Here is a 144,179-nt window from a genome sequence, read left to right on the forward strand (position 1 = left end):
TTTGAAAAAATCCCTAAGCCCCGGGGTCACAATTTCAGCAAAAATCTGACTTTTGGCAATTCACTCAAAAATGGTGCCAACCGGTTGCAAATGCTCCCCTGAAAGCTTTGGCGATGGAAACAGAAGGCTTTTTATCACAGGACAAGAAATCAGCCCTCAAAAACCTAACCAGCAGAAAATATTTTTTTGAAAAAATCCCTAAGCCCCGGGGTCACAATTTCAGCAAAAATCTGACTTTAGGCTGTTCACTCAAAAATTGTGCCAATCGGTTGCAAATGCTCCCTGAAAGCTTTGGCGATGGAAACAGAAGGCTTTTTATCACAGGACAAGAAATCAGCCCTCAAAAACCTAACCGGCAGAAAATATTTTTTTGAAAAAATCCCTAAGCCCCGGGGTCACAATTTCAGCAAAAATCTAACTTTTGGGTGTTCACTCAAAAATGGTGCCAACCGGTTGCAAATGCTCCCTGAAAGCTTTGGCGATGGAAACAGAAGGCTTTTTATCACAGGACAAGAAATCAGCCCTCAAAAACCTAACCGGCAGAAAATATTTTTTTGAAAAAATCCCTAAGCCCCGGGGTCACAATTTCAGCAAAAATCTGACTTTTGGCAATTCACTCAAAAATGGTGCCAACCGGTTGCAAATGCTCCCCTGAAAGCTTTGGCGATGGAAACAGAAGGCTTTTTATCACAGGACAAGAAATAAGCCCTCAAAAACTTAACCGGCAGAAAATATTTTTTTGAAAAAATCCCTAAGCCCCGGGGTCACAATTTCATCAAAAATCTGACTTTTGGCTATTCATTCAAAAATGGTGCCAAAAGCTTGAAAATGCTCTCCTGAAAGGTTTGGCACTCGAAACAGAAGGCTTTTTATCACAGGACAAGAAATCAGCCCTCAAAAACCTAACCGGCAGAAAATATTTTTTTGAAAAAATCCCTAAGGCCCGGGGTCACAATTTCAGCAAAAATCTGACTTTTGGCTGTTCACTCAAAAATGGTGCCAAAAGCTTGAAAATGCTCTCCTGAAAGGTTTGGCACTCGAAACAGAAGGCTTTTTATCACAGGACAAGAAATCAGCCCTCAAAAACCTAACCAGCAGAAAATATTTTTTTGAAAAAATCCCTAAGCCCCGGGGTCACAATTTCAGCAAAAATCTGACTTTAGGCTGTTCACTCAAAAATTGTGCCAATCGGTTGCAAATGCTCCCTGAAAGCTTTGGTGATGGAAACAGAAGGCTTTTTATCACAGGACAAGAAATCAGCCCTCAAAAACCTAACCGGCAGAAAATATTTTTTTGAAAAAATCCCTAAGCCCCGGGGTCACAATTTCAGCAAAAATCTAACTTTTGGGTGTTCACTCAAAAATGGTGCCAACCGGTTGCAAATGCTCCCTGAAAGCTTTGGCGATGGAAACAGAAGGCTTTTTATCACAGGACAAGAAATCAGCCCTCAAAAACCTAACCGGGAGAAAATATTTTTTTGAAAAAATCCCTAAGCCCCGGGGTCACAATTTCAGCAAAAATCTGACTTTTGGCAATTCACTCAAAAATGGTGCCAACCGGTTGCAAATGCTCCCCTGAAAGCTTTGGCGATGGAAACAGAAGGCTTTTTATCACAGGACAAGAAATAAGCCCTCAAAAACTTAACCGGCAGAAAATATTTTTTTGAAAAAATCCCTAAGCCCCGGGGTCACAATTTCATCAAAAATCTGACTTTTGGCAATTCAATCAAAAATGGTGCCAAAAGCTTGAAAATGCTCTCCTGAAAGGTTTGGCACTCGAAACAGAAGGCACTAAGAAATCAGCCCTCAAAAAACTAACCGGCAGAAAATATTTTTTTGAAAAAATCCCTAAGCTCCGGGGTCACAATTTCAGCAAAAATCTGACTTTTGGCAATTCACTCAAAAATGTTGCCAACCGGTTGCAAATACTCCCCTGAAAGCTTTGGCGATGGAAACAGAAGGCTTTTTATCACAGGACAAGAAATCAGCCCTCAAAAACCTAACCGGCAGAAAATATTTTTTTGAAAAAATCCCTCAGCCCCGGGGTCACAATTTCAGCAAAAATCTAACTTTTGGGTGTTCACTCAAAAATGGTGCCAACCGGTTGCAAATGCTCCCTGAAAGCTTTGGCGATGGAAACAGAAGGCTTTTTATCACAGGACAAGAAATCAGCCCTCAAAAACCTAACCGGCAGAAAATATTTTTTTGAAAAAATCCCTAAGGCCCGGGGTCACAATTTCAGCAAAAATCTGACTTTTGGCTGTTCACTCAAAAATGGTGCCAAAAGCTTGAAAATGCTCTCCTGAAAGGTTTGGCACTCGAAACAGAAGGCTTTTTATCACAGGACAAGAAATCAGCCCTCAAAAACCTAACCAGCAGAAAATATTTTTTTGAAAAAATCCCTAAGCCCCGGGGTCACAATTTCAGCAAAAATCTGACTTTAGGCTGTTCACTCAAAAATTGTGCCAATCGGTTGCAAATGCTCCCTGAAAGCTTTGGTGATGGAAACAGAAGGCTTTTTATCACAGGACAAGAAATCAGCCCTCAAAAACCTAACCGGCAGAAAATATTTTTTTGAAAAAATCCCTAAGCCCCGGGGTCACAATTTCAGCAAAAATCTAACTTTTGGGTGTTCACTCAAAAATGGTGCCAACCGGTTGCAAATGCTCCCTGAAAGCTTTGGCGATGGAAACAGAAGGCTTTTTATCACAGGACAAGAAATCAGCCCTCAAAAACCTAACCGGCAGAAAATATTTTTTTGAAAAAATCCCTAAGCCCCGGGGTCACAATTTCAGCAAAAATCTGACTTTTGGCAATTCACTCAAAAACGGTGCCAACCGGTTGCAAATGCTCCCCTGAAAGCTTTGGCGATGGAAACAGAAGGCTTTTTATCACAGGACAAGAAATAAGCCCTCAAAAACTTAACCGGCAGAAAATATTTTTTTGAAAAAATCCCTAAGCCCCGGGGTCACAATTTCATCAAAAATCTGACTTTTGGCAATTCAATCAAAAATGGTGCCAAAAGCTTGAAAATGCTCTCCTGAAAGGTTTGGCACTCGAAACAGAAGGCACTAAGAAATCAGCCCTCAAAAAACTAACCGGCAGAAAATATTTTTTTGAAAAAATCCCTAAGCTCCGGGGTCACAATTTCAGCAAAAATCTGACTTTTGGGAATTCACTCAAAAATGTTGCCAACCGGTTGCAAATACTCCCCTGAAAACTTTGGCGATGGAAACAGAAGGCTTTTTATCACAGGACAAGAAATCAGCCCTCAAAAACTTAACCGGCAGAAAATATTTTTTTGAAAAAATCCCTAAGCCCCGGGGTCACAATTTCAGCAAAAATCTGACTTTTGGCAATTCTCTCAAAAATGTTGCCAACCGGTTGCAAATACTCCCCTGAAAGCTTTGGCGATGGAAACAGAAGGCTTTTTATCACAGGACAAGAAATCAGCCCTCAAAAACCTAACCGGCAGAAAATATTTTTTTCGAAAAAATCCCTAAGCCCCGGGGTCACAATTTCAGCAAAAATCTAACTTTTGGCTGTTCACTCAAAAATGGTGCCAACCGGTTGTAAATGCTCCCCTGAAAGCTTTGGCGATGGAAACAGAAGGCTTTTTATCACAGGACAAGAAATCAGCCCTCAAAAACTTAACCGGCAGAAAATATTTTTTTGAAAAAATCCCTAAGCCCCGGGGTCACAATTTCAGCAAAAATCTGACTTTTGGCAATTCACTCAAAAATGGTGCCAAAAGCTTGAGAATGCTCTCCTGAAAGGTTTGGCACTCGAAACAGAAGGCTTTTTATCACAGGACAAGAAATCAGCCCTCAAAAACCTAACCGGCAGAAAATATTTTTTTGAAAAAATCCCTAAGCCCCGGGGTCACAATTTCATCAAAAATCTGACTTTTGGCAATTCAATCAAAAATGGTGCCAAAAGCTTGAAAATGCTCTCCTGAAAGGTTTGGCACTCGAAACAGAAGGCACTAAGAAATCAGCCCTCAAAAAACTAACCGGCAGAAAATATTTTTTTGAAAAAATCCCTAAGCTCCGGGGTCACAATTTCAGCAAAAATCTGACTTTTGGGAATTCACTCAAAAATGGTGCCAACCGGTTGCAAATGCTCCCCTGAAAGCTTTGGCGATGGAAACAGAAGGCTTTTTATCACAGGACAAGAAATCAGCCCTCAAAAACCTAACCGGCAGAAAATATTTTTTTGAAAAAATCCCTAAGCCCCGGGGTCACAATTTCATCAAAAATCTGACTTTTGGCAATTCAATCAAAAATGGTGCCAAAAGCTTGAAAATGCTCTCCTGAAAGGTTTGGCACTCGAAACAGAAGGCTTTTTATCACAGGACAAGAAATCAGCCCTCAAAAACCTAACCAGCAGAAAATATTTTTTTGAAAAAATCCCTAAGCCCCGGGGTCACAATTTCAGCAAAAATCTGACTTTAGGCTGTTCACTCAAAAATTGTGCCAATCGGTTGCAAATGCTCCCTGAAAGCTTTGGTGATGGAAACAGAAGGCTTTTTATCACAGGACAAGAAATCAGCCCTCAAAAACCTAACCGGCAGAAAATATTTTTTTGAAAAAATCCCTAAGCCCCGGGGTCACAATTTCAGCAAAAATCTAACTTTTGGGTGTTCACTCAAAAATGGTGCCAACCGGTTGCAAATGCTCCCTGAAAGCTTTGGCGATGGAAACAGAAGGCTTTTTATCACAGGACAAGAAATCAGCCCTCAAAAACCTAACCGGCAGAAAATATTTTTTTGAAAAAATCCCTAAGCCCCGGGGTCACAATTTCAGCAAAAATCTGACTTTTGGCAATTCACTCAAAAATGGTGCCAACCGGTTGCAAATGCTCCCCTGAAAGCTTTGGCGATGGAAACAGAAGGCTTTTTATCACAGGACAAGAAATAAGCCCTCAAAAACTTAACCGGCAGAAAATATTTTTTTGAAAAAATCCCTAAGCCCCGGGGTCACAATTTCATCAAAAATCTGACTTTTGGCAATTCAATCAAAAATGGTGCCAAAAGCTTGAAAATGCTCTCCTGAAAGGTTTGGCACTCGAAACAGAAGGCACTAAGAAATCAGCCCTCAAAAAACTAACCGGCAGAAAATATTTTTTTGAAAAAATCCCTAAGCTCCGGGGTCACAATTTCAGCAAAAATCTGACTTTTGGGAATTCACTCAAAAATGTTGCCAACCGGTTGCAAATACTCCCCTGAAAACTTTGGCGATGGAAACAGAAGGCTTTTTATCACAGGACAAGAAATCAGCCCTCAAAAACTTAACCGGCAGAAAATATTTTTTTGAAAAAATCCCTAAGCCCCGGGGTCACAATTTCAGCAAAAATCTGACTTTTGGCAATTCACTCAAAAATGTTGCCAACCGGTTGCAAATACTCCCCTGAAAGCTTTGGCGATGGAAACAGAAGGCTTTTTATCACAGGACAAGAAATCAGCCCTCAAAAACCTAACCGGCAGAAAATATTTTTTTCGAAAAAATCCCTAAGCCCCGGGGTCACAATTTCAGCAAAAATCTAACTTTTGGCTGTTCACTCAAAAATGGTGCCAACCGGTTGTAAATGCTCCCCTGAAAGCTTTGGCGATGGAAACAGAAGGCTTTTTATCACAGGACAAGAAATCAGCCCTCAAAAACTTAACCGGCAGAAAATATTTTTTTGAAAAAATCCCTAAGCCCCGGGGTCACAATTTCAGCAAAAATCTGACTTTTGGCAATTCACTCAAAAATGGTGCCAAAAGCTTGAGAATGCTCTCCTGAAAGGTTTGGCACTCGAAACAGAAGGCTTTTTATCACAGGACAAGAAATCAGCCCTCAAAAACCTAACCGGCAGAAAATATTTTTTTGAAAAAATCCCTAAGCCCCGGGGTCACAATTTCATCAAAAATCTGACTTTTGGCAATTCAATCCAAAATGGTGCCAAAAGCTTGAAAATGCTCTCCTGAAAGGTTTGGCACTCGAAACAGAAGGCACTAAGAAATCAGCCCTCAAAAAACTAACCGGCAGAAAATATTTTTTTGAAAAAATCCCTAAGCTCCGGGGTCACAATTTCAGCAAAAATCTGACTTTTGGGAATTCACTCAAAAATGTTGCCAACCGGTTGCAAATACTCCCCTGAAAACTTTGGCGATGGAAACAGAAGGCTTTTTATCACAGGACAAGAAATCAGCCCTCAAAAACTTAACCGGCAGAAAATATTTTTTTGAAAAAATCCCTAAGCCCCGGGGTCACAATTTCAGCAAAAATCTGACTTTTGGCTGTTCACTCAAAAATGGTGCCAAAAGCTTGAAAATGCTCTCCTGAAAGGTTTGGCACTCGAAACAGAAGGCTTTTTATCACAGGACAAGAAATCAGCCCTCAAAAACCTAACCAGCAGAAAATATTTTTTTGAAAAAATCCCTAAGCCCCGGGGTCACAATTTCAGCAAAAATCTGACTTTAGGCTGTTCACTCAAAAATTGTGCCAATCGGTTGCAAATGCTCCCTGAAAGCTTTGGCGATGGAAACAGAAGGCTTTTTATCACAGGACAAGAAATCAGCCCTCAAAAACCTAAGCGGCAGAAAATATTTTTTTGAAAAAATCCCTAAGCCCCGTGGTCAAAATTTCAGCAAAAATCTAACTTTTGGCTGTTCACTCAAAAATGGTGCCAACCGGTTGTAAATGCTCCCCTGAAAGCTTTGGCGATGGAAACAGAATGATTTTTATCACAGGACAAGAAATCAGCCCTCAAAAACCTAACCGGCAGAAAATATTTTTTTGAAAAAAAACCCTAAGCCCCGGGGTCACAATTTCAGCAAAAATCTGACTTTTGGCAATTCATTCAAAAATGGTGCTAAAAGCTTGAAAATGCTCTCCCGAAAGGTTTGGCACTCGAAACAGAAGGCGTTTTATCACAGGACAAGAAATCAGCCCTCAAAAACTTAACCGGCAGAAAATATTTTTTTGAAAAAATCCCTAAGCCCCGGGGTCACAATTTCAGCAAAAATCTGACTTTTGGCAATTCACTCAAAAATGTTGCCAACCGGTTGCAAATACTCCCCTGAAAGCTTTGGCGATGGAAACAGAAGGCTTTTTATCACAGGACAAGAAATCAGCCCTCAAAAACCTAACCGGCAGAAAATATTTTTTTGAAAAAATCCCTAAGCCCCGGGGTCAAAATTTCAGCAAAAATCTAACTTTTGGCTGTTCACTCAAAAATGGTGCCAACCGGTTCTAAATGCTCTCCTGAAAGCTTTGGCGATGGAAACAGAAGGCTGTTTATCACAGGACAAGAAATCAGCCCTCAAAAACTTAAACGGCAGAAAATATTTTTTTGAAAAAATCCCTAAGTCCCGGGGTCACAATTTCAGCAAAAATCTGACTTTTGGCAATTCACTCAAAAATGGTGCCAAAAGCTTGAGAATGCTCTCCTGAAAGGTTTGGCACTCGAAACAGAAGGCTTTTTATCACAGGACAAGAAATCAGCCCTCAAAAACCTAACCGGCAGAAAATATTTTTTTGAAAAAATCCCTAAGCCCCGGGGTCACAATTTCAGCAAAAATCTGACTTTTGGCTGTTCACTCAAAAATTGGGCCAACCGGTTACAAATGATCCCCTGAAAGCTTTGGCGATGGAAACAGAAGGCTGTTTATCACAGGACAAGAAATCAGCCCTCAAAAACCTAACTGGCAGAAAATATTTTTTTGAAAAAATCCCTAAGCCCCGGGGTCACAATTTCAGCAAAAATCTGACTTTTGGCAATTCATTCAAAAATGGTGCTAAAAGCTTGAAAATGCTCTCCCGAAAGGTTTGGCACTCGAAACAGAAGGCGTTTTATCACAGGACAAGAAATCAGCCCTCAAAAACCTAACCGGCAGAAAATATTTTTTTGAAAAAATCCCTAAGCCCCGGGGTCACAATTTCAGCAAAAATCTGACTTTTGGCAATTCACTTAAAAATGGTGCCAACCGGTTGTAAATGCTCCCCTGAAAGCTTTGGCGATGGAAACAGAAGGCTTTTTATCACAGGACAAGAAATCAGCCCTCAAAAACTTAAACGGCAGAAAATATTTTTTTGAAAAAATCCCTAAGCCCCGGGGTCACAATTTCAGCAAAAATCTGACTTTTGGCAATTCACTCAAAAATGGTGCCAAAAGCTTGAGAATGCTCTCCTGAAAGGTTTGGCACTCGAAACAGAAGGCTTTTTATCACAGGACAAGAAATCAGCCCACAAAAACCTAACCGGCAGAAAATATTTTTTTGAAAAAAAACCCTAAGCCCCGGGGTCACAATTTCAGCAAAAATCTGACTTTTGGCAATTCACTCAAAAATGTTGCCAACCGGTTGCAAATACTCCCCTGAAAGCTTTGGCGATGGAAACAGAAGGCTTTTTATCACAGGACAAGAAATCAGCCCTCAAAAACCTAACCGGCAGAAAATATTTTTTTGAAAAAATCCCTAAGCCCCGGTGTCAAAATTTCAGCAAAAATCTAACTTTTGGCTGTTCACTCAAAAATGGTGCCAACCGGTTGTAAATGCTCCCCTGAAAGCTTTGGCGATGGAAACAGAAGGCTGTTTATCACAGGACAAGAAATCAGCCCTCAAAAACTTAAACGGCAGAAAATATTTTTTTGAAAAAATCCCTAAGCCCCGGGGTCACAATTTCAGCAAAAATCTGACTTTTGGCAATTCACTCAAAAATGGTGCCAAAAGCTTGAGAATGCTCTCCTGAAAGGTTTGGCACTCGAAACAGAAGGCTTTTTATCACAGGACAAGAAATCAGCCCTCAAAAACCTAACCCGCAGAAAATATTTTTTTGAAAAAATCCCTAAGCCCCGGGGTCACAATTTCTGCAAAAATCTGACTTTTGGCTGTTCACTCAAAAATTGGGCCAACCGGTTACAAATGATCCCCTGAAAGCTTTGGCGATGGAAACAGAAGGCTTTTTATCACAGGACAAGAAATCAGCCCTCAAAAACCTAACCGGCAGAAAATATTTTTTTGAAAAAATCCGTAAGCCCCGGAGTCACAATTTCAGCAAAAATCTGACTTTTGGCAATTCACTCAAAAATGGTGCCAAAAGCTTGAAAATGCTCTCCTGAAAGGTTTGGCACTCGAAACAGAAGGCTGTTTATCACAGGACAAGAAATCAGCCCTCAAAAACCTAACCGGCAGAAAATATTTTTTTGAAAAAATCCCTAAGCCCCGGGGTCACAATTTCAGCAAAAATCTGACTTTTGGCAATTCATTCAAAAATGGTGCTAAAAGCTTGAAAATGCTCTCCCGAAAAGTTTGGCACTCGAAACAGAAGGCTTTTTATCACAGGACAAGAAATCAGCCCTCAAAAACCTAACCGGCAGAAAATATTTTTTTGAAAAAATCCCTAAGCTCCGGGGTCACAATTTCAGCAAAAATCTGACTTTTGGCAATTCACTCAAAAATGGTGCCAACCGGTTTCAAATACTCCCCTGAAAACTTTGGCGATGGTAACAGAAGGCTTTTTATCACAGGACAAGAAATAAGCCCTCAAAAACTTAACCGGCAGAAAATATTTTTTTGAAAAAATCCCTAAGCCCCGGGGTCACAATTTCATCAAAAATCTGACTTTTGGCACTTCATTCAAAAATGGTGCCAAAAGCTTGAAAATGCTCTCCTTAAAGGTTTGGCACTCGAAACAGAAGGCTTTTTATCACAGGACAAGAAATCAGCCCTCAAAAACTTAACAGGCAGAAAATATTTTTTTGAAAAAATCCCTAAGCCCCGTGGTCAAAATTTCAGCAAAAATCTAACTTTTGGCTGTTCACTCAAAAATGGTGCCAACCGGTTGTAAATGCTCCCCTGAAAGCTTTGGCGATGGAAACAGAATGATTTTTATCACAGGACAAGAAATCAGCCCTCAAAAACCTAACCGGCAGAAAATATTTTTTTGAAAAAATCCCTAAGCCCCAGGGTCACAATTTCAGCAAAAATCTGACTTTTGGCTGTTCACTCAAAAATGGTGCCAGCCGGTTGGAAATGGTTCCCTGAAAGCTTTGGCGAGGGAAACAGAAGGCTTTTTATCACAGGACAAGAAATCAGCCCTCAAAAACTTAACCGGCAGAAAATATTTTTTTGAAAAAATCCCTAAGCCCCGGAGTCACAATTTCAGCAAAAATCTGACTTTTGGCAATTCACTCAAAAATGGTGCCAAAAGCTTGAAAATGCTCTCCTGAAAGGTTTGGCACTCGAAACAGAAGGCTTTTTATCACAGGACAAGAAATCAGCCCTCAAAAACTTAACCGGCAGAAAATATTTTTTTGAAAAAATCCCTAATTCCCGGGGTCACAATTTCAGCAAAAATGTGACTTTTGGCAATTCACTCAAAAATGGTGCCAAAAGCTTGAAAATGCTCTCCTGAAAGGTTTGGCAGTCGAAACAGAAGGCTTTTTATCACAGGACAAGAAATCAGCCCTCAAAAACCTAACCGGCAGAAAATATTTTTTTGAAAAAATCCCTAAGCCCCGGGGTCACAATTTCAGCAAAAATCTGACTTTTGGGTGTTCACTCAAAAATGGTGCCAACCGGTTGCAAATGCTCCCTGAAAGCTTTGGCGATGGAAACAGAAGGCTTTTTATCACAGGACAAGAAATCAGCCCTCAAAAACCTAACCGGCAGAAAATATTTTTTTGAAAAAATCCCTAAGCCCCGGGGTCACAATTTCAGCAAAAATCTGACTTTTGGCAATTCACTCAAAAATGGTGCCAACCGGTTGCAAATGCTCCCCTGAAAGCTTTGGCGATGGAAACAGAAGGCTTTTTATCACAGGACAAGAAATAAGCCCTCAAAAACTTAACCGGCAGAAAATATTTTTTTGAAAAAATCCCTAAGCCCCGGGGTCACAATTTCAGCAAAAATCTGACTTTTGGCAATTCACTCAAAAATGGTGCCAAAAGCTTGAAAATGCTCTCCTGAAAGGTTTGGCACTCGAAACAGAAGGCTTTTTACCACAGGACAAGAAATCAGCCCTCAAAAACCTAACCGGCAGAAAATATTTTTTTGAAAAAATCCCTAAGGCCCGGGGTCACAATTTCAGCAAAAATCTGACTTTTGGCTGTTCACTCAAAAATGGTGCCAAAAGCTTGAAAATGCTCTCCTGAAAGTTTTGGCACTCGAAACAGAAGGCTTTTTATCACAGGACAAGAAATCAGCCCTCAAAAACCTAACCAGCAGAAAATATTTTTTTGAAAAAATCCCTAAGCCGGGCCCGGGGTCACAATTTCAGCAAAAATCTGACTTTTGGCTGTTCACTCAAAAATGGTGCCAAAAGCTTGAAAATGCTCTCCTGAAAGGTTTGGCACTCGAAACAGAAGGCTTTTTATCACAGGACAAGAAATCAGCCCTCAAAAACCTAACCAGCAGAAAATATTTTTTTGAAAAAATCCCTAAGCCCCGGGGTCACAATTTCAGCAAAAATCTGACTTTAGGCTGTTCACTCAAAAATTGTGCCAATCGGTTGCAAATGCTCCCTGAAAGCTTTGGCGATGGAAACAGAAGGCTTTTTATCACAGGACAAGAAATCAGCCCTCAAAAACCTAAGCGGCAGAAAATATTTTTTTGAAAAAATCCCTAAGCCCCGTGGTCAAAATTTCAGCAAAAATCTAACTTTTGGCTGTTCACTCAAAAATGGTGCCAACCGGTTGTAAATGCTCCCCTGAAAGCTTTGGCGATGGAAACAGAATGATTTTTATCACAGGACAAGAAATCAGCCCTCAAAAACCTAACCGGCAGAAAATATTTTTTTGAAAAAAAACCCTAAGCCCCGGGGTCACAATTTCAGCAAAAATCTGACTTTTGGCAATTCATTCAAAAATGGTGCTAAAAGCTTGAAAATGCTCTCCCGAAAGGTTTGGCACTCGAAACAGAAGGCGTTTTATCACAGGACAAGAAATCAGCCCTCAAAAACTTAACCGGCAGAAAATATTTTTTTGAAAAAATCCCTAAGCCCCGGGGTCACAATTTCAGCAAAAATCTGACTTTTGGCAATTCACTCAAAAATGTTGCCAACCGGTTGCAAATACTCCCCTGAAAGCTTTGGCGATGGAAACAGAAGGCTTTTTATCACAGGACAAGAAATCAGCCCTCAAAAACCTAACCGGCAGAAAATATTTTTTTGAAAAAATCCCTAAGCCCCGGGGTCAAAATTTCAGCAAAAATCTAACTTTTGGCTGTTCACTCAAAAATGGTGCCAACCGGTTCTAAATGCTCTCCTGAAAGCTTTGGCGATGGAAACAGAAGGCTGTTTATCACAGGACAAGAAATCAGCCCTCAAAAACTTAAACGGCAGAAAATATTTTTTTGAAAAAATCCCTAAGTCCCGGGGTCACAATTTCAGCAAAAATCTGACTTTTGGCAATTCACTCAAAAATGGTGCCAAAAGCTTGAGAATGCTCTCCTGAAAGGTTTGGCACTCGAAACAGAAGGCTTTTTATCACAGGACAAGAAATCAGCCCTCAAAAACCTAACCGGCAGAAAATATTTTTTTGAAAAAATCCCTAAGCCCCGGGGTCACAATTTCAGCAAAAATCTGACTTTTGGCTGTTCACTCAAAAATTGGGCCAACCGGTTACAAATGATCCCCTGAAAGCTTTGGCGATGGAAACAGAAGGCTGTTTATCACAGGACAAGAAATCAGCCCTCAAAAACCTAACTGGCAGAAAATATTTTTTTGAAAAAATCCCTAAGCCCCGGGGTCACAATTTCAGCAAAAATCTGACTTTTGGCAATTCATTCAAAAATGGTGCTAAAAGCTTGAAAATGCTCTCCCGAAAGGTTTGGCACTCGAAACAGAAGGCGTTTTATCACAGGACAAGAAATCAGCCCTCAAAAACCTAACCGGCAGAAAATATTTTTTTGAAAAAATCCCTAAGCCCCGGGGTCACAATTTCAGCAAAAATCTGACTTTTGGCAATTCACTTAAAAATGGTGCCAACCGGTTGTAAATGCTCCCCTGAAAGCTTTGGCGATGGAAACAGAAGGCTTTTTATCACAGGACAAGAAATCAGCCCTCAAAAACTTAAACGGCAGAAAATATTTTTTTGAAAAAATCCCTAAGCCCCGGGGTCACAATTTCAGCAAAAATCTGACTTTTGGCAATTCACTCAAAAATGGTGCCAAAAGCTTGAGAATGCTCTCCTGAAAGGTTTGGCACTCGAAACAGAAGGCTTTTTATCACAGGACAAGAAATCAGCCCACAAAAACCTAACCGGCAGAAAATATTTTTTTGAAAAAAAACCCTAAGCCCCGGGGTCACAATTTCAGCAAAAATCTGACTTTTGGCAATTCACTCAAAAATGTTGCCAACCGGTTGCAAATACTCCCCTGAAAGCTTTGGCGATGGAAACAGAAGGCTTTTTATCACAGGACAAGAAATCAGCCCTCAAAAACCTAACCGGCAGAAAATATTTTTTTGAAAAAATCCCTAAGCCCCGGTGTCAAAATTTCAGCAAAAATCTAACTTTTGGCTGTTCACTCAAAAATGGTGCCAACCGGTTGTAAATGCTCCCCTGAAAGCTTTGGCGATGGAAACAGAAGGCTGTTTATCACAGGACAAGAAATCAGCCCTCAAAAACTTAAACGGCAGAAAATATTTTTTTGAAAAAATCCCTAAGCCCCGGGGTCACAATTTCAGCAAAAATCTGACTTTTGGCAATTCACTCAAAAATGGTGCCAAAAGCTTGAGAATGCTCTCCTGAAAGGTTTGGCACTCGAAACAGAAGGCTTTTTATCACAGGACAAGAAATCAGCCCTCAAAAACCTAACCCGCAGAAAATATTTTTTTGAAAAAATCCCTAAGCCCCGGGGTCACAATTTCTGCAAAAATCTGACTTTTGGCTGTTCACTCAAAAATTGGGCCAACCGGTTACAAATGATCCCCTGAAAGCTTTGGCGATGGAAACAGAAGGCTTTTTATCACAGGACAAGAAATCAGCCCTCAAAAACCTAACCGGCAGAAAATATTTTTTTGAAAAAATCCGTAAGCCCCGGAGTCACAATTTCAGCAAAAATCTGACTTTTGGCAATTCACTCAAAAATGGTGCCAAAAGCTTGAAAATGCTCTCCTGAAAGGTTTGGCACTCGAAACAGAAGGCTGTTTATCACAGGACAAGAAATCAGCCCTCAAAAACCTAACCGGCAGAAAATATTTTTTTGAAAAAATCCCTAAGCCCCGGGGTCACAATTTCAGCAAAAATCTGACTTTTGGCAATTCATTCAAAAATGGTGCTAAAAGCTTGAAAATGCTCTCCCGAAAAGTTTGGCACTCGAAACAGAAGGCTTTTTATCACAGGACAAGAAATCAGCCCTCAAAAACCTAACCGGCAGAAAATATTTTTTTGAAAAAATCCCTAAGCCCCGGGGTCACAATTTCAGCAAAAATCTGACTTTTGGCAATTCACTCAAAAATGGTGCCAAAATCTTGAAAATGCTCTCCTGAAAGGTTTGGCACTCGAAACAGAAGGCTTTTTATCACAGGACAAGAAATCAGCCCTCAAAAACCTAACCGGCAGAAAATATTTTTTTGAAAAAATCCCTAAGCTCCGGGGTCACAATTTCAGCAAAAATCTGACTTTTGGCAATTCACTCAAAAATGGTGCCAACCGGTTTCAAATACTCCCCTGAAAACTTTGGCGATGGTAACAGAAGGCTTTTTATCACAGGACAAGAAATAAGCCCTCAAAAACTTAACCGGCAGAAAATATTTTTTTGAAAAAATCCCTAAGCCCCGGGGTCACAATTTCATCAAAAATCTGACTTTTGGCACTTCATTCAAAAATGGTGCCAAAAGCTTGAAAATGCTCTCCTTAAAGGTTTGGCACTCGAAACAGAAGGCTTTTTATCACAGGACAAGAAATCAGCCCTCAAAAACTTAACAGGCAGAAAATATTTTTTTGAAAAAATCCCTAAGCCCCGTGGTCAAAATTTCAGCAAAAATCTAACTTTTGGCTGTTCACTCAAAAATGGTGCCAACCGGTTGTAAATGCTCCCCTGAAAGCTTTGGCGATGGAAACAGAATGATTTTTATCACAGGACAAGAAATCAGCCCTCAAAAACCTAACCGGCAGAAAATATTTTTTTGAAAAAATCCCTAAGCCCCAGGGTCACAATTTCAGCAAAAATCTGACTTTTGGCTGTTCACTCAAAAATGGTGCCAGCCGGTTGGAAATGGTTCCCTGAAAGCTTTGGCGAGGGAAACAGAAGGCTTTTTATCACAGGACAAGAAATCAGCCCTCAAAAACTTAACCGGCAGAAAATATTTTTTTGAAAAAATCCCTAAGCCCCGGAGTCACAATTTCAGCAAAAATCTGACTTTTGGCAATTCACTCAAAAATGGTGCCAAAAGCTTGAAAATGCTCTCCTGAAAGGTTTGGCACTCGAAACAGAAGGCTTTTTATCACAGGACAAGAAATCAGCCCTCAAAAACTTAACCGGCAGAAAATATTTTTTTGAAAAAATCCCTAATTCCCGGGGTCACAATTTCAGCAAAAATGTGACTTTTGGCAATTCACTCAAAAATGGTGCCAAAAGCTTGAAAATGCTCTCCTGAAAGGTTTGGCAGTCGAAACAGAAGGCTTTTTATCACAGGACAAGAAATCAGCCCTCAAAAACCTAACCGGCAGAAAATATTTTTTTGAAAAAATCCCTAAGCCCCGGGGTCACAATTTCAGCAAAAATCTGACTTTTGGGTGTTCACTCAAAAATGGTGCCAACCGGTTGCAAATGCTCCCTGAAAGCTTTGGCGATGGAAACAGAAGGCTTTTTATCACAGGACAAGAAATCAGCCCTCAAAAACCTAACCGGCAGAAAATATTTTTTTGAAAAAATCCCTAAGCCCCGGGGTCACAATTTCAGCAAAAATCTGACTTTTGGCAATTCACTCAAAAATGGTGCCAACCGGTTGCAAATGCTCCCCTGAAAGCTTTGGCGATGGAAACAGAAGGCTTTTTATCACAGGACAAGAAATAAGCCCTCAAAAACTTAACCGGCAGAAAATATTTTTTTGAAAAAATCCCTAAGCCCCGGGGTCACAATTTCAGCAAAAATCTGACTTTTGGCAATTCACTCAAAAATGGTGCCAAAAGCTTGAAAATGCTCTCCTGAAAGGTTTGGCACTCGAAACAGAAGGCTTTTTACCACAGGACAAGAAATCAGCCCTCAAAAACCTAACCGGCAGAAAATATTTTTTTGAAAAAATCCCTAAGGCCCGGGGTCACAATTTCAGCAAAAATCTGACTTTTGGCTGTTCACTCAAAAATGGTGCCAAAAGCTTGAAAATGCTCTCCTGAAAGGTTTGGCACTCGAAACAGAAGGCTTTTTATCACAGGACAAGAAATCAGCCCTCAAAAACCTAACCAGCAGAAAATATTTTTTTGAAAAAATCCCTAAGCCGGGCCCGGGGTCACAATTTCAGCAAAAATCTGACTTTAGGCTGTTCACTCAAAAATTGTGCCAATCGGTTGCAAATGCTCCCTGAAAGCTTTGGCGATGGAAACAGAAGGCTTTTTATCACAGGACAAGAAATCAGCCCTCAAAAACCTAACCGGCAGAAAATATTTTTTTGAAAAAATCCCTAAGCCCCGGGGTCACAATTTCAGCAAAAATCTAACTTTTGGGTGTTCACTCAAAAATGGTGCCAACCGGTTGCAAATGCTCCCTGAAAGCTTTGGCGATGGAAACAGAAGGCTTTTTATCACAGGACAAGAAATCAGCCCTCAAAAACCTAACCGGCAGAAAATATTTTTTTGAAAAAATCCCTAAGCCCCGGGGTCACAATTTCAGCAAAAATCTGACTTTTGGCAATTCACTCAAAAATGGTGCCAACCGGTTGCAAATGCTCCCCTGAAAGCTTTGGCGATGGAAACAGAAGGCTTTTTATCACAGGACAAGAAATAAGCCCTCAAAAACTTAACCGGCAGAAAATATTTTTTTGAAAAAATCCCTAAGCCCCGGGGTCACAATTTCAGCAAAAATCTGACTTTTGGCAATTCATTCAAAAATGGTGCCAAAAGCTTGAAAATGCTCTCCTGAAAGGTTTGGCACTCGAAACAGAAGGCACTAAGAAATCAGCCCTCAAAAAACTAACCGGAAGAAAATATTTTTTTGAAAAAATCCCTAAGCTCCGGGGTCACAATTTCAGCAAAAATCTGACTTTTGGGAATTCACTCAAAAATGTTGCTAACCGGTTGCAAATACTCCCCTGAAAACTTTGGCGATGGAAACAGAAGGCTTTTTATCACAGGACAAGAAATCAGCCCTCAAAAACTTAACCGGCAGAAAATATTTTTTTGAAAAAATCCCTAAGCCCCGGGGTCACAATTTCAGCAAAAATCTGACTTTTGGCAATTCACTCAAAAATGGTGCCAACCGTTTGCAAATGCTCCCCTGAAAGCTTTGGCGATGGAAACAGAAGGCTTTTTATCACAGGACAAGAAATCAGCCCTCAAAAACTTAACCGGCAGAAAATATTTTTTTGAAAAAATCCCTAAGCCCCGGGGTCAAAATTTCAGCAAAAATCTAACTTTTGGCTGTTCACTCAAAAATGGTGCCAACCGGTTGGAAATGCTCCCCTGAAAGCTTTGGCGATGGAAACAGAAGGCTTTTTATCACAGGACAAGAAATCAGCCCTCAAAAACTTAAACGGCAGAAAATATTTTTTTGAAAAAATCCCTAAGCCCCGGGCTCACAATTTCAGCAAAAATCTGACTTTTGGATGTTCACTCAAAAATTGGGCCAACCGGTTGCAAATGATCCCCTGAAAGCTTTGGCGATGGAAACAGAAGGCTTTTTATCACAGGACAAGAAATCAGCCCTCAAAAACCTAACCGGCAGAAAATATTTTTTTGAAAAAATCCCTAAGCCCCGGGGTCACAATTTCAGCAAAAATCTGACTTTTGGCAATTCACTCAAAAATGGTGCCAAAAGCTTGAAAATGCTCTCCTGAAAGGTTTGGCACTCGAAACAGAAGGCTTTTTATCACAGGACAAGAAATCAGCCCTCAAAAACCTAACCGGCAGAAAACATTTTTTTGAAAAAATCCCTAAGCCCCGGGGTCACAATTTCAGCAAAAATCTGACTTTTGGCTGTTCACTCAAAAATTGGGCCAACCGGTTGTAAATGATCCCCTGAAAGCTTTGGCGATGGAAACAGAAGGCTTTTTATCACAGGACAAGAAATCAGCCCTCAAAAACCTAACCGGCAGTAAATATTTTTTTGAAAAAATCCCTAATTCCCGGGGTCACAATTTCAGCAAAAATGTGACTTTTGGCAATTCACTCAAAAATGGTGCCAAAAGCTTGAAAATGCTCTCCTGAAAGGTTTGGCACTCGAAACAGAAGGATTTTTATCACAGGACATGAAATCAGCCCTCAAAAACCTAACCGGCAGAAAATATTTTTTTGAAAAAATTCCTAAGCCCCGGGGTCACAATTTCAGCAAAAATCTGACTTTTGGCAATTCACTCAAAAATGGTGCCAACCGGTTGCAAATACTCCCCTGAAAACTTTGGCGATGGTAACAGAAGGCTTTTTATCACAGGACAAGAAATCAGCCCTCAAAAACCTAACCGGCAGAAAATATATTTTGAAAAAATCCCTAAGCCCCGGAGTCACAATTTCAGCAAAAATCTGACTTTTGGCAATTCACTCAAAAATGGTGCCAAAAGCTTGAAAATGCTCTCCTGAAAGGTTTGGCACTCGAAACAGAAGGCTTTTTATCACAGGACAAGAAATCAGCCCTCAAAAACCTAACCGGCAGAAAATATTTTTTTGAAAAAATCCCTAAGCCCCGGGGTCACAATTTCAGCAAAAATCTGACTTTTGGCAATTCATTCAAAAATGGTGCTAAAAGCTTGAAAATGCTCTCCTGAAAGGTTTGGCACTCGAAACAGAAGGCTTTTTATCACAGGACAAGAAATAAGCACTCAAAAACCTAACCGGCAGAAAATATTTTTTTGAAAAAAACCCTAAGCCCCGGGGTCACAATTTCAGCAAAAATCTGACTTTTGGCTGTTCACTCAAAAATGGTGCCAACCGGTTGCAAATGCTCACTGAAAGCTTTGGCGATGGAAACAGAAGGCTTTTTATCACAGGACAAGAAATCAGCCCTCAAAAACCTAACCGGCAGAAAATATTTTTTTGAAAAAATCCCTAAGCCCCGGGGTCACAGTTTCAGCAAAAATCTGACTTTTGGCAATTCACTCAAAAATGGTGCCAACCGGTTGCAAATACTCCCCTGAAAACTTTGGCGATGGTAACAGAAGGCTTTTTATCACAGGACAAGAAATAAGCCCTCAAAAACTTAACCGGCAGAAAATATTTTTTTGAAAAAATCCCTAAGTCCCGGGGTCACAATTTCATCAAAAATCTGACTTTTGGCAATTCATTCAAAAATGGTGCCAAAAGCTTGAAAATGCTCTCCTGAAAGGTTTGGCACTCGAAACAGAAGGCTTTTTATCACAGGACAAGAAATCAGCCCTCAAAAACTTAACCGGCAGAAAATATTTTTTTGAAAAAATCCCTAAGCCCCGGGGTCACAATTTCATCAAAAATCTGACTTTTGGCAATTCATTCAAAAATGGTGCCAAAAGCTTGAAAATGCTCTCCTGAAAGGTTTGGCACTCGAAACAGAAGGCACTAAGAAATCAGCCTTCAAAAACCTAACCGGCAGAAAACATTTTTTTGAAAAAATCCCTAAGCCCTGGGGTCACAATTTCAGCAAAAATCTGACTTTTGGCTGTTCACTCAAAAATTGGGCCAACCGGTTGTAAATGATCCCCTGAAAGCTTTGGCGATGGAAACAGAAGGCTTTTTATCACAGGACAAGAAATCAGCCCTCAAAAACCTAACCGGCAGTAAATATTTTTTTGAAAAAATCCCTAATTCCCGGGGTCACAATTTCAGCAAAAATGTGACTTTTGGCAATTCACTCAAAAATGGTGCCAAAAGCTTGAAAATGCTCTCCTGAAAGGTTTGGCACTCGAAACAGAAGGCTTTTTATCACAGGACATGAAATCAGCCCTCAAAAACCTAACCGGCAGAAAATATTTTTTTGAAAAAATTCCTAAGCCCCGGGGTCACAATTTCAGCAAAAATCTGACTTTTGGCAATTCATTCAAAAATGGTGCCAAACGCTTGAAAATGCTCTCCTGAAAGGTTTGGCACTCGAAACAGAAGGCTTTTTATCACAGGACAAGAAATCAGCCCTCAAAAACTTAACCGGCAGAAAATATTTTTTTGAAAAAATCCCTAAGCCCCGGGGTCACAATTTCATCAAAAATCTGACTTTTGGCAATTCATTCAAAAATGGTGCCAAAAGCTTGAAAATGCTCTCCTGAAAGGTTTGGCACTCGAAACAGAAGGCACTAAGAAATCAGCCTTCAAAAACCTAACCGGCAGAAAATATTTTTTTGAAAAAATCCCTAAGCCCCGGGGTCACAATTTCAGCAAAAATCTGACTTTTGGCAATTCACTCAAAAATGGTGCCAACCGGTTGCAAATGCTCCCCTGAAAGCTTTGGCGATGGAAACAGAAGGCTTTTTATCACAGGACAAGAAATCAGCCCTCAAAAACTTAACCGGCAGAAAATATTTTTTTGAAAAAATCCCTAAGCCCCGTGGTCAAAATTTCAGCAAAAATCTAACTTTTGGCTGTTCACTCAAAAATGGTGCCAGCCGGTTGGAAATGGTTCCCTGAAAGCTTTGGCGAGGGAAACAGAAGGCTTTTTATCACAGGACAAGAAATCAGCCCTCAAAAACTTAACCGGCAGAAAATATTTTTTTGAAAAAATCCCTAAGCCCCGGGGTCACAATTTCAGCAAAAATCTGACTTTTGGCAATTCACTCAAAAATGGTGCCAAAAGCTTGAAAATGCTCTCCTGAAAGGTTTGGCACTCGAAGCAGAAGGCTTTTTATCACAGGACAAGAAATCAGCCCTCAAAAACTTAACCGGCAGAAAATATTTTTTTGAAAAAATCCCTAATTCCCGGGGTCACAATTTCAGCAAAAATGTGACTTTTGGCAATTCACTCAAAAATGGTGCCAAAAGCTTGAAAATGCTCTCCTGAAAGGTTTGGCACTCGAAACAGAAGGCTTTTTATCACAGGACAAGAAATCAGCCCTCAAAAACCTAACCGGCAGAAAATATTTTTTTGAAAAAATCCCTAAGGCCCGGGGTCACAATTTCAGCAAAAATCTGACTTTTGGCTGCTCACTCAAAAATGGTGCCAAAAGCTTGAAAATGCTCTCCTGAAAGGTTTGGCACTCGAAACAGAAGGCTTTTTATCACAGGACAAGAAATCAGCCCTCAAAAACCTAACCGGCAGAAAATATTTTTTTGAAAAAATCCCTAAGGCCCGGGGTCACAATTTCAGCAAAAATCTGACTTTTGGCAATTCACTCAAAAATGGTGCCAAAAGCTTGAAAATGCTCTCCTGAAAGGTTTGGCACTCGAAACAGAAGGCTTTTTATCACAGGACAAGAAATCAGCCCTCAAAAACCTAACCAGCAGAAAATATTTTTTTGAAAAAATCCGTAAGCCCCGGGGTCACAATTTCAGCAAAAATCTGACTTTAGGCTGTTCACTCAAAAATTGTGCCAACCGGTTGCAAATGCTCCCTGAAAGCTTTAGCGATAGAAACAGAAGGCTTTTTATCACAGGACAAGAAATCAGCCCTCAAAAACCTAACCGGCAGAAAATATTTTTTTGAAAAAATCCCTAAGGCCCGGGGTCACAATTTCAGTAAAAATCTGACTTTTGGCAATTCACTCAAATATGGTGCCAAAAGCTTGAAAATGCTCCCCTGAAAGGTTTGGCACTCGAAACAGAAGGCTTTTTATCACAGGACAAGAAATCAGCCCTCAAAAACTTAACAGGCAGAAAATATTTTTTTGAAAAAATCCCTAAGCCCCGGGGTCACAATTTCAGCAAAAATCTGACTTTTGGCTGTTCACTCAAAAATTGTGCCAACCGGTTGCAAATGGGCCCCTGAAAGCTTTGGCGATGGAAACAGAAGGCTTTTTATCACAGGACAAGAAAACAGCCCTCAAAAACCTAACCGGCAGAAAATATTTTTTTGAAAAAATCCCAAAGCCCCGGGGTCATAATTTCAGCAAAAATCTGACTTTTGGCAATTCACTCAAAAATGGTGCCAACCGGTTGCAAATGGGCCCCTGAAAGCTTTGGCGATGGAAACAGAAGGCTTTTTATCACAGGACAAGAAAACAGCCCTCAAAAACCTAACCGGCAGAAAATATTTTTTTGAAAAAAACCCAAAGCCCCGGGGTCATAATTTCAGCAAAAATCTGACTTTTGGCTGTTCACTCAAAAATTGTGCCAACCGGTTGCAAATGGGCCCCTGAAAGCTTTGGCGATGGAAACAGAAGGCTTTTTATCACAGGACAAGAAAACAGCCCTCAAAAACCTAACCGGCAGAAAATATTTTTTTGAAAAAAACCCAAAGCCCCGGGGTCATAATTTCAGCAAAAATCTGACTTTTGGCAATTCACTCAAAAATGGTGCCAACCGGTTGCAAATGCTCCCTGAAAGCTTTGGCGATGGAAACAGAAGGCTTTTTATCACAGGACAAGAAATCAGCCCTCAAAAACTTAACCGGCAGAAAATATTTTTTTGAAAAAATCCCTAATTCCCGGGGTCACAATTTCAGGAAAAATCTGACTTTTGGCTGTTCACTCAATAATGGTGCCAACCGGTTGCAAATGGTCCCCTGAAAGCTTTGGCGAGGGAAACAGAAGGCTTTTTATCACAGGACAAGAAATCAGCCCTCAAAAACCTAACCGGCAGAAAATATTTTTTTGAAAAAATCCCTAAGCCCCGGGGTCACAATTTCAGCAAAAATCTGACTTTTGGCAATTCACTCAAAAATGGTGCCAAAAGCTTGAAAATGCTCTCCTGAAAGGTTTGGCACTCGAAACAGAAGGCTTTTTATCACAGGACAAGAAATCAGCCCTCAAAAACCTAACCGGCAGAAAATATTTTTTTGAAAAAATCCCTAAGCCCCGGGGTCACAATTTCAGCAAAAATCTGACTTTTGGCAATTCACTCAAAAATGGTGCCAAAAGCTTGAAAATGCTCTCCTGAAAGGTTTGGCACTCGAAACAGAAGGCTTTTTATCACAGGACAAGAAATCAGCCCTCAAAAACCTAACCGGCAGAAAATATTTTTTTGAAAAAATCCCTAAGGCCCGGGGTCACAATTTCAGCAAAAATCTGACTTTTGGCAATTCACTCAAAAGTGGTGCCAACCGGTTGCAAATACTCCCCTGAAAACTTTGGCGATGGTAACAGAAGGCTTTTTATCACAGGACAAGAAATAAGCCCTCAAAAACTTAACCAGCAGAAAATATTTTTTTGAAAAAATCCCTAAGCCCCGGGGTCACAATTTCAGCAAAAATCTGACTTTTGGCAATTCATTCAAAAATGGTGCCAAAAGCTTGAAAATGCTCTCCTGAAAGGTTTGGCACTCGAAACAGAAGGCTTTTTATCACAGGACAAGAAATCAGCCCTCAAAAACCTAACCGGCAGAAAATATTTTTTTGAAAAAATCCCTAAGCCCCGGGGTCACAATTTCAGCAAAAATCTGACTTTTGGCAATTCACTCAAAAATGGTGCCAACCGGTTGCAAATACTCCCCTGAAAACTTTGGCGATGGTAACAGAAGGCTTTTTATCACAGGACAAGAAATAAGCCCTCAAAAACTTAACCGGCAGAAAATATTTTTTTCAAAAAATCCCTAAGCCCCGGGGTCACAATTTCATCAAAAATCTGACTTTTGGCAATTCATTCAAAAATGGTGCCAAAAGCTTGAAAATGCTCTCCTGAAAGGTTTGGCACTTGAAACAGAAGGCTTTTTATCACAGGACAAGAAATCAGCCCTCAAAAACTTAACCGGCAGAAAATATTTTTTTGAAAAAATCCCTAAGCCCCGGGGTCACAATTTCATCAAAAATCTGACTTTTGGCAATTCATTCAAAAATGGTGCCAAAAGCTTGAAAATGCTCTCCTGAAAGGTTTGGCACTCGAAACAGAAGGCACTAAGAAATCAGCCTTCAAAAACCTAACCAGCAGAAAATATTTTTTTGAAAAAATCCCTAAGCCCCGGGGTCACAATTTCAGCAAAAATCTGACTTCTGGCAATTCACTCAAAAATGGTGCCAACCGGTTGCAAATGCTCCCCTGAAAGCTTTGGCGATGGAAACAGAAGGCTTTTTATCACAGGACAAGAAATCAGCCCTCAAAAACTTAACCGGCAGAAAATATTTTTTTGAAAAAATCCCTAAGCCCCGTGGTCAAAATTTCAGCAAAAATCTAACTTTTGGCTGTTCACTCAAAAATGGTGCCAGCCGGTTGCAAATGGTTCCCTGAAAGCTTTGGCGAGGGAAACAGAAGGCTTTTTATCACAGGACAAGAAATCAGCCCTCAAAAACTTAACCGGCAGAAAATATTTTTTTGAAAAAATCCCTAAGCCCCGGGGTCACAATTTCAGCAAAAATCTGACTTTTGGCAATTCACTCAAAAATGGTGCCAAAAGCTTGAAAATGCTCTCCTGAAAGGTTTGGCACTCGAAACAGAAGGCTTTTTATCACAGGACAAGAAATCAGCCCTCAAAAACTTAACCGGCAGAAAATATTTTTTTGAAAAAATCCCTAATTCCCGGGGTCACAATTTCAGCAAAAATGTGACTTTTGGCAATTCACTCAAAAATGGTGCCAAAAGCTTGAAAATGCTCTCCTGAAAGGTTTGGCACTCGAAACAGAAGGCTTTTTATCACAGGACAAGAAATCAGCCCTCAAAAACCTAACCGGCAGAAAATATTTTTTTGAAAAAAACCCTAAGCCCCGGGGTCACAATTTCAGCAAAAATCTGACTTTTGGCTGTTCACTCAAAAATGGTGCCAACCGGTTGCAAATGCTCCCTGAAAGCTTTGGCGATGGAAACAGAAGGCTTTTTATCACAGGACAAGAAATCAGCCCTCAAAAACCTAACCGGCAGAAAATATTTTTTTGAAAAAATCCCTAAGCCCCGGGGTCACAATTTCATCAAAAATCTGACTTTTGGCAATTCACTCAAAAATGGTGCCAAAAGCTTTAAAATGCTCTCCTGAAAGGTTTGGCACCCGAAACAGAAGGCTTTTTATCACAGGACAAGAAATCAGCCCTCAAAAACCTAACCGGCAGAAAATATTTTTTTGAAAAAAACCCTAAGCCCCGGGGTCACAATTTCAGCAAAAATGTGACTTTTGGCAATTCACTCAAAAATGGTGCCAAAATCTTGAAAATGCTCTCCTGAAAGGTTTGGCACTCGAAACAGAAGGCTTTTTATCACAGGACAAGAAATCAGCCCTCAAAAACCTAACCGGCAGAAAATATTTTTTTGAAAAAATCCCTAAGGCCCGGGGTCACAATTTCAGCAAAAATCTGACTTTTGGCAATTCACTCAAAAGTGGTGCCAACCGGTTGCAAATACTCCCCTGAAAACTTTGGCGATGGTAACAGAAGGCTTTTTATCACAGGACAAGAAATAAGCCCTCAAAAACTTAACCAGCAGAAAATATTTTTTTGAAAAAATCCCTAAGCCCCGGGGTCACAATTTCAGCAAAAATCTGACTTTTGGCAATTCATTCAAAAATGGTGCCAAAAGCTTGAAAATGCTCTCCTGAAAGGTTTGGCACTCGAAACAGAAGGCTTTTTATCACAGGACAAGAAATCAGCCCTCAAAAACTTAACCGGCAGAAAATATTTTTTTGAAAAAATCCCTAAGCCCCGGGGTCACAATTTCATCAAAAATCTGACTTTTGGCAATTCATTCAAAAATGGTGCCAAAAGCTTGAAAATGCTCTCCTGAAAGGTTTGGCACTCGAAACAGAAGGCACTAAGAAATCAGCCTTCAAAAACCTAACCAGCAGAAAATATTTTTTTGAAAAAATCCCTAAGCCCCGGGGTCACAATTTCAGCAAAAATCTGACTTTTGGCAATTCACTCAAAAATGGTGCCAACCGGTTGCAAATGCTCCCCTGAAAGCTTTGGCGATGGAAACAGAAGGCTTTTTATCACAGGACAAGAAATCAGCCCTCAAAAACTTAACCGGCAGAAAATATTTTTTTGAAAAAATCCCTAAGCCCCGTGGTCAAAATTTCAGCAAAAATCTAACTTTTGGCTGTTCACTCAAAAATGGTGCCAGCCGGTTGCAAATGGTTCCCTGAAAGCTTTGGCGAGGGAAACAGAAGGCTTTTTATCACAGGACAAGAAATCAGCCCTCAAAAACTTAACCGGCAGAAAATATTTTTTTGAAAAAATCCCTAAGCCCCGGGGTCACAATTTCAGCAAAAATCTGACTTTTGGCAATTCACTCAAAAATGGTGCCAAAAGCTTGAAAATGCTCTCCTGAAAGGTTTGGCACTCGAAACAGAAGGCTTTTTATCACAGGACAAGAAATCAGCCCTCAAAAACTTAACCGGCAGAAAATATTTTTTTGAAAAAATCCCTAATTCCCGGGGTCACAATTTCAGCAAAAATGTGACTTTTGGCAATTCACTCAAAAATGGTGCCAAAAGCTTGAAAATGCTCTCCTGAAAGGTTTGGCACTCGAAACAGAAGGCTTTTTATCACAGGACAAGAAATCAGCCCTCAAAAACCTAACCGGCAGAAAATATTTTTTTGAAAAAATCGCTAAGCCCCGGGGTCACAATTTCAGCAAAAATCTGACTTTTGGCAATTCACTCAAAATTGGTGCCAAAAGCTTGAAAATGCTCTCCTGAAAGGTTTGGCACTCGAAACAGAAGGCTTTTTATCACAGGACAAGAAATCAGCCCTCAAAAACCTAACCGGCAGAAAATATTTTTTTGAAAAAAACCCTAAGCCCCGGGATCACAATTTCAGCAAAAATCTGACTTTTGGCAATTCACTCAAATATGGTGCCAAAAGCTTGAAAATGCTCCCCTGAAAGGTTTGGCACTCGAAACAGAAGGCTTTTTATCACAGGACAAGAAATCAGCCCTCAAAAACTTAACAGGCAGAAAATATTTTTTTGAAAAAATCCGTAAGCCCCGGGGTCACAATTTCAGTAAAAATCTGACTTTAGGCTGTTCACTCAAAAATTGTGCCAACCGGTTGCAAATGCTCCCTGAAAGCTTTAGCGATAGAAACAGAAGGCTTTTTATCACAGGACAAGAAATCAGCCCTCAAAAACCTAACCGGCAGAAAATATTTTTTTGAAAAAATCCCTAAGGCCCGGGGTCACAATTTCAGTAAAAATCTGACTTTTGGCAATTCACTCAAATATGGTGCCAAAAGCTTGAAAATGCTCCCCTGAAAGGTTTGGCACTCGAAACAGAAGGCTTTTTATCACAGGACAAGAAATCAGCCCTCAAAAACTTAACAGGCAGAAAATATTTTTTTGAAAAAATCCCTAAGCCCCGGGGTCACAATTTCAGCAAAAATCTGACTTTTGGCTGTACACTCAAAAATTGTGCCAACCGGTTGCAAATGGGCCCCTGAAAGCTTTGGCGATGGAAACAGAAGGCTTTTTATCACAGGACAAGAAATCAGCCCTCAAAAACCTAACCGGCAGAAAATATTTTTTTGAAAAAAACCCAAAGCCCCGGGGTCATAATTTCAGCAAGAATCTGACTTTTGGCAATTCACTCAAAAATGGTGCCAAAAGCTTGAAAATGCTCTCCTGAAACGTTTGGCACTCGAAACAGAAGGCTTTTTATAACAGGACAAGAAATCAGCCCTCAAAAACCTAACCGGCAGAAAATATTTTTTTGAAAAAATCCCTAAGCCCCGGGGTCACAATTTCATCAAAAATCTGACTTTAGGCTGTTCACTCAAAAATTGTGCCAACCAGTTGCAAATGCTCCCTGAAAGCTTTGGCGATGGAAACAGAAGGCTTTTTATCACAGGACAAGAAATCAGCTCTCAAAAACCTAACCGGCAGAAAATATTTTTTTGAAAAAATCCGTAAGCCCCGGGGTCACAATTTCAGCAAAAATCTGACTTTTGGCAATTCACTCAAAAATGGTGCCAACCGGTTGCAAATGCTCCCTGAAAGCTTTGGCGATGGAAACAGAAGGCTTTTTATCACAGGACAAGAAATCAGCCCTCAAAAACCTAACCGGCAGAAAATATTTTTTTGAAAAAATCCCTAAGCCCCGGGGTCACAATTTCAGCAAAAATCTGACTTTTGGCAATTCACTCAAAAATGGTGCCAAAAGCTTGAAAATGCTCTCCTGAAAGGTTTGGCACTCGAAACAGAAGGCTTTTTATCACAGGACAAGAAATCAGCCCTCAAAAACCTAACCGGCAGAAAATATTTTTTTGAAAAAAACCCTAAGCCCCGGGGTCACAATTTCAGCAAAAATCTGACTTTTGGCTGTTCACTCAAAAATTGGGCCAACCGGTTGCAAATGATCCCCTGAAAGCTTTGGCGATGGAAACAGAAGGCTTTTTATCACAGGACAAGAAATCAGCCCTCAAAAACCTAACCGGCAGAAAATATTTTTTTGAAAAAATCCCTAAGCCCCGGGGTCACAATTTCAGCAAAAATCTGACTTTTGGCAATTCACTCAAAAATGGTGCCAAAAGCTTGAAAATGCTCTCCTGAAAGGTTTGGCACTCGAAACAGAAGGCTTTTTATCACAGGACAAGAAATCAGCCCTCAAAAACCTAACCGGCAGAAAACATTTTTTTGAAAAAATCCCTAAGCCCCGGGGTCACAATTTCAGCAAAAATCTGACTTTTGGCTGTTCACTCAAAAATTGGGCCAACCGGTTGTAAATGATCCCCTGAAAGCTTTGGCGATGGAAACAGAAGGCTTTTTATCACAGGACAAGAAATCACCCTCAAAAACCTAACCGGCAGAAAATATTTTTTTGAAAAAATCCCTAATTCCCGGGGTCACAATTTCAGCAAAAATGTGACTTTTGGCAATTCACTCAAAAATGGTGCCAAAAGCTTGAAAATGCTCTCCTGAAAGGTTTGGCACTCGAAAAAGAAGGCTTTTTATCACAGGACAAGAAATCAGCCCTCAAAAACTTAACCGGCAGAAAATATTTTTTTTTGAAAAAATCCCTAAGCCCCGGGGTCACAATTTCAGCAAAAAATCTGACTTTTGGCAATTCACTCAAAAATGGTGCCAAAAGCTTGAAAATGCTCTCCTGAAAGGTTTGGCACTCGAAACAGAAGGCTTTTTATCACAGGACAAGAAATCAGCCCTCAAAAACCTAACCGGCAGAAAATATTTTTTTGAAAAAATTCCTAAGCCCCGGGGTCACAATTTCAGCAAAAATCTGACTTTTGGCAATTCATTCAAAAATGGTGCCAAAAGCTTGAAAATGCTCTCCTGAAAGGTTTGGCACTCGAAACAGAAGGCTTTTTATCACAGGACAAGAAATCAGCCCTCAAAAACTTAACCGGCAGAAAATATTTTTTTGAAAAAATCCCTAAGCCCCGGGGTCACAATTTCATCAAAAATCTGACTTTTGGCAATTCATTCAAAAATGGTGCCAAAAGCTTGAAAATGCTCTCCTGAAAGGTTTGGCACTCGAAACAGAAGGCACTAAGAAATCAGCCTTCAAAAACCTAACCGGCAGAAAATATTTTTTTGAAAAAATCCCTAAGCCCCGGGGTCACAATTTCAGCAAAAATCTGACTTTTGGCAATTCACTCAAAAATGATGCCAACCGGTTGCAAATGCTCCCCTGAAAGCTTTGGCGATGGAAACAGAAGGCTTTTTATCACAGGACAAGAAATCAGCCCTCAAAAACTTAACCGGCAGAAAATATTTTTTTGAAAAAATCCCTAAGCCCCGTGGTCAAAATTTCAGCAAAAATCTAACTTTTGGCTGTTCACTCAAAAATGGTGCCAAAAGCTTGAAAATGCTCTCCTGAAAGGTTTGGCACTCGAAACAGAAGGCTTTTTATCACAGGACAAGAAATCAGCCCTCAAAAACCTAACCGGCAGAAAATATTTTTTTGAAAAAATCCCTAAGGCCCGGGGTCACAATTTCAGCAAAAATCTGACTTTTGGCAATTCACTCAAAAATGGTGCCAAAAGCTTGAAAATGCTCTCCTGAAAGGTTTGGCACTCGAAACAGAAGGCTTTTTATCACAGGACAAGAAATCAGCCCTCAAAAACCTAACCAGCAGAAAATATTTTTTTGAAAAAATCCGTAAGCCCCGGGGTCACAATTTCAGCAAAAATCTGACTTTAGGCTGTTCACTCAAAAATTGTGCCAACCGGTTGCAAATGCTCCCTGAAAGCTTTAGCGATAGAAACAGAAGGCTTTTTATCACAGGACAAGAAATCAGCCCTCAAAAACCTAACCGGCAGAAAATATTTTTTTGAAAAAATCCCTAAGGCCCGGGGTCACAATTTCAGTAAAAATCTGACTTTTGGCAATTCACTCAAATATGGTGCCAAAAGCTTGAAAATGCTCCCCTGAAAGGTTTGGCACTCGAAACAGAAGGCTTTTTATCACAGGACAAGAAATCAGCCCTCAAAAACTTAACAGGCAGAAAATATTTTTTTGAAAAAATCCCTAAGCCCCGGGGTCACAATTTCAGCAAAAATCTGACTTTTGGCTGTTCACTCAAAAATTGTGCCAACCGGTTGCAAATGGGCCCCTGAAAGCTTTGGCGATGGAAACAGAAGGCTTTTTATCACAGGACAAGAAAACAGCCCTCAAAAACCTAACCGGCAGAAAATATTTTTTTGAAAAAAACCCAAAGCCCCGGGGTCATAATTTCAGCAAGAATCTGACTTTTGGCAATTCACTCAAAAATGGTGCCAAAAGCTTGAAAATGCTCTCCTGAAACGTTTGGCACTCGAAACAGAAGGCTTTTTATCACAGGACAAGAAATCAGCCCTCAAAAACCTAACCGGCAGAAAATATTTTTTTGAAAAAATCCCTAAGCCCCGGGGTCACAATTTCAGCAAAAATCTAACTTTTGGCTGTTCACTCAAAAATGGTGCCAGCCGGTTGGAAATGGTTCCCTGAAAGCTTTGGCGAGGGAAACAGAAGGCTTTTTATCACAGGACAAGAAATCAGCCCTCAAAAACTTAACCGGCAGAAAATATTTTTTTGAAAAAATCCCTAAGCCCCGGGGTCACAATTTCAGCAAAAATCTGACTTTTGGCAATTCACTCAAAAATGGTGCCAAAAGCTTGAAAATGCTCTCCTGAAAGGTTTGGCACTCGAAACAGAAGGCTTTTTATCACAGGACAAGAAATCAGCCCTCAAAAACTTAACCGGCAGAAAATATTTTTTTGAAAAAATCCCTAAGCCCCGGGGTCACAATTTCATCAAAAATCTGACTTTTGGCAATTCATTCAAAAATGGTGCCAAAAGCTTGAAAATGCTCTCCTGAAAGGTTTGGCACTCGAAACAGAAGGCACTAAGAAATCAGCCTTCAAAAACCTAACCAGCAGAAAATATTTTTTTGAAAAAATCCCTAAGCCCCGGGGTCACAATTTCAGCAAAAATCTGACTTTTGGCAATTCACTCAAAAATGGTGCCAACCGGTTGCAAATGCTCCCCTGAAAGCTTTGGCGATGGAAACAGAAGGCTTTTTATCCCAGGACAAGAAATCAGCCCTCAAAAACTTAACAGGCAGAAAATATTTTTTTGAAAAAATCCCTAAGCCCCGGGGTCACAATTTCAGCAAAAATCTGACTTTTGGCTGTTCACTCAAAAATTGTGCCAACCGGTTGCAAATGGGCCCCTGAAAGCTTTGGCGATGGAAACAGAAGGCTTTTTATCACAGGACAAGAAAACAGCCCTCAAAAACCTAACCGGCAGAAAATATTTTTTTGAAAAAATCCCTAAGCCCCGGGGTCACAATTTCAGCAAAAATCTGACTTTTGGCAATTCACTCAAAAATGGTGCCAAAAGCTTGAAAATGCTCTCCTGAAAGGTTTGGCACTCGAAACAGAAGGCTTTTTATCACAGGACAAGAAATCAGCCCTCAAAAACTTAACCGGCAGAAAATATTTTTTTGAAAAAATCCCTAATTCCCGGGGTCACAATTTCAGCAAAAATGTGACTTTTGGCAATTCACTCAAAAATGGTGCCAAAAGCTTGAAAATGCTCTCCTGAAAGGTTTGGCACTCGAAACAGAAGGCTTTTTATCACAGGACAAGAAATCAGCCCTCAAAAACCTAACCGGCAGAAAATATTTTTTTGAAAAAATCCCTAAGCCCCGTGGTCAAAATTTCAGCAAAAATCTAACTTTTGGCTGTTCACTCAAAAATGGTGCCAGCCGGTTGGATATGGTTCCCTGAAAGCTTTGGCGAGGGAAACAGAAGGCTTTTTATCACAGGACAAGAAATCAGCCCTCAAAAACTTAACCGGCAGAAAATATTTTTTTGAAAAAATCCCTAAGCCCCGCGGTCAAAATTTCAGCAAAAATCTGACTTTTGGCAATTCACTCAAAAATGGTGCCAAAAGCTTGAAAATGCTCTCCTGAAAGGTTTGGCACTCGAAACAGAAGGCTTTTTATCACAGGACAAGAAATCAGCCCTCAAAAACTTAACCGGCAGAAAATATTTTTTTGAAAAAATCCCTAATTCCCGGGGTCACAATTTCAGCAAAAATCTGACTTTTGGCAATTCACTCAAAAATGGTGCCAAAAGCTTGAAAATGCTCTCCTGAAACGTTTGGCACTCGAAACAGAAGGCTTTTTATCACAGGACAAGAAATCAGCCCTCAAAAACCTAACCGGCAGAAAATATTTTTTTGAAAAAATCCCTAAGCCCCGGGGTCACAATTTCAGCAAAAATCTGACTTTAGGCTGTTCACTCAAAAATTGTGCCAACCAGTTGCAAATGCTCCCTGAAAGCTTTGGCGATGGAAACAGAAGGCTTTTTATCACAGGACAAGAAATCAGCCCTCAAAAACCTAACCGGCAGAAAATATTTTTTTGAAAAAATCCGTAAGCCCCGGGGTCACAATTTCAGCAAAAATCTGACTTTTGGCAATTCACTCAAAAATGGTGCCAACCGGTTGCAAATGCTCCCTGAAAGCTTTGGCGATGGAAACAGAAGGCTTTTTATCACAGGACAAGAAATCAGCCCTCAAAAACCTAACCGGCAGAAAATATTTTTTTGAAAAAATCCCTAATTCCCGGGGTCACAATTTCAGCAAAAATCTGACTTTTGGCTGTTCACTCAATAATGGTGCCAACCGGTTGCAAATGGTCCCCTGAAAGCTTTGGCGAGGGAAACAGAAGGCTTTTTATCACAGGACAAGAAATCAGCCCTCAAAAACCTAACCGGCAGAAAATATTTTTTTGAAAAAATCCCTAAGCCCCGGGGTCACAATTTCAGCAAAAATCTGACTTTTGGCAATTCACTCAAAAATGGTGCCAAAAGCTTGAAAATGCTCTCCTGAAAGGTTTGGCACTCAAAACAGAAGACTTTTTATCACAGGACAAGAAATCAGCCCTCAAAAACCTAACTGGCAGAAAATATTTTTTTGAAAAAATCCCTAAGCCCCGGGGTCACAATTTCAGCAAAAATCTGACTTTTGGCAATTCACTCAAAAATGGTGCCAAAAGCTTGAAAATGCTCTCCTGAAAGGTTTGGCACTCGAAACAGAAGGCTTTTTATCACAGGACAAGAAATCAGCCCTCAAAAACCTAACCGGCAGAAAATATTTTTTTGAAAAAAACCCTAAGCCCCGGGGTCACAATTTCAGCAAAAATCTGACTTTTGGCTGTTCACTCAAAAATGGTGCCAACCGGTTGCAAATGCTCCCTGAAACCTTTGGCGATGGAAACAGAAGGCTTTTTATCACAGGACAAGAAATCAGCCCTCAAAAACCTAACCGGCAGAAAATATTTTTTTGAAAAAATCCCTAAGCCCCGGGGTCACAATTTCAGCAAAAATCTGACTTTTGGCAATTCACTCAAAAATGGTGCCAAAAGCTTGAAAATGCTCTCCTGAAAGGTTTGGCACTCGAAACAGAAGGCTTTTTATCACAGGACAAGAAATCAGCCCTCAAAAACCTAACTGGCAGAAAATATTTTTTTGAAAAAAACCCTAAGCCCCGGGGTCACAATTTCAGCAAAAATCTGACTTTTGGCTGTTCACTCAATAATGGTGCCAACCGGTTGCAAATGCTACCTGAAAGCTTTGGCGATGGAAACAGAAGGGTTTTTATCACAGGACAAGAAATCAGCCCTCAAAAACCTAACCGGCAGAAAATATTTTTTTGAAAAAATCCCTAAGCCCCGGGGTCACAATTTCAGCAAAAATCTGACTTTTGGCAATTCACTCAAAAATGGTGCCAAAAGCTTGAAAATGCTCTCCTGAAAGGTTTGGCACTCGAAACAGAAGGCTTTTTATCACAGGACAAGAAATCAGCCCTCAAAAACCTAACCGGCAGAAAATATTTTTTGGAAAAAATCCCTAAGCCCCCGGGTCACAATTTCAGCAAAAATCTGACTTTTGGCAATTCACTCAAATATGGTGCCAAAAGCTTGAATATGCTCTCCTGAAAGGTTTGGCACTCGAAACAGAAGGCTTTTATCACAGGACAAGAAATCAGCCCTCAAAAACCTAACCGGCAGAAAATATTTTTTTGAAAAAATCCCTAAGCCCCGGGGTCACAATTTCAGCAAAAATCTGACTGTTGGCAATTCACTCAAAAATGGTGCCAAAAGCTTGAAAATGCTCTCCTGAAAGGTTTGGCACTCGAAACAGAAGGCTTTTTATCACAGGACAAGAAATCAGCCCTCAAAAACCTAACCGGCAGAAAATATTTTTTTGAAAAAAATCCCTAAGCCCCGGGATCACAATTTCAGCAAAAATCTGACTTTTGGCAATTCACTCAAAAATGGTGCCAAAAGCTTGAAAATGCTCCCCTGAAAGGTTTGGCACTCGAAACAGAAGGCTTTTTATCACAGGACAAGAAATCAGCCCTCAAAAACTTAACCGGCAGAAAATATTTTTTTGAAAAAATCCCTAAGCCCCGGGGTCACAATTTCAGCAAAAATCTGACTTTTGGCTGTTCACTCAAAAATTGTGCCAACCGGTTGCAAATGGGCCCCTGAAAGCTTTGGCGATGGAAACAGAAGGCTTTTTATCACAGGACAAGAAATCAGCCCTCAAAAACCTAACCGGCAGAAAATATTTTTTGGAAAAAATCCCTAAGCCCCGGGGTCACAATTTCAGCAAAAATCTGACTTTTGGCAATTCACTCAAATATGGTGCCAAAAGCTTGAATATGCTCTCCTGAAAGGTTTGGCACTCGAAACAGAAGGCTTTTATCACAGGACAAGAAATCAGCCCTCAAAAACCTAACCGGCAGAAAATATTTTTTTGAAAAAATCCCTAAGCCCCGGGGTCACAATTTCAGCAAAAATCTGACTGTTGGCAATTCACTCAAAAATGGTGCCAAAAGCTTGAAAATGCTCTCCTGAAAGGTTTGGGACTCGAAACAGAAGGCTTTTTATCACAGGACAAGAAATCAGCCCTCAAAAACCTAACCGGCAGAAAATATTTTTTTGAAAAAAATCCCTAAGCCCCGGGATCACAATTTCAGCAAAAATCTGACTTTTGGCAATTCACTCAAAAATGGTGCCAAAAGCTTGAAAATGCTCCCCTGAAAGGTTTGGCACTCGAAACAGAAGGCTTTTTATCACAGGACAAGAAATCAGCCCTCAAAAACTTAACCGGCAGAAAATATTTTTTTGAAAAAATCCCTAAGCCCCGGGGTCACAATTTCAGCAAAAATCTGACTTTTGGCAATTCACTCAAAAATGGTGCCAAAAGCTTGAAAATGCTCTCCTGAAAGGTTTGGCACTCAAAACAGAAGGCTTTTTATCACAGGACAAGAAATCAGCCCTCAAAAACCTAACCAGCAGAAAATATTTTTTTGAAAAAATCCCTAAGCCCCGGGGTCACAATTTCAGCAAAAATCTGACTTTTGGCAATTCACTCAAAAATGTTGCCAACCGGTTGCAAATACTCCCCTGAAAACTTTGGCGATGGAAACAGAAGGCTTTTTATCACAGGACAAGAAATCAGCCCTCAAAAACCTAACCGGCAGAAAATATTTTTTGGAAAAAATCCCTAAGCCCCGGGGTCACAATTTCAGCAAAAATCTGACTTTTGGCTGTTCACTCAAAAATGGTGCCAACCGGTTGCAAATACTCCCCTGAAAACTTTGGCGATGGAAACAGAAGGCTTTTTATCACAGGACAAGAAATCAGCCCTCAAAAACCTAACCGGCAGAAAATATTTTTTTGAAAAAATCCCTAAGCCCCGGGGTCACAATTTCAGCAAAAATCTGACTTTTGGCAATTCACTCAAATATGGTGCCAAAAGCTTGAAAATGCTTTCCTGAAAGGTTTGGCACTCAAAACAGAAGGCTTTTTATCACAGGACAAGAAATCAGCCCTCAAAAACCTAACCAGCAGAAAATATTTTTTTGAAAAAATCCGTAAGCCCCGGGGTCACAATTTCAGCAAAAATCTGACTTTAGGCTGTTCACTCAAAAATTGTGCCAACCGGTTGCAAATGCTCCCTGAAAGCTTTGGCGATGGAAACAGAAGGCTTTTTATCACAGGACAAGAAATCAGCCCTCAAAAACCTAACCGGCAGAAAATATTTTTTTGAAAAAATCCGTAAGCCCCGGGGTCACAATTTCAGCAAAAATCTGACTTTTGGCAATTCACTCAAAAATGGTGCCAACCGGTTGCAAATGCTCCCTGAAAGCTTCGGCAATGGAAACAGAAGGCTTTTTATCACAGGACAAGAAATCAGCCCTCAAAAACTTAACCGGCAGAAAATATTTTTTTGAAAAAATCCCTAATTCCCGGGGTCACAATTTCAGCAAAAATCTGACTTTTGGCTGTTCACTCAAAAATGGTGCCAACCGGTTGCAAATACTCCCCTGAAAACTTTGGCGATGGAAACAGAAGGCTTTTTATGACAGGACAAGAAATCAGCCCTCAAAAACCTAACCGGCAGAAAATATTTTTTTGAAAAAATCCCTAAGCCCCGGGGTCACAATTTCAGCAAAAATCTGACTTTTGGCAATTCACTCAAATATGGTGCCAAAAGCTTGAATATGCTCTCCTGAAAGGTTTGGCACTCGAAACAGAAGGCTTTTATCACAGGACAAGAAATCAGCCCTCAAAAACCTAACCGGCAGAAAATATTTTTTTGAAAAAATCCCTAAGCCCCGGGGTCACAATTTCAGCAAAAATCTGACTGTTGGCAATTCACTCAAAAATGGTGCCAAAAGCTTGAAAATGCTCTCCTGAAAGGTTTGGCACTCGAAACAGAAGGCTTTTTATCACAGGACAAGAAATCAGCCCTCAAAAACCTAACCGGCAGAAAATATTTTTTTGAAAAAAATCCCTAAGCCCCGGGATCACAATTTCAGCAAAAATCTGACTTTTGGCAATTCACTCAAAAATGGTGCCAAAAGCTTGAAAATGCTCCCCTGAAAGGTTTGGCACTCGAAACAGAAGGCTTTTTATCACAGGACAAGAAATCAGCCCTCAAAAACTTAACCGGCAGAAAATATTTTTTTGAAAAAATCCCTAAGCCCCGGGGTCACAATTTCAGCAAAAATCTGACTTTTGGCAATTCACTCAAAAATGGTGCCAAAAGCTTGAAAATGCTCTCCTGAAAGGTTTGGCACTCAAAACAGAAGGCTTTTTATCACAGGAGAAGAAATCAGCCCTCAAAAACCTAACCAGCAGAAAATATTTTTTTGAAAAAATCCCTAAGCCCCGGGGTCACAATTTCAGCAAAAATCTGACTTTTGGCAATTCACTCAAAAATGTTGCCAACCGGTTGCAAATACTCCCCTGAAAACTTTGGCGATGGAAACAGAAGGCTTTATATCACAGGACAAGAAATCAGCCCTCAAAAACCTAACCGGCAGAAAATATTTTTTGGAAAAAATCCCTAAGCCCCGGGGTCACAATTTCAGCAAAAATCTGACTTTTGGCTGTTCACTCAAAAATGGTGCCAACCGGTTGCAAATACTCCCCTGAAAACTTTGGCGATGGAAACAGAAGGCTTTTTATCACAGGACAAGAAATCAGCCCTCAAAAACCTAACCGGCAGAAAATATTTTTTTGAAAAAATCCCTAAGCCCCGGGGTCACAATTTCAGCAAAAATCTGACTTTTGGCAATTCACTCAAATATGGTGCCAAAAGCTTGAAAATGCTTTCCTGAAAGGTTTGGCACTCAAAACAGAAGGCTTTTTATCACAGGACAAGAAATCAGCCCTCAAAAACCTAACCAGCAGAAAATATTTTTTTGAAAAAATCCGTAAGCCCCGGGGTCACAATTTCAGCAAAAATCTGACTTTAGGCTGTTCACTCAAAAATTGTGCCAACCGGTTGCAAATGCTCCCTGAAAGCTTTGGCGATGGAAACAGAAGGGTTTTTATCACAGGACAAGAAATCAGCCCTCAAAAACCTAACCGGCAGAAAATATTTTTTTGAAAAAATCCGTAAGCCCCGGGGTCACAATTTCAGCAAAAATCTGACTTTTGGCAATTCACTCAAAAATGGTGCCAACCGGTTGCAAATGCTCCCTGAAAGCTTCGGCAATGGAAACAGAAGGCTTTTTATCACAGGACAAGAAATCAGCCCTCAAAAACTTAACCGGCAGAAAATATTTTTTTGAAAAAATCCCTAATTCCCGGGGTCACAATTTCAGCAAAAATCTGACTTTTGGCTGTTCACTCAAAAATGGTGCCAACCGGTTGCAAATACTCCCCTGAAAACTTTGGCGATGGAAACAGAAGGCTTTTTATGACAGGACAAGAAATCAGCCCTCAAAAACCTAACCGGCAGAAAATATTTTTTGGAAAAAATCCCTAAGCCCCGGGGTCACAATTTCAGCAAAAATCTGACTTTTGGCAATTCACTCAAATATGGTGCCAAAAGCTTGAATATGCTCTCCTGAAAGGTTTGGCACTCGAAACAGAAGGCTTTTATCACAGGACAAGAAATCAGCCCTCAAAAACCTAACCGGCAGAAAATATTTTTTGGAAAAAATCCCTAAGCCCCGGGGTCACAATTTCAGCAAAAATCTGACTGTTGGCAATTCACTCAAAAATGGTGCCAAAAGCTTGAAAATGCTCTCCTGAAAGGTTTGGCACTCGAAACAGAAGGCTTTTTATCACAGGACAAGAAATCAGCCCTCAAAAACCTAACCGGCAGAAAATATTTTTTTGAAAAAAATCCCTAAGCCCCGGGATCACAATTTCAGCAAAAATCTGACTTTTGGCAATTCACTCAAAAATGGTGCCAAAAGCTTGAAAATGCTCCCCTGAAAGGTTTGGCACTCGAAACAGAAGGCTTTTTATCACAGGACAAGAAATCAGCCCTCAAACACTTAACCGGCAGAAAATATTTTTTTGAAAAAATCCCTAAGCCCCGGGGTCACAATTTCAGCAAAAATCTGACTTTTGGCTGTTCACTCAAAAATTGTGCCAACCGGTTGCAAATGGGCCCCTGAAAGCTTTGGCGATGGAAACAGAAGGCTTTTTATCACAGGACAAGAAATCAGCCCTCAAAAACCTAACCGGCAGAAAATATTTTTTTGAAAAAATCCCTAAGCCCCGGGGTCACAATTTCAGCAAAAATCTGACTTTTGGCAATTCACTCAAAAATGGTGCCAAAAGCTTGAAAATGCTCTCCTGAAAGGTTTGGCACTCAAAACAGAAGGCTTTTTATCACAGGACAAGAAATCAGCCCTCAAAAACCTAACCAGCAGAAAATATTTTTTTGAAAAAATCCCTAAGCCCCGGGGTCACAATTTCAGCAAAAATCTGACTTTTGGCAATTCACTCAAAAATGTTGCCAACCGGTTGCAAATACTCCCCTGAAAACTTTGGCGATGGAAACAGAAGGCTTTTTATCACAGGACAAGAAATCAGCCCTCAAAAACCTAACCGGCAGAAAATATTTTTTGGAAAAAATCCCTAAGCCCCGGGTCACAATTTCAGCAAAAATCTGACTTTTGGCAATTCACTCAAATATGGTGCCAAAAGCTTGAATATGCTCTCCTGAAAGGTTTGGCACTCGAAACAGAAGGCTTTTATCACAGGACAAGAAATCAGCCCTCAAAAACCTAACCGGCAGAAAATATTTTTTTGAAAAAATCCCTAAGCCCCGGGGTCACAATTTCAGCAAAAATCTGACTGTTGGCAATTCACTCAAAAATGGTGCCAAAAGCTTGAAAATGCTCTCCTGAAAGGTTTGGCACTCGAAACAGAAGGCTTTTTATCACAGGACAAGAAATCAGCCCTCAAAAACCTAACCGGCAGAAAATATTTTTTTGAAAAAAATCCCTAAGCCCCGGGGTCACAATTTCAGCAAAAATCTGACTTTTGGCAATTCACTCAAAAATGGTGCCAAAAGCTTGAAAATGCTCCCCTGAAAGGTTTGGCACTCGAAACAGAAGGCTTTTTATCACAGGACAAGAAATCAGCCCTCAAAAACTTAACCGGCAAAAAATATTTTTTTGAAAAAAACCCTAAGCCCCGGGGTCACAATTTCAGCAAAAATCTGACTTTTGGCAATTCACTCAAAAATGGTGCCAAAAGCTTGAAAATGCTCTCCTGAAACGTTTGGCACTCGAAACAGAAGGCTTTTTATAACAGGACAAGAAATCAGCCCTCAAAAACCTAACCGGCAGAAAATATTTTTTTGAAAAAATCCCTAAGCCCCGGGGTCACAATTTCAGCAAAAATCTGACTTTTGGCAATTCACTCAAAAATCGTGCCAAAAGCTTGAAAATGCTCTCCTGAAAGGTTTGGCACTCAAAACAGAAGGCTTTTTATCACAGGACAAGAAATCAGCCCTCAAAAACCTAACCAGCAGAAAATATTTTTTTGAAAAAATCCGTAAGCCCCGGGGTCACAATTTCAGCAAAAATCTGACTTTAGGCTGTTTACTCAAAAATTGTGCCAACCGGTTGCAAATGCTCCCTGAAAGCTTTGGCGATGGAAACAGAAGGCTTTTTATCACAGGACAAGAAATCAGCCCTCAAAAACCTAACCGGCAGAAAATATTTTTTTGAAAAAATCCGTAAGCCCCGGGGTCACAATTTCAGCAAAAATCTGACTTTTGGCAATTCACTCAAAAATGGTGCCAACCGGTTGCAAATGCTCCCTGAAAGCTTTGGCGATGGAAACAGAAGGCTTTTTATCACAGGACAAGAAATCAGCCCTCAAAAACTTAACCGGCAGAAAATATTTTTTTGAAAAAATCCCTAATTCCCGGGGTCACAATTTCAGCAAAAATCTGACTTTTGGCTGTTCACTCAAAAATGGTGCCAACCGGTTGCAAATGGTCCCCTGAAAGCTTTGGCGAGGGAAACAGAAGGCTTTTTATCACAGGACAAGAAATCAGCCCTCAAAAACCTAACCAGCAGAAAATATTTTTTTGAAAAAATCCCTAAGCCCCGGGGTCACAATTTCAGCAAAAATCTGACTTTTGGCAATTCACTCAAAAATGGTGCCAAAAGCTTGAAAATGCTCTCCTGAAAGGTTTGGCACTCGAAACAGAAGGCTTTTTATCACAGGACAAGAAATCAGCCCTCAAAAACCTAACCGGCAGAAAATATTTTTTTGAAAAAAACCCTAAGCCCCGGGGTCACAATTTCAGCAAAAATCTGACTTTTGGCTGTTCACTCAAAAATGGTTCCAACCGGTTGCAAATGCTCCCTGAAAGCTTTGGCGATGGAAACAGAAGGCTTTTTATCACAGGACAAGAAATCAGCCCTTAAAAACCTAACCGGCAGAAAATATATTTTTGAAAAAATCCCTAAGCCCCGGGGTCACAATTTCATCAAAAATCTGACTTTTGGCAATTCACTCAAAAATGGTGTCAAAAGCTTGAAAATGCTCTCCTGAAAGGTTTGGCACTCGAAACAGAAGGCACTAAGAAATCAGCCCTCAAAAACCTAACCGGCAGAAAATATTTTTTTGAAAAAATCCCTAAGCCCCGGGGTCACAATTTCAGCAAAAATCTGACTTTTGGCAATTCACTCAAAAATGGTGCCAACCGGTTGCAAATACTCCCCTGAAAACTTTGGCGATGGAAACAGAAGGCTTTTTATCACAGGACAAGAAATAAGCCCTCAAAAACTTAACCGGCAGAAAATATTTTTTTGAAAAAATCCCTAAGCCCCGGGGTCACAATTTCAGCAAAAATCTAACTTTTGGCTGTTCACTCAAAAATGGTGTCAACCGGTTGTAAATGCTCCCCTGAAAGCTTTGGCGATGGAAACAGAAGGCTTTTTATCACAGGAGAAGAAATCAGCCATCAAAAACCTAACCGGCAGAAAATATTTTTTTGAAAAAAACCCTAAGCCCCGGGGTCACAATTTCAGCAAAAATCTGACTTTTGGCTGTTCACTCAAAAATGGTGCCAACCGGTTGCAAATGCTCCCTGAAAGCTTTGGCGATGGAAACAGAAGGCTTTTTATCACAGGACAAGAAATCAGCCCTTAAAAACCTAACCAGCAGAAAATATTTTTTTGAAAAAATCCCTAAGCCCCGGGGTCACAATTTCAGCAAAAATCTGACTTTTGGCTGTTCACTCAAAAATTGTGCCAACCGGTTGCAAATGGGCCCCTGAAAGCTTTGGCGATGGAAACAGAAGGCTTTTTATCACAGGACAAGAAATCAGCCCTCAAAAACCTAACCGGCAGAAAATATTTTTTTGAAAAAATCCCTAAGCCCCGGGGTCACAATTTCAGCAAAAATCTGACTTTTGGCAATTCACTCAAAAATGGTGCCAAAAGCTTGAAAATGCTCTCCTGAAAGGTTTGGCACTCAAAACAGAAGGCTTTTTATCACAGGACAAGAAATCAGCCCTCAAAAACCTAACCAGCAGAAAATATTTTTTTGAAAAAATCCCTAAGCCCCGGGGTCACAATTTCAGCAAAAATCTGACTTTTGGCAATTCACTCAAAAATGTTGCCAACCGGTTGCAAATACTCCCCTGAAAACTTTGGCGATGGAAACAGAAGGCTTTTTATCACAGGACAAGAAATCAGCCCTCAAAAACCTAACCGGCAGAAAATATTTTTTGGAAAAAATCCCTAAGCCCCGGGGTCACAATTTCAGCAAAAATCTGACTTTTGGCAATTCACTCAAATATGGTGCCAAAAGCTTGAATATGCTCTCCTGAAAGGTTTGGCACTCGAAACAGAAGGCTTTTATCACAGGACAAGAAATCAGCCCTCAAAAACCTAACCGGCAGAAAATATTTTTTTGAAAAAATCCCTAAGCCCCGGGGTCACAATTTCAGCAAAAATCTGACTGTTGGCAATTCACTCAAAAATGGTGCCAAAAGCTTGAAAATGCTCTCCTGAAAGGTTTGGCACTCGAAACAGAAGGCTTTTTATCACAGGACAAGAAATCAGCCCTCAAAAACCTAACCGGCAGAAAATATTTTTTTGAAAAAAATCCCTAAGCCCCGGGATCACAATTTCAGCAAAAATCTGACTTTTGGCAATTCACTCAAAAATGGTGCCAAAAGCTTGAAAATGCTCCCCTGAAAGGTTTGGCACTCGAAACAGAAGGCTTTTTATCACAGGACAAGAAATCAGCCCTCAAAAACTTAACCGGCAGAAAATATTTTTTTGAAAAAATCCCTAAGCCCCGGGGTCACAATTTCAGCAAAAATCTGACTTTTGGCAATTCACTCAAAAATGGTGCCAAAAGCTTGAAAATGCTCTCCTGAAAGGTTTGGCACTCAAAACAGAAGGCTTTTTATCACAGGACAAGAAATCAGCCCTCAAAAACCTAACCAGCAGAAAATATTTTTTTGAAAAAATCCCTAAGCCCCGGGGTCACAATTTCAGCAAAAATCTGACTTTTGGCAATTCACTCAAAAATGTTGCCAACCGGTTGCAAATACTCCCCTGAAAACTTTGGCGATGGAAACAGAAGGCTTTTTATCACAGGACAAGAAATCAGCCCTCAAAAACCTAACCGGCAGAAAATATTTTTTGGAAAAAATCCCTAAGCCCCGGGGTCACAATTTCAGCAAAAATCTGACTTTTGGCTGTTCACTCAAAAATGGTGCCAACCGGTTGCAAATACTCCCCTGAAAACTTTGGCGATGGAAACAGAAGGCTTTTTATCACAGGACAAGAAATCAGCCCTCAAAAACCTAACCGGCAGAAAATATTTTTTTGAAAAAATCCCTAAGCCCCGGGGTCACAATTTCAGCAAAAATCTGACTTTTGGCAATTCACTCAAATATGGTGCCAAAAGCTTGAAAATGCTTTCCTGAAAGGTTTGGCACTCAAAACAGAAGGCTTTTTATCACAGGACAAGAAATCAGCCCTCAAAAACCTAACCAGCAGAAAATATTTTTTTGAAAAAATCCGTAAGCCCCGGGGTCACAATTTCAGCAAAAATCTGACTTTAGGCTGTTCACTCAAAAATTGTGCCAACCGGTTGCAAATGCTCCCTGAAAGCTTTGGCGATGGAAACAGAAGGCTTTTTATCACAGGACAAGAAATCAGCCCTCAAAAACCTAACCGGCAGAAAATATTTTTTTGAAAAAATCCGTAAGCCCCGGGGTCACAATTTCAGCAAAAATCTGACTTTTGGCAATTCACTCAAAAATGGTGCCAACCGGTTGCAAATGCTCCCTGAAAGCTTCGGCAATGGAAACAGAAGGCTTTTTATCACAGGACAAGAAATCAGCCCTCAAAAACTTAACCGGCAGAAAATATTTTTTTGAAAAAATCCCTAATTCCCGGGGTCACAATTTCAGCAAAAATCTGACTTTTGGCTGTTCACTCAAAAATGGTGCCAACCGGTTGCAAATACTCCCCTGAAAACTTTGGCGATGGAAACAGAAGGCTTTTTATCACAGGACAAGAAATCAGCCCTCAAAAACCTAACCGGCAGAAAATATTTTTTGGAAAAAATCCCTAAGCCCCGGGGTCACAATTTCAGCAAAAATCTGACTTTTGGCAATTCACTCAAATATGGTGCCAAAAGCTTGAATATGCTCTCCTGAAAGGTTTGGCACTCGAAACAGAAGGCTTTTATCACAGGACAAGAAATCAGCCCTCAAAAACCTAACCGGCAGAAAATATTTTTTGGAAAAAATCCCTAAGCCCCGGGGTCACAATTTCAGCAAAAATCTGACTGTTGGCAATTCACTCAAAAATGGTGCCAAAAGCTTGAAAATGCTCTCCTGAAAGGTTTGGCACTCGAAACAGAAGGCTTTTTATCACAGGACAAGAAATCAGCCCTCAAAAACCTAACCGGCAGAAAATATTTTTTTGAAAAAAATCCCTAAGCCCCGGGATCACAATTTCAGCAAAAATCTGACTTTTGGCAATTCACTCAAAAATGGTGCCAAAAGCTTGAAAATGCTCCCCTGAAAGGTTTGGCACTCGAAACAGAAGGCTTTTTATCACAGGACAAGAAATCAGCCCTCAAAAACTTAACCGGCAGAAAATATTTTTTTGAAAAAATCCCTAAGCCCCGGGGTCACAATTTCAGCAAAAATCTGACTTTTGGCTGTTCACTCAAAAATTGTGCCAACCGGTTGCAAATGGGCCCCTGAAAGCTTTGGCGATGGAAACAGAAGGCTTTTTATCACAGGACAAGAAATCAGCCCTCAAAAACCTAACCGGCAGAAAATATTTTTTTGAAAAAATCCCTAAGCCCCGGGGTCACAATTTCAGCAAAAATCTGACTTTTGGCAATTCACTCAAAAATGGTGCCAAAAGCTTGAAAATGCTCTCCTGAAAGGTTTGGCACTCAAAACAGAAGGCTTTTTATCACAGGACAAGAAATCAGCCCTCAAAAACCTAACCAGCAGAAAATATTTTTTTGAAAAAATCCCTAAGCCCCGGGGTCACAATTTCAGCAAAAATCTGACTTTTGGCAATTCACTCAAAAATGTTGCCAACCGGTTGCAAATACTCCCCTGAAAACTTTGGCGATGGAAACAGAAGGCTTTTTATCACAGGACAAGAAATCAGCCCTCAAAAACCTAACCGGCAGAAAATATTTTTTGGAAAAAATCCCTAAGCCCCGGGTCACAATTTCAGCAAAAATCTGACTTTTGGCAATTCACTCAAATATGGTGCCAAAAGCTTGAATATGCTCTCCTGAAAGGTTTGGCACTCGAAACAGAAGGCTTTTATCACAGGACAAGAAATCAGCCCTCAAAAACCTAACCGGCAGAAAAATTTTTTTTGAAAAAATCCCTAAGCCCCGGGGTCACAATTTCAGCAAAAATCTGACTGTTGGCAATTCACTCAAAAATGGTGCCAAAAGCTTGAAAATGCTCTCCTGAAAGGTTTGGCACTCGAAACAGAAGGCTTTTTATCACAGGACAAGAAATCAGCCCTCAAAAACCTAACCGGCAGAAAATATTTTTTTGAAAAAAATCCCTAAGCCCCGGGATCACAATTTCAGCAAAAATCTGACTTTTGGCAATTCACTCAAAAATGGTGCCAAAAGCTTGAAAATGCTCCCCTGAAAGGTTTGGCACTCGAAACAGAAGGCTTTTTATCACAGGACAAGAAATCAGCCCTCAAAAACTTAACCGGCAAAAAATATTTTTTTGAAAAAAACCCTAAGCCCCGGGGTCACAATTTCAGCAAAAATCTGACTTTTGGCAATTCACTCAAAAATGGTGCCAAAAGCTTGAAAATGCTCTCCTGAAACGTTTGGCACTCGAAACAGAAGGCTTTTTATAACAGGACAAGAAATCAGCCCTCAAAAACCTAACCGGCAGAAAATATTTTTTTGAAAAAATCCCTAAGCCCCGGGGTCACAATTTCAGCAAAAATCTGACTTTTGGCAATTCACTCAAAAATGGTGCTAAAAGCTTGAAAATGCTCTCCTGAAAGGTTTGGCACTCAAAACAGAAGGCTTTTTATCACAGGACAAGAAATCAGCCCTCAAAAACCTAACCAGCAGAAAATATTTTTTTGAAAAAATCCGTAAGCCCCGGGGTCACAATTTCAGCAAAAATCTGACTTTAGGCTGTTTACTCAAAAATTGTGCCAACCGGTTGCAAATGCTCCCTGAAAGCTTTGGCGATGGAAACAGAAGGCTTTTTATCACAGGACAAGAAATCAGCCCTCAAAAACCTAACCGGCAGAAAATATTTTTTTGAAAAAATCCGTAAGCCCCGGGGTCACAATTTCAGCAAAAATCTGACTTTTGGCAATTCACTCAAAAATGGTGCCAACCGGTTGCAAATGCTCCCTGAAAGCTTTGGCGATGGAAACAGAAGGCTTTTTATCACAGGACAAGAAATCAGCCCTCAAAAACTTAACCGGCAGAAAATATTTTTTTGAAAAAATCCCTAATTCCCGGGGTCACAATTTCAGCAAAAATCTGACTTTTGGCTGTTCACTCAAAAATGGTGCCAACCGGTTGCAAATGGTCCCCTGAAAGCTTTGGCGAGGGAAACAGAAGGCTTTTTATCACAGGACAAGAAATCAGCCCTCAAAAACCTAACCAGCAGAAAATATTTTTTTGAAAAAATCCCTAAGCCCCGGGGTCACAATTTCAGCAAAAATCTGACTTTTGGCAATTCACTCAAAAATGGTGCCAAAAGCTTGAAAATGCTCTCCTGAAAGGTTTGGCACTCGAAACAGAAGGCTTTTTATCACAGGACAAGAAATCAGCCCTCAAAAACCTAACCGGCAGAAAATATTTTTTTGAAAAAATCCCTAAGCCCCGGGGTCACAATTTCAGCAAAAATCTGACTTTTGGCAATTCACTCAAAAATGGTGCCAAAAGCTTGAAAATGCTCTCCTGAAAGGTTTGGCACTCGAAACAGAAGGCACTAAGAAATCAGCCCTCAAAAACCTAACCGGCAGAAAATATTTTTTTGAAAAAATCCCTAAGCCCCGGGGTCACAATTTCAGCAAAAATCTGACTTTTGGCAATTCACTCAAAAATGGTGCCAAAAGCTTGAAAATGCTCTCCTGAAAGGTTTGGCACTCGAAACAGAAGGCTTTTTATCACAGGACAAGAAATCAGCCCTCAAAAACCTAACCGGCAGAAAATATTTTTTTGAAAAAATCCCTAAGCCCCGGGGTCACAATTTCAGCAAAAATCTGACTTTTGGCTGTTCACTCAAAAATTGGGCCAACCGGTTGCAAATGATCCCCTCAAAGCTTTGGCGATGGAAACAGAAGGCTTTTTATCACAGGACAAGAAATCAGCCCTCAAAAACCTAACCGGCAGAAAATATCTTTTTGAAAAAATCCCTAAGCCCCGGGGTCACAATTTCAGCAAAAATCTGACTTTTGGCTGTTCACTCAAAAATTGGGCCAACCGGTTGCAAATGATCCCCTCAAAGCTTTGGCGATGGAAACAGAAGGCTTTTTATCACAGGACAAGAAATCAGCCCTCAAAAACCTAACCGGCAGAAAATATCTTTTTGAAAAAATCCCTAAGCCCCGGGGTCACAATTTCAGCAAAAATCTGACTTTTGGCAATTCACTCAAAAATGGTGCCAAAAGCTTGAAAATGCTCTCCTGAAAGGTTTGGCACTCGAAACAGAAGGCTTTTTATCACAGGACAAGAAATCAGCCCTCAAAAACCTAACCGGCAGAAAATATTTTTTTGAAAAAATCCCTAAGCCCCGGGGTCACACTTTCAGCAAAAATCTGACTTTTGGCTGTTCACTCAAAAATTGGGCCAACCGGTTGCAAATGATCCCCTCAAAGCTTTGGCGATGGAAACAGAAGGCTTTTTATCACAGGACAAGAAATCAGCCCTCAAAAACCTAACCGGCAGAAAATATCTTTTTGAAAAAATCCCTAAGCCCCGGGGTCACAATTTCAGCAAAAATCTGACTTTTGGCAATTCACTCAAAAATGGTGCCAAAAGCTTGAAAATGCTCTCCTGAAAGGTTTGGCACTCGAAACAGAAGGCTTTTTATCACAGGACAAGAAATCAGCCCTCAAAAACCTAACCGGCAGAAAATATTTTTTTGAAAAAAACCCTAAGCCCCGGGGTCACAATTTCAGCAAAAATCTGACTTTTGGCTGTTCACTCAAAAATGGTGCCAACCGGTTGCAAATGCTCCCTGAAAGCTTTGGCGATGGAAACAGAAGGCTTTTTATCACAGGACAAGAAATCAGCCCTCAAAAACCTAACCGGCAGAAAATATTTTTTTGAAAAAAACCCTAAGCCCCGGGGTCACAATTTCAGCAAAAATCTGACTTTTGGCTGTTCACTCAAAAATTGGGCCAACCGGTTGCAAATGATCCCCTCAAAGCTTTGGCGATGGAAACAGAAGGCTTTTTATCACAGGACAAGAAATCAGCCCTCAAAAACCTAACCGGCAGAAAATATCTTTTTGAAAAAATCCCTAAGCCCCGGGGTCACAATTTCAGCAAAAATCTGACTTTTGGCAATTCACTCAAAAATGGTGCCAAAAGCTTGAAAATGCTCTCCTGAAAGGTTTGGCACTCGAAACAGAAGGCTTTTTATCACAGGACAAGAAATCAGCCCTCAAAAACCTAACCGGCAGAAAATATTTTTTTGAAAAAAACCCTAAGCCCCGGGGTCACAATTTCAGCAAAAATCTGACTTTTGGCTGTTCACTCAAAAATGGTGCCAACCGGTTGCAAATGCTCCCTGAAAGCTTTGGCGATGGAAACAGAAGGCTTTTTATCACAGGACAAGAAATCAGCCCTCAAAAACCTAACCGGCAGAAAATATTTTTTTGAAAAAAACCCTAAGCCCCGGGGTCACAATTTCAGCAAAAATCTGACTTTTGGCTGTTCACTCAAAAATGGTGCCAACCGGTTGCAAATGCTCCCTGAAAGCTTTGGCGATGGAAACAGAAGGCTTTTTATCACAGGACAAGAAATCAGCCCTCAAAAACCTAACCGGCAGAAAATATTTTTTTGAAAAAATCCCTAAGCCCCGGGGTCACAATTTCATCAAAAATCTGACTTTTGGCAATTCACTCAAAAATGGTGCCAAAAGCTTGAAAATGCTCTCCTGAAAGGTTTGGCACTCGAAACAGAAGGCACTAAGAAATCAGCCCTCAAAAACCTAACCGGCAGAAAATATTTTTTTGAAAAAATCCCTAAGCCCCGGGGTCACAATTTCAGCAAAAATCTGACTTTTGGCAATTCACTCAAAAATGGTGCCAACCGGTTGCAAATACTCCCTTGAAAACTTTGGCGATGGAAACAGAAGGCTTTTTATCACAGGACAAGAAATCAGCCCTCAAAAACTTAACCGGCCGAAAATATTTTTTTGAAAAAATCCCTAAGCCCCGGGGTCACAATTTCAGCAAAAATCTGACTTTTGGCTGTTCACTCAAAAATGGTGCCAACCGGTTGTAAATGCTCCCCTGAAAGCTTTGGCGATGGAAACAGAAGGCTTTTTATCACAGGAGAAGAAATCAGCCCTCAAAAACTTAACCGGCAGAAAATATTTTTTTGAAAAAATCCCTAAGCCCTGGGGTCACAATTTCAGCAAAAATCTGACTTTTGGCAATTCACTCAAAAATGGTGCCAAAAGCTTGAAAATGCTCTCCTGAAAGGTTTGGCACTCGAAACAGAAGGCTTTTTATCACAGGACAAGAAATCAGCCCTCAAAAACCTAAGCGGCAGAAAATATTTTTTTGAAAAAATCCCTAAGCCCCGGGGTCACAATTTCAGCAAAAATCTGACTTTTGGCTGTTCACTCAAAAATTGGGCCAACCGGTTGCAAATGATCCCCTCAAAGCTTTGGCGATGGAAACAGAAGGCATTTTATCACAGGACAAGAAATCAGCCCTCAAAAACCTAACCGGCAGAAAATATTTTTTTGAAAAAATCCCTAAGCCCCGGGGTCAAAATTTCAGCAAAAATCTGACTTTTGGCAATTCACTCAAAAATGGTGCCAACCGGTTGCAAATGGTCCCCTGAAAGCTTTGGCGAGGGAAACAGAAGGCTTTTTATCACAGGACAAGAAATCAGCCCTCAAAAACCTAACCGGCAGAAAATATTTTTTTGAAAAAAACCCTAAGCCCCGGGGTCACAATTTCAGCAAAAATCTGACTTTTGGCTGTTCACTCAAAAATGGTGCCAACCGGTTGTAAATGCTCCCCTGAAAGCTTTGGCGATGGAAACAGAAGGCTTTTTATCACAGGAGAAGAAATCAGCCCTCAAAAACTTAACCGGCAGAAAATATTTTTTTGAAAAAATCCCTAAGCCCCGGGGTCACAATTTCAGCAAAAATCTGACTTTAGGCTGTTCACTAAAAAATTGTGCCAATCGGTTGCAAATGCTCCCTGAAAGCTTTGGTGATGGAAACAGAAGGCTTTTTATCACAGGACAAGAAATCAGCCCTCAAAAACCTAACCGGCAGAAAATATTTTTTTGAAAAAATCCCTAAGCCCCGGGGTCACAATTTCAGCAAAAATCTAACTTTTGGGTGTTCACTCAAAAATGGTGCCAACCGGTTGTAAATGCTCCCTGAAAGCTTTGGCGATGGAAACAGAAGGCTTTTTATCACAGGACAAGAAATCAGCCCTCAAAAACCTAACCGGCAGAAAATATTTTTTTGAAAAAATCCCTAAGCCCCGGGGTCACAATTTCAGCAAAAATCTGACTTTTGGCAATTCACTCAAAAATGGTGCCAACCGGTTGCAAATGATCCCCTGAAAGCTTTGGCGATGGAAACAGAAGGCTTTTTATCACAGGACAAGAAATAAGCCCTCAAAAACTTAACCGGCAGAAAATATTTTTTTGAAAAAATCCCTAAGCCCCGGGGTCACAATTTCATCAAAAATCTGACTTTTGGCAATTCATTCAAAAATGGTGCCCAAAGCTTGAAAATGCTCTCCTGAAAGGTTTGGCACTCGAAACAGAAGGCACTAAGAAATCAGCCCTCAAAAACCTAACCGGCAGAAAATATTTTTTTGAAAAAATCCCTAAGCCCCGGGGTCACAATTTCAGCAAAAATCTGACTTTTGGCAATTCACTCAAAAATGGTGCCAACCGGTTGCAAATGCTCCCCTGAAAGCTTTGGCGATGGAAACAGAAGGCTTTTTATCACAGGACAAGAAATCAGCCCTCAAAAACTTAACCGGCAGAAAATATTTTTTTGAAAAAATCCCTAAGCCCTGGGGTCAAAATTTCAGCAAAAATCTAACTTTTGGCTGTTCACTCAAAAATGGTGACAACCGGTTGTAAATGCTCCCCTGAAAGCTTTGGCGATGGAAACAGAAGGCTTTTTATCACAGGACAAGAAATCAGCCCTCAAAAACTTAAACGGCAGAAAATATTTTTTTGAAAAAATCCCTAAGCCCCGGGGTCACAATTTCAGCAAAAATCTGACTTTTGGCAATTCACTCAAAAATGGTGCCAAAAGCTTGAGAATGCTCTCCTGAAAGGTTTGGCACTCGAAACAGAAGGCTTTTTATCACAGGACAAGAAATCAGCCCTCAAAAACCTAACCGGCAGAAAATATTTTTTTGAAAAAAACCCTAAGCCCCGGGGTCACAATTTCAGCAAAAATCTGACTTTTGGCTGTTCACTCAAAAATGGTGCCAACCGGTTGCAAATGCTCCCTGAAAGCTTTGGCGATGGAAACAGAAGGCTTTTTATCACAGGACAAGAAATCAGCCCTCAAAAACCTAACCGGCAGAAAATATTTTTTTGAAAAAATCCCTAAGCCCCGGGGTCACAATTTCAGCAAAAATCTGACTTTTGGCAATTCACTCAAAAATGTTGCCAACCGGTTGCAAATACTCCCCTGAAAACTTTGGCGATGGAAACAGAAGGCTTTTTATCACAGGACAAGAAATCAGCCCTCAAAAACTTAACCGGCAGAAAATATTTTTTTGAAAAAATCCCTAAGCCCCGGGGTCACAATTTCAGCAAAAATCTGACTTTTGGCAATTCACTCAAAAATGGTGCCAAAAGCTTGAAAATGCTCTCCTGAAAGGTTTGGCACTCGAAACAGAAGGCTTTTTATCACAGGACAAGAAATCAGCCCTCAAAAACCTAACCGGCAGAAAATATTTTTTTGAAAAAAACCCTAAGCCCCGGGGTCACAATTTCAGCAAAAATCTGACTTTTGGCTGTTCACTCAAAAATGGTGCCAACCGGTTGCAAATGCTCCCTGAAAGCTTTGGCGATGGAAACAGAAGGCTTTTTATCACAGGACAAGAAATCAGCCCTCAAAAACCTAACCGGCAGAAAATATTTTTTTGAAAAAATCCCTAAGCCCCGGGGTCACAATTTCAGCAAAAATCTGACTTTTGGCAATTCACTCAAAAATGTTGCCAACCGGTTGCAAATACTCCCCTGAAAGGTTTGGCACTCGAAACAGAAGGCACTAAGAAATCAGCCCTCAAAAACCTAACCGGCAGAAAATATTTTTTTGAAAAAATCCCTAAGCCCCGGGGTCACAATTTCAGCAAAAATCTGACTTTTGGCTGTTCACTCAAAAGTGGTGCCAACCGGTTGCAAATGGTCCTCTGAAAGCTTTGGCGAGGGAAACAGAAGGCTTTTTATCACAGGACAAGAAATCAGCCCTCAAAAACCTAACCGGCAGAAAATATTTTTTTGAAAAAATCCCTAAGCCCCGGGGTCACAATTTCAGCAAAAATCTGACTTTTGGCTGTTCACTCAAAAATTGGGCCAACCGGTTGCAAATGATCCCCTGAAAGCTTTGGCGATGGAAACAGAAGGCTTTTTATCAAAGGACAAGAAATCAGCCCTCAAAAACCTAACCGGCAGAAAATATTTTTTTGAAAAAACCCCTAAGCCCCGGGGTCACAATTTCAGCAAAAATGTGACTTTTGGCAATTCACTCAAAAATGGTGCCAAAAGCTTGAAAATACTCTCCTGAAAGGTTTGGCACTCGAAACAGAAGGCTTTTTATCACAGGACAAGAAATCAGCCCTCATAAGCCTAACCGGCAGAAAATATTTTTTTGAAAAAATCCCTAAGCCCCGGGGTCACAATTTCAGCAAAAATCTGACTTTTGGCAATTCACTCAAAAATGGTGCCAAAAGCTTGAGAATGCTCTCCTGAAAGGTTTGGCACTCGAAACAGAAGGCTTTTTATCACAGGACAAGAAATCAGCCCTCAAAAACCTAACCGGCAGAAAATATTTTTTTGAAAAAATCCCTAAGCCCCGGGGTCACAATTTCAGCAAAAATCTGACTTTTGGCAATTCACTCAAAAATGTTGCCAACCGGTTGCAAATACTCCCCTGAAAACTTTGGCGATGGAAACAGAAGGCTTTTTATCACAGGACAAGAAATCAGCCCTCAAAAACTTAACCGGCAGAAAATATTTTTTGGAAAAAATCCCTAAGCCCCGGGGTCACAATTTCAGCAAAAATCTGACTTTTGGCAATTCACTCAAAAATGGGGCCAAAATCTTGAAAATGCTCTCCTGAAAGGTTTGGCACTCGAAACAGAAGGCTTTTTATCACAGGACAAGAAATCAGCCCTCAAAAACCTAACCGGCAGAAAATATTTTTTTGAAAAAATCCCTAAGCCCCGGGGTCACAATTTCAGCAAAAATCTGACTTTTGGCAATTCATTCAAAAATGGTGCTAAAAGCTTGAAAATGCTCTCCTGAAAGGTTTGGCACTCGAAACAGAAGGCTTTTTATCACAGGACAAGAAATAAGCCCTCAAAAACCTAACCGGAAGAAAATATTTTTTTGAAAAAAAACCCTAAGCACCGGGGTCACAATTTCATCAAAAATCTGACTTTTGGCAATTCATTCAAAAATGGTGCCCAAAGCTTGAAAATGCTCTCCTGAAAGTTTTGGCACTCGAAACAGAAGGCTTTTTATCACAGGACAAGAAATCAGCCCTCAAAAACCTAACCGGCAGAAAATATTTTTTTGAAAAAATCCCTAAGCCCCGGGGTCACAATTTCAGCAAAAATCTGACTTTTGGCAATTCACTCAAAAATGTTGCCAACCGGTTGCAAATACTCCCCTGAAAACTTTGGCGATGGAACCAGAAGGCTTTTTATCACAGGACAAGAAATCAGCCCTCAAAAACCTATCCGGCAGAAAATATTTTTTTGAAAAAATCCCTAAGCCCCGGGGTCACAATTTCAGCAAAAATCTGACTTTTGGCAATTCACTCAAAAATGGTGCCAACCGGTTGCAAATGATCCCCTGAAAGCTTTGGCGATGGAAACAGAAGGCTTTTTATCACAGGACAAGAAATAAGCCCTCAAAAACTTAACCGGCAGAAAATATTTTTTTGAAAAAATCCCTAAGCCCCGGGGTCACAATTTCATCAAAAATCTGACTTTTGGCAATTCATTCAAAAATGGTGCCCAAAGCTTGAAAATGCTCTCCTGAAAGGTTTGGCACTCGAAACAGAAGGCACTAAGAAATCAGCCCTCAAAAACCTAACCGGCAGAAAATATTTTTTTGAAAAAATCCCTAAGCCCCGGGGTCACAATTTCAGCAAAAATCTGACTTTTGGCAATTCACTCAAAAATGGTGCCAACCGGTTGCAAATGCTCCCCTGAAAGCTTTGGCGATGGAAACAGAAGGCTTTTTATCACAGGACAAGAAATCAGCCCTCAAAAACCTAACCGGCAGAAAATATTTTTTTGAAAAAAACCCTAAGCCCCGGGGTCACAATTTCAGCAAAAATCTGACTTTTGGCTGTTCACTCAAAAATGGTGCCAACCGGTTGCAAATGCTCCCTGAAAGCTTTGGCGATGGAAACAGAAGGCTTTTTATCACAGGACAAGAAATCAGCCCTCAAAAACCTAACCGGCAGAAAATATTTTTTTGAAAAAATCCCTAAGCCCCGGGGTCACAATTTCAGCAAAAATCTGACTTTTGGCAATTCACTCAAAAATGTTGCCAACCGGTTGCAAATACTCCCCTGAAAACTTTGGCGATGGAAACAGAAGGCTTTTTATCACAGGACAAGAAATCAGCCCTCAAAAACTTAACCGGCAGAAAATATTTTTTTGAAAAAATCCCTAAGCCCCGGGGTCACAATTTCAGCAAAAATCTGACTTTTGGCAATTCACTCAAAAATGGTGCCAAAAGCTTGAAAATGCTCTCCTGAAAGGTTTGGCACTCGAAACAGAAGGCTTTTTATCACAGGACAAGAAATCAGCCCTCAAAAACCTAACCGGCAGAAAATATTTTTTTGAAAAAAACCCTAAGCCCCGGGGTCACAATTTCAGCAAAAATCTGACTTTTGGCTGTTCACTCAAAAATGGTGCCAACCGGTTGCAAATGCTCCCTGAAAGCTTTGGCGATGGAAACAGAAGGCTTTTTATCACAGGACAAGAAATCAGCCCTCAAAAACCTAACCGGCAGAAAATATTTTTTTGAAAAAATCCCTAAGCCCCGGGGTCACAATTTCAGCAAAAATCTGACTTTTGGCAATTCACTCAAAAATGTTGCCAACCGGTTGCAAATGCTCCCCTGAAAGCTTTGGCGATGGAAACAGAAGGCTTTTTATCACAGGACAAGAAATCAGCCCTCAAAAACTTAAACGGCAGAAAATATTTTTTTGAAAAAATCCCTAAGCCCCGGGGTCACAATTTCAGCAAAAATCTGACTTTTGGCTGTTCACTCAAAAATGGTGCCAACCGGTTGCAAATGCTCCCTGAAAGCTTTGGCGATGGAAACAGAAGGCTTTTTATCACAGGACAAGAAATCAGCCCTCAAAAACCTAACCGGCAGAAAATATTTTTTTGAAAAAATCCCTAAGCCCCGGGGTCACAATTTCAGCAAAAATCTGACTTTTGGCAATTCACTCAAAAATGTTGCCAACCGGTTGCAAATACTCCCCTGAAAGGTTTGGCACTCGAAACAGAAGGCACTAAGAAATCAGCCCTCAAAAACCTAACCGGCAGAAAATATTTTTTTGAAAAAATCCCTAAGCCCCGGGGTCACAATTTCAGCAAAAATCTGACTTTTGGCTGTTCACTCAAAAGTGGTGCCAACCGGTTGCAAATGGTCCCCTGAAAGCTTTGGCGAGGGAAACAGAAGGCTTTTTATCACAGGACAAGAAATCAGCCCTCAAAAACCTAACCGGCAGAAAATATTTTTTTGAAAAAATCCCTAAGCCCCGGGGTCACAATTTCAGCAAAAATCTGACTTTTGGCTGTTCACTCAAAAATTGGGCCAACCGGTTGCAAATGATCCCCTGAAAGCTTTGGCGATGGAAACAGAAGGCTTTTTATCAAAGGACAAGAAATCAGCCCTCAAAAACCTAACCGGCAGAAAATATTTTTTTGAAAAAACCCCTAAGCCCCGGGGTCACAATTTCAGCAAAAATGTGACTTTTGGCAATTCACTCAAAAATGGTGCCAAAAGCTTGAAAATACTCTCCTGAAAGGTTTGGCACTCGAAACAGAAGGCTTTTTATCACAGGACAAGAAATCAGCCCTCATAAGCCTAACCGGCAGAAAATATTTTTTTGAAAAAATCCCTAAGCCCCGGGGTCACAATTTCAGCAAAAATCTGACTTTTGGCAATTCACTCAAAAATGGTGCCAAAAGCTTGAGAATGCTCTCCTGAAAGGTTTGGCACTCGAAACAGAAGGCTTTTTATCACAGGACAAGAAATCAGCCCTCAAAAACCTAACCGGCAGAAAATATTTTTTTGAAAAAATCCCTAAGCCCCGGGGTCACAATTTCAGCAAAAATCTGACTTTTGGCAATTCACTCAAAAATGTTGCCAACCGGTTGCAAATACTCCCCTGAAAACTTTGGCGATGGAAACAGAAGGCTTTTTATCACAGGACAAGAAATCAGCCCTCAAAAACTTAACCGGCAGAAAATATTTTTTGGAAAAAATCCCTAAGCCCCGGGGTCACAATTTCAGCAAAAATCTGACTTTTGGCAATTCACTCAAAAATGGGGCCAAAATCTTGAAAATGCTCTCCTGAAAGGTTTGGCACTCGAAACAGAAGGCTTTTTATCACAGGACAAGAAATCAGCCCTCAAAAACCTAACCGGCAGAAAATATTTTTTTGAAAAAATCCCTAAGCCCCGGGGTCACAATTTCAGCAAAAATCTGACTTTTGGCAATTCATTCAAAAATGGTGCTAAAAGCTTGAAAATGCTCTCCTGAAAGGTTTGGCACTCGAAACAGAAGGCTTTTTATCACAGGACAAGAAATAAGCCCTCAAAAACCTAACCGGAAGAAAATATTTTTTTGAAAAAAAACCCTAAGCACCGGGGTCACAATTTCATCAAAAATCTGACTTTTGGCAATTCATTCAAAAATGGTGCCCAAAGCTTGAAAATGCTCTCCTGAAAGTTTTGGCACTCGAAACAGAAGGCACTAAGAAATCAGCCCTCAAAAACCTAACCGGCAGATAATATTATTTTGAAAAAATCCCTAAACCCCGGGGTCACAATTTCAGCAAAAATCTGACTTTTGGCAATTCACTCAAAAATGTTGCCAACCGGTTGCAAATACTCCCCTGAAAACTTTGGCGATGGAAACAGAAGGCTTTTTATCACAGGACAAGAAATCAGCCCTCAAAAACTTAACCGGCAGAAAATATTTTTTTGAAAAAATCCCTAAGCCCCGGGGTCAAAATTTCAGCAAAAATCTGACTTTTGGCAATTCACTCAAAAATGGTGCCAAAAGCTAGAGAATGCTCTCCTGAAAGGTTTGGCACTCGAAACAGAAGGCTTTTTATCACAGGACAAGAAATCAGCCCTCAAAAACCTAACCGGCAGAAAATATTTTTTTGAAAAAATCCCTAAGCCCCGGGGTCAAAATTTCAGCAAAAATCTAACTTTTGGCTGTTCACTCAAAAATGGTGCCAACCGGTTGTAAATGCTCCCCTGAAAGCTTTGGCGATGGAAACAGAAGGCTTTTTATCACAGGACAAGAAATCAGCCCTCAAAAACTTAACCGGCAGAAAATATTTTTTTGAAAAAATCCCTAAGCCCCGGGGTCACAATTTCAGCAAAAATCTAACTTTTGGCTGTTCACTTAAAAATGTTGCCAACCGGTTGTAAATGCTCCCCTGAAAGCTTTGGCGATGGAAACAGAAGGCTTTTTATCACAGGACAAGAAATCAGCCCTCAAAAACTTAAACGGCAGAAAATATTTTTTTGAAAAAATCCCTAAGCCCCGGGGTCACAATTTCAGCAAAAATCTGACTTTTGGCAATTCACTCAAAAATGGTGCCAAAAGCTTGAGAATGCTCTCCTGAAAGGTTTGGCACTCGAAACAGAAGGCTTTTTATCACAGGACAAGAGATCAGCCCTCAAAAACCTAACCGGCAGAAAATATTTTTTTGAAAAAATCCCTAAGCCCCGGGGTCACAATTTCAGCAAAAATCTGACTTTTGGCAATTCACTCAAAAATGGTGCCAAAAGCTTGAGAATGCTCTCCTGAAAGGTTTGGCACTCGAAACAGAAGGCTTTTTATCACAGGACAAGAAATCAGCCCTCAAAAACCTAACCGGCAGAAAATATTTTTTTGAAAAAAACCCTAAGCCCCGGGGTCACAATTTCAGCAAAAATCTGACTTTTGGCTGTTCACTCAAAAATGGTGCCAACCGGTTGCAAATGCTCCCTGAAAGCTTTGGCGATGGAAACAGAAGGCTTTTTATCACAGGACAAGAAATCAGCCCTCAAAAACCTAACCGGCAGAAAATATTTTTTTGAAAAAATCCCTAAGCCCCGGGGTCACAATTTCAGCAAAAATCTGACTTTTGGCAATTCCCTCAAAAATGTTGCCAACCGGTTGCAAATACTCCCCTGAAAGGTTTGGCACTCGAAACAGAAGGCACTAAGAAATCAGCCCTCAAAAACCTAACCGGCAGAAAATATTTTTTTGAAAAAATCCCTAAGCCCCGGGGTCACAATTTCAGCAAAAATCTGACTTTTGGCTGTTCACTCAAAAGTGGTGCCAACCGGTTGCAAATGGTCCCCTGAAAGCTTTGGCGAGGGAAACAGAAGGCTTTTTATCACAGGACAAGAAATCAGCCCTCAAAAACCTAACCGGCAGAAAATATTTTTTTGAAAAAATCCCTAAGCCCCGGGGTCACAATTTCAGCAAAAATCTGACTTTTGGCTGTTCACTCAAAAATTGGGCCAACCGGTTGCAAATGATCCCCTGAAAGCTTTGGCGATGGAAACAGAAGGCTTTTTATCAAAGGACAAGAAATCAGCCCTCAAAAACCTAACCGGCAGAAAATATTTTTTTGAAAAAACCCCTAAGCCCCGGGGTCACAATTTCAGCAAAAATGTGACTTTTGGCAATTCACTCAAAAATGGTGCCAAAAGCTTGAAAATACTCTCCTGAAAGGTTTGGCACTCGAAACAGAAGGCTTTTTATCACAGGACAAGAAATCAGCCCTCATAAGCCTAACCGGCAGAAAATATTTTTTTGAAAAAATCCCTAAGCCCCGGGGTCACAATTTCAGCAAAAATCTGACTTTTGGCAATTCACTCAAAAATGGTGCCAAAAGCTTGAGAATGCTCTCCTGAAAGGTTTGGCACTCGAAACAGAAGGCTTTTTATCACAGGACAAGAAATCAGCCCTCAAAAACCTAACCGGCAGAAAATATTTTTTTGAAAAAATCCCTAAGCCCCGGGGTCACAATTTCAGCAAAAATCTGACTTTTGGCAATTCACTCAAAAATGTTGCCAACCGGTTGCAAATACTCCCCTGAAAACTTTGGCGATGGAAACAGAAGGCTTTTTATCACAGGACAAGAAATCAGCCCTCAAAAACTTAACCGGCAGAAAATATTTTTTGGAAAAAATCCCTAAGCCCCGGGGTCACAATTTCAGCAAAAATCTGACTTTTGGCAATTCACTCAAAAATGGGGCCAAAATCTTGAAAATGCTCTCCTGAAAGGTTTGGCACTCGAAACAGAAGGCTTTTTATCACAGGACAAGAAATCAGCCCTCAAAAACCTAACCGGCAGAAAATATTTTTTTGAAAAAATCCCTAAGCCCCGGGGTCACAATTTCAGCAAAAATCTGACTTTTGGCAATTCATTCAAAAATGGTGCTAAAAGCTTGAAAATGCTCTCCTGAAAGGTTTGGCACTCGAAACAGAAGGCTTTTTATCACAGGACAAGAAATAAGCCCTCAAAAACCTAACCGGAAGAAAATATTTTTTTGAAAAAAAACCCTAAGCACCGGGGTCACAATTTCATCAAAAATCTGACTTTTGGCAATTCATTCAAAAATGGTGCCCAAAGCTTGAAAATGCTCTCCTGAAAGTTTTGGCACTCGAAACAGAAGGCACTAAGAAATCAGCCCTCAAAAACCTAACCGGCAGAAAATATTTTTTTGAAAAAATCCCTAAGCCCCGGGGTCACAATTTCAGCAAAAATCTGACTTTTGGCAATTCACTCAAAAATGTTGCCAACCGGTTGCAAATACTCCCCTGAAAACTTTGGCGATGGAAACAGAAGGCTTTTTATCACAGGACAAGAAATCAGCCCTCAAAAACCTATCCGGCAGAAAATATTTTTTTGAAAAAATCCCTAAGCCCCGGGGTCACAATTTCAGCAAAAATCTGACTTTTGGCAATTCACTCAAAAATGGTGCCAACCGGTTGCAAATGATCCCCTGAAAGCTTTGGCGATGGAAACAGAAGGCTTTTTATCACAGGACAAGAAATAAGCCCTCAAAAACTTAACCGGCAGAAAATATTTTTTTGAAAAAATCCCTAAGCCCCGGGGTCACAATTTCATCAAAAATCTGACTTTTGGCAATTCATTCAAAAATGGTGCCCAAAGCTTGAAAATGCTCTCCTGAAAGGTTTGGCACTCGAAACAGAAGGCACTAAGAAATCAGCCCTCAAAAACCTAACCGGCAGAAAATATTTTTTTGAAAAAATCCCTAAGCCCCGGGGTCACAATTTCAGCAAAAATCTGACTTTTGGCAATTCACTCAAAAATGGTGCCAACCGGTTGCAAATGCTCCCCTGAAAGCTTTGGCGATGGAAACAGAAGGCTTTTTATCACAGGACAAGAAATCAGCCCTCAAAAACTTAACCGGCAGAAAATATTTTTTTGAAAAAATCCCTAAGCCCCGGGGTCAAAATTTCAGCAAAAATCTAACTTTTGGCTGTTCACTCAAAAATGGTGACAACCGGTTGTAAATGCTCCCCTGAAAGCTTTGGCGATGGAAACAGAAGGCTTTTTATCACAGGACAAGAAATCAGCCCTCAAAAACTTAAACGGCAGAAAATATTTTTTTGAAAAAATCCCTAAGCCCCGGGGTCACAATTTCAGCAAAAATCTGACTTTTGGCAATTCACTCAAAAATGGTGCCAAAAGCTTGAGAATGCTCTCCTGAAAGGTTTGGCACTCGAAACAGAAGGCTTTTTATCACAGGACAAGAAATCAGCCCTCAAAAACCTAACCGGCAGAAAATATTTTTTTGAAAAAAACCCTAAGCCCCGGGGTCACAATTTCAGCAAAAATCTGACTTTTGGCTGTTCACTCAAAAATGGTGCCAACCGGTTGCAAATGCTCCCTGAAAGCTTTGGCGATGGAAACAGAAGGCTTTTTATCACAGGACAAGAAATCAGCCCTCAAAAACCTAACCGGCAGAAAATATTTTTTTGAAAAAATCCCTAAGCCCCGGGGTCACAATTTCAGCAAAAATCTGACTTTTGGCAATTCACTCAAAAATGTTGCCAACCGGTTGCAAATACTCCCCTGAAAACTTTGGCGATGGAAACAGAAGGCTTTTTATCACAGGACAAGAAATCAGCCCTCAAAAACTTAACCGGCAGAAAATATTTTTTTGAAAAAATCCCTAAGCCCCGGGGTCACAATTTCAGCAAAAATCTGACTTTTGGCAATTCACTCAAAAATGGTGCCAAAAGCTTGAAAATGCTCTCCTGAAAGGTTTGGCACTCGAAACAGAAGGCTTTTTATCACAGGACAAGAAATCAGCCCTCAAAAACCTAACCGGCAGAAAATATTTTTTTGAAAAAAACCCTAAGCCCCGGGGTCACAATTTCAGCAAAAATCTGACTTTTGGCTGTTCACTCAAAAATGGTGCCAACCGGTTGCAAATGCTCCCTGAAAGCTTTGGCGATGGAAACAGAAGGCTTTTTATCACAGGACAAGAAATCAGCCCTCAAAAACCTAACCGGCAGAAAATATTTTTTTGAAAAAATCCCTAAGCCCCGGGGTCACAATTTCAGCAAAAATCTGACTTTTGGCAATTCACTCAAAAATGTTGCCAACCGGTTGCAAATGCTCCCCTGAAAGCTTTGGCGATGGAAACAGAAGGCTTTTTATCACAGGACAAGAAATCAGCCCTCAAAAACTTAAACGGCAGAAAATATTTTTTTGAAAAAATCCCTAAGCCCCGGGGTCACAATTTCAGCAAAAATCTGACTTTTGGCAATTCACTCAAAAATGGTGCCAAAAGCTTGAGAATGCTCTCCTGAAAGGTTTGGCACTCGAAACAGAAGGCTTTTTATCACAGGACAAGAAATCAGCCCTCAAAAACCTAACCGGCAGAAAATATTTTTTTGAAAAAAACCCTAAGCCCCGGGGTCACAATTTCAGCAAAAATCTGACTTTTGGCTGTTCACTCAAAAATGGTGCCAACCGGTTGCAAATGCTCCCTGAAAGCTTTGGCGATGGAAACAGAAGGCTTTTTATCACAGGACAAGAAATCAGCCCTCAAAAACCTAACCGGCAGAAAATATTTTTTTGAAAAAATCCCTAAGCCCCGGGGTCACAATTTCAGCAAAAATCTGACTTTTGGCAATTCACTCAAAAATGTTGCCAACCGGTTGCAAATACTCCCCTGAAAGGTTTGGCACTCGAAACAGAAGGCACTAAGAAATCAGCCCTCAAAAACCTAACCGGCAGAAAATATTTTTTTGAAAAAATCCCTAAGCCCCGGGGTCACAATTTCAGCAAAAATCTGACTTTTGGCTGTTCACTCAAAAGTGGTGCCAACCGGTTGCAAATGGTCCCCTGAAAGCTTTGGCGAGGGAAACAGAAGGCTTTTTATCACAGGACAAGAAATCAGCCCTCAAAAACCTAACCGGCAGAAAATATTTTTTTGAAAAAATCCCTAAGCCCCGGGGTCACAATTTCAGCAAAAATCTGACTTTTGGCTGTTCACTCAAAAATTGGGCCAACCGGTTGCAAATGATCCCCTGAAAGCTCTGGCGATGGAAACAGAAGGCTTTTTATCAAAGGACAAGAAATCAGCCCTCAAAAACCTAACCGGCAGAAAATATTTTTTTGAAAAAATCCCTAAGCCCCGGGGTCACAATTTCAGCAAAAATCTGACTTTTGGCAATTCACTCAAAAATGTTGCCAACCGGTTGCAAATACTCCCCTGAAAGGTTTGGCACTCGAAACAGAAGGCACTAAGAAATCAGCCCTCAAAAACCTAACCGGCAGAAAATATTTTTTTGAAAAAATCCCTAAGCCCCGGGGTCACAATTTCAGCAAAAATCTGACTTTTGGCTGTTCACTCAAAAATGGTGCCAACCGGTTGCAAATGCTCCCTGAAAGCTTTGGCGATGGAAACAGAAGGCTTTTTATCACAGGACAAGAAATCAGCCCTCAAAAACCTAACCGGCAGAAAATATTTTTTTGAAAAAATCCCTAAGCCCCGGGGTCACAATTTCAGCAAAAATCTGACTTTTGGCAATTCACTCAAAAATGTTGCCAACCGGTTGCAAATGCTCCCCTGAAAGCTTTGGCGATGGAAACAGAAGGCTTTTTATCACAGGACAAGAAATCAGCCCTCAAAAACTTAAACGGCAGAAAATATTTTTTTGAAAAAATCCCTAAGCCCCGGGGTCACAATTTCAGCAAAAATCTGACTTTTGTGACCCCGGGGCTTAGGGATTTTTTCAAAAAAATATTCTGTTTCCATCGCCAAAGCTTTCAGTGAGCAGTTGCAACCGGTTGGCACCATTTTTGAGTGAACAGCCAAAAGTCAGATTTTTGCTGAAATTGTGACCCCGGGGCTTAGGGTTTTTTTCAAAAAAATATTTGAAAGCTTTGGCGATGGAAACAGAAGGCTTTTTATCACAGGACAAGAAATCAGCCCTCAAAAACCTAACCGGCAGAAAATATTTTTTTGAAAAAATCCCTAAGCCCCGGGGTCACAATTTCAGCAAAAATCTGACTTTTGGCAATTCACTCAAAAATGGTGCCAAAAGCTTGAGAATGCTCTCCTGAAAGGTTTGGCACTCGAAACAGAAGGCTTTTTATCACAGGACAAGAAATCAGCCCTCAAAAACCTAACCGGCAGAAAATATTTTTTTGAAAAAAACCCTAAGCCCCGGGGTCACAATTTCAGCAAAAATCTGACTTTTGGCTGTTCACTCAAAAATGGTGCCAACCGGTTGCAAATGCTCCCTGAAAGCTTTGGCGATGGAAACAGAAGGCTTTTTATCACAGGACAAGAAATCAGCCCTCAAAAACCTAACCGGCAGAAAATATTTTTTTGAAAAAATCCCTAAGCCCCGGGGTCACAATTTCAGCAAAAATCTGACTTTTGGCAATTCACTCAAAAATGGTGACAAAATCTTGAAAATGCTCTCCTGAAAGGTTTGGCACTCGAAACAGAAGGCTTTTTATCACAGGACAAGAAATCAGCCCTCAAAAACCTAACCGGCAGAAAATATTTTTTTGAAAAAATCCCTAAGCCCCGGGGTCACAATTTCAGCAAAAATCTGACTTTTGGCAATTCATTCAAAAATGGTGCTAAAAGCTTGAAAATGCTCTCCTGAAAGGTTTGGCACTCGAAACAGAAGGCTTTTTATCACAGGACAAGAAATCAGCCCTCAAAAACCTAACCGGAAGAAAATATTTTTTTGAAAAAAACCCTAAGCCCCGGGGTCACAATTTCAGCAAAAATCTGACTTTTGGCTGTTCACTCAAAAATGGTGCCAACCGGTTGCAACTGCTCACTGAAAGCTTTGGCGATGGAAACAGAAGGCTTTTTATCACAGGACAAGAAATCAGCCCTCAAAAACCTAACCGGCAGAAAATATTTTTTTGAAAAAATCCCTAAGCCCCGGGGTCACAATTTCAGCAAAAATCTGACTTTTGGCAATTCACTCAAAAATGGTGCCAAAATCTTTAAAATGCTCTCCTGAAAGGTTTGGCACTCGAAACAGAAGGCTTTTTATCACAGGACAAGAAATCAGCCCTCAAAAACCTAACCGGCAGAAAATATTTTTTTGAAAAAATCCCTAAGCCCCGGGGTCACAATTTCAGCAAAAATCTGACTTTTGGCAATTCACTCAAAAATGGTGCCAACCGGTTGCAAATACTCCCCTGAAAACTTTGGCGATGGTAACAGAAGGCTTTTTATCACAAGACAAGAAATCAGCCCTCAAAAACCTAACCGGCAGAAAATATATTTTGAAAAAATCCCTAAGCCCCGGAGTCACAATTTCAGCAAAAATCTGACTTTTGGCAATTCACTCAAAAATGGTGCCAAAAGCTTGAAAATGCTCTCCTGAAAGGTTTGGCACTCGAAACAGAAGGCTTTTTATCACAGGACAAGAAATCAGCCCTCAAAAACCTAACCGGCAGAAAATATTTTTTTGAAAAAAACCCTAAGCCCCGGGGTCACAATTTCAGCAAAAATCTGACTTTTGGCAATTCATTCAAAAATGGTGCTAAAAGCTTGAAAATGCTCTCCTGAAAGGTTTGGCACTCGAAACAGAAGGCTTTTTATCACAGGACAAGAAATCAGCCCTCAAAAACCTAACCGGCAGAAAATATTTTTTTGAAAAAAACCCTAAGCCCCGGGGTCACAATTTCAGCAAAAATCTGACTTTTGGCTGTTCACTCAAAAATGGTGCCAACCGGTTGCAAATGCTCCCTGAAAGCTTTGGCGATGGAAACAGAAGGCTTTTTATCACAGGACAAGAAATCAGCCCTCAAAAACCTAACCGGCAGAAAATATTCTTTTGAAAAAATCCCTAAGCCCCGGGGTCACAATTTCAGCAAAAATCTGACTTTTGGCAATTCACTCAAAAATGGTGACAAAATCTTGAAAATGCTCTCCTGAAAGGTTTGGCACTCGAAACAGAAGGCTTTTTATCACAGGACAAGAAATCAGCCCTCAAAAACCTAACCGGCAGAAAATATTTTTTTGAAAAAATCCCTAAGCCCCGGGGTCACAATTTCAGCAAAAATCTGACTTTTGGCAATTCATTCAAAAATGGTGCTAAAAGCTTGAAAATGCTCTCCTGAAAGGTTTGGCACTCGAAACAGAAGGCTTTTTATCACAGGACAAGAAATCAGCCCTCAAAAACCTAACCGGAAGAAAATATTTTTTTGAAAAAAACCCTAAGCCCCGGGGTCACAATTTCAGCAAAAATCTGACTTTTGGCTGTTCACTCAATAATGGTGCCAACCGGTTGCAACTGCTCACTGAAAGCTTTGGCGATGGAAACAGAAGGCTTTTTATCACAGGACAAGAAATCAGCCCTCAAAAACCTAACCGGCAGAAAATATTTTTTTGAAAAAATCCCTAAGCCCCGGGGTCACAATTTCAGCAAAAATCTGACTTTTGGCAATTCACTCAAAAATGGTGCCAAAATCTTTAAAATGCTCTCCTGAAAGGTTTGGCACTCGAAACAGAAGGCTTTTTATCACAGGACAAGAAATCAGCCCTCAAAAACCTAACCGGCAGAAAATATTTTTTTGAAAAAATCCCTAAGCCCCGGGGTCACAATTTCAGCAAAAATCTGACTTTTGGCAATTCACTCAAAAATGGTGCCAACCGGTTGCAAATACTCCCCTGAAAACTTTGGCGATGGTAACAGAAGGCTTTTTATCACAAGACAAGAAATCAGCCCTCAAAAACCTAACCGGCAGAAAATATATTTTGAAAAAATCCCTAAGCCCCGGAGTCACAATTTCAGCAAAAATCTGACTTTTGGCAATTCACTCAAAAATGGTGCCAAAAGCTTGAAAATGCTCTCCTGAAAGGTTTGGCACTCGAAACAGAAGGCTTTTTATCACAGGACAAGAAATAAGCCCTCAAAAACCTAACCGGCAGAAAATATTTTTTTGAAAAAAACCCTAAGCCCCGGGGTCACAATTTCAGCAAAAATCTGACTTTTGGCTGTTCACTCAAAAATGGTGCCAACCGGTTGCAAATGCTCACTGAAAGGTTTGGCGATGGAAACAGAAGGCTTTTTATCACAGGACAAGAAATCAGCCCTCAAAAACCTAACCGGCAGAAAATATTTTTTTGAAAAAATCCCTAAGCCCCGGGGTCACAATTTCAGCAAAAATCTGACTTTTGGCAATTCACTCAAAAATGGTGCCAAAATCTTGAAAATGCTCTCCTGAAAGGTTTGGCACTCGAAACAGAAGGCTTTTTATCACAGGACAAGAAATCAGCCCTCAAAAACCTAACCGGCAGAAAATATTTTTTTGAAAAAATCCCTAAGCCCCGGGGTCACAGTTTCAGCAAAAATCTGACTTTTGGCAATTCACTCAAAAATGGTGCCAACCGGTTGCAAATACTCCCCTGAAAACTTTGGCGATGGTAACAGAAGGCTTTTTATCACAGGACAAGAAATAAGCCCTCAAAAACTTAACCGGCAGAAAATATTTTTTTGAAAAAATCCCTAGGCCCCGGGGTCACAATTTCAGCAAAAATCTGACTTTTGGCAATTCACTCAAAAATGGTGCCAAAAGCTTGAAAATGCTCTCCTGAAAGGTTTGGCACTCGAAACAGAAGGCTTTTTATCACAGAACAAGAAATCAGCCCTCAAAAACTTAACAGGCAGAAAATATTTTTTTGAAAAAATCCCTAAGCCCCGGGGTCACAATTTCATCAAAAATCTGACTTTTGGCAATTCATTCAAAAATGGTGCCAAAAGCTTGAAAATGCTCTCCTGAAAGGTTTGGCACTCGAAACAGAAGGCACTAAGAAATCAGCCCTCAAAAACCTAACCGGCAGAAAATATTTTTTTGAAAAAATCCCTAAGCTCCGGGGTCACAATTTCAGCAAAAATCTGACTTTTGGCAATTCACTCAAAAATGTTGCCAACCAGTTGCAAATACTCCCCTGAAAACTTTGGCGAGGGAAACAGAAGGCTTTTTATCACAGGACAAGAAATCAGCCCTCAAAAACTTAACCGGCAGAAAATATTTTTTTGAAAAAATCCCTAAGCCCCGGGGTCACAATTTCAGCAAAAATCTGACTTTTGGCAATTCACTCAAAAATGGTGCCAACCGGTTGCAAATGCTCCCCTTAAAGCTTTGGCGATGGAAACAGAAGGCTTTTTATCACAGGACAAGAAATCAGCCCTCAAAAACCTAACCGGCAGAAAATATTTTTTTGAAAAAATCCCTAAGGCCCGGGGTCACAATTTCAGCAAAAATCTGACTTTTGGCTGTTCACTCAAAAATGGTGCCAACCGGTTGCAAATGGTCCCCTGAAAGTTTTGGCGAGGGAAACAGAAGGCTTTTTATTACAGGACAAGAAATCAGCCCTCAAAAACCTAACCGGCAGAAAATATTTTTTTGAAAAAAACCCTAAGCCCCGGGGTCACAATTTCAGCAAAAATCTGACTTTTGGCAATTCACTCAAAAATGGTGCCAAAAGCTTCAAAATGCTCTCCTGAAAGGTTTGGCACTCGAAACAGAAGGCTTTTTATCACAGGACAAGAAATCAGCCCTCAAAAACCTAACCAGCAGAAAATATTTTTTTGAAAAAATCCCTAAGCCCCGGGGTCACAATTTCAGCAAAAATCTGACTTTAGGCTGTTCACTCAAAAATTGTGCCAATCGGTTGCAAATGCTCCCTGAAAGCTTTGGCGATGGAAACAGAAGGCTTTTTATCACAGGACAAGAAATCAGCCCTCAAAAACTTAACCGGCAGAAAATATTATTTTGAAAAAATCCCTAAACCCCGGGGTCACAATTTCAGCAAAAATCTGACTTTTGGCAATTCACTCAAAAATGTTGCCAACCGGTTGCAAATACTCCCCTGAAAACTTTGGCGATGGAAACAGAAGGCTTTTTATCACAGGACAAGAAATCAGCCCTCAAAAACTTAACCGGCAGAAAATATTTTTTTGAAAAAATCCCTAAGCCCCGGGGTCAAAATTTCAGCAAAAATCTGACTTTTGGCAATTCACTCAAAAATGGTGCCAAAAGCTAGAGAATGCTCTCCTGAAAGGTTTGGCACTCGAAACAGAAGGCTTTTTATCACAGGACAAGAAATCAGCCCTCAAAAACCTAACCGGCAGAAAATATTTTTTTGAAAAAATCCCTAAGCCCCGGGGTCAAAATTTCAGCAAAAATCTAACTTTTGGCTGTTCACTCAAAAATGTTGCCAACCGGTTGTAAATGCTCCCCTGAAAGCTTTGGCGATGGAAACAGAAGGCTTTTTATCACAGGACAAGAAATCAGCCCTCAAAAACTTAAACGGCAGAAAATATTTTTTTGAAAAAATCCCTAAGCCCCGGGGTCACAATTTCAGCAAAAATCTGACTTTTGGCAATTCACTCAAAAATGGTGCCAAAAGCTTGAGAATGCTCTCCTGAAAGGTTTGGCACTCGAAACAGAAGGCTTTTTATCACAGGACAAGAGATCAGCCCTCAAAAACCTAACCGGCAGAAAATATTTTTTTGAAAAAATCCCTAAGCCCCGGGGTCACAATTTCAGCAAAAATCTGACTTTTGTTAATTCACTCAAAAATGGTGCTAAAAGCTTGAAAATGCTCTCCTGAAAGGTTTGGCACTCGAAACAGAAGGCTTTTTATCACAGGACAAGAAATCAGCCCTCAAAAACCTAACCGGCAGAAAATATTTTTTTGAAAAAAACCCTAAGCCCCGGGGTCACAATTTCAGCAAAAATCTGACTTTTGGCAATTCATTCAAAAATGGTGCTAAAAGCTTGAAAATGCTCTCCTGAAAGGTTTGGCACTCGAAACAGAAGGCTTTTTATCACAGGACAAGAAATCAGCCCTCAAAAACCTAACCGGCAGAAAATATTTTTTTGAAAAAAACCCTAAGCCCCGGGGTCACAATTTCAGCAAAAATCTGACTTTTGGCTGTTCACTCAAAAATGGTGCCAACCGGTTGCAAATGCTCCCTGAAAGCTTTGGCGATGGAAACAGAAGGCTTTTTATCACAGGACAAGAAATCAGCCCTCAAAAACCTAACCGGCAGAAAATATTTTTTTGAAAAAATCCCTAAGCCCCGGGGTCACAATTTCAGCAAAAATCTGACTTTTGGCAATTCACTCAAAAATGGTGCCAAAAGCTTGAGAATGCTCTCCTGAAAGGTTTGGCACTCGAAACAGAAGGCTTTTTATCACAGGACAAGAAATCAGCCCTCAAAAACCTAACCGGCAGAAAATATTTTTTTGAAAAAAACCCTAAGCCCCGGGGTCACAATTTCAGCAAAAATCTGACTTTTGGCAATTCACTCAAAAATGGTGCCAAAAGCTTGAAAATGCTCTCCTGAAAGGTTTGGCACTCGAAACAGAAGGCTTTTTATCACAGGACAAGAGATCAGCCCTCAAAAACCTAACCGGCAGAAAATATTTTTTTGAAAAAATCCCTAAGCCCCGGGGTCACAATTTCAGCAAAAATCTGACTTTAGGCTGTTCACTCAAAAATTGTGCCAATCGGTTGCAAATGCTCCCTGAAAGCTTTGGTGATGGAAACAGAAGGCTTTTTATCACAGGACAAGAAATCAGCCCTCAAAAACCTAACCGGCAGAAAATATTTTTTTGAAAAAATCCCTAAGCCCCGGGGTCACAATTTCAGCAAAAATCTAACTTTTGGGTGTTCACTCAAAAATGGTGCCAACCGGTTGCAAATGCTCCCTGAAAGCTTTGGCGATGGAAACAGAAGGCTTTTTATCACAGGACAAGAAATCAGCCCTCAAAAACCTAACCGGCAGAAAATATTTTTTTGAAAAAATCCCTAAGCCCCGGGGTCACAATTTCAGCAAAAATCTGACTTTTGGTAATTCACTCAAAAATGGTGCCAACCGGTTGCAAATGCTCCCCTGAAAGCTTTGGCGATGGAAACAGAAGGCTTTTTATCACAGGACAAGAAATAAGCCCTCAAAAACTTAACCGGCAGAAAATATTTTTTTGAAAAAATCCCTGAGCCCCGGGGTCACAATTTCATCAAAAATCTGACTTTTGGCAATTCATTCAAAAATGGTGCCCAAAGCTTGAAAATGCTCTCCTGAAAGTTTTGGCACTCGAAACAGAAGGCACTAAGAAATCAGCCCTCAAAAAACTAACCGGCAGAAAATATTTTTTTGAAAAAATCCCTAAGCTCCGGGGTCACAATTTCAGCAAAAATCTGACTTTTGGGAATTCACTCAAAAATGTTGCCAACCGGTTGCAAATACTCCCCTGAAAACTTTGGCGATGGAAACAGAAGGCTTTTTATCACAGGACAAGAAATCAGCCCTCAAAAACTTAACCGGCAGAAAATATTTTTTTGAAAAAATCCCTAAGGCCCGGGGTCACAATTTCAGCAAAAATCTGACTTTTGGCAATTCACTCAAAAATGGTGCCAACCGTTGGCAAATGCTCCCCTGAAAGCTTTGGCGATGGAAACAGAAGGCTTTTTATCACAGGACAAGAAATCAGCCCTCAAAAACTTAAACGGCAGAAAATAATTTTTTGAAAAAATCCCTAAGCCCCGTGGTCAAAATGTCAGCAAAAATCTAACTTTTGGCTGTTCACTCAAAAATGGTGCCAGCCGGTTGGAAATGGTTCCCTGAAAGCTTTGGCGAGGGAAACAGAAGGCTTTTTATCACAGGACAAGAAATCAGCCCTCAAAAACTTAACCGGCAGAAAATATTTTTTTGAAAAAATCCCTAAGCCCCGGGGTCACAATTTCAGCAAAAATGTGACTTTTGGCAATTCACTCAAAAATGGTGCCAAAAGCTTGAAAATGCTCTCCTGAAAGGTTTGGCACTCGAAACAGAAGGCTTTTTATCACAGGACAAGAAATCAGCCCTCAAAAACCTAACCGGCAGAAAATATTTTTTTGAAAAAATCCCTAAGGCCCGGGGTCACAATTTCAGCAAAAATCTGACTTTTGGCTGTTCACTCAAAAATGGTGCCAACCGGTTGCAAATGGTCCCCTGAAAGTTTTGGCGAGGGAAACAGAAGGCTTTTTATTACAGGACAAGAAATCAGCCCTCAAAAACCTAACCGGCAGAAAATATTTTTTTGAAAAAAACCCTAAGCCCCGGGGTCACAATTTCAGCAAAAATCTGACTTTTGGCAATTCACTCAAAAATGGTGCCAAAAGCTTGAAAATGCTCTCCTGAAAGGTTTGGCACTCGAAACAGAAGGCTTTTTATCACAGGACAAGAAATCAGCCCTCAAAAACCTAACCAGCAGAAAATATTTTTTTGAAAAAATCCCTAAGCCCCGGGGTCACAATTTCAGCAAAAATCTGACTTTAGGCTGTTCACTCAAAAATTGTGCCAATCGGTTGCAAATGCTCCCTGAAAGCTTTGGCGATGGAAACAGAAGGCTTTTTATCACAGGACAAGAAATCAGCCCTCAAAAACCTAACCGGCAGAAAATATTTTTTTGAAAAAATCCCTAAGCCCCGGGGTCACAATTTCAGCAAAAATCTAACTTTTGGGTGTTCACTCAAAAATGGTGCCAACCGGTTGCAAATGCTCCCTGAAAGCTTTGGCGATGGAAACAGAAGGCTTTTTATCACAGGACAAGAAATCAGCCCTCAAAAACCTAACCGGCAGAAAATATTTTTTTGAAAAAATCCCTAAGCCCCGGGGTCACAATTTCAGCAAAAATCTGACTTTTGGCAATTCACTCAAAAATGGTGCCAACCGGTTGCAAATGCTCCCCTGAAAGCTTTGGCGATGGAAACAGAAGGCTTTTTATCACAGGACAAGAAATAAGCCCTCAAAAACTTAACCGGCAGAAAATATTTTTTTGAAAAAATCCCTAAGCCCCGGGGTCACAATTTCATCAAAAATCTGACTTTTGGCAATTCATTCAAAAATGGTGCCAAAAGCTTGAAAATGCTCTCCTGAAAGGTTTGGCACTCGAAACAGAAGGCACTAAGAAATCAGCCCTCAAAAAACTAACCGGCAGAAAATATTTTTTTGAAAAAATCCCTAAGCTCCGGGGTCACAATTTCAGCAAAAATCTGACTTTTGGGAATTCACTCAAAAATGGTGCCAACCGGTTGCAAATGCTCCCCTGAAAGCTTTGGCGATGGAAACAGAAGGCTTTTTATCACAGGACAAGAAATAAGCCCTCAAAAACTTAACCGGCAGAAAATATTTTTTTGAAAAAATCCCTAAGCCCCGGGGTCACAATTTCATCAAAAATCTGACTTTTGGCAATTCATTCAAAAATGGTGCCAAAAGCTTGAAAATGCTCTCCTGAAAGGTTTGGCACTCGAAACAGAAGGCACTAAGAAATCAGCCCTCAAAAAACTAACCGGCAGAAAATATTTTTTTGAAAAAATCCCTAAGCTCCGGGGTCACAATTTCAGCAAAAATCTGACTTTTGGGAATTCACTCAAAAATGTTGCCAACCGGTTGCAAATACTCCCCTGAAAACTTTGGCGATGGAAACAGAAGGCTTTTTATCACAGGACAAGAAATCAGCCCTCAAAAACTTAACCGGCAGAAAATATTTTTTTGAAAAAATCCCTAAGGCCCGGGGTCACAATTTCAGCAAAAATCTGACTTTTGGCAATTCACTCAAAAATGGTGCCAACCGTTGGCAAATGCTCCCCTGAAAGCTTTGGCGATGGAAACAGAAGGCTTTTTATCACAGGACAAGAATCAGCCCTCAAAAACTTAACCGGCAGAAAATATTTTTTTGAAAAAATCCCTAAGCCCCGGGGTCAAAATTTCAGCAAAAATCTAACTTTTGGCTGTTCACTCAAAAATGGTGCCAACCGGCTGTAAATGCTCCCCTGAAAGCTTTGGCGATGGAAACAGAAGGTTTTTTATCACAGGACAAGAAATCAGCCCTCAAAAACTTAAACGGCAGAAAATAATTTTTTGAAAAAATCCCTAAGCCCCGTGGTCAAAATGTCAGCAAAAATCTAACTTTTGGCTGTTCACTCAAAAATGGTGCCAGCCGGTTGGAAATGGTTCCCTGAAAGCTTTGGCGAGGGAAACAGAAGGCTTTTTATCACAGGACAAGAAATCAGCCCTCAAAAACTTAACCGGCAGAAAATATTTTTTTGAAAAAATCCCTAAGCCCCGGGGTCACAATTTCAGCAAAAATGTGACTTTTGGCAATTCACTCAAAAATGGTGCCAAAAGCTTGAAAATGCTCTCCTGAAAGGTTTGGCACTCGAAACAGAAGGCTTTTTATCACAGGACAAGAAATCAGCCCTCAAAAACCTAACCGGCAGAAAATATTTTTTTGAAAAAATCCCTAAGGCCCGGGGTCACAATTTCAGCAAAAATCTGACTTTTGGCTGTTCACTCAAAAATGGTGCCAACCGGTTGCAAATGGTCCCCTGAAAGTTTTGGCGAGGGAAACAGAAGGCTTTTTATTACAGGACAAGAAATCAGCCCTCAAAAACCTAACCGGCAGAAAATATTTTTTTGAAAAAAACCCTAAGCCCCGGGGTCACAATTTCAGCAAAAATCTGACTTTTGGCAATTCACTCAAAAATGGTGCCAAAAGCTTGAAAATGCTCTCCTGAAAGGTTTGGCACTCGAAACAGAAGGCTTTTTATCACAGGACAAGAAATCAGCCCTCAAAAACCTATCCAGCAGAAAATATTTTTTTGAAAAAATCCCTAAGCCCCGGGGTCACAATTTCAGCAAAAATCTGACTTTAGGCTGTTCACTCAAAAATTGTGCCAATCGGTTGCAAATGCTCCCTGAAAGCTTTGGCGATGGAAACAGAAGGCTTTTTATCACAGGACAAGAAATCAGCCCTCAAAAACCTAACCGGCAGAAAATATTTTTTTGAAAAAATCCCTAAGCCCCGGGGTCACAATTTCAGCAAAAATCTAACTTTTGGGTGTTCACTCAAAAATGGTGCCAACCGGTTGCAAATGCTCCCTGAAAGCTTTGGCGATGGAAACAGAAGGCTTTTTATCACAGGACAAGAAATCAGCCCTCAAAAACCTAACCGGCAGAAAATATTTTTTTGAAAAAATCCCTAAGCCCCGGGGTCACAATTTCAGCAAAAATCTGACTTTTGGCAATTCACTCAAAAATGGTGCCAACCGGTTGCAAATGCTCCCCTGAAAGCTTTGGCGATGGAAACAGAAGGCTTTTTATCACAGGACAAGAAATAAGCCCTCAAAAACTTAACCGGCAGAAAATATTTTTTTGAAAAAATCCCTAAGCCCCGGGGTCACAATTTCATCAAAAATCTGACTTTTGGCAATTCATTCAAAAATGGTGCCAAAAGCTTGAAAATGCTCTCCTGAAAGGTTTGGCACTCGAAACAGAAGGCACTAAGAAATCAGCCCTCAAAAAACTAACCGGCAGAAAATATTTTTTTGAAAAAATCCCTAAGCTCCGGGGTCACAATTTCAGCAAAAATCTGACTTTTGGGAATTCACTCAAAAATGTTGCCAACCGGTTGCAAATACTCCCCTGAAAACTTTGGCGATGGAAACAGAAGGCTTTTTATCACAGGACAAGAAATAAGCCCTCAAAAACTTAACCGGCAGAAAATATTTTTTTGAAAAAATCCCTAAGGCCCGGGGTCACAATTTCAGCAAAAATCTGACTTTTGGCAATTCACTCAAAAATGGTGCCAACCGTTGGCAAATGCTCCCCTGAAAGCTTTGGCGATGGAAACAGAAGGCTTTTTATCACAAGACAAGAATCAGCCCTCAAAAACTTAACCGGCAGAAAATATTTTTTTGAAAAAATCCCTAAGCCCCGGGGTCAAAATTTCAGCAAAAATCTAACTTTTGGCTGTTCACTCAAAAATGGTGCCAACCGGCTGTAAATGCTCCCCTGAAAGCTTTGGCGATGGAAACAGAAGGCTTTTTATCACAGGACAAGAAATCAGCCCTCAAAAACTTAAACGGCAGAAAATATTTTTTTGAAAAAATCCCTAAACCCCGGGGTCACAATTTCAGCAAAAATCTGACTTTTGGCAATTCACTCAAAAATGGTGCCAAAAGCTTGAAAATGCTCTCCTGAAAGGTTTGGCACTCGAAACAGAAGGCTTTTTATCACAGGACAAGAAATCAGCCCTCAAAAACCTAACCAGCAGAAAATATTTTTTTGAAAAAATCCCTAAGCCCCGGGGTCACAATTTCAGCAAAAATCTGACTTTAGGCTGTTCACTCAAAAATTGTGCCAATCGGTTGCAAATGCTCCCTGAAAGCTTTGGTGATGGAAACAGAAGGCTTTTTATCACAGGACAAGAAATCAGCCCTCAAAAACCTAACCGGCAGAAAATATTTTTTTGAAAAAATCCCTAAGCCCCGGGGTCACAATTTCAGCAAAAATCTGACTTTGGTAATTCACTCAAAAATGGTGCCAACCGGTTGCAAATGCTCCCCTGAAAGCTTTGGCGATGGAAACAGAAGGCTTTTTATCACAGGACAAGAAATAAGCCCTCAAAAACTTAACCGGCAGAAAATATTTTTTTGAAAAAATCCCTGAGCCCCGGGGTCACAATTTCATCAAAAATCTGACTTTTGGCAATTCATTCAAAAATGGTGCCCAAAGCTTGAAAATGCTCTCCTGAAAGTTTTGGCACTCGAAACAGAAGGCACTAAGAAATCAGCCCTCAAAAAACTAACCGGCAGAAAATATTTTTTTGAAAAAATCCCTAAGCTCCGGGGTCACAATTTCAGCAAAAATCTGACTTTTGGGAATTCACTCAAAAATGTTGCCAACCGGTTGCAAATACTCCCCTGAAAACTTTGGCGATGGAAACACAAGGCTTTTTATCACAGGACAAGAAATCAGCCCTCAAAAACTTAACCGGCAGAAAATATTTTTTTGAAAAAATCCCTAAGGCCCGGGGTCACAATTTCAGCAAAAATCTGACTTTTGGCAATTCACTCAAAAATGGTGCAAACCGTTGGCAAATGCTCCCCTGAAAGCTTTGGCGATGGAAACAGAAGGCTTTTTATCACAGGACAAGAATCAGCCCTCAAAAACTTAACCGGCAGAAAATATTTTTTTGAAAAAATCCCTAAGCCCCGGGGTCAAAATTTCAGCAAAAATCTAACTTTTGGCTGTTCACTCAAAAATGGTGCCAACCGGCTGTAAATACTCCCCTGAAAGCTTTGGCGATGGAAACAGAAGGCTTTTTATCACAGGACATGAAATCAGCCCTCAAAAACTTAAACGGCAGAAAATATTTTTTTGAAAAAATCCCTAAACCCCGGGGTCACAATTTCAGCAAAAATCTGACTTTTGGCAATTCACTCAAAAATGGTGCCCAAAGCTTGAGAATGCTCTCCTGAAAGGTTTGGCACTCGAAACAGAAGGCTTTTTATCACAGGACAAGAAATCAGCCCTCAAAAACCTAACTGGCAGAAAATATTTTTTTGAAAAAAACCCTAACCCCCGGGGTCACAATTTCAGCAAAAATCTGACTTTTGGCAATTCACTCAAAAATGGTGCCAAAAGCTTGAAAATGCTCTCCTGAAAGGTTTGGCACTCGAAACAGAAGGCTTTTTATCACAGGACAAGAAATCAGCCCTCAAAAACCTAACCAGCAGAAAATATTTTTTTGAAAAAATCCCTAAGCCCCGGGGTCACAATTTCAGCAAAAATCTGACTTTAGGCTGTTCACTCAAAAATTGTGCCAATCGGTTGCAAATGCTCCCTGAAAGCTTTGGTGATGGAAACAGAAGGCTTTTTATCACAGGACAAGAAATCAGCCCTCAAAAACCTAACCGGCAGAAAATATTTTTTTGAAAAAATCCCTAAGCCCCGGGGTCACAATTTCAGCAAAAATCTAACTTTTGGGTGTTCACTCAAAAATGGTGCCAACCGGTTGCAAATGCTCCCCTGAAAGCTTTGGCGATGGAAACAGAAGGCTTTTTATCACAGGACAAGAAATCAGCCCTCAAAAACTTAACCGGCAGAAAATATTTTTTTGAAAAAATCCCTGAGCCCCGGGGTCACAATTTCATCAAAAATCTGACTTTTGGCAATTCATTCAAAAATGGTGCCCAAAGCTTGAAAATGCTCTCCTGAAAGTTTTGGCACTCGAAACAGAAGGCACTAAGAAATTAGCCCTCAAAAACCTAACCGGCAGAAAATATTTTTTTGAAAAAATCCCTAAACCCCTGGGTCACAATTTCAGCAAAAATCTGACTTTTGGCAATTCACTCAAAAATGGTGCCAAAAGCTTGAAAATGCTCTCCTGAAAGGTTTGGCACTCGAAACAGAAGGCTTTTTATCACAGGACAAGAGATCAGCCCTCAAAAACCTAACCGGCAGAAAATATTTTTTTGAAAAAATCCCTAAGCCCCGGGGTCACAATTTCAGCAAAAATCTGACTTTTGGCAATTCACTCAAAAATGGTGCCAAAAGCTTGAGAATGCTCTCCTGAAAGGTTTGGCACTCGAAACAGAAGGCTTTTTATCACAGGACAAGAAATCAGCCCTCAAAAACCTAACCGGCAGAAAATATTTTTTTGAAAAAAACCCTAAGCCCCGGGGTCACAATTTCAGCAAAAATCTGACTTTTGGCAATTCACTCAAAAATGGTGCCAAAAGCTTGAAAATGCTCTCCTGAAAGGTTTGGCACTCGAAACAGAAGGCTTTTTATCACAGGACAAGAAATCAGCCCTCAAAAACCTAACCAGCAGAAAATATTTTTTTGAAAAAATCCCTAAGCCCCGGGGTCACAATTTCAGCAAAAATCTGACTTTAGGCTGTTCACTCAAAAATTGTGCCAATCGGTTGCAAATGCTCCCTGAAAGCTTTGGTGATGGAAACAGAAGGCTTTTTATCACAGGACAAGAAATCAGCCCTCAAAAACCTAACCGGCAGAAAATATTTTTTTGAAAAAATCCCTAAGCCCCGGGGTCACAATTTCAGCAAAAATCTAACTTTTGGGTGTTCACTCAAAAATGGTGCCAACCGGTTGCAAATGCTCCCTGAAAGCTTTGGCGATGGAAACAGAAGGCTTTTTACCACAGGACAAGAAATCAGCCCTCAAAAACCTAACCGGCAGAAAATATTTTTTTGAAAAAATCCCTAAGCCCCGGGGTCACAATTTCAGCAAAAATCTGACTTTTGGTAATTCACTCAAAAATGGTGCCAACCGGTTGCAAATGCTCCCCTGAAAGCTTTGGCGATGGAAACAGAAGGCTTTTTATCACAGGACAAGAAATAAGCCCTCAAAAACTTAACCGGCAGAAAATATTTTTTTGAAAAAATCCCTGAGCCCCGGGGTCACAATTTCATCAAAAATCTGACTTTTGGCAATTCATTCAAAAATGGTGCCCAAAGCTTGAAAATGCTCTCCTGAAAGTTTTGGCACTCGAAACAGAAGGCACTAAGAAATCAGCCCTCAAAAAACTAACCGGCAGAAAATATTTTTTTGAAAAAATCCCTAAGCTCCGGGGTCACAATTTCAGCAAAAATCTGACTTTTGGGAATTCACTCAAAAATGTTGCCAACCGGTTGCAAATACTCCCCTGAAAACTTTGGCGATGGAAACAGAAGGCTTTTTATCACAGGACAAGAAATCAGCCCTCAAAAACTTAACCGGCAGAAAATATTTTTTTGAAAAAATCCCTAAGGCCCGGGGTCACAATTTCAGCAAAAATCTGACTTTTGGCAATTCACTCAAAAATGGTGCCAACCGTTGGCAAATGCTCCCCTGAAAGCTTTGGCGATGGAAACAGAAGGCTTTTTATCACAGGACAAGAATCAGCCCTCAAAAACTTAACCGGCAGAAAATATTTTTTTGAAAAAATCCCTAAGCCCCGGGGTCAAAATTTCAGCAAAAATCTAACTTTTGGCTGTTCACTCAAAAATGGTGCCAACCGGCTGTAAATGCTCCCCTGAAAGCTTTGGCGATGGAAACAGAAGGCTTTTTATCACAGGACAAGAAATCAGCCCTCAAAAACTTAAACGGCAGAAAATATTTTTTTGAAAAAATCCCTAAACCCCGGGGTCACAATTTCAGCAAAAATCTGACTTTTGGCAATTCACTCAAAAATGGTGCCAAAAGCTTGAGAATGCTCTCCTGAAAGGTTTGGCACTCGAAACAGAAGGCTTTTTATCACAGGACAAGAAATCAGCCCTCAAAAACCTAACCGGCAGAAAATATTTTTTTGAAAAAATCCCTAAGCCCCGGGGTCACAATTTCAGCAAAAATCTGACTTTTGGCAATTCAGTCAAAAATGTTGCCAACCGGTTGCAAATACTCCCCTGAAAGCTTTGGCGATGGAAACAGAAGGCTTTTTATCACAGGACAAGAAATCAGCCCTCAAAAACTTAACCGGCAGAAAATATTTTTTTGAAAAAATCCCTAAGCCCCGGGGTCACAATTTCAGCAAAAATCTAACTTTTGGCTGTTCACTCAAAAATGGTGCCAACCGGTTGTAAATGCTCCCCTGAAAGCTTTGGCGATGGAAACAGAAGGCTTTTTATCACAGGACAAGAAATCAGCCCTCAAAAACGTAAACGGCAGAAAATATTTTTTTGAAAAAATCCCTAAGCCCCCGGGGTCACAATTTCAGCAAAAATCTGACTTTTGGCAATTCACTCAAAAATGGTGCCAAAAGCTTGAGAATGCTCTCCTGAAAGGTTTGGCACTCGAAACAGAAGGCTTTTTATCACAGGACAAGAAATCAGCCCTCAAAAACCTAACCGGCAGAAAATATTTTTTTGAAAAAATCCCTAAGCCCCGGGGTCACAATTTCAGCAAAAATCTGACTTTTGGCAATTCACTCAAAAATGTTGCCAACCGGTTGCAAATCCTCCCCTGAAAGCTTTGGCGATGGAAACAGAAGGCTTTTTATCACAGGACAAGAAATCAGCCCTCAAAAACCTAACCGGCAGAAAATATTTTTTTGAAAAAATCCCTAAGCCCCGGAGTCACAATTTCAGCAAAAATCTGACTTTTGGCAATTCACTCAAAAATGGTGCCAAAAGCTTGAAAATGCTCTCCTGAAAGGTTTGGCACTCGAAACAGAAGGCTTTTTATCACAGGACAAGAGATCAGCCCTCAAAAACCTAACCGGCAGAAAATATTTTTTTGAAAAAATCCCTAAGCCCCGGGGTCACAATTTCAGCAAAAATCTGACTTTTGGCAATTCACTCAAAAATGGTGCTAAAAGCTTGAAAATACTCCCCTGAAAACTTTGGCGATGGAAACAGAAGGATTTTTATCACAGGACAAGAAATCAGCCCTCAAAAACTTAACCGGCAGAAAATATTTTTTTGAAAAAATCCCTAAGCCCCGGGGTCACAATTTCAGCAAAAATCTGACTTTTGGATGTTCACTCAAAAATTGGGCCAACCGGTTGCAAATGATCCCCTGAAAGCTTTGGCGATGGAAACAGAAGGCTTTTTATCACAGGACAAGAAATCAGCCCTCAAAAACCTAACCGGCAGAAAATATTTTTTTGAAAAAATCCCTAAGCCCCGGGGTCACAATTTCAGCAAAAATCTGACTTTTGGCAATTCACTCAAAAATGGTGCCAAAAGCTTGAAAATGCTCTCCTGAAAGGTTTGGCACTCGAAACAGAAGGCTTTTTATCACAGGACAAGAAATCAGCCCTCAAAAACCTAACCGGCAGAAAATATTTTTTTGAAAAAATCCCTAAGCCCCGGGGTCACAATTTCAGCAAAAATCTGACTTTTGGCTGTTCACTCAAAAATTGGGCCAACCGGTTGTAAATGATCCCCTGAAAGCTTTGGCGATGGAAACAGAAGGCTTTTTATCACAGGACAAGAAATCAGCCCTCAAAAACCTAACCGGCAGAAAATATTTTTTTGAAAAAATCCCTAAGCCCCGGGGTCACAATTTCAGCAAAAATTTGACTTTTGGCAATTCACTCAAAAATGTTGCCAACCGGTTGCAAATACTCCCCTGAAAGCTTTGGCGATGGAAACAGAAGGCTTTTTATCACAGGACAAGAAATCAGCCCTCAAAAACCTAACCGGCAGAAAATATTTTTTTGAAAAAATCCCTAAGGCCCGGGGTCAAAATTTCAGCAAAAATCTAACTTTTGGCTGTTCACTCAAAAATGGTGCCAACCGGTTTTAAATGCTCCCCTGAAAGCTTTGGCGATGGAAACAGAAGGCTTTTTATCACAGGACAAGAAATCAGCCCTCAAAAACTTAAACGGCAGAAAATATTTTTTTGAAAAAATCCCTAAGCCCCGGGGTCACAATTTCAGCAAAAATCTGACTTTTGGCAATTCACTCAAAAATGGTGCCAAAAGCTTGAGAATGCTCCCCTGAAAACGTTGGCGATGGAAACAGAAGGCTTTTTATCACAGGACAAGAAATCAGCCCTCAAAAACTTAACCGGCAGAAAATATTTTTTTGAAAAAATCCCTAAGCCCCGGGGTCACAATTTCAGCAAAAATCTGACTTTTGGCAATTCACTCAAAAATGTTGCCAACCGGTTGCAAATACTCCCCTGAAAGCTTTGGCGATAGAAACAGAAGGCTTTTTATCACAGTACAAGAAATCAGCCCTCAAAAACCTAACCGGCAGAAAATATTTTTTTGAAAAAATCCCTAAGCCCCGGGGTCAAAATTTCAGCAAAAATCTAACTTTTGGCTGTACACTCAAAAATGGTGCCAACCGGTTGTAAATGCTTACCTGAAAGCTTTGGCGATGGAAACAGAAGGCTGTTTATCACAGGACAAGAAATCAGCCCTCAAAAACTTAAACGGCAGAAAATATTTTTTTGAAAAAATCCCTAAGCCCCGGGGTCACAATTTCAGCAAAAATCTGACTTTTGGCAATTCACTCAAAAATGGTGCCAAAAGCTTGAAAATGCTCTCCTGAAAGGTTTGGCACTCGAAACAGAAGGCTTTTTATCACAGGACAAGAAATCAGCCCTCAAAAACCTAACCGGCAGAAAATATTTTTTTGAAAAAATCCCTAAGCCCCGGGGTCACAATTTCAGCAAAAATCTGACTTTTGGCTGTTCACTCAAAAATTGGGCCAACCGGTTGTAAATGATCCCCTGAAAGCTTTGGCGATGGAAACAGAAGGCTTTTTATCACAGGACAAGAAATCAGCCCTCAAAAACCTAACCGGCAGAAAATATTTTTTTGAAAAAATCCCTAAGCCCCGGGGTCACAATTTCAGCAAAAATTTGACTTTTGGCAATTCACTCAAAAATGTTGCCAACCGGTTGCAAATACTCCCCTGAAAGCTTTGGCGATGGAAACAGAAGGCTTTTTATCACAGGACAAGAAATCAGCCCTCAAAAACCTAACCGGCAGAAAATATTTTTTTGAAAAAATCCCTAAGGCCCGGGGTCAAAATTTCAGCAAAAATCTAACTTTTGGCTGTTCACTCAAAAATGGTGCCAACCGGTTTTAAATGCTCCCCTGAAAGCTTTGGCGATGGAAACAGAAGGCTTTTTATCACAGGACAAGAAATCAGCCCTCAAAAACCTAACTGGCAGAAAATATTTTTTTGAAAAAATCCGTAAGCCCCGGAGTCACAATTTCAGCAAAAATCTGACTTTTGGCAATTCACTCAAAAATGGTGCCAAAAGCTTGAAAATGCTCTCCTGAAAGGTTTGGCACTCGAAACAGAAGGCTGTTTATCACAGGACAAGAAATCAGCCCTCAAAAACCTAACCGGCAGAAAATATTTTTTTGAAAAAATCCCTAAGCCCCGGGGTCACAATTTCAGCAAAAATCTGACTTTTGGCAATTCATTCAAAAATGGTGCTAAAAGCTTGAAAATGCTCTCCTGAAAGGTTTGGCACTCGAAACAGAAGGCTTTTTATCACAGGACAAGAAATCAGCCCTCAAAAACCTAACCGGCAGAAAATATTTTTTTGAAAAAAACCCTAAGCCCCGGGGTCACAATTTCAGCAAAAATCTGACTTTTGGCTGTTCACTCAAAAATGGTGCCAACCGGTTGCAAATGCTCCCTGAAAGCTTTGGCGATGGAAACAGAAGGCTTTTTATCACAGGACAAGAAATCAGCCCTCAAAAACCTAACCGGCAGAAAATATTTTTTTGAAAAAATCCCTAAGCCCCGGGGTCACAATTTCAGCAAAAATCTGACTTTTGGCAATTCACTCAAAAATGGTGCCAAAATCTTGAAAATGCTCTCCTGAAAGCTTTGGCACTCGAAACAGAAGGCTTTTTATCACAGGACAAGAAATCAGCCCTCAAAAACCTAACCGGCAGAAAATATTTTTTTGAAAAAATCCCTAATCCCCGGGGTCACAATTTCATCAAAAATCTGACTTTTGGCAATTCATTCAAAAATGGTGCCAAAAGCTTGAAAATGCTCTCCTGAAAGGTTTGGCACTCGAAACAGAAGGCTTTTTATCACAGGACAAGAAATCAGCCCTCAAAAACTTAACCGGCAGAAAATATTTTTTTGAAAAAATCCCTAAGCCCCGTGGTCAAAATTTCAGCAAAAATCTAACTTTTGGCTGTTCACTCAAAAATGGTGCCAACCGGTTGTAAATGCTCCCCTGAAAGCTTTGGCGATGGAAACAGAATGATTTTTATCACAGGACAAGAAATCAGCCCTCAAAAACCTAACCGGCAGAAAATATTTTTTTGAAAAAATCCCTAAGCCCCGGGGTCACAATTTCAGCAAAAATCTGACTTTTGGCAATTCACTCAAAAATGGTGCCAAAATCTTGAAAATGCTCTCCTGAAAGCTTTGGCACTCGAAACAGAAGGCTTTTTATCACAGGACAAGAAATCAGCCCTCAAAAACCTAACCGGCAGAAAATATTTTTTTGAAAAAATCCCTAAGCCCCGGGGTCACAATTTCATCAAAAATCTGACTTTTGGTAATTCATTCAAAAATGGTGCCAAAAGCTTGAAAATGCTCTCCTGAAAGGTTTGGCACTCGAAACAGAAGGCTTTTTATCACAGGACAAGAAATCAGCCCTCAAAAACTTAACCGGCAGAAAATATTTTTTTGAAAAAATCCCTAAGCCCCGTGGTCAAAATTTCAGCAAAAATCTAACTTTTGGCTGTTCACTCAAAAATGGTGCCAACCGGTTGTAAATGCTCCCCTGAAAGCTTTGGCGATGGAAACAGAATGATTTTTATCACAGGACAAGAAATCAGCCCTCAAAAACCTAACCGGCAGAAAATATTTTTTTGAAAAAATCCCTAAGCCCCGGGGTCACAATTTCAGCAAAAATGTGACTTTTGGCAATTCACTCAAAAATGGTGCCAAAAGCTTGAAAATGCTCTCCTGAAAGGTTTGGCACTCGAAACAGAAGGCTTTTTATCACAGGACAAGAAATCAGCCCTCAAAAACTTAACCGGCAGAAAATATTTTTTTGAAAAAATCCCTAATTCCCGGGGTCACAATTTCAGCAAAAATGTGACTTTTGGCAATTCACTCAAAAATGGTGCCAAAAGCTTGAAAATGCTCTCCTGAAAGGTTTGGCACTCGAAACAGAAGGCTTTTTATCACAGGACAAGAAATCAGCCCTCAAAAACCTAACCGGTAGAAAATATTTTTTTGAAAAAATCCCTAAGGCCGGGGGTCACAATTTCAGCAAAAATCTGACTTTTGGCTGTTCCCTCAAAAATGGTGCCAAAAGCTTGAAAATGCTCTCCTGAAAGGTTTGGCACTCGAAACAGAAGGCTTTTTATCACAGGAAAAGAAATCAGCACTCAAAAACCTAACCAGCAGAAAATATTTTTTTGAAAAAATCCCTAAGCCCCGGGGTCACAATTTCAGCAAAAATCTGACTTTAGGCTGTTCACTCAAAAATTGTGCCAATCGGTTGCAAATGCACCCTGAAAGCTTTGGCGATGGAAACAGAAGGCTTTTTATCACAGGACAAGAAATCAGCCCTCAAAAACCTAACCGGCAGAAAATATTTTTTTGAAAAAATCCCTAAGCCCCGTGGTCAAAATTTCAGCAAAAATCTAACTTTTGGCTGTTCACTCAAAAATGGTGCCAACCGGTTGTAAATGCTCCCCTGAAAGCTTTGGCGATGGAAACAGAAGGCTTTTTATCACAGGACAAGAAATCAGCCCTCAAAAACCTAACTGGCAGAAAATATTTTTTTGAAAAAATCCGTAAGCCCCGGAGTCACAATTTCAGCAAAAATCTGACTTTTGGCAATTCACTCAAAAATGGTGCCAAAAGCTTGAAAATGCTCTCCTGAAAGGTTTGGCACTCGAAACAGAAGGCTGTTTATCACAGGACAAGAAATCAGCCCTCAAAAACCTAACCGGCAGAAAATATTTTTTTGAAAAAATCCCTAAGCCCCGGGGTCACAATTTCAGCAAAAATCTGACTTTTGGCAATTCATTCAAAAATGGTGCTAAAAGCTTGAAAATGCTCTCCTGAAAGGTTTGGCACTCGAAACAGAAGGCTTTTTATCACAGGACAAGAAATCAGCCCTCAAAAACCTAACCGGCAGAAAATATTTTTTTGAAAAAAACCCTAAGCCCCGGGGTCACAATTTCAGCAAAAATCTGACTTTTGGCTGTTCACTCAAAAATGGTGCCAACCGGTTGCAAATGCTCCCTGAAAGCTTTGGCGATGGAAACAGAAGGCTTTTTATCACAGGACAAGAAATCAGCCCTCAAAAACCTAACCGGCAGAAAATATTTTTTTGAAAAAATCCCTAAGCCCCGGGGTCACAATTTCAGCAAAAATCTGACTTTTGGCAATTCACTCAAAAATGGTGCCAAAATCTTGAAAATGCTCTCCTGAAAGCTTTGGCACTCGAAACAGAAGGCTTTTTATCACAGGACAAGAAATCAGCCCTCAAAAACCTAACCGGCAGAAAATATTTTTTTGAAAAAATCCCTAAGCCCCGGGGTCACAATTTCATCAAAAATCTGACTTTTGGCAATTCATTCAAAAATGGTGCCAAAAGCTTGAAAATGCTCTCCTGAAAGGTTTGGCACTCGAAACAGAAGGCTTTTTATCACAGGACAAGAAATCAGCCCTCAAAAACTTAACCGGCAGAAAATATTTTTTTGAAAAAATCCCTAAGCCCCGTGGTCAAAATTTCAGCAAAAATCTAACTTTTGGCTGTTCACTCAAAAATGGTGCCAACCGGTTGTAAATGCTCCCCTGAAAGCTTTGGCGATGGAAACAGAATGATTTTTATCACAGGACAAGAAATCAGCCCTCAAAAACCTAACCGGCAGAAAATATTTTTTTGAAAAAATCCCTAAGCCCCGGGGTCACAATTTCAGCAAAAATCTGACTTTTGGCAATTCACTCAAAAATGGTGCCAAAATCTTGAAAATGCTCTCCTGAAAGCTTTGGCACTCGAAACAGAAGGCTTTTTATCACAGGACAAGAAATCAGCCCTCAAAAACCTAACCGGCAGAAAATATTTTTTTGAAAAAATCCCTAAGCCCCGGGGTCACAATTTCATCAAAAATCTGACTTTTGGTAATTCATTCAAAAATGGTGCCAAAAGCTTGAAAATGCTCTCCTGAAAGGTTTGGCACTCGAAACAGAAGGCTTTTTATCACAGGACAAGAAATCAGCCCTCAAAAACTTAACCGGCAGAAAATATTTTTTTGAAAAAATCCCTAAGCCCCGTGGTCAAAATTTCAGCAAAAATCTAACTTTTGGCTGTTCACTCAAAAATGGTGCCAACCGGTTGTAAATGCTCCCCTGAAAGCTTTGGCGATGGAAACAGAATGATTTTTATCACAGGACAAGAAATCAGCCCTCAAAAACCTAACCGGCAGAAAATATTTTTTTGAAAAAATCCCTAAGCCCCGGGGTCACAATTTCAGCAAAAATGTGACTTTTGGCAATTCACTCAAAAATGGTGCCAAAAGCTTGAAAATGCTCTCCTGAAAGGTTTGGCACTCGAAACAGAAGGCTTTTTATCACAGGACAAGAAATCAGCCCTCAAAAACTTAACCGGCAGAAAATATTTTTTTGAAAAAATCCCTAATTCCCGGGGTCACAATTTCAGCAAAAATGTGACTTTTGGCAATTCACTCAAAAATGGTGCCAAAAGCTTGAAAATGCTCTCCTGAAAGGTTTGGCACTCGAAACAGAAGGCTTTTTATCACAGGACAAGAAATCAGCCCTCAAAAACCTAACCGGTAGAAAATATTTTTTTGAAAAAATCCCTAAGGCCGGGGGTCACAATTTCAGCAAAAATCTGACTTTTGGCTGTTCCCTCAAAAATGGTGCCAAAAGCTTGAAAATGCTCTCCTGAAAGGTTTGGCACTCGAAACAGAAGGCTTTTTATCACAGGAAAAGAAATCAGCACTCAAAAACCTAACCAGCAGAAAATATTTTTTTGAAAAAATCCCTAAGCCCCGGGGTCACAATTTCAGCAAAAATCTGACTTTAGGCTGTTCACTCAAAAATTGTGCCAATCGGTTGCAAATGCACCCTGAAAGCTTTGGCGATGGAAACAGAAGGCTTTTTATCACAGGACAAGAAATCAGCCCTCAAAAACCTAACCGGCAGAAAATATTTTTTTGAAAAAATCCCTAAGCCCCGTGGTCAAAATTTCAGCAAAAATCTAACTTTTGGCTGTTCACTCAAAAATGGTGCCAACCGGTTGTAAATGCTCCCCTGAAAGCTTTGGCGATGGAAACAGAATGATTTTTATCACAGGACAAGAAATCAGCCCTCAAAAACCTAACCGGCAGAAAATATTTTTTTGAAAAAATCCCTAAGCCCCGTGGTCAAAATTTCAGCAAAAATCTAACTTTTGGCTTTTCACTCAAAAATGGTGCCAACCGGTTGTAAATGCTCCCCTGAAAGCTTTGGCGATGGAAACAGAATGATTTTTATCACAGGACAAGAAATCAGCCCTCAAAAACCTAACCGGCAGAAAATATTTTTTTGAAAAAATCCCTAAGCCCCGTGGTCAAAATTTCAGCAAAAATCTAACTTTTGGCTGTTCACTCAAAAATGGTGCCAACCGGTTGTAAATGCTCCCCTGAAAGCTTTGGCGATGGAAACAGAATGATTTTTATCACAGGACAAGAAATCAGCCCTCAAAAACCTAACCGGCAGAAAATATTTTTTTGAAAAAATCCCTAAGCCCCGGGGTCACAATTTCAGCAAAAATCTGACTTTTGGCAATTCACTCAAAAATGGTGCCAAAAGCTTGAAAATGCTCTCCTGAAAGGTTTGGCACTCGAAACAGAAGGCTTTTTATCACAGGACAAGAAATCAGCCTTCAAAAACTTAACCGGCAGAAAATATTTTTTTGAAAAAATCCCTAATTCCCGGGGTCACAATTTCAGCAAAAATGTGACTTTTGGCAATTCACTCAAAAATGGTGCCAAAAGCTTGAAAATGCTCTCCTGAAAGGTTTGGCACTCGAAACAGAAGGCTTTTTATCACAGGACAAGAAATCAGCCCTCAAAAACCTAACCGGCAGAAAATATTTTTTTGAAAAAATCCGTAAGGCCCGGGGTCACAATTTCAGCAAAAATCTGACTTTTGGCTGTTCACTCAAAAATGGTGCCAAAAGCTTGAAAATGCTCTCCTGAAAGGTTTGGCACTCGAAACAGAAGGCTTTTTATCACAGGACAAGAAATCAGCCCTCAAAAACCTAACCAGCAGAAAATATTTTTTTGAAAAAATCCCTAAGCCCCGGGGTCACAATTTCAGCAAAAATCTGACTTTAGGCTGTTCACTCAAAAATTGTGCCAATCGGTTGCAAATGCTCCCTGAAAGCTTTGGCGATGGAAACAGAAGGCTTTTTATCACAGGACAAGAAATCAGCCCTCAAAAACCTAACCGGCAGAAAATATTTTTTTGTAAAAATCCCTAAGCCCCGGGGTCACAATTTCAGCAAAAATCTAACTTTTGGGTGTTCACTCAAAAATGGTGCCAACCGGTTGCAAATGCTCCCCTGAAAGCTTTGGCGATGGAAACAGAAGGCTTTTTATCACAGGACAAGAAATCAGCCCTCAAAAACCTAACTGGCAGAAAATATTTTTTTGAAAAAATCCGTAAGCCCCGGAGTCACAATTTCAGCAAAAATCTGACTTTTGGCAATTCACTCAAAAATGGTGCCAAAAGCTTGAAAATGCTCTCCTGAAAGGTTTGGCACTCGAAACAGAAGGCTGTTTATCACAGGACAAGAAATCAGCCCTCAAAAACCTAACCGGCAGAAAATATTTTTTTGAAAAAATCCCTAAGCCCCGGGGTCACAATTTCAGCAAAAATCTGACTTTTGGCAATTCATTCAAAAATGGTGCTAAAAGCTTGAAAATGCTCTCCTGAAAGGTTTGGCACTCGAAACAGAAGGCTTTTTATCACAGGACAAGAAATCAGCCCTCAAAAACCTAACCGGCAGAAAATATTTTTTTGAAAAAAACCCTAAGCCCCGGGGTCACAATTTCAGCAAAAATCTGACTTTTGGCTGTTCACTCAAAAATGGTGCCAACCGGTTGCAAATGCTCCCTGAAAGCTTTGGCGATGGAAACAGAAGGCTTTTTATCACAGGACAAGAAATCAGCCCTCAAAAACCTAACCGGCAGAAAATATTTTTTTGAAAAAATCCCTAAGCCCCGGGGTCACAATTTCAGCAAAAATCTGACTTTTGGCAATTCACTCAAAAATGGTGCCAAAATCTTGAAAATGCTCTCCTGAAAGCTTTGGCACTCGAAACAGAAGGCTTTTTATCACAGGACAAGAAATCAGCCCTCAAAAACCTAACCGGCAGAAAATATTTTTTTGAAAAAATCCCTAAGCCCCGGGGTCACAATTTCATCAAAAATCTGACTTTTGGCAATTCATTCAAAAATCGTGCCAAAATCTTGAAAATGCTCTCCTGAAAGGTTTGGCACTCGAAACAGAAGGCTTTTTATCACAGGACAAGAAATCAGCCCTCAAAAACTTAACCGGCAGAAAATATTTTTTTGAAAAAATCCCTAAGCCCGGTGGTCAAAATTTCAGCAAAAATCTAACTTTTGGCTGTTCACTCAAAAATGGTGCCAACCGGTTGTAAATGCTCCCCTGAAAGCTTTGGCGATGGAAACAGAATGATTTTTATCACAGGACAAGAAATCAGCCCTCAAAAACCTAACCGGCAGAAAATATTTTTTTGAAAAAATCCCTAAGCCCCGGGGTCACAATTTCAGCAAAAATCTGACTTTTGGCAATTCACTCAAAAATGGTGCCAAAATCTTGAAAATGCTCTCCTGAAAGCTTTGGCACTCGAAACAGAAGGCTTTTTATCACAGGACAAGAAATCAGCCCTCAAAAACCTAACCGGCAGAAAATATTTTTTTGAAAAAATCCCTAAGCCCCGGGGTCACAATTTCATCAAAAATCTGACTTTTGGTAATTCATTCAAAAATGGTGCCAAAAGCTTGAAAATGCTCTCCTGAAAAGTTTGGCACTCGAAACAGAAGGCTTTTTATCACAGGACAAGAAATCAGCCCTCAAAAACTTAACCGGCAGAAAATATTTTTTTGAAAAAATCCCTAAGCCCCGTGGTCAAAATTTCAGCAAAAATCTAACTTTTGGCTGTTCACTCAAAAATGGTGCCAACCGGTTGTAAATGCTCCCCTGAAAGCTTTGGCGATGGAAACAGAATGATTTTTATCACAGGACAAGAAATCAGCCCTCAAAAACCTAACCGGCAGAAAATATTTTTTTGAAAAATTCCCTAAGCCCCGGGGTCACAATTTCAGCAAAAATCTGACTTTTGGCTGTTCACTCAAAAATGGTGCCAGCCGGTTGGAAATGGTTCCCTGAAAGCTTTGGCGAGGGAAACAGAAGGCTTTTTATCACAGGACAAGAAATCAGCCCTCAAAAACTTAACCGGCAGAAAATATTTTTTTGAAAAAATCCCTAAGCCCCGGGGTCACAATTTCAGCAAAAATGTGACTTTTGGCAATTCACTCAAAAATGGTGCCAAAAGCTTGAAAATGCTCTCCTGAAAGGTTTGGCACTCGAAACAGAAGGCTTTTTATCACAGGACAAGAAATCAGCCCTCAAAAACTTAACCGGCAGAAAATATTTTTTTGAAAAAATCCCTAATTCCCGGGGTCACAATTTCAGCAAAAATGTGACTTTTGGCAATTCACTCAAAAATGGTGCCAAAAGCTTGAAAATGCTCTCCTGAAAGGTTTGGCACTCGAAACAGAAGGCTTTTTATCACAGGACAAGAAATCAGCCCTCAAAAACCTAACCGGTAGAAAATATTTTTTTGAAAAAATCCCTAAGGCCGGGGGTCACAATTTCAGCAAAAATCTGACTTTTGGCTGTTCCCTCAAAAATGGTGCCAAAAGCTTGAAAATGCTCTCCTGAAAGGTTTGGCACTCGAAACAGAAGGCTTTTTATCACAGGAAAAGAAATCAGCACTCAAAAACCTAACCAGCAGAAAATATTTTTTTGAAAAAATCCCTAAGCCCCGGGGTCACAATTTCAGCAAAAATCTGACTTTAGGCTGTTCACTCAAAAATTGTGCCAATCGGTTGCAAATGCACCCTGAAAGCTTTGGCGATGGAAACAGAAGGCTTTTTATCACAGGACAAGAAATCAGCCCTCAAAAACCTAACCGGCAGAAAATATTTTTTTGAAAAAATCCCTAAGCCCCGTGGTCAAAATTTCAGCAAAAATCTAACTTTTGGCTGTTCACTCAAAAATGGTGCCAACCGGTTGTAAATGCTCCCCTGAAAGCTTTGGCGATGGAAACAGAATGATTTTTATCACAGGACAAGAAATCAGCCCTCAAAAACCTAACCGGCAGAAAATATTTTTTTGAAAAAATCCCTAAGCCCCGTGGTCAAAATTTCAGCAAAAATCTAACTTTTGGCTTTTCACTCAAAAATGGTGCCAACCGGTTGTAAATGCTCCCCTGAAAGCTTTGGCGATGGAAACAGAATGATTTTTATCACAGGACAAGAAATCAGCCCTCAAAAACCTAACCGGCAGAAAATATTTTTTTGAAAAAATCCCTAAGCCCCGTGGTCAAAATTTCAGCAAAAATCTAACTTTTGGCTGTTCACTCAAAAATGGTGCCAACCGGTTGTAAATGCTCCCCTGAAAGCTTTGGCGATGGAAACAGAATGATTTTTATCACAGGACAAGAAATCAGCCCTCAAAAACCTAACCGGCAGAAAATATTTTTTTGAAAAAATCCCTAAGCCCCGGGGTCACAATTTCAGCAAAAATCTGACTTTTGGCAATTCACTCAAAAATGGTGCCAAAAGCTTGAAAATGCTCTCCTGAAAGGTTTGGCACTCGAAACAGAAGGCTTTTTATCACAGGACAAGAAATCAGCCTTCAAAAACTTAACCGGCAGAAAATATTTTTTTGAAAAAATCCCTAATTCCCGGGGTCACAATTTCAGCAAAAATGTGACTTTTGGCAATTCACTCAAAAATGGTGCCAAAAGCTTGAAAATGCTCTCCTGAAAGGTTTGGCACTCGAAACAGAAGGCTTTTTATCACAGGACAAGAAATCAGCCCTCAAAAACCTAACCGGCAGAAAATATTTTTTTGAAAAAATCCCTAAGCCCCGGGGTCACAATTTCATCAAAAATCTGACTTTTGGTAATTCATTCAAAAATGGTGCCAAAAGCTTGAAAATGCTCTCCTGAAAGGTTTGGCACTCGAAACAGAAGGCTTTTTATCACAGGACAAGAAATCAGCCCTCAAAAACTTAACCGGCAGAAAATATTTTTTTGAAAAAATCCCTAAGCCCCGTGGTCAAAATTTCAGCAAAAATCTAACTTTTGGCTGTTCACTCAAAAATGGTGCCAACCGGTTGTAAATGCTCCCCTGAAAGCTTTGGCGATGGAAACAGAATGATTTTTATCACAGGACAAGAAATCAGCCCTCAAAAACCTAACCGGCAGAAAATATTTTTTTGTAAAAAGCCCTAAGCCCCGGGGTCACAATTTCAGCAAAAATCTAACTTTTGGGTGTTCACTCAAAAATGGTGCCAACCGGTTGCAAATGCTCCCTGAAAGCTTTGGCGATGGAAACAGAAGGCTTTTTATCACAGGACAAGAAATCAGCCCTCAAAAACCTAACCGGCAGAAAATATTTTTTTGAAAAAATCCCTAAGCCCCGGGGTCACAATTTCAGCAAAAATCTGACTTTTGGCAATTCATTCAAAAATGGTGCCAAAAGCTTGAAAATGCTCTCCTGAAAGGTTTGGCACTCGAAACAGAAGGCACTAAGAAATCAGCCCTCAAAAAACTAACCGGCAGAAAATATTTTTTTGAAAAAAACCCTAAGCCCCGGGGTCACAATTTCAGCAAAAATCTGACTTTTGGCAATTCACTCAAAAATGTTGCAAACCGGTTGCAAATACTCCCCTGACAACTTTGGCGATGGAAACAGAAGGCTTTTTATCACAGGGCAAGAAATCAGCCCTCAAAAACTTAACCGGCAGAAAATATTTTTTTGAAAAAATCCCTAAGCCCCGGGGTCACAATTTCAGCAAAAATCTGACTTTTGGCAATTCACTCAAAAATGTTGCCAACCGGTTGCAAATACTCCCCTGAAAGCTTTGGCGATGGAAACAGAAGGCTTTTTATCACAGGACAAGAAATCAGCCCTCAAAAACCTAACCGGCAGAAAATATTTTTTTGAAAAAATCCCTAAGCCCCGGGGTCAAAATTTCAGCAAAAATCTAACTTTTGGCTGTTCACTCAAAAATGGTGCCAACCGGTTGTAAATGCTCCCCTGAAAGCTTTGGCGATGGAAACAGAAGGCTTTTTATCACAGGACAAGAAATCAGCCCTCAAAAACTTAAACGGCAGAAAATATTTTTTTGAAAAAATCCCTAAGCCCCGGGGTCACAATTTCAGCAAAAATCTGACTTTTGGCAATTCACTCAAAAATGGTGCCAAAAGCTTGAGAATGCTCTCTTGAAAGGTTTGGCACTCGAAACAGAAGGCTTTTTATCACAGGACAAGAAATCAGCCCTCAAAAACCTAACCGGCAGAAAATATTTTTTTGAAAAAAAACCCTAAGCCCCGGGGTCACAATTTCAGCAAAAATCTGACTTTTGGCAATTCACTCAAAAATGTTGCCAACCGGTTGCAAATACTCCCCTGAAAACTTTGGCGATGGAAACAGAAGGCTTTTTATCACAGGACAAGAAATCAGCCCTCAAAAACTTAACCGGCAGAAAATATTTTTTTGAAAAAATCCCTAAGCCCCGGGGTCACAATTTCAGCAAAAATCTGACTTTTGGCAATTCACTCAAAAATGTTGCGAACCGGTTGCAAATACTCCCCTGAAAGCTTTGGCGATGGAAACAGAAGGCTTTTTATCACAGGACAAGAAATCAGCCCTCAAAAACCTAACCGGCAGAAAATATTTTTTTGAAAAAATCCCTAAGCCCCGGGGTCACAATTTCAGCAAAAATGTGACTTTTGGCAATTCACTCAAAAATGGTGCCAAAAGCTTGAAAATGCTCTCCTGAAAGGTTTGGCACTCGAAACAGAAGGCTTTTTATCACAGGACAAGAAATCAGCCCTCAAAAACCTAACCGGCAGAAAATATTTTTTTGAAAAAATCCGTAAGGCCCGGGGTCACAATTTCAGCAAAAATCTGACTTTTGGCTGTTCACTCAAAAATGGTGCCAAAAGCTTGAAAATGCTCTCCTGAAAGGTTTGGCACTCGAAACAGAAGGCTTTTTATCACAGGACAAGAAATCAGCCCTCAAAAACCTAACCAGCAGAAAATATTTTTTTGAAAAAATCCCTAAGCCCCGGGGTCACAATTTCAGCAAAAATCTGACTTTAGGCTGTTCACTCAAAAATTGTGCCAATCGGTTGCAAATGCTCCCTGAAAGCTTTGGCGATGGAAACAGAAGGCTTTTTATCACAGGACAAGAAATCAGCCCTCAAAAACCTAACCGGCAGAAAATATTTTTTTGTAAAAATCCCTAAGCCCCGGGGTCACAATTTCAGCAAAAATCTAACTTTTGGGTGTTCACTCAAAAATGGTGCCAACCGGTTGCAAATGCTCCCTGAAAGCTTTGGCGATGGAAACAGAAGGCTTTTTATCACAGGACAAGAAATCAGCCCTCAAAAACCTAACCGGCAGAAAATATTTTTTTGAAAAAATCCCTAAGCCCCGGGGTCACAATTTCATCAAAAATCTGACTTTTGGCAATTCATTCAAAAATGGTGCCAAAAGCTTGAAAATGCTCTCCTGAAAGGTTTGGCACTCGAAACAGAAGGCACTAAGAAATCAGCCCTCAAAAAACTAACCGGCAGAAAATATTTTTTTGAAAAAAACCCTAAGCCCCGGGGTCACAATTTCAGCAAAAATCTGACTTTTGGCAATTCACTCAAAAATGTTGCAAACCGGTTGCAAATACTCCCCTGACAACTTTGGCGATGGAAACAGAAGGCTTTTTATCACAGGGCAAGAAATCAGCCCTCAAAAACTTAACCGGCAGAAAATATTTTTTTGAAAAAATCCCTAAGCCCCGGGGTCACAATTTCAGCAAAAATCTGACTTTTGGCAATTCACTCAAAAATGTTGCCAACCGGTTGCAAATACTCCCCTGAAAGCTTTGGCGATGGAAACAGAAGGCTTTTTATCACAGGACAAGAAATCAGCCCTCAAAAACCTAACCGGCAGAAAATATTTTTTTGAAAAAATCCCTAAGCCCCGGGGTCAAAATTTCAGCAAAAATCTAACTTTTGGCTGTTCACTCAAAAATGGTGCCAACCGGTTGTAAATGCTCCCCTGAAAGCTTTGGCGATGGAAACAGAAGGCTTTTTATCACAGGACAAGAAATCAGCCCTCAAAAACTTAAACGGCAGAAAATATTTTTTTGAAAAAATCCCTAAGCCCCGGGGTCACAATTTCAGCAAAAATCTGACTTTTGGCAATTCACTCAAAAATGGTGCCAAAAGCTTGAGAATGCTCTCCTGAAAGGTTTGGCACTCGAAACAGAAGGCTTTTTATCACAGGACAAGAAATCAGCCCTCAAAAACCTAACCGGCAGAAAATATTTTTTTGAAAAAAAACCCTAAGCCCCGGGGTCACAATTTCAGCAAAAATCTGACTTTTGGCAATTCACTCAAAAATGTTGCCAACCGGTTGCAAATACTCCCCTGAAAACTTTGGCGATGGAAACAGAAGGCTTTTTATCACAGGACAAGAAATCAGCCCTCAAAAACTTAACCGGCAGAAAATATTTTTTTGAAAAAATCCCTAAGCCCCGGGGTCACAATTTCAGCAAAAATCTGACTTTTGGCAATTCACTCAAAAATGTTGCGAACCGGTTGCAAATACTCCCCTGAAAGCTTTGGCGATGGAAACAGAAGGCTTTTTATCACAGGACAAGAAATCAGCCCTCAAAAACCTAACCGGCAGAAAATATTTTTTTGAAAAAATCCGTAAGCCCCGGAGTCACAATTTCAGCAAAAATCTGACTTTTGGCTGTTCACTCAAAAATTGGGCCAACCGGTTACAAATGATCCCCTGAAAGCTTTGGCGATGGAAACAGAAGGCTTTTTATCACAGGACAAGAAATCAGCCCTCAAAAACCTAACCGGCAGAAAATATTTTTTTGAAAAAATCCGTAAGCCCCGGAGTCACAATTTCAGCAAAAATCTGACTTTTGGCAATTCACTCAAAAATGGTGCCAAAAGCTTGAAAATGCTCTCCTGAAAGGTTTGGCACTCGAAACAGAAGGCTGTTTATCACAGGACAAGAAATCAGCCCTCAAAAACCTAACCGGCAGAAAATATTTTTTTGAAAAAATCCCTAAGCCCCGGGGTCACAATTTCAGCAAAAATCTGACTTTTGGCAATTCATTCAAAAATGGTGCTAAAAGCTTGAAAATGCTCTCCCGAAAGGTTTGGCACTCGAAACAGAAGGCGTTTTATCACAGGACAAGAAATCAGCCCTCAAAAACCTAACCGGCAGAAAATATTTTTTTGAAAAAATCCCTAAGCCCCGGGGTCACAATTTCAGCAAAAATCTGACTTTTGGCAATTCACTTAAAAATGGTGCCAACCGGTTGTAAATGCTCCCCTGAAAGCTTTGGCGATGGAAACAGAAGGCTTTTTATCACAGGACAAGAAATCAGCCCTCAAAAACTTAAACGGCAGAAAATATTTTTTTGAAAAAATCCCTAAGCCCCGGGGTCACAATTTCAGCAAAAATCTGACTTTTGGCAATTCACTCAAAAATGGTGCCAAAAGCTTGAGAATGCTCTCCTGAAAGGTTTGGCACTCGAAACAGAAGGCTTTTTATCACAGGACAAGAAATCAGCCCTCAAAAACCTAACCGGCAGAAAATATTTTTTTGAAAAAAAACCTTAAGCCCCGGGGTCACAATTTCAGCAAAAATCTGACTTTTGGCAATTCACTCAAAAATGTTGCCAACCGGGAGCAAATACTCCTCTGAAAACTTTGGCGATGGAAACAGAAGGCTTTTTATCACAGGACAAGAAATCAGCCCTCAAAAACTTAACCGGCAGAAAATATTTTTTTGAAAAAATCCCTAAGCCCCGGGGTCACAATTTCAGCAAAAATCTGACTTTTGGCAATTCACTCAAAAATGTTGCCAACCGGTTGCAAATACTCCCCTGAAAGCTTTGGCGATGGAAACAGAAGGCTTTTTATCACATTACAAGAAATCAGCCCTCAAAAACCTAACCGGCAGAAAATATTTTTTTGAAAAAATCCCTAAGCCCCGGGGTCAAAATTTCAGCAAAAATCTAACTTTTGGCTGTTCACTCAAGAATGGTGCCAACCGGTTGTAAATGCTCCCCTGAAAGCTTTGGCGATGGAAACAGAAGGCTGTTTATCACAGGACAAGAAATCAGCCCTCAAAAACTTAAACGGCAGAAAATATTTTTTTGAAAAAATCCCTAAGCCCCGGGGTCACAATTTCAGCAAAAATCTGACTTTTGGCAATTCACTCAAAAATGGTGCCAAAAGCTTGAGAATGCTCTCCTGAAAGGTTTGGCACTCGAAACAGAAGGCTTTTTATCACAGGACAAGAAATCAGCCCTCAAAAACCTAACCGGCAGAAAATATTTTTTTGAAAAAATCCCTAAGCCCCGGGGTCACAATTTCAGCAAAAATCTGACTTTTGGCTGTTCACTCAAAAATTGGGCCAACCGGTTACAAATGATCCCCTGAAAGCTTTGGCGATGGAAACAGAAGGCTTTTTATCACAGGACAAGAAATCAGCCCTCAAAAACCTAACCGGCAGAAAATATTTTTTTGAAAAAATCCGTAAGCCCCGGAGTCACAATTTCAGCAAAAATCTGACTTTTGGCAATTCACTCAAAAATGGTGCCAAAAGCTTGAAAATGCTCTCCTGAAAGGTTTGGCACTCGAAACAGAAGGCTGTTTATCACAGGACAAGAAATCAGCCCTCAAAAACCTAACCGGCAGAAAATATTTTTTTGAAAAAATCCCTAAGCCCCGGGGTCACAATTTCAGCAAAAATCTGACTTTTGGCAATTCATTCAAAAATGGTGCTAAAAGCTTGAAAATGCTCTCCCGAAAAGTTTGGCACTCGAAACAGAAGGCGTTTTATCACAGGACAAGAAATCAGCCCTCAAAAACCTAACCGGCAGAAAATATTTTTTTGAAAAAATCCCTAAGCCCCGGGGTCACAATTTCAGCAAAAATCTGACTTTTGGCAATTCACTTAAAAATGGTGCCAACCGGTTGCAAATACTCCCCTGAAAACTTTGGCGATGGTAACAGAAGGCTTTTTATCACAGGACAAGAAATCAGCCCTCAAAAACTTAACCGGCAGAAAATATTTCTTTGAAAAAATCCCTAAGCCCCTGGGTCACAATTTCAGCAAAAATCTGACTTTTGGCTGTTCACTCAAAAATGGTGCCAACCGGTTGCAAATGCTCCCTGAAAGGTTTGGCGATGGAAACAGAAGGCTTTTTATCACAGGACAAGAAATCAGCCCTCAAAAACCTAACCGGCAGAAAATATTTTTTTGAAAAAATCCCTAAGCCCCGGGGTCACAATTTCAGCAAAAATCTGACTTTTGGCAATTCACTCAAAAATGGTGCCAAAATCTTGAAAATGCTCTCCTGAAAGGTTTGGCACTCGAAACAGAAGGCTTTTTATCACAGGACAAGAAATCAGCCCTCAAAAACCTAACCGGCAGAAAATATTTTTTTGAAAAAATCCCTAAGCTCCGGGGTCACAATTTCAGCAAAAATCTGACTTTTGGCAATTCACTCAAAAATGGTGCCAACCGGTTTCAAATACTCCCCTGAAAACTTTGGCGATGGTAACAGAAGGCTTTTTATCACAGGACAAGAAATAAGCCCTCAAAAACTTAACCGGCAGAAAATATTTTTTTGAAAAAATCCCTAAGCCCCGGGGTCACAATTTCATCAAAAATCTGACTTTTGGCACTTCATTCAAAAATGGTGCCAAAAGCTTGAAAATGCTCTCCTGAAAGGTTTGGCACTCGAAACAGAAGGCTTTTTATCACAGGACAAGAAATCAGCCCTCAAAAACTTAACCGGCAGAAAATATTTTTTTGAAAAAATCCCTAAGCCCCGGGGTCACAATTTCAGCAAAAATCTGACTTTTGGCTGTTCACTCAAAAATGGTGCCAGCCGGTTGGAAATGGTTCCCTGAAAGCTTTGGCGAGGGAAACAGAAGGCTTTTTATCACAGGACAAGAAATCAGCCCTCAAAAACTTAACCGGCAGAAAATATTTTTTTGAAAAAATCCCTAAGCCCCGGGGTCACAATTTCAGCAAAAATCTGACTTTTGGCAATTCACTCAAAAATGGTGCCAAAAGCTTGAAAATGCTCTCCTGAAAGGTTTGGCACTCGAAACAGAAGGCTTTTTATCACAGGACAAGAAATCAGCCCTCAAAAACTTAACCGGCAGAAAATATTTTTTTGAAAAAATCCCTAATTCCCGGGGTCACAATTTCAGCAAAAATGTGACTTTTGGCAATTCACTCAAAAATGGTGCCAAAAGCTTGAAAATGCTCTCCTGAAAGGTTTGGCACTCGAAACAGAAGGCTTTTTATCACAGGACAAGAAATCAGCCCTCAAAAACCTAACCGGCAGAAAATATTTTTTTGAAAAAATCCCTAAGGTCCGGGGTCACAATTTCAGCAAAAATCTGACTTTTGGCTGTTCACTCAAAAATGGTGCCAAAAGCTTGAAAATGCTCTCCTGAAAGGTTTGGCACTCAAAACAGAAGGCTTTTTATCACAGGACAAGAAATCAGCCCTCAAAAACCTAACCAGCAGAAAATATTTTTTTGAAAAAATCCCTAAGCCCCGGGGTCACAATTTCAGCAAAAATCTGACTTTAGGCTGTTCACTCAAAAATTGTGCCAATCGGTTGCAAATGCTCCCTGAAAGCTTTGGCGATGGAAACAGAAGGCTTTTTATCACAGGACAAGAAATCAGGCCTCAAAAACCTAACCGGCAGAAAATATTTTTTTGAAAAAATCCCTAAGCCCCGTGGTCAAAATTTCAGCAAAAATCTAACTTTTGGCTGTTCACTCAAAAATGGTGCCAACCGGTTGTAAATGCTCCCCTGAAAGCTTTGGCGATGGAAACAGAATGATTTTTATCACAGGACAAGAAATCAGCCCTCAAAAACCTAACCGGCAGAAAATATTTTTTTGAAAAAATCCCTAAGGCCCGGGGTCACAATTTCAGCAAAAATCTGACTTTTGGCTGTTCACTCAAAAATGGTGCCAAAAGCTTGAAAATGCTCTCCTGAAAGGTTTGGCACTCGAAACAGAAGGCTTTTTATCACAGGACAAGAAATCAGCCCTCAAAAACTTAACCGGCAGAAAATATTTTTTTGAAAAAATCCCTAAGCCCCGGGGTCACAATTTCAGCAAAAATCTGACTTTTGGCAATTCACTCAAAAATGGTGCCAAAAGCTTGAAAATGCTCTCCTGAAAGGTTTGGCACTCGAAACAGAAGGCTTTTTATCACAGGACAAGAAATCAGCCTTCAAAAACTTAACCGGCAGAAAATATTTTTTTGAAAAAATCCCTAATTCCCGGGGTCACAATTTCAGCAAAAATGTGACTTTTGGCAATTCACTCAAATATGGTGCCAAAAGCTTGAAATTGCTCTCCTGAAAGGTTTGGCACTCGAAACAGAAGGCTTTTTATCACAGGACAAGAAATCAGCCCTCAAAAACCTAACCGGCAGAAAATATTTTTTTGAAAAAATCCCTAAGGCCCGGGGTCACAATTTCAGCAAAAATCTGACTTTTGGCTGTTCACTCAAAAATGGTGCCAAAAGCTTGAAAATGCTCTCCTGAAAGGTTTGGCACTCAAAACAGAAGGCTTTTTATCACAGGACAAGAAATCAGCCCTCAAAAACCTAACCAGCAGAAAATATTTTTTTGAAAAAATCCCTAAGCCCCGGGGTCACAATTTCAGCAAAAATCTGACTTTAGGCTGTTCACTCAAAAATTGTGCCAATCGGTTGCAAATGCTCCCTGAAAGCTTTGGCGATGGAAACAGAAGGCTTTTTATCACAGGACAAGAAATCAGGCCTCAAAAACCTAACCGGCAGAAAATATTTTTTTGAAAAAATCCCTAAGCCCCGTGGTCAAAATTTCAGCAAAAATCTAACTTTTGGCTGTTCACTCAAAAATGGTGCCAACCGGTTGTAAATGCTCCCCTGAAAGCTTTGGCGATGGAAACAGAATGATTTTTATCACAGGACAAGAAATCAGCCCTCAAAAACCTAACCGGCAGAAAATATTTTTTTGAAAAAATCCCTAAGGCCCGGGGTCACAATTTCAGCAAAAATCTGACTTTTGGCTGTTCACTCAAAAATGGTGCCAAAAGCTTGAAAATGCTCTCCTGAAAGGTTTGGCACTCGAAACAGAAGGCTTTTTATCACAGGAGAAGAAATCAGCCCTCAAAAACTTAACCGGCAGAAAATATTTTTTTGAAAAAATCCCTAAGCCCCGGGGTCACAATTTCAGCAAAAATCTGACTTTTGGCAATTCACTCAAAAATGGTGCCAAAAGCTTGAAAATGCTCTCCTGAAAGGTTTGGCACTCGAAACAGAAGGCTTTTTATCACAGGACAAGAAATCAGCCTTCAAAAACTTAACCGGCAGAAAATATTTTTTTGAAAAAATCCCTAATTCCCGGGGTCACAATTTCAGCAAAAATGTGACTTTTGGCAATTCACTCAAAAATGGTGCCAAAAGCTTGAAAATGCTCTCCTGAAAGGTTTGGCACTCGAAACAGAAGGCTTTTTATCACAGGACAAGAAATCAGCCCTCAAAAACCTAACCGGCAGAAAATATTTTTTTGAAAAAATCCCTAAGGCCCGGGGTCACAATTTCAGCAAAAATCTGACTTTTGGCTGTTCACTCAAAAATGGTGCCAAAAGCTTGAAAATGCTCTCCTGAAAGGTTTGGCACTCGAAACAGAAGGCTTTTTATCACAGGACAAGAAATCAGCCCTCAAAAACCTAACCAGCAGAAAATATTTTTTTGAAAAAATCCCTAAGCCCCGGGGTCACAATTTCAGCAAAAATCTGACTTTAGGCTGTTCACTCAAAAATTGTGCCAATCGGTTGCAAATGCTCCCTGAAAGCTTTGGCGATGGAAACAGAAGGCTTTTTATCACAGGACAAGAAATCAGCCCTCAAAAACCTAACCGGCAGAAAATATTTTTTTGAAAAAATCCCTAAGCCCCGGGGTCACAATTTCAGCAAAAATCTGACTTTTGGCAATTCACTCAAAAATGGTGCCAACCGGTTGCAAATGCTCCCCTGAAAGCTTTGGCGATGGAAACAGAAGGCTTTTTATCACAGGACAAGAAATAAGCCCTCAAAAACTTAACCGGCAGAAAATATTTTTTTGAAAAAATCCCTAAGCCCCGGGGTCACAATTTCAGCAAAAATCTGACTTTTGGCAATTCATTCAAAAATGGTGCCAAAAGCTTGAAAATGCTCTCCTGAAAGGTTTGGCACTCGAAACAGAAGGCACTAAGAAATCAGCCCTCAAAAAACTAACCGGAAGAAAATATTTTTTTGAAAAAATCCCTAAGCTCCGGGGTCACAATTTCAGCAAAAATCTGACTTTTGGGAATTCACTCAAAAATGTTGCCAACCGGTTGCAAATACTCCCCTGAAAACTTTGGCGATGGAAACAGAAGGCTTTTTATCACAGGACAAGAAATCAGCCCTCAAAAACTTAACCGGCAGAAAATATTTTTTTGAAAAAATCCCTAAGCCCCGGGGTCAAAATTTCAGCAAAAATCTAACTTTTGGCTGTTCACTCAAAAATGGTGCCAACCGGTTGGAAATGCTCCCCTGAAAGCTTTGGCGATGGAAACAGAAGGCTTTTTATCACAGGACAAGAAATCAGCCCTCAAAAACTTAAACGGCAGAAAATATTTTTTTGAAAAAATCCCTAAGCCCCGGGGTCACAATTTCAGCAAAAATCTGACTTTTGGATGTTCACTCAAAAATTGGGCCAACCGGTTGCAAATGATCCCCTGAAAGCTTTGGCGATGGAAACAGAAGGCTTTTTATCACAGGACAAGAAATCAGCCCTCAAAAACCTAACCGGCAGAAAATATTTTTTTGAAAAAATCCCTAAGCCCCGGGGTCACAATTTCAGCAAAAATCTGACTTTTGGCAATTCACTCAAAAATGGTGCCAAAAGCTTGAAAATGCTCTCCTGAAAGGTTTGGCACTCGAAACAGAAGGCTTTTTATCACAGGACAAGAAATCAGCCCTCAAAAACCTAACCGGCAGAAAATATTTTTTTGAAAAAATCCCTAAGGCCCGGGGTCACAATTTCAGCAAAAATCTGACTTTTGGCTGTTCACTCAAAAATGGTGCCAAAAGCTTGAAAATGCTCTCCTGAAAGGTTTGGCACTCGAAACAGAAGGCTTTTTATCACAGGACAAGAAATCAGCCCTCAAAAACCTAACCAGCAGAAAATATTTTTTTGAAAAAATCCCTAAGCCCCGGGGTCACAATTTCAGCAAAAATCTGACTTTAGGCTGTTCACTCAAAAATTGTGCCAATCGGTTGCAAATGCTCCCTGAAAGCTTTGGCGATGGAAACAGAAGGCTTTTTATCACAGGACAAGAAATCAGCCCTCAAAAACCTAACCGGCAGAAAATATTTTTTTGAAAAAATCCCTAAGCCCCGGGGTCACAATTTCAGCAAAAATCTAACTTTTGGGTGTTCACTCAAAAATGGTGCCAACCGGTTGCAAATGCTCCCTGAAAGCTTTGGCGATGGAAACAGAAGGCTTTTTATCACAGGACAAGAAATCAGCCCTCAAAAACTTAACCGGCAGAAAATATTTTTTTGAAAAAATCCCTAAGCCCCGGGGTCACAATTTCAGCAAAAATCTGACTTTTGGCAATTCACTCAAAAATGGTGCCAACCGGTTGCAAATGCTCCCCTGAAAGCTTTGGCGATGGAAACAGAAGGCTTTTTATCACAGGACAAGAAATAAGCCCTCAAAAACTTAACCGGCAGAAAATATTTTTTTGAAAAAATCCCTAAGCCCCGGGGTCACAATTTCAGCAAAAATCTGACTTTTGGCAATTCATTCAAAAATGGTGCCAAAAGCTTGAAAATGCTCTCCTGAAAGGTTTGGCACTCGAAACAGAAGGCACTAAGAAATCAGCCCTCAAAAAACTAACCGGAAGAAAATATTTTTTTGAAAAAATCCCTAAGCTCCGGGGTCACAATTTCAGCAAAAATCTGACTTTTGGGAATTCACTCAAAAATGTTGCCAACCGGTTGCAAATACTCCCCTGAAAACTTTGGCGATGGAAACAGAAGGCTTTTTATCACAGGACAAGAAATCAGCCCTCAAAAACTTAAACGGCAGAAAATATTTTTTTGAAAAAATCCCTAAGCCCCGGGGTCACAATTTCAGCAAAAATCTGACTTTTGGATGTTCACTCAAAAATTGGGCCAACCGGTTGCAAATGATCCCCTGAAAGCTTTGGCGATGGAAACAGAAGGCTTTTTATCACAGGACAAGAAATCAGCCCTCAAAAACCTAACCGGCAGAAAATATTTTTTTGAAAAAATCCCTAATTCCCGGGGTCACAATTTCATCAAAAATCTGACATTTGGCAATTCATTCAAAAATGGTGCCCAAAGCTTGAAAATGCTCTCCTGAAAGTTTTGGCACTCGAAACAGAAGGCATTAAGAAATCAGCCCTCAAAAACTTAACCGGCAGAAAATATTTTTTTGAAAAAATCCCTAAGCCCCGGGGTCACAATTTCAGCAAAAATCTGACTTTTGGCAATTCACTCAAAAATGTTGCCAACCGGTTGCAAATACTCCCCTGAAAACTTTGGCGATGGAAACAGAAGGCTTTTTATCACAGGACAAGAAATCAGCCCTCAAAAACTTAACCGGCAGAAAATATTTTTTTGAAAAAATCCCTATGCCCCGGGGTCACAATTTCAGCAAAAATCTGACTTTTGGCAATTCACTCAAAAATGGTGCCAAAAGCTTGAGAATGCTCTCCTGAAAGGTTTGGCACTCGAAACAGAAGGCTTTTTATCACAGGACAAGAAATCAGCCCTCAAAAACCTAACCGGCAGAAAATATTTTTTTGAAAAAATCCCTAAGCCCCGGGGTCACAATTTCAGCAAAAATCTGACTTTTGGCAATTCACTCAAAAATGTTGCCAACCGGTTGCAAATACTCCCCTGAAAGCTTTGGCGATGGAAACAGAAGGCTTTTTATCACAGGACAAGAAATCAGCCCTCAAAAACTTAACCGGCAGAAAATATTCTTTTGAAAAAATCCCTAAGCCCCGGGGTCAAAATTTCAGCAAAAATCTGACTTTTGGCTGTTCACTCAAAAATGGTGCCAACCGGTTGTAAATGCTCCCCTGAAAGCTTTGGCGATGGAAACAGAAGGCTTTTTATCACAGGACAAGAAATCAGCCCTCAAAAACTTAAACGGCAGAAAATATTTTTTTGAAAAAATCCCTAAGCCCCGGGGTCACAATTTCAGCAAAAATCTGACTTTTGGCAATTCACTCAAAAATGGTGCCAAAAGCTTGAGAATGCTCCTCTGAAAGCTTTGGCACTCGAAACAGAAGGCTTTTTATCACAGGACAAGAAATCAGCCCTCAAAAACCTAACCGGCAGAAAATATTTTTTTGAAAAAATCCCTAAGGCCGGGGGTCACAATTTCAGCAAAAATCTAACTTTTGGGTGTTCACTCAAAAATGGTGCCAACCGTTTGCAAATGCTCCCCTGAAAGCTTTGGCGATGGAAAGAGAAGGCTTTTTATCACAGGACAAGAAATCAGCCCTCAAAAACCTAACCGGCAGAAAATATTTCTTTGAAAAAATCCCTAAGCCCCGGGGTCACAATTTCAGCAAAAATCTGACTTTTGGCAATTCACTCAAAAATGGTGCCAAAAGCTTGAAAATGCTCTCCTGAAAGGTTTGGCACTCGAAACAGAAGGCTTTTTATCACAGGACAAGAAATCAGCCCTCAAAAACCTAACCGGCAGAAAATATTTTTTTGAAAAAATCCCTAATTCCCGGGGTCACAATTTCATCAAAAATCTGACATTTGGCAATTCATTCAAAAATGGTGCCCAAAGCTTGAAAATGCTCTCCTGAAAGTTTTGGCACTCGAAACAGAAGGCACTAAGAAATCAGCCCTCAAAAACTTAACCGGCAGAAAATATTTTTTTGAAAAAATCCCTAAGCCCCGGGGTCACAATTTCAGCAAAAATCTGACTTTTGGCAATTCACTCAAAAATGTTGCCAACCGGTTGCAAATACTCCCCTGAAAACTTTGGCGATGGAAACAGAAGGCTTTTTATCACAGGACAAGAAATCAGCCCTCAAAAACTTAACCGGCAGAAAATATTTTTTTGAAAAAATCCCTATGCCCCGGGGTCACAATTTCAGCAAAAATCTGACTTTTGGCAATTCACTCAAAAATGGTGCCAAAAGCTTGAGAATACTCCCCTGAAAACTTTGGCGATGGAAACAGAAGGCTTTTTATCACAGGACAAGAAATCAGCCCTCAAAAACTTAACCGGCAGAAAATATTTTTTTGAAAAAATCCCTAAGCCCCGGGGTCACAATTTCAGCAAAAATCTGACTTTTGGCAATTCACTCAAAAATGGTGCCAACCGTTTGCAAATGCTCCCCTGAAAGCTTTGGCGATGGAAACAGAAGGCTTTTTATCACAGGACAAGAAATCAGCCCTCAAAAACCTAACCGGAAGAAAATATTTTTTTGAAAAAATCCCTAAGCCCCGGGGTCACAATTTCAGCAAAAATCTGACTTTTGGCAATTCACTCAAAAATGGTGCCAAAAGCTTGAAAATGCTCTCCTGAAAGGTTTGGCACTCAAAACAGAAGGCTTTTTATCACAGGACAAGAAATCAGCCCTCAAAAACCTAACCGGCAGAAAATATTTTTTTTCAAAAAATCCCTAAGCCCCGGGGTCACAATTTCAGCAAAAATCTGACTTTTGGCAATTCATTCAAAAATGGTGCCAAAATCTTGAAAATGCTCTCCTGAAAGGTTTGGCACTCGAAACAGAAGGCTTTTTATCACAGGACAAGAAATCAGCCCTCAAAAACCTAACCGGCAGAAAATATTTTTTTGAAAAAATCCCTAAGCCCCGGGGTCGCAATTTCAGCAAAAATCTGACTTTTCGCAATTCACTCAAAAAGGGTGCCAAAAGCTTGAAAATGCTCTCCTGAAAGGTTTGGCACTCGAAACAGAAGGCTTTTTATCACAGGACAAGAAATCAGCCCTCAAAAACCTAACCGGCAGAAAATATTTTTTTTCAAAAAATCCTTAAGCCCCGGGGTCACAATTTCAGCAAAAATCTGACTTTTGGCAATTCACTCAAAAATGGTGCCAACCGGTTGCAAATACTCCCCTGAAAACTTTGGCGATGGTTACAGAAGGCTTTTTATCACAGGACAAGAAATCAGCCCTCAAAAACTTAACCGGCAGAAAATATTTTTTTGAAAAAATCCCTAAGCCCCGGGGTCACAATTTCAGCAAAAATCTGACTTTTGGCAATTCACTCAAAAATGGTGCCAACCGGTTGCAAATGCTCCCCTGAAAGCTTTGGCGATGGAAACAGAAGGCTTTTTATCACAGGACAAGAAATCAGCCCTCAAAAACCTAACCGGCAGAAAATATTTTTTTGAAAAAATCCCTAATTCCCGGGGTCACAATTTCAGCAAAAATGTGACTTTTGGCAATTCACTCAAAAATGCTGCCTAAAGCTTGAAAATGCTCTCCTGAAAGGTTTGGCACTCGAAAAAGAAGGCTTTTTATCACAGGACAAGAAATCAGCCCTCAAAAACTTAACCGGCAGAAAATATTTTTTTTGAAAAAATCCCTAAGCCCCGGGGTCACAATTTCAGCAAAAAATCTGACTTTTGGCAATTCACTCAAAAATGGTGCCAAAAGCTTGAAAATGCTCTCCTGAAAGGTTTGGCACTCGAAAAAGAAGGCTTTTTATCACAGGACAAGAAATCAGCCCTCAAAAACTTAACCGGCAGAAAATATTTTTTTTGAAAAAATCCCTAAGCCCCAGGGTCACAATTTCATCAAAAAATCTGACTTTTGGCAATTCACTCAAAAATGGTGCCAAAAGCTTGAAAATGCTCTCCTGAAAGGTTTGGCACTCGAAACAGAAGGCTTTTTATCACAGGACAAGAAATCAGCCCTCAAAAACCTAACCGGAAGAAAATATTTTTTTGAAAAAATCCCTAAGCCCCGGGGTCACAATTTCAGCAAAAATCTGACTTTTGGCAATTCACTCAAAAATGGTGCCAAAAGCTTGAAAATGCTCTCCTGAAAGGTTTGGCACTCAAAACAGAAGGCTTTTTATCACAGGACAAGAAATCAGCCCTCAAAAACCAAACCGGCAGAAAATATTTCTTTTCAAAAAATCCCTAAGCCCCGGGGTCACAATTTCAGCAAAAATCTGACTTTTGGCAATTCACTCAAAAATGGTGCCAAAATCTTGAAAATGCTCTCCTGAAAGGTTTGGCACTCGAAACAGAAGGCTTTTTATCACAGGACAAGAAATCAGCCCTCAAAAACCTAACCGGCAGAAAATATTTTTTTGAAAAAATCCCTAAGCCCCGGGGTCGCAATTTCAGCAAAAATCTGACTTTTCGCAATTCACTCAAAAAGGGTGCCAAAAGCTTGAAAATGCTCTCCTGAAAGGTTTGGCACTCGAAACAGAAGGCTTTTTATCACAGGACAAGAAATCAGCCCTCAAAAACCTAACCGGTAGAAAATATTTTTTTTCAAAAAATCCCTAAGCCCCGGGGTCACAATTTCAGCAAAAATCTGACTTTTGGCAATTCACTCAAAAATGGTGCCAACCGGTTGCAAATACTCCCCTGAAAACTTTGGCGATGGTAACAGAAGGCTTTTTATCACAGGACAAGAAATCAGCCCTCAAAAACTTAACCGGCAGAAAATATTTTTTTGAAAAAATCCCTAAGCCCCGGGGTCACAATTTCAGCAAAAATCTGACTTTTGGCAATTCACTCAAAAATGGTGCCAACCGGTTGCAAATGCTCCCCTGAAAGCTTTGGCGATGTAAACAGAAGGCTTTTTATCACAGGACAAGAAATCAGCCCTCAAAAACTTAACCGGCAGAAAATATTTTTTTGAAAAAATCCCTAAGCCCCGGGGTCACAATTTCATCAAAAATCTGACTTTTGGCAATTCATTCAAAAATGGTGCCAAAAGCTTGAAAATGCTCTCCTGAAAGGTTTGGCACTCGAAACAGAAGGCACTAAGAAATCAGCCCTCAAAAAACTAACCGGCAGAAAATATTTTTTTGAAAAAATCCCTAAGCCCCGGGGTCACAATTTCAGCAAAAATCTGACTTTTGGCAATTCACTCAAAAATGTTGCCAACCGGTTGCAAATACTCCCCTGAAAACTTTGGCGATGGAAACAGAAGGCTTTTTATCACAGGACAAGAAATCAGCCCTCAAAAAACTAACCGGTAGAAAATATTTTTTTGAAAAAATCCCTAAGCCCCGGGGTCACAATTTCAGCAAAAATCTGACTTTTGGCAATTCACTCAAAAATGTTGCCAACCGGTTGCAAATACTCCCCTGAAAACTTTGGCGATGGAAACAGAAGGCTTTTTATCACAGGACAAGAAATCAGCCCTCAAAAACTTAACCGGCAGAAAATATTTTTTTTGAAAAAATCCCTAAGCCCCGGGGTCACAATTTCAGCAAAAATCTGACTTTTGGCAATTCACTCAAAAATGGTGCCAACCGTTTGCAAATGCTCCCCTGAAAGCTTTGCCGATGGAAACAGAAGGCTTTTTATCACAGGACAAGAAATCAGCCCTCAAAAACTTAACCGGCAGAAAATATTTTTTTGAAAAAATCCCTAAGCCCCGGGGTCAAAATTTCAGCAAAAATCTAACTTTTGGCTGTTCACTCAAAAATGGTGCCAACCGGTTGTAAATGCTCCCCTGAAAGCTTTGGCGATGGAAACAGAAGGCTTTTTATCACAGGACAAGAAATCATCCCTCAAAAACCTAACCGGCAGAAAATATTTTTTTGAAAAAATCCCTAAGCCCCGGGGTCGCAATTTCAGCAAAAATCTGACTTTTGGCAATTCACTCAAAAAGGGTGCCAAAAGCTTGAAAATGCTCTCCTGAAAGGTTTGGCACTCGAAACAGAAGGCGTTTTATCACAGGACAAGAAATCAGCCCCCAAAAACCTAACCGGGAGAAAATATTTTTTTGAAAAAATCCCTAAGCCCCGGGGTCACAATTTCAGCAAAAATCTGACTTTTGGCAATTCACTCAAAAATGTTGCCAACCGGTTGCAAATACTCCCCTGAAAACTTTGGCGATGGAAACAGAAGGCTTTTTATCACAGGACAAGAAATCAGCCCTCAAAAACTTAACCGGCAGAAAATATTTTTTTTGAAAAAATCCCTAAGCCCCGGGGTCACAATTTCAGCAAAAATCTGACTTTGGGCAATTCACTCAAAAATGGTGCCAACCGTTTGCAAATGCTCCCCTGAAAGCTTTGCCGATGGAAACAGAAGGCTTTTTATCACAGGACAAGAAATCAGCCCTCAAAAACTTAACCGGCAGAAAATATTTTTTTGAAAAAATCCCTAAGCCCCGGGGTCAAAATTTCAGCAAAAATCTAACTTTTGGCTGTTCACTCAAAAATGGTGCCAACCGGTTGTAAATGCTCCCCTGAAAGCTTTGGCGATGGAAACAGAAGGCTTTTTATCACAGGACAAGAAATCATCCCTCAAAAACCTAACCGGCAGAAAATATTTTTTTGAAAAAATCCCTAAGCCCCGGGGTCGCAATTTCAGCAAAAATCTGACTTTTGGCAATTCACTCAAAAAGGGTGCCAAAAGCTTGAAAATGCTCTCCTGAAAGGTTTGGCACTCGAAACAGAAGGCGTTTTATCACAGGACAAGAAATCAGCCCCCAAAAACCTAACCGGGAGAAAATATTTTTTTGAAAAAATCCCTAAGCCCCGGGGTCACAATTTCAGCAAAAATCTGACTTTTGGCAATTCACTCAAAAATGTTGCCAACCGGTTGCAAATACTCCCCTGAAAACTTTGGCGATGGAAACAGAAGGCTTTTTATCACAGGACAAGAAATCAGCCCTCAAAAACTTAACCGGCAGAAAATATTTTTTTTGAAAAAATCCCTAAGCCCCGGGGTCACAATTTCAGCAAAAATCTGACTTTGGGCAATTCACTCAAAAATGGTGCCAACCGTTTGCAAATGCTCCCCTGAAAGCTTTGGCGATGGAAACAGAAGGCTTTTTATCACAGGACAAGAAATCAGCCCTCAAAAACTTAACCGGCAGAAAATATTTTTTTGAAAAAATCCCTAAGCCCCGGGGTCAAAATTTCAGCAAAAATCTAACTTTTGGCTGTTCACTCAAAAATGGTGCCAACCGGTTGTAAATGCTCCCCTGAAAGCTTTGGCGATGGAAACAGAAGGCTTTTTATCACAGGACAAGAAATCAGCCCTCAAAAACCTAACCGGCAGAAAATATTTTTTTGAAAAAATCCCTAAGCCCCGGGGTCGCAATTTCAGCAAAAATCTGACTTTTGGCAATTCACTCAAAAAGGGTGCCAAAAGCTTGAAAATGCTCTCCTGAAAGGTTTGGCACTCGAAACAGAAGGCGTTTTATCACAGGACAAGAAATCAGCCCCCAAAAACCTAACCGGGAGAAAATATTTTTTTGAAAAAATCCCGAAACCCCGGGGTCACAATTTCATCAAAAATCTGACTTTTGGCAATTCATTCAAAAATGGTGCCCAAAGCTTGAAAATGCTCTCCTGAAAGTTTTGGCACTCGAAACAGAAGGCACTAAGAAATCAGCCCTCAAAAACCTAACCGGCAGAAAATATTTTTTTGAAAAAATCCCTAAGCCCCGGGGTCACAATTTCAGCAAAAATCTGACTTTTGGCAATTCACTCAAAAATGTTGCCAACCGGTTGCAAATACTCCCCTTAAAGCTTTGGCGATGGAAACAGAAGGCTTTTTATCACAGGACAAGAAATCAGCCCTCAAAAACTTAACCGGCAGAAAATATTTTTTTGAAAAAATCCCTAAGCCCCGGGGTCAAAATATCAGCAAAAATCTAACTTTTGGCTGTTCACTCAAAAATGGTGCCAACCGGTTGTAAATGCTCCCCTGAAAGCTTTGGCGATGGAAACAGAAGGCTTTTTATCACAGGACAAGAAATCAGCCCTCAAAAACTTAACCGGCAGAAAATATTCTTTTGAAAAAATCCCTAAGCCCCGGGGTCAAAATTTCAGCAAAAATCTAACTTTTGGCTGTTCACTCAAAAATGGTGCCAACCGGTTGTAAATGCTCCCCTGAAAGCTTTGGCGATGGAAACAGAAGGCTTTTTATCACAGGACAAGAAATCAGCCCTCAAAAACTTAAACGGCAGAAAATATTTTTTTGAAAAAATCCCTAAGCCCCGGGGTCACAATTTCAGCAAAAATCTGACTTTTGGCAATTCACTCAAAAATGGTGCCAAAAGCTTGAGAATGCTCTCCTGAAAGGTTTGGCACTCGAAACAGAAGGCTTTTTATCACAGGACAAGAAATCAGCCCTCAAAAACCTAACCAGCAGAAAATATTTTTTTGAAAAAATCCCTAAGCCCCGGGGTCACAATTTCAGCAAAAATCTGACTTTTGGCAATTCACTCAAAAATGTTGCCAACCGGTTGCAAATACTCCCCTGAAAACTTTGGCGATGGAAACAGAAGGCTTTTTATCACAGGACAAGAAATCAGCCCTCAAAAACTTAACCGGCAGAAAATATTTTTTTTGAAAAAATCCCTAAGCCCCGGGGTCACAATTTCAGCAAAAATCTGACTTTTGGCAATTCACTCAAAAATGGTGCCAACCGTTTGCAAATGCTCCCCTGAAAGCTTTGCCGATGGAAACAGAAGGCTTTTTATCACAGGACAAGAAATCAGCCCTCAAAAACTTAACCGGCAGAAAATATTTTTTTGAAAAAATCCCTAAGCCCCGGGGTCAAAATTTCAGCAAAAATCTAACTTTTGGCTGTTCACTCAAAAATGGTGCCAACCGGTTGTAAATGCTCCCCTGAAAGCTTTGGCGATGGAAACAGAAGGCTTTTTATCACAGGACAAGAAATCATCCCTCAAAAACCTAACCGGCAGAAAATATTTTTTTGAAAAAATCCCTAAGCCCCGGGGTCGCAATTTCAGCAAAAATCTGACTTTTGGCAATTCACTCAAAAAGGGTGCCAAAAGCTTGAAAATGCTCTCCTGAAAGGTTTGGCACTCGAAACAGAAGGCGTTTTATCACAGGACAAGAAATCAGCCCCCAAAAACCTAACCGGGAGAAAATATTTTTTTGAAAAAATCCCTAAGCCCCGGGGTCACAATTTCAGCAAAAATCTGACTTTTGGCAATTCACTCAAAAATGTTGCCAACCGGTTGCAAATACTCCCCTGAAAACTTTGGCGATGGAAACAGAAGGCTTTTTATCACAGGACAAGAAATCAGCCCTCAAAAACTTAACCGGCAGAAAATATTTTTTTTGAAAAAATCCCTAAGCCCCGGGGTCACAATTTCAGCAAAAATCTGACTTTGGGCAATTCACTCAAAAATGGTGCCAACCGTTTGCAAATGCTCCCCTGAAAGCTTTGGCGATGGAAACAGAAGGCTTTTTATCACAGGACAAGAAATCAGCCCTCAAAAACTTAACCGGCAGAAAATATTTTTTTGAAAAATTCCCTAAGCCCCGGGGTCAAAATTTCAGCAAAAATCTAACTTTTGGCTGTTCACTCAAAAATGGTGCCAACCGGTTGTAAATGCTCCCCTGAAAGCTTTGGCGATGGAAACAGAAGGCTTTTTATCACAGGACAAGAAATCAGCCCTCAAAAACCTAACCGGCAGAAAATATTTTTTTGAAAAAATCCCTAAGCCCCGGGGTCGCAATTTCAGCAAAAATCTGACTTTTGGCAATTCACTCAAAAAGGGTGCCAAAAGCTTGAAAATGCTCTCCTGAAAGGTTTGGCACTCGAAACAGAAGGCGTTTTATCACAGGACAAGAAATCAGCCCCCAAAAACCTAACCGGGAGAAAATATTTTTTTGAAAAAATCCCGAAACCCCGGGGTCACAATTTCATCAAAAATCTGACTTTTGGCAATTCATTCAAAAATGGTGCCCAAAGCTTGAAAATGCTCTCCTGAAAGTTTTGGCACTCGAAACAGAAGGCACTAAGAAATCAGCCCTCAAAAACCTAACCGGCAGAAAATATTTTTTTGAAAAAATCCCTAAGCCCCGGGGTCACAATTTCAGCAAAAATCTGACTTTTGGCAATTCACTCAAAAATGTTGCCAACCGGTTGCAAATACTCCCCTTAAAGCTTTGGCGATGGAAACAGAAGGCTTTTTATCACAGGACAAGAAATCAGCCCTCAAAAACTTAACCGGCAGAAAATATTTTTTTGAAAAAATCCCTAAGCCCCGGGGTCAAAATTTCAGCAAAAATCTAACTTTTGGCTGTTCACTCAAAAATGGTGCCAACCGGTTGTAAATGCTCCCCTGAAAGCTTTGGCGATGGAAACAGAAGGCTTTTTATCACAGGACAAGAAATCAGCCCTCAAAAACTTAAACGGCAGAAAATATTCTTTTGAAAAAATCCCTAAGCCCCGGGGTCAAAATTTCAGCAAAAATCTAACTTTTGGCTGTTCACTCAAAAATGGTGCCAACCGGTTGTAAATGCTCCCCTGAAAGCTTTGGCGATGGAAACAGAAGGCTTTTTATCACAGGACAAGAAATCAGCCCTCAAAAACTTAAACGGCAGAAAATATTTTTTTGAAAAAATCCCTAAGCCCCGGGGTCACAATTTCAGCAAAAATCTGACTTTTGGCAATTCACTCAAAAATGGTGCCAAAAGCTTGAGAATGCTCTCCTGAAAGGTTTGGCACTCGAAACAGAAGGCTTTTTATCACAGGACAAGAAATCAGCCCTCAAAAACCTAACCGGCAGAAAATATTTTTTTGAAAAAATCCCTAAGCCCCGGGGTCACAATTTCAGCAAAAATCTGACTTTTGGCAATTCACTCAAAAATGTTGCCAACCGGTTGCAAATACTCCCCTGAAAGCTTTGGCGATGGAAACAGAAGGCTTTTTATCACAGGACAATAAATCAGCCCTCAAAAACCTAACCGGCAGAAAATATTTTTTTGAAAAAATCCCTAAGCCCCGGGGTCACAATTTCAGCAAAAATCTGACTTTTGGCTGTTCACTCAAAAATTGGGCCAACCGGTTGCAAATGATCCCCTGAAAGCTTTGGCGATGGAAACAGAAGGCTTTTTATCACAGGACAAGAAATCAGCCCTCAAAAACCTAACCAGCAGAAAATATTTTTTTGAAAAAATCCCTAAGCCCCGGAGTCACAATTTCAGTAAAAAATCTGACTTTTGGCAATTCACTCAAAAATGGTGCTAAAAGCTTGAAAATGCTCTCCTGAAAGGTTTGGCACTCGAAACAGAAGGCTTTTTATCACAGGACAAGAAATCAGCCCTCAAAAACCTAACCGGCAGAAAATATTTTTTTGAAAAAATCCCTAATTCCCGGGGTCACAATTTCAGCAAAAATGTGACTTTTGGCAATTCACTCAAAAATGGTGCCAAAAGCTTGAAAATGCTCTCCTGAAAGGTTTGGCACTCGAAAAAGAAGGCTTTTTATCACAGGACAAGAAATCAGCCCTCAAAAACTTAACCAGCAGAAAATATTTTTTTTGAAAAAATCCCTAAGCCCCGGGGTCACAATTTCAGCAAAAAATCTGACTTTTGGCAATTCACTCAAAAATGGTGCCAAAAGCTTGAAAATGCTCTCCTGAAAGGTTTGGCACTCGAAACAGAAGGCTTTTTATCACAGGACAAGAAATCAGCCCTCAAAAACCTAACCGGAAGAAAATATTTTTTTGAAAAAATCCCTAAGCCCCGGGGTCACAATTTCAGCAAAAATCTGACTTTTGGCAATTCACTCAAAAATGGTGCCAAAAGCTTGAAAATGCTCTCCTGAAAGGTTTGGCACTCAAAACAGAAGGCTTTTTATCACAGGACAAGAAATCAGCCCTCAAAAACCTAACCGGCAGAAAATATTTTTTTTCAAAAAATCCCTAAGCCCCGGGGTCACAATTTCAGCAAAAATCTGACTTTTGGCAATTCACTCAAAAATGGTGCCAAAATCTTGAAAATGCTCTCCTGAAAGGTTTGGCACTCGAAACAGAAGGCTTTTTATCACAGGACAAGAAATCAGCCCTCAAAAACCTAACCGGCAGAAAATATTTTTTTGAAAAAATCCCTAAGCCCCGGGGTCGCAATTTCAGCAAAAATCTGACTTTTCGCAATTCACTCAAAAAGGGTGCCAAAAGCTTGAAAATGCTCTCCTGAAAGGTTTGGCACTCGAAACAGAAGGCTTTTTATCACAGGACAAGAAATCAGCCCTCAAAAACCTAACCGGCAGAAAATATTTTTTTTCAAAAAATCCCTAAGCCCCGGGGTCACAATTTCAGCAAAAATCTGACTTTTGGCAATTCACTCAAAAATGGTGCCAACCGGTTGCAAATACTCCCCTGAAAACTTTGGCGATGGTAACAGAAGGCTTTTTATCACAGGACAAGAAATCAGCCCTCAAAAACTTAACCGGCAGAAAATATTTTTTTGAAAAAATCCCTAAGCCCCGGGGTCACAATTTCAGCAAAAATCTGACTTTTGGCAATTCACTCAAAAATGGTGCCAACCGGTTGCAAATGCTCCCCTGAAAGCTTTGGCGATGGAAACAGAAGGCTTTTTATCACAGGACAAGAAATCAGCCCTCAAAAACCTAACCGGCAGAAAATATTTTTTTGAAAAAATCCCTAATTCCCGGGGTCACAATTTCAGCAAAAATGTGACTTTTGGCAATTCACTCAAAAATGGTGCCAAAAGCTTGAAAATGCTCTCCTGAAAGGTTTGGCACTCGAAAAAGAAGGCTTTTTATCACAGGACAAGAAATCAGCCCTCAAAAACTTAACCGGCAGAAAATATTTTTTTTGAAAAAATCCCTAAGCCCCGGGGTCACAATTTCAGCAAAAAATCTGACTTTTGGCAATTCACTCAAAAATGGTGCCAAAAGCTTGAAAATGCTCTCCTGAAAGGTTTGGCACTCGAAACAGAAGGCTTTTTATCACAGGACAAGAAATCAGCCCTCAAAAACCTAACCGGAAGAAAATATTTTTTTGAAAAAATCCCTAAGCCCCGGGGTCACAATTTCAGCAAAAATCTGACTTTTGGCAATTCACTCAAAAATGGTGCCAAAAGCTTGAAAATGCTCTCCTGAAAGGTTTGGCACTCAAAACAGAAGGCTTTTTATCACAGGACAAGAAATCAGCCCTCAAAAACCAAACCGGCAGAAAATATTTCTTTTCAAAAAATCCCTAAGCCCCGGGGTCACAATTTCAGCAAAAATCTGACTTTTGGCAATTCACTCAAAAATGGTGCCAAAATCTTGAAAATGCTCTCCTGAAAGGTTTGGCACTCGAAACAGAAGGCTTTTTATCACAGGACAAGAAATCAGCCCTCAAAAACCTAACCGGCAGAAAATATTTTTTTGAAAAAATCCCTAAGCCCCGGGGTCGCAATTTCAGCAAAAATCTGACTTTTCGCAATTCACTCAAAAAGGGTGCCAAAAGCTTGAAAATGCTCTCCTGAAAGGTTTGGCACTCGAAACAGAAGGCTTTTTATCACAGGACAAGAAATCAGCCCTCAAAAACCTAACCGGCAGAAAATATTTTTTTTCAAAAAATCCCTAAGCCCCGGGGTCACAATTTCAGCAAAAATCTGACTTTTGGCAATTCACTCAAAAATGGTGCCAACCGGTTGCAAATACTCCCCTGAAAACTTTGGCGATGGTAACAGAAGGCTTTTTATCACAGGACAAGAAATCAGCCCTCAAAAACTTAACCGGCAGAAAATATTTTTTTGAAAAAATCCCTAAGCCCCGGGGTCACAATTTCATCAAAAATCTGACTTTTGGCAATTCACTCAAAAATGGTGCCAACCGGTTGCAAATGCTCTCCTGAAAGGTTTGGCACTCGAAACAGAAGGCACTAAGAAATCAGCCCTCAAAAAACTAACCGGCAGAAAATATTTTTTTGAAAAAATCCCTAAGCCCCGGGGTCACAATTTCAGCAAAAATCTGACTTTTGGCAATTCACTCAAAAATGTTGCCAACCGGTTGCAAATACTCCCCTGAAAACTTTGGCGATGGAAACAGAAGGCTTTTTATCACAGGACAAGAAATCAGCCCTCAAAAAACTAACCGGTAGAAAATATTTTTTTGAAAAAATCCCTAAGCCCCGGGGTCACAATTTCAGCAAAAATCTGACTTTTGGCAATTCACTCAAAAATGTTGCCAACCGGTTGCAAATACTCCCCTGAAAACTTTGGCGATGGAAACAGAAGGCTTTTTATCACAGGACAAGAAATCAGCCCTCAAAAACTTAACCGGCAGAAAATATTTTTTTTGAAAAAATCCCTAAGCCCCGGGGTCACAATTTCAGCAAAAATCTGACTTTTGGCAATTCACTCAAAAATGGTGCCAACCGTTTGCAAATGCTCCCCTGAAAGCTTTGCCGATGGAAACAGAAGGCTTTTTATCACAGGACAAGAAATCAGCCCTCAAAAACTTAACCGGCAGAAAATATTTTTTTGAAAAAATCCCTAAGCCCCGGGGTCAAAATTTCAGCAAAAATCTAACTTTTGGCTGTTCACTCAAAAATGGTGCCAACCGGTTGTAAATGCTCCCCTGAAAGCTTTGGCGATGGAAACAGAAGGCTTTTTATCACAGGACAAGAAATCATCCCTCAAAAACCTAACCGGCAGAAAATATTTTTTTGAAAAAATCCCTAAGCCCCGGGGTCGCAATTTCAGCAAAAATCTGACTTTTGGCAATTCACTCAAAAAGGGTGCCAAAAGCTTGAAAATGCTCTCCTGAAAGGTTTGGCACTCGAAACAGAAGGCGTTTTATCACAGGACAAGAAATCAGCCCCCAAAAACCTAACCGGGAGAAAATATTTTTTTGAAAAAATCCCTAAGCCCCGGGGTCACAATTTCAGCAAAAATCTGACTTTTGGCAATTCACTCAAAAATGTTGCCAACCGGTTGCAAATACTCCCCTGAAAATTTTGGCGATGGAAACAGAAGGCTTTTTATCACAGGACAAGAAATCAGCCCTCAAAAACTTAACCGGCAGAAAATATTTTTTTTGAAAAAATCCCTAAGCCCCGGGGTCAAAATTTCAGCAAAAATCTAACTTTTGGCTGTTCACTCAAAAATGGTGCCAACCGGTTGTAAATGCTCCCCTGAAAGCTTTGGCGATGGAAACAGAAGGCTTTTTATCACAGGACAAGAAATCAGCCCTCAAAAACCTAACCGGCAGAAAATATTTTTTTGAAAAAATCCCTAAGCCCCGGGGTCGCAATTTCAGCAAAAATCTGACTTTTGGCAATTCACTCAAAAAGGGTGCCAAAACCTTGAAAATGCTCTCCTGAAAGGTTTGGCACTCGAAACAGAAGGCGTTTTATCACAGGACAAGAAATCAGCCCCCAAAAACCTAACCGGGAGAAAATATTTTTTTGAAAAAATCCCGAAACCCCGGGGTCACAATTTCATCAAAAATCTGACTTTTGGCAATTCATTCAAAAATGGTGCCCAAAGCTTGAAAATGCTCTCCTGAAAGTTTTGGCACTCAAAACAGAAGGCACTAAGAAATCAGCCCTCAAAAACCTAACCGGCAGAAAATATTTTTTTGAAAAAATCCCTAAGCCCCGGGGTCACAATTTCAGCAAAAATCTGACTTTTGGCAATTCACTCAAAAATGTTGCCAACCGGTTGCAAATACTCCCCTGAAAGCTTTGGCGATGGAAACAGAAGGCTTTTTATCACAGGACAAGAAATCAGCCCTCAAAAACTTAACCGGCAGAAAATATTTTTTTGAAAAAATCCCTAAGCCCCGGGGTCAAAATTTCAGCAAAAATCTAACTTTTGGCTGTTCACTCAAAAATGGTGCCAACCGGTTGTAAATGCTCCCCTGAAAGCTTTGGCGATGGAAACAGAAGGCTTTTTATCACAGGACAAGAAATCAGCCCTCAAAAACTTAACCGGCAGAAAATATTCTTTTGAAAAAATCCCTAAGCCCCGGGGTCAAAATTTCAGCAAAAATCTAACTTTTGGCTGTTCACTCAAAAATGGTGCCAACCGGTTGTAAATGCTCCCCTGAAAGCTTTGGCGATGGAAACAGAAGGCTTTTTATCACAGGACAAGAAATCATCCCTCAAAAACCTAACCGGCAGAAAATATTTTTTTGAAAAAATCCCTAAGCCCCGGGGTCGCAATTTCAGCAAAAATCTGACTTTTGGCAATTCACTCAAAAAGGGTGCCAAAAGCTTGAAAATGCTCTCCTGAAAGGTTTGGCACTCGAAACAGAAGGCGTTTTATCACAGGACAAGAAATCAGCCCCCAAAAACCTAACCGGGAGAAAATATTTTTTTGAAAAAATCCCTAAGCCCCGGGGTCACAATTTCAGCAAAAATCTGACTTTTGGCAATTCACTCAAAAATGTTGCCAACCGGTTGCAAATACTCCCCTGAAAATTTTGGCGATGGAAACAGAAGGCTTTTTATCACAGGACAAGAAATCAGCCCTCAAAAACTTAACCGGCAGAAAATATTTTTTTTGAAAAAATCCCTAAGCCCCGGGGTCAAAATTTCAGCAAAAATCTAACTTTTGTCTGTTCACTCAAAAATGGTGCCAACCGGTTGTAAATGCTCCCCTGAAAGCTTTGGCGATGGAAACAGAAGGCTTTTTATCACAGGACAAGAAATCAGCCCTCAAAAACCTAACCGGCAGAAAATATTTTTTTGAAAAAATCCCTAAGCCCCGGGGTCGCAATTTCAGCAAAAATCTGACTTTTGGCAATTCACTCAAAAAGGGTGCCAAAACCTTGAAAATGCTCTCCTGAAAGGTTTGGCACTCGAAACAGAAGGCGTTTTATCACAGGACAAGAAATCAGCCCCCAAAAACCTAACCGGGAGAAAATATTTTTTTGAAAAAATCCCGAAACCCCGGGGTCACAATTTCATCAAAAATCTGACTTTTGGCAATTCATTCAAAAATGGTGCCCAAAGCTTGAAAATGCTCTCCTGAAAGTTTTGGCACTCAAAACAGAAGGCACTAAGAAATCAGCCCTCAAAAACCTAACCGGCAGAAAATATTTTTTTGAAAAAATCCCTAAGCCCCGGGGTCACAATTTCAGCAAAAATCTGACTTTTGGCAATTCACTCAAAAATGTTGCCAACCGGTTGCAAATACTCCCCTGAAAGCTTTGGCGATGGAAACAGAAGGCTTTTTATCACAGGACAAGAAATCAGCCCTCAAAAACTTAACCGGCAGAAAATATTTTTTTGAAAAAATCCCTAAGCCCCGGGGTCAAAATTTCAGCAAAAATCTAACTTTTGGCTGTTCACTCAAAAATGGTGCCAACCGGTTGTAAATGCTCCCCTGAAAGCTTTGGCGATGGAAACAGAAGGCTTTTTATCACAGGACAAGAAATCAGCCCTCAAAAACTTAACCGGCAGAAAATATTCTTTTGAAAAAATCCCTAAGCCCCGGGGTCAAAATTTCAGCAAAAATCTAACTTTTGGCTGTTCACTCAAAAATGGTGCCAACCGGTTGTAAATGCTCCCCTGAAAGCTTTGGCGATGGAAACAGAAGGCTTTTTATCACAGGACAAGAAATCAGCCCTCAAAAACTTAAACGGCAGAAAATATTTTTTTGAAAAAATCCCTAAGCCCCGGGGTCACAATTTCAGCAAAAATCTGACTTTTGGCAATTCACTCAAAAATGGTGCCAAAAGCTTGAGAATGCTCTCCTGAAAGGTTTGGCACTCGAAACAGAAGGCTTTTTATCACAGGACAAGAAATCAGCCCTCAAAAACCTAACCGGCAGAAAATATTTTTTTGAAAAAATCCCTAAGCCCCGGGGTCACAATTTCAGCAAAAATCTGACTTTTGGCAATTCACTCAAAAATGTTGCCAACCGGTTGCAAATACTCCCCTGAAAGCTTTGGCGATGGAAACAGAAGGCTTTTTATCACAGGACAAGAAATCAGCCCTCAAAAACCTAACCGGCAGAAAATATTTTTTTGAAAAAATCCCTAAGCCCCGGGGTCACAATTTCAGCAAAAATCTGACTTTTGGCTGTTCACTCAAAAATTGGGCCAACCGGTTGCAAATGATCCCCTGAAAGCTTTGGCGATGGAAACAGAAGGCTTTTTATCACAGGACAAGAAATCAGCCCTCAAAAACCTAACCGGCAGAAAATATTTTTTTGAAAAAATCCCTAAGCCCCGGAGTCACAATTTCAGTAAAAAATCTGACTTTTGGCAATTCACTCAAAAATGGTGCCAAAAGCTTGAAAATGCTCTCCTGAAAGGTTTGGCACTCGAAACAGAAGGCTTTTTATCACAGGACAAGAGATCAGCCCTCAAAAACCTAACTGGCAGAAAATATTTTTTTGAAAAAATCCCTAAGCCCCGGGGTCACAATTTCAGCAAAAATCTGACTTTTGGCAATTCACTCAAAAATGGTGCTAAAAGCTTGAAAATGCTCTCCTGAAAGGTTTGGCACTCGAAACAGAAGGCTTTTTATCACAGGACAAGAAATCAGCCCTCAAAAACCTAACCGGCAGAAAATATTTTTTTGAAAAAATCCCTAATTCCCGGGGTCACAATTTCAGCAAAAATGTGACTTTTGGCAATTCACTCAAAAATGGTGCCAAAAGCTTGAAAATGCTCTCCTGAAAGGTTTGGCACTCGAAAAAGAAGGCTTTTTATCACAGGACAAGAAATCAGCCCTCAAAAACTTAACCGGCAGAAAATATTTTTTTTGAAAAAATCCCTAAGACCCGGGGTCACAATTTCAGCAAAAAATCTGACTTTTGGCAATTCACTCAAAAATGGTGCCAAAAGCTTGAAAATGCTCTCCTGAAAGGTTTGGCACTCGAAACAGAAGGCTTTTTATCACAGGACAAGAAATCAGCCCTCAAAAACCTAACCGGCAGAAAATATTTTTTTTCAAAAAATCCCTAAGCCCCGGGGTCACAATTTCAGCAAAAATCTGACTTTTGGCAATTCACTCAAAAATGGTGCCAAAATCTTGAAAATGCTCTCCTGAAAGGTTTGGCACTCGAAACAGAAGGCTTTTTATCACAGGACAAGAAATCAGCCCTCAAAAACCTAACCGGCAGAAAATATTTTTTTGAAAAAATCCCTAAGCCCCGGGGTCGCAATTTCAGCAAAAATCTGACTTTTCGCAATTCACTCAAAAAGGGTGCCAAAAGCTTGAAAATGCTCTCCTGAAAGGTTTGGCACTCGAAACAGAAGGCTTTTTATCACAGGACAAGAAATCAGCCCTCAAAAACCTAACCGGCAGAAAATATTTTTTTTCAAAAAATCCCTAAGCCCCGGGGTCACAATTTCAGCAAAAATCTGACTTTTGGCAATTCACTCAAAAATGGTGCCAACCGGTTGCAAATACTCCCCTGAAAACTTTGGCGATGGTAACAGAAGGCTTTTTATCACAGGACAAGAAATCAGCCCTCAAAAACTTAACCGGCAGAAAATATTTTTTTGAAAAAATCCCTAAGCCCCGGGGTCACAATTTCAGCAAAAATCTGACTTTTGGCAATTCACTCAAAAATGGTGCCAACCGGTTGCAAATGCTCTCCTGAAAGGTTTGGCACTCGAAAAAGAAGGCTTTTTATCACAGGACAAGAAATCAGCCCTCAAAAACCTAACCGGCAGAAAATATTTTTTTGAAAAAATCCCTAATTCCCGGGGTCACAATTTCAGCAAAAAATCTGACTTTTGGCAATTCACTCAAAAATGGTGCCAAAAGCTTGAAAATGCTCTCCTGAAAGGTTTGGCACTCGAAACAGAAGGCTTTTTATCACAGGACAAGAAATCAGCCCTCAAAAACCTAACCGGAAGAAAATATTTTTTTGAAAAAATCCCTAAGCCCCGGGGTCACAATTTCAGCAAAAATCTGACTTTTGGCAATTCACTCAAAAATGGTGCCAAAAGCTTGAAAATGCTCTCCTGAAAGGTTTGGCACTCAAAACAGAAGGCTTTTTATCACAGGACAAGAAATCAGCCCTCAAAAACCAAACCGGCAGAAAATATTTTTTTTCAAAAAATCCCTAAGCCCCGGGGTCACAATTTCAGCAAAAATCTGACTTTTGGCAATTCACTCAAAAATGGTGCCAAAATCTTGAAAATGCTCTCCTGAAAGGTTTGGCACTCGAAACAGAAGGCTTTTTATCACAGGACAAGAAATCAGCCCTCAAAAACCTAACCGGCAGAAAATATTTTTTTGAAAAAATCCCTAAGCCCCGGGGTCGCAATTTCAGCAAAAATCTGACTTTTCGCAATTCACTCAAAAAGGGTGCCAAAAGCTTGAAAATGCTCTCCTGAAAGGTTTGGCACTCGAAACAGAAGGCTTTTTATCACAGGACAAGAAATCAGCCCTCAAAAACCTAACCGGCAGAAAATATTTTTTTTCAAAAAATCCCTAAGCCCCGGGGTCACAATTTCAGCAAAAATCTGACTTTTGGCAATTCACTCAAAAATGGTGCCAACCGGTTGCAAATACTCCCCTGAAAACTTTGGCGATGGTAACAGAAGGCTTTTTATCACAGGACAAGAAATCAGCCCTCAAAAACTTAACCGGCAGAAAATATTTTTTTGAAAAAATCCCTAAGGCCCGGGGTCACAATTTCAGCAAAAATCTGACTTTTGGCAATTCACTCAAAAATGGTGCCAACCGGTTGCAAATGCTCCCCTGAAAGCTTTGGCGATGTAAACAGAAGGCTTTTTATCACAGGACAAGAAATCAGCCCTCAAAAACTTAACCGGCAGAAAATATTTTTTTGAAAAAATCCCTAAGCCCCGGGGTCACAATTTCATCAAAAATCTGACTTTTGGCAATTCATTCAAAAATGGTGCCAAAAGCTTGAAAATGCTCTCCTGAAAGGTTTGGCACTCGAAACAGAAGGCACTAAGAAATCAGCCCTCAAAAAACTAACCGGCAGAAAATATTTTTTTGAAAAAATCCCTAAGCCCCGGGGTCACAATTTCAGCAAAAATCTGACTTTTGGCAATTCACTCAAAAATGGTGCCAACCGGTTGCAAATGCTCCCCTGAAAGCTTTGGCGATGTAAACAGAAGGCTTTTTATCACAGGACAAGAAATCAGCCCTCAAAAACTTAACCGGCAGAAAATATTTTTTTGAAAAAATCCCTAAGCCCCGGGGTCACAATTTCATCAAAAATCTGACTTTTGGCAATTCATTCAAAAATGGTGCCAAAAGCTTGAAAATGCTCTCCTGAAAGGTTTGGCACTCGAAACAGAAGGCACTAAGAAATCAGCCCTCAAAAAACTAACCGGCAGAAAATATTTTTTTGAAAAAATCCCTAAGCCCCGGGGTCACAATTTCAGCAAAAATCTGACTTTTGGCAATTCACTCAAAAATGTTGCCAACCGGTTGCAAATACTCCCCTGAAAACTTTGGCGATGGAAACAGAAGGCTTTTTATCACAGGACAAGAAATCAGCCCTCAAAAAACTAACCGGTAGAAAATATTTTTTTGAAAAAATCCCTAAGCCCCGGGGTCACAATTTCAGCAAAAATCTGACTTTTGGCAATTCACTCAAAAATGTTGCCAACCGGTTGCAAATACTCCCCTGAAAACTTTGGCGATGGAAACAGAAGGCTTTTTATCACAGGACAAGAAATCAGCCCTCAAAAACTTAACCGGCAGAAAATATTTTTTTTGAAAAAATCCCTAAGCCCCGGGGTCACAATTTCAGCAAAAATCTGACTTTTGGCAATTCACTCAAAAATGGTGCCAACCGTTTGCAAATGCTCCCCTGAAAGCTTTGCCGATGGAAACAGAAGGCTTTTTATCACAGGACAAGAAATCAGCCCTCAAAAACTTAACCGGCAGAAAATATTTTTTTGAAAAAATCCCTAAGCCCCGGGGTCAAAATTTCAGCAAAAATCTAACTTTTGGCTGTTCACTCAAAAATGGTGCCAACCGGTTGCAAATGCTCCCCTGAAAGCTTTGGCGATGGAAACAGAAGGCTTTTTATCACAGGACAAGAAATCATCCCTCAAAAACCTAACCGGCAGAAAATATTTTTTTGAAAAAATCCCTAAGCCCCGGGGTCGCAATTTCAGCAAAAATCTGACTTTTGGCAATTCACTCAAAAAGGGTGCCAAAAGCTTGAAAATGCTCTCCTGAAAGGTTTGGCACTCGAAACAGAAGGCGTTTTATCACAGGACAAGAAATCAGCCCCCAAAAACCTAACCGGGAGAAAATATTTTTTTGAAAAAATCCCTAAGCCCCGGGGTCACAATTTCAGCAAAAATCTGACTTTTGGCAATTCACTCAAAAATGTTGCCAACCGGTTGCAAATACTCCCCTGAAAACTTTGGCGATGGAAACAGAAGGCTTTTTATCACAGGACAAGAAATCAGCCCTCAAAAACTTAACCGGCAGAAAATATTTTTTTTGAAAAAATCCCTAAGCCCCGGGGTCACAATTTCAGCAAAAATCTGACTTTGGGCAATTCACTCAAAAATGGTGCCAACCGTTTGCAAATGCTCCCCTGAAAGCTTTGGCGATGGAAACAGAAGGCTTTTTATCACAGGACAAGAAATCAGCCCTCAAAAACTTAACCGGCAGAAAATATTTTTTTTAAAAATCCCTAAGCCCCGGGGTCAAAATTTCAGCAAAAATCTAACTTTTGGCTGTTCACTCAAAAATGGTGCCAACCGGTTGTAAATGCTCCCCTGAAAGCTTTGGCGATGGAAACAGAAGGCTTTTTATCACAGGACAAGAAATCAGCCCTCAAAAACCTAACCGGCAGAAAATATTTTTTTGAAAAAATCCCTAAGCCCCGGGGTCGCAATTTCAGCAAAAATCTGACTTTTGGCAATTCACTCAAAAAGGGTGCCAAAAGCTTGAAAATGCTCTCCTGAAAGGTTTGGCACTCGAAACAGAAGGCGTTTTATCACAGGACAAGAAATCAGCCCCCAAAAACCTAACCGGGAGAAAATATTTTTTTGAAAAAATCCCGAAACCCCGGGGTCACAATTTCATCAAAAATCTGACTTTTGGCAATTCATTCAAAAATGGTGCCCAAAGCTTGAAAATGCTCTCCTGAAAGTTTTGGCACTCGAAACAGAAGGCACTAAGAAATCAGCCCTCAAAAACCTAACCGGCAGAAAATATTTTTTTGAAAAAATCCCTAAGCCCCGGGGTCACAATTTCAGCAAAAATCTGACTTTTGGCAATTCACTCAAAAATGTTGCCAACCGGTTGCAAATACTCCCCTGAAAGCTTTGGTGATGGAAACAGAAGGCTTTTTATCACAGGACAAGAAATCAGCCCTCAAAAACTTAACCGGCAGAAAATATTTTTTTGAAAAAATCCCTAAGCCCCGGGGTCAAAATTTCAGCAAAAATCTAACTTTTGGCTGTTCACTCAAAAATGGTGCCAACCGGTTGTAAATGCTCCCCTGAAAGCTTTGGCGATGGAAACAGAAGGCTTTTTATCACAGGACAAGAAATCAGCCCTCAAAAACTTAACCGGCAGAAAATATTCTTTTGAAAAAATCCCTAAGCCCCGGGGTCAAAATTTCAGCAAAAATCTAACTTTTGGCTGTTCACTCAAAAATGGTGCCAACCGGTTGTAAATGCTCCCCTGAAAGCTTTGGCGATGGAAACAGAAGGCTTTTTATCACAGGACAAGAAATCAGCCCTCAAAAACTTAAACGGCAGAAAATATTTTTTTGAAAAAATCCCTAAGCCCCGGGGTCACAATTTCAGCAAAAATCTGACTTTTGGCAATTCACTCAAAAATGGTGCCAAAAGCTTTAGAATGCTCTCCTGAAAGGTTTGGCACTCGAAACAGAAGGCTTTTTATCACAGGACAAGAAATCAGCCCTCAAAAACCTAACCGGCAGAAAATATTTTTTTGAAAAAATCCCTAAGCCCCGGGGTCACAATTTCAGCAAAAATCTGACTTTTGGCAATTCACTCAAAAATGTTGCCAACCGGTTGCAAATACTCCCCTGAAAGCTTTGGCGATGGAAACAGAAGGCTTTTTATCACAGGACAAGAAATCAGCCCTCAAAAACCTAACCGGCAGAAAATATTTTTTTGAAAAAATCCCTAAGCCCCGGGGTCACAATTTCAGCAAAAATCTGACTTTTGGCTGTTCACTCAAAAATTGGGCCAACCGGTTGCAAATGATCCCCTGAAAGCTTTGGCGATGGAAACAGAAGGCTTTTTATCACAGGACAAGAAATCAGCCCTCAAAAACCTAACCGGCAGAAAATATTTTTTTGAAAAAATCCCTAAGCCCCGGAGTCACAATTTCAGTAAAAAATCTGACTTTTGGCAATTCACTCAAAAATGGTGCCAAAAGCTTGAAAATGCTCTCCTGAAAGGTTTGGCACTCGAAACAGAAGGCTTTTTATCACAGGACAAGAGATCAGCCCTCAAAAACCTAACTGGCAGAAAATATTTTTTTGAAAAAATCCCTAAGCCCCGGGGTCACAATTTCAGCAAAAATCTGACTTTTGGCAATTCACTCAAAAATGGTGCTAAAAGCTTGAAAATGCTCTCCTGAAAGGTTTGGCACTCGAAACAGAAGGCTTTTTATCACAGGACAAGAAATCAGCCCTCAAAAACCTAACCGGCAGAAAATATTTTTTTGAAAAAAACCCTAAGCCCCGGGGTCACAATTTCAGCAAAAATCTGACTTTTGGCAATTCACTCAAAAATGTTGCCAACCGGTTGCAAATACTTCCCTGAAAACTTTGGCGATGGAAACAGAAGGCTTTTTATCACAGGACAAGAAATCAGCCCTCAAAAACCTAACCGGCAGAAAATATTTTTTTGAAAAAATCCCTAAGCCCCGGGGTCACAATTTCAGCAAAAATCTGACTTTTGGCAATTCACTCAAAAATGGTGCCAAAATCTTGAAAATGCTCTCCTGAAAGGTTTGGCACTCGAAACAGAAGGCTTTTTATCGCAGGACAAGAAATCAGCCCTCAAAAACCTAACCGGCAGAAAATATTTTTTTGAAAAAATCCCTAAGCCCCGGGGTCACAATTTCAGCAAAAATCTGACTTTTGGCAATTCACTCAAAAATGGTGCCAACCGGTTGCAAATACTCCCCTGAAAACTTTGGCGATGGTAACAGAAGGCTTTTTATCACAGGACAAGAAATCAGCCCTCAAAAACCTAACCGGCAGAAAATATTTTTTTGAAAAAATCCCTAAGCCCCGGGGTCACAATTTCATCAAAAATCTGACTTTTGGCAATTCATTCAAAAATAGTGCCAAAAGCTTGAAAATGCTCTCCTGAAAGGTTTGGCACTCGAAACAGAAGGCTTTTTATCACAGGACAAGAAATAGGCCCTCAAAAACTTAACCGGCAGAAAATATTTTTTTGAAAAAATCCCTAAGCCCCGGGGTCACAATTTCATCAAAAATCTGACTTTTGGCAATTCATTCAAAAATGGTGCCAAAAGCTTGGAAATGCTCTCCTAAAAGGTTTGGCACTCGAAACAGAAGGCACTAAGAAATCAGCCCTCAAAAACCTAACCGGCAGAAAATATTTTTTTGAAAAAATCCCTAAGCCCCGGGGTCACAATTTCAGCAAAAATCTGACTTTTGGCAATTCACTCAAAAATGTTGCCAACCTGTTGCAAATACTCCCCTGAAAACTTTGGCGATGGAAACAGAAGGCTTTTTATCACAGGACAAGAAATCAGCCCTCAAAAACTTAACCGGCAGAAAATATTTTTTTGAAAAAATCCCTAAGCCCCGGGGTCACAATTTCAGCAAAAATCTGACTTTTGGCAATTCACTCAAAAATGGTGCCAACCGGTTGCAAATGCTCCCCTGAAAGCTTTGGCGATGGAAACAGAAGGCTTTTTATCACAGGACAAGAAATCAGCCCTCAAAAACTTAACCGGCAGAAAATATTTTTTTGAAAAAATCCCTAAGCCCCGTGGTCAAAATTTCAGCAAAAATCTAACTTTTGGCTGTTCACTCAAAAATGGTTCCAACCGGTTGTAAATGCTCCCCTGAAAGCTTTGGCGATGGAAACAGAAGGATTTTTATCACAGGACAAGAAATCAGCCCTCAAAAACCTAACCGGCAGAAAATATTTTTTTGAAAAAATCCCTAAGCCCCGGGGTCACAATTTCAGCAAAAATCTGACTTTTGGCTGTTCACTCAAAAATGGTGCCAGCCGGTTGGAAATGGTTCCCTGAAAGCTTTGGCGAGGGAAACAAAAGGCTTTTTATCACAGGACAAGAAATCAGCCCTCAAAAACTTAACCGGCAGAAAATATTTTTTTGAAAAAATCCCTAAGCCCCGGGGTCACAATTTCAGCAAAAATCTGACTTTTGGCAATTCACTCAAAAATGGTGCCAAAAGCTTGAAAATGCTCTCCTGAAAGGTTTGGCACTCGAAACAGAAGGCTTTTTATCACAGGACAAGAAATCAGCCCTCAAAAACTTAACCGGCAGAAAATGTTTTTTTGAAAAAATCCCTAAGCCCCGGGGTCACAATTTCAGCAAAAATGTGACTTTTGGCAATTCACTCAAAAATGGTGCCAACCGGTTGCAAATACTCCCCTGAAAGCTTTGGTGATGGAAACAGAAGGCTTTTTATCACAGGACAAGAAATCAGCCCTCAAAAACTTAACCGGCAGAAAATATTTTTTTGAAAAAATCCCTAAGCCCCGGGGTCAAAATTTCAGCAAAAATCTAACTTTTGGCTGTTCACTCAAAAATGGTGCCAACCGGTTGTAAATGCTCCCCTGAAAGCTTTGGCGATGGAAACAGAAGGCTTTTTATCACAGGACAAGAAATCAGCCCTCAAAAACTTAACCGGCAGAAAATATTCTTTTGAAAAAATCCCTAAGCCCCGGGGTCAAAATTTCAGCAAAAATCTAACTTTTGGCTGTTCACTCAAAAATGGTGCCAACCGGTTGTAAATGCTCCCCTGAAAGCTTTGGCGATGGAAACAGAAGGCTTTTTATCACAGGACAAGAAATCAGCCCTCAAAAACTTAAACGGCAGAAAATATTTTTTTGAAAAAATCCCTAAGCCCCGGGGTCACAATTTCAGCAAAAATCTGACTTTTGGCAATTCACTCAAAAATGGTGCCAAAAGCTTTAGAATGCTCTCCTGAAAGGTTTGGCACTCGAAACAGAAGGCTTTTTATCACAGGACAAGAAATCAGCCCTCAAAAACCTAACCGGCAGAAAATATTTTTTTGAAAAAATCCCTAAGCCCCGGGGTCACAATTTCAGCAAAAATCTGACTTTTGGCAATTCACTCAAAAATGTTGCCAACCGGTTGCAAATACTCCCCTGAAAGCTTTGGCGATGGAAACAGAAGGCTTTTTATCACAGGACAAGAAATCAGCCCTCAAAAACCTAACCGGCAGAAAATATTTTTTTGAAAAAATCCCTAAGCCCCGGGGTCACAATTTCAGCAAAAATCTGACTTTTGGCTGTTCACTCAAAAATTGGGCCAACCGGTTGCAAATGATCCCCTGAAAGCTTTGGCGATGGAAACAGAAGGCTTTTTATCACAGGACAAGAAATCAGCCCTCAAAAACCTAACCGGCAGAAAATATTTTTTTGAAAAAATCCCTAAGCCCCGGAGTCACAATTTCAGTAAAAAATCTGACTTTTGGCAATTCACTCAAAAATGGTGCCAAAAGCTTGAAAATGCTCTCCTGAAAGGTTTGGCACTCGAAACAGAAGGCTTTTTATCACAGGACAAGAGATCAGCCCTCAAAAACCTAACTGGCAGAAAATATTTTTTTGAAAAAATCCCTAAGCCCCGGGGTCACAATTTCAGCAAAAATCTGACTTTTGGCAATTCACTCAAAAATGGTGCTAAAAGCTTGAAAATGCTCTCCTGAAAGGTTTGGCACTCGAAACAGAAGGCTTTTTATCACAGGACAAGAAATCAGCCCTCAAAAACCTAACCGGCAGAAAATATTTTTTTGAAAAAAACCCTAAGCCCCGGGGTCACAATTTCAGCAAAAATCTGACTTTTGGCAATTCACTCAAAAATGTTGCCAACCGGTTGCAAATACTTCCCTGAAAACTTTGGCGATGGAAACAGAAGGCTTTTTATCACAGGACAAGAAATCAGCCCTCAAAAACCTAACCGGCAGAAAATATTTTTTTGAAAAAATCCCTAAGCCCCGGGGTCACAATTTCAGCAAAAATCTGACTTTTGGCAATTCACTCAAAAATGGTGCCAAAATCTTGAAAATGCTCTCCTGAAAGGTTTGGCACTCGAAACAGAAGGCTTTTTATCGCAGGACAAGAAATCAGCCCTCAAAAACCTAACCGGCAGAAAATATTTTTTTGAAAAAATCCCTAAGCCCCGGGGTCACAATTTCAGCAAAAATCTGACTTTTGGCAATTCACTCAAAAATGGTGCCAACCGGTTGCAAATACTCCCCTGAAAACTTTGGCGATGGTAACAGAAGGCTTTTTATCACAGGACAAGAAATCAGCCCTCAAAAACCTAACCGGCAGAAAATATTTTTTTGAAAAAATCCCTAAGCCCCGGGGTCACAATTTCATCAAAAATCTGACTTTTGGCAATTCATTCAAAAATAGTGCCAAAAGCTTGAAAATGCTCTCCTGAAAGGTTTGGCACTCGAAACAGAAGGCTTTTTATCACAGGACAAGAAATAGGCCCTCAAAAACTTAACCGGCAGAAAATATTTTTTTGAAAAAATCCCTAAGCCCCGGGGTCACAATTTCATCAAAAATCTGACTTTTGGCAATTCATTCAAAAATGGTGCCAAAAGCTTGGAAATGCTCTCCTAAAAGGTTTGGCACTCGAAACAGAAGGCACTAAGAAATCAGCCCTCAAAAACCTAACCGGCAGAAAATATTTTTTTGAAAAAATCCCTAAGCCCCGGGGTCACAATTTCAGCAAAAATCTGACTTTTGGCAATTCACTCAAAAATGTTGCCAACCTGTTGCAAATACTCCCCTGAAAACTTTGGCGATGGAAACAGAAGGCTTTTTATCACAGGACAAGAAATCAGCCCTCAAAAACTTAACCGGCAGAAAATATTTTTTTGAAAAAATCCCTAAGCCCCGGGGTCACAATTTCAGCAAAAATCTGACTTTTGGCAATTCACTCAAAAATGGTGCCAACCGGTTGCAAATGCTCCCCTGAAAGCTTTGGCGATGGAAACAGAAGGCTTTTTATCACAGGACAAGAAATCAGCCCTCAAAAACTTAACCGGCAGAAAATATTTTTTTGAAAAAATCCCTAAGCCCCGTGGTCAAAATTTCAGCAAAAATCTAACTTTTGGCTGTTCACTCAAAAATGGTTCCAACCGGTTGTAAATGCTCCCCTGAAAGCTTTGGCGATGGAAACAGAAGGATTTTTATCACAGGACAAGAAATCAGCCCTCAAAAACCTAACCGGCAGAAAATATTTTTTTGAAAAAATCCCTAAGCCCCGGGGTCACAATTTCAGCAAAAATCTGACTTTTGGCTGTTCACTCAAAAATGGTGCCAGCCGGTTGGAAATGGTTCCCTGAAAGCTTTGGCGAGGGAAACAAAAGGCTTTTTATCACAGGACAAGAAATCAGCCCTCAAAAACTTAACCGGCAGAAAATATTTTTTTGAAAAAATCCCTAAGCCCCGGGGTCACAATTTCAGCAAAAATCTGACTTTTGGCAATTCACTCAAAAATGGTGCCAAAAGCTTGAAAATGCTCTCCTGAAAGGTTTGGCACTCGAAACAGAAGGCTTTTTATCACAGGACAAGAAATCAGCCCTCAAAAACTTAACCGGCAGAAAATGTTTTTTTGAAAAAATCCCTAAGCCCCGGGGTCACAATTTCAGCAAAAATGTGACTTTTGGCAATTCACTCAAAAATGGTGCCAAAAGCTTGAAAATGCTCTCCTGAAAGGTTTGGCACTCGAAACAGAAGGCTTTTTATCACAGGACAAGAAATCAGCCCTCAAAAACCTAACCGGCAGAAAATATTTTTTTGAAAAAATCCCTAAGCCCCGGGGTCACAATTTCAGCAAAAATCTAACTTTTGGGTGTTCACTCAAAAATGGTGCCAACCGGTTGCAAATGCTCCCTGAAAGCTTTGGCGATGGAAACAGAAGGCTTTTTATCACAGGACAAGAAATCAGCCCTCAAAAACCTAACCGGCAGAAAATATTTTTTTGAAAAAATCCCTAAGCCCCGGGGTCACAATTTCAGCAAAAATCTGACTTTTGGCAATTCATTCAAAAATGGTGCCAAAAGCTTGAAAATGCTCTCCTGAAAGGTTTGGCACTCGAAACAGAAGGCTTTTTATCACAGGACAAGAAATAAGCCCTCAAAAACTTAACCGGCAGAAAATATTTTTTTGAAAAAATCCCTAAGCCCCGTGGTCACAATTTCATCAAAAATCTGACTTTTGGCAATTCACTCAAAAAGGGTGCCAAAAGCTTGAAAATGCTCTCCTGAAAGGTTTGGCACTCGAAACAGAAGGCACTAAGAAATCAGCCCTCAAAAAACTAACCGGCAGAAAATATTTTTTTGAAAAAATCCCTAAGCTCCGGGGTCACAATTTCAGCAAAAATCTGACTTTTCGGAATTCACTCAAAAATGTTGCCAACCGGTTGCAAATACTCCCCTGAAAACTTTGGCGATGGAAACAGAAGGCTTTTTATCACAGGACAAGAAATCAGCCCTCAAAAACTTAACCGGCAGAAAATATTTTTTTGAAAAAATCCCTAAGCCCCGGGGTCACAATTTCAGCAAAAATCTGACTTTTGGCAATTCACTCAAAAATGGTGCCAACCGTTTGCAAATGCTCCCCTGAAAGCTTTGGCGATGGAAACAGAAGGCTTTTAATCACAGGACAAGAAATCAGCCCTCAAAAACTTAACCGGCAGAAAATATTTTTTTGAAAAAATCCCTAAGCCCCGGGGTCACAATTTCAGCAAAAATCTGACTTTTGGATGTTCACTCAAAAATTGGGCCAACCGGTTGCAAATGATCCCCTGAAAGCTTTGGCGATGGAAACAGAAGGCTTTTTATCACAGGACAAGAAATCAGCCCTCAAAAACCTAACCGGCAGAAAATATTTTTTTGAAAAAATCCCTAAGCCCCGGGGTCACAATTTCAGCAAAAATCTGACTTTTGGCAATTCACTCAAAAATGGTGCCAAAAGCTTGAAAATGCTCTCCTGAAAGGTTTGGCACTCGAAACAGAAGGCTTTTTATCACAGGACAAGAAATCAGCCCTCAAAAACCTAACCGGCAGAAAATATTTTTTTGAAAAAATCCCTAATTCCCGGGGTCACAATTTCAGCAAAAATCTGACTTTTGGCAATTCACTCAAAAATGGTGCCAAAAGCTTGAAAATGCTCTCCTGAAAGGTTTGGCACTCGAAAAAGAAGGCTTTTCATCACAGGACAAGAAATCAGCCCTCAAAAACTTAACCGGCAGAAAATATTTTTTTTGAAAAAATCCCTAAGCCCCGGGGTCACAATTTCAGCAAAAAATCTGACTTTTGGCAATTCACTCAAAAATGGTGCCAAAAGCTTGAAAATGCTCTCCTGAAAGGTTTGGCACTCGAAACAGAAGGCTTTTTATCACAGGACAAGAAATCAGCCCTCAAAAACCTAACCGGCAGAAAATATTTTTTTGAAAAAATCCCTAAGCCCCGGGGTCACAATTTCAGCAAAAATCTGACTTTTGGCAATTCACTCAAAAATGGTGCCAAAAGCTTGAAAATGCTCTCCTGAAAGGTTTGGCACTCGAAACAGAAGGCTTTTTATCACAGGACAAGAAATCAGCCCTCAAAAACCTAACCGGCAGAAAATATTTTTTTAAAAAAATCCCTAATTCCCGGGGTCACAATTTCAGCAAAAATCTGACTTTTGGCAATTCACTCAAAAATGGTGCCAAAAGTTTGAAAATGCTCTCCTGAAAGGTTTGGCACTCGAAAAAGAAGGCTTTTCATCACAGGACAAGAAATCAGCCCTCAAAAACTTAACCGGCAGAAAATATTTTTTTTGAAAAAATCCATAAGCCCCGGGGTCACAATTTCAGCAAAAAATCTGACTTTTGGCAATTCACTCAAAAATGGTGCCAAAAGCTTGAAAATGCTCTCCTGAAAGGTTTGGCACTCGAAACAGAAGGCTTTTTATCACAGGACAAGAAATCAGCCCTCAAAAACCTAACCGGCAGAAAATATTTTTTTGAAAAAATCCCTAAGCCCCGGGGTCACAATTTCAGCAAAAATCTGACTTTTGGCAATTCACTCAAAAATGGTGCCAAAAGCTTGAAAATGCTCTCCTGAAAGGTTTGGCACTCAAAACAGAAGGCTTTTTATCACAGGACAAGAAATCAGCCCTCAAAAACCTAACCGGCAGAAAATATTTTTTTGAAAAAATCCCTAAGCCCCGGGGTCGCAATTTCAGCAAAAATCTGACTTTTGGCAATTCACTCAAAAAGGGTGCCAAAATCTTGAAAATGCTCTCCTGAAAGGTTTGGCACTCGAAACAGAAGGCTTTTTATCACAGGACAAGAAATAAGCCCTCAAAAACTTAACCGGCAGAAAATATTTTTTTGAAAAAATCCCTAAGCCCCGGGGTCACAATTTCAGCAAAAATCTGACTTTTGGATGTTCACTCAAAAATTGGGCCAACCGGTTGCAAATGATCCCCTGAAAGCTTTGGCGATGGAAACAGAAGGCTTTTTATCACAGGACAAGAAATCAGCCCTCAAAAACCTAACCGGCAGAAAATATTTTTTTGAAAAAATCCCTAAGCCCCGGGGTCACAATTTCAGCAAAAATCTGACTTTTGGCAATTCACTCAAAAATGGTGCCAAAAGCTTGAAAATGCTCTCCTGAAAGGTTTGGCACTCGAAACAGAAGGCTTTTTATCACAGGACAAGAAATCAGCCCTCAAAAACCTAACCGGCAGAAAATATTTTTTTGAAAAAATCCCTAATTCCCGGGGTCACAATTTCAGCAAAAATCTGACTTTTGGCAATTCACTCAAAAATGGTGCCAAAAGCTTGAAAATGCTCTCCTGAAAGGTTTGGCACTCGAAAAAGAAGGCTTTTCATCACAGGACAAGAAATCAGCCCTCAAAAACTTAACCGGCAGAAAATATTTTTTTTGAAAAAATCCCTAAGCCCCGGGGTCACAATTTCAGCAAAAAATCTGACTTTTGGCAATTCACTCAAAAATGGTGCCAAAAGCTTGAAAATGCTCTCCTGAAAGGTTTGGCACTCGAAACAGAAGGCTTTTTATCACAGGACAAGAAATCAGCCCTCAAAAACCTAACCGGCAGAAAATATTTTTTTGAAAAAATCCCTAAGCCCCGGGGTCACAATTTCAGCAAAAATCTGACTTTTGGCAATTCACTCAAAAATGGTGCCAAAAGCTTGAAAATGCTCTCCTGAAAGGTTTGGCACTCAAAACAGAAGGCTTTTTATCACAGGACAAGAAATCAGCCCTCAAAAACCTAACCGGCAGAAAATATTTTTTTTCAAAAAATCACTAAGCCCCGGGGTCACAATTTCAGCAAAAATCTGACTTTTGGCAATTCACTCAAAAATGGTGCCAAAAGCTTGAAAATGCTCTCCTGAAAGGTTTGGCACTCGAAACAGAAGGCTTTTTATCACAGGACAAGAAATCAGCCCTCAAAAACCTAACCGGCAGAAAATATTTTTTTGAAAAAATCCCTAAGCCCCGGGGTCGCAATTTCAGCAAAAATCTGACTTTTGGCAATTCACTCAAAAAGGGTGCCAAAAGCTTGAAAATGCTCTCCTGAAAGGTTTGGCACTCGAAACAGAAGGCTTTTTATCACAGGACAAGAAATCAGCCCTCAAAAACCTAACCGGCAGAAAATATTTTTTTGAAAAAATCCCTAAGCCCCGGGGTCACAATTTCAGCAAAAATCTGACTTTTGGCAATTCACTCAAAAATGGTGCCAAAAGCTTGAAAATGCTCTCCTGAAAGGTTTGGCACTCAAAACAGAAGGCTTTTTATCACAGGACAAGAAATCAGCCCTCAAAAACCTAACCGGCAGAAAATATTTTTTTTCAAAAAATCCCTAAGCCCCGGGGTCACAATTTCAGCAAAAATCTGACTTTTGGCAATTCACTCAAAAATGGTGCCAAAAGCTTGAAAATGCTCTCCTGAAAGGTTTGGCACTCGAAACAGAAGGCTTTTTATCACAGGACAAGAAATCAGCCCTCAAAAACCTAACCGGCAGAAAATATTTTTTTGAAAAAATCCCTAAGCCCCGGGGTCGCAATTTCAGCAAAAATCTGACTTTTGGCAATTCACTCAAAAAGGGTGCCAAAAGCTTGAAAATGCTCTCCTGAAAGGTTTGGCACTCGAAACAGAAGGCTTTTTATCACAGGACAAGAAATCAGCCCTCAAAAACCTAACCGGCAGAAAATATTTTTTTGAAAAAATCCCTAATTCCCGGGGTCACAATTTCAGCAAAAATCTGACTTTTGGCAATTCACTCAAAAATGGTGCCAAAAGCTTGAAAATGCTCTCCTGAAAGATTTGGCACTCGAAACAGAAGGCTTTTTATCACAGGACAAGAAATCAGCCCTCAAAAACTTAACCGGCAGAAAATATTTTTTTGAAAAAATCCCTAAGCCCCGGGGTCACAATTTCAGCAAAAATCTGACTTTTGGCAATTCACTCAAAAATGGTGCCAACCGTTTGCAAATGCTCCCCTGAAAGCTTTGGCGATGGAAACAGAAGGCTTTTTATCACAGGACAAGAAATCAGCCCTCAAAAACTTAACCGGCAGAAAATATTTTTTTGAAAAAATCCCTAAGCCCCGGGGTCACAATTTCAGCAAAAATCTGACTTTTGGCAATTCACTCAAAAATGGTGCCAACCGTTTGCAAATGCTCCCCTGAAAGCTTTGGCGATGGAAACAGAAGGCTTTTTATCACAGGACAAGAAATCAGCCCTCAAAAACTTAACCGGCAGAAAATATTTTTTTGAAAAAATCCCTAAGCCCCGGGGTCACAATTTCATCAAAAATCTGACTTTTGGCAATTCATTCAAAAATGGTGCCAAAAGCTTGAAAATGCTCTCCTGAAAGGTTTGGCACTCGAAACAGAAGGCACTAAGAAATCAGCCCTCAAAAAACTAACCGGCAGAAAATATTTTTTTGAAAAAATCCCTAAGCCCCGGGGTCACAATTTCAGCAAAAATCTGACTTTTGGGAATTCACTCAAAAATGTTGCCAACCGGTTGCAAATACTCCCCTGAAAACTTTGACGATGGAAACAGAAGGCTTTTTATCACAGGACAAGAAATCAGCCCTCAAAAAACTAACCGGTAGAAAATATTTTTTTGAAAAAATCCCTAAGCCCCGGGGTCACAATTTGAGCAAAAATCTGACTTTTGGCAATTCACTCAAAAATGTTGCCAACCGGTTGCAAATACTCCCCTGAAAACTTTGGCGATGGAAACAGAAGGCTTTTTATCACAGGACAAGAAATCAGCCCTCAAAAACTTAACCGGCAGAAAATATTTTTTTGAAAAAATCCCTAAGCCCCGGGGTCACAATTTCAGCAAAAATCTGACTTTTGGCAATTTACTCAAAAATGGTGCCAACCGTTTGCAAATGCTCCCCTGAAAGCTTTGGCGATGGAAACAGAAGGCTTTTTATCACAGGACAAGAAATCAGCCCTCAAAAACTTAACCGGCAGAAAATATTTTTTTGAAAAAATCCCTAAGCCCCGGGGTCAAAATTTCAGCAAAAATCTAACTTTTGGCTGTTCACTCAAAAATGGTGCCAACCGGTTGTAAATGCTCCCCTGAAAGCTTTGGCGATGAAAACAGAAGGCTTTTTATCACAGGACAAGAAATCAGCCCTCAAAAACTTAAACGGCAGAAAATATTTTTTTGAAAAAATCCCTAAGCCCCGGGGTCACAATTTCAGCAAAAATCTGACTTTTGGCAATTCACTCAAAAATGGTGCCAAAAGCTTGAGAATGCTCTCCTGAAAGGTTTGGCACTCGAAACAGAAGGCTTTTTATCACAGGACAAGAAATCAGCCATCAAAAACCTAACCGGTAGAAAATATTTTTTTGAAAAAATCCCTAAGCCCCGGGGTCACAATTTCAGTAAAAATCTGACTTTTGGATGTTCACTCAAAAATTGGGCCAACCGGTTGCAAATGATCCCCTGAAAGCTTTGGCGATGGAAACAGAAGGCTTTTTATCACAGGACAAGAAATCAGCCCTCAAAAAACTAACCGGCAGAAAATATTTTTTTGAAAAAATCCCTAAGCCCCGGGGTCACAATTTCAGCAAAAATCTGACTTTTGGCAATTCACTCAAAAATGTTGCCAACCGGTTGCAAATACTCCCCTGAAAACTTTGGCGATGGAAACAGAAGGCTTTTTATCACAGGACAAGAAATCAGCCCTCAAAAACTTAACCGGCAGAAAATATTTTTTTGAAAAAATCCATAAGCCCCGGGGTCACAATTTCAGCGAAAATCTGACTTTTGGCAATTCACTCAAAAATGGTGCCAAAAGCTTGAAAATGCTCTCCTGAAAGGTTTGGCGATGGAAACAGAAGGCTTTTTATCACAGGACAAGAAATCAGCCCTCAAAAACTTAACCGGCAGAAAATATTTTTTTGAAAAAATCCCTAAGCCCCGGGGTCACAATTTCATCAAAAATCTGACTTTTGGCAATTCATTCAAAAATGGTGCCAAAAGCTTGAAAATGCTCTCCTGAAAGGTTTGGCACTCGAAACAGAAGGCACTAAGAAATCAGCCCTCAAAAAACTAACCGGCAGAAAATATTTTTTTGAAAAAATCCCTAAGCCCCGGGGTCACAATTTCAGCAAAAATCTGACTTTTGGCAATTCACTCAAAAATGTTGCCAACCGGTTGCAAATACTCCCCTGAAAACTTTGACGATGGAAACAGAAGGCTTTTTATCACAGGACAAGAAATCAGCCCTCAAAAAAATAACCGGTAGAAAATATTTTTTTGAAAAAATCCCTAAGCCCCGGGGTCACAATTTCAGCAAAAATCTGACTTTTGGCAATTCACTCAAAAATGTTGCCAACCGGTTGCAAATACTCCCCTGAAAACTTTGGCGATGGAAACAGAAGGCTTTTTATCACAGGACAAGAAATCAGCCCTCAAAAACTTAACCGGCAGAAAATATTTTTTTGAAAAAATCCCTAAGCCCCGGGGTCACAATTTCAGCAAAAATCTGACTTTTGGCAATTTACTCAAAAATGGTGCCAACCGTTTGCAAATGCTCCCCTGAAAGCTTTGGCGATGGAAACAGAAGGCTTTTTATCACAGGACAAGAAATCAGCCCTCAAAAACTTAACCGGCAGAAAATATTTTTTTGAAAAAATCCCTAAGCCCCGGGGTCAAAATTTCAGCAAAAATCTAACTTT

Source organism: Podarcis muralis, chromosome 13 (genome assembly GCF_964188315.1).
Source record: "Podarcis muralis chromosome 13, rPodMur119.hap1.1, whole genome shotgun sequence".
NCBI lineage: Eukaryota > Metazoa > Chordata > Lepidosauria > Squamata > Lacertidae > Podarcis > Podarcis muralis.